The 138,865-nt window shown below is 54.0% G+C and overlaps 4 protein-coding genes across 12 annotated transcripts; 2 read left to right on the top strand and 2 right to left on the bottom strand.

Annotated features, from left to right (window-relative positions):
• Positions 1-15,733: 15,733 nt before the first annotated feature.
• Positions 15,734-42,267, top strand: RHBDF2 (rhomboid 5 homolog 2). 6 transcript variants are annotated; one of them, XM_081220131.1, is made up of 19 exons: positions 16,236-16,315; positions 28,185-28,360; positions 31,845-32,009; positions 32,799-32,926; positions 33,466-33,661; positions 33,746-33,949; positions 35,288-35,416; positions 35,789-35,907; positions 36,067-36,261; positions 37,312-37,423; positions 37,645-37,719; positions 37,902-38,063; positions 38,422-38,531; positions 38,681-38,744; positions 38,839-38,933; positions 39,162-39,237; positions 39,389-39,489; positions 39,668-39,821; positions 40,727-42,267. In XM_081220131.1, the coding sequence occupies exons 3-19, from the start codon at positions 31,866-31,868 to the stop codon at positions 41,144-41,146; spliced, it is 2,484 nt and encodes an 827-aa protein (XP_081076257.1). In that variant the 5' UTR covers positions 16,236-16,315; positions 28,185-28,360; positions 31,845-31,865; the 3' UTR covers positions 41,147-42,267. The 6 variants fall into 6 exon arrangements, with proteins under 6 accessions (XP_081076256.1, XP_081076257.1, XP_081076255.1 ...); XM_081220130.1 differs by lacking the exons at positions 16,236-16,315; positions 28,185-28,360 and adding an exon at positions 15,734-15,822; XM_081220129.1 differs by lacking the exon at positions 28,185-28,360 and having other exon boundaries at positions 16,247-16,315.
• Positions 42,268-42,977: 710 nt separating this feature from the next.
• Positions 42,978-44,633, bottom strand: AANAT (aralkylamine N-acetyltransferase; the record flags this gene model as incomplete). The annotated part of the gene is given in 5 exon segments (XM_081218646.1): positions 42,978-43,034; positions 43,040-43,276; positions 43,670-43,838; positions 44,146-44,326; positions 44,531-44,633. Coding segments are annotated over 5 exon segments (747 nt in total).
• A 9,881-nt stretch (positions 44,634-54,514) lies between these two features.
• UBE2O (ubiquitin conjugating enzyme E2 O) lies at positions 54,515-113,321 on the top strand. Its single transcript, XM_081218036.1, has 18 exons — positions 54,515-55,003; positions 100,011-100,070; positions 100,196-100,306; positions 102,288-102,385; positions 102,906-102,969; positions 103,641-103,784; positions 104,116-104,225; positions 104,362-104,512; positions 104,718-105,190; positions 105,566-105,720; positions 105,962-106,074; positions 106,168-106,296; positions 106,913-107,002; positions 107,793-108,489; positions 108,728-108,864; positions 110,552-110,755; positions 110,853-110,910; positions 111,060-113,321. Exons 1-18 carry the CDS (start codon positions 54,587-54,589, stop codon positions 111,728-111,730), a joined length of 3,882 nt encoding a protein of 1,293 aa, XP_081074162.1. The 5' UTR covers positions 54,515-54,586; the 3' UTR covers positions 111,731-113,321.
• Positions 113,322-114,235: 914 nt separating this feature from the next.
• SPHK1 (sphingosine kinase 1) lies at positions 114,236-118,388 on the bottom strand. 4 transcript variants are annotated; one of them, XM_081218039.1, is made up of 6 exons: positions 118,285-118,388; positions 116,477-116,680; positions 115,994-116,146; positions 115,805-115,899; positions 115,609-115,724; positions 114,236-115,309 (listed from the first exon to the last, which is right to left on the bottom strand). In XM_081218039.1, exons 2-6 carry the CDS (start codon positions 116,484-116,486, stop codon positions 114,508-114,510), a joined length of 1,176 nt encoding a protein of 391 aa, XP_081074165.1. In that variant the 5' UTR covers positions 116,487-116,680; positions 118,285-118,388; the 3' UTR covers positions 114,236-114,507. The 4 variants fall into 4 exon arrangements, with proteins under 4 accessions (XP_081074165.1, XP_081074164.1, XP_081074163.1 ...); XM_081218038.1 differs by having other exon boundaries at positions 118,240-118,372; XM_081218037.1 differs by lacking the exon at positions 118,285-118,388 and adding an exon at positions 117,351-118,101.
• Positions 118,389-138,865: the final 20,477 nt, after the last annotated feature.

Below are 138,865 nucleotides of genomic sequence, written 5' to 3'. Positions count from 1 at the left end.
TCCACACTTCCCAGGGAAGTAGGTTTCAGAGTGGCTCAGCTGATACCTTTGATTAAAGAACTGCCACACCAGGGTAAGAGTTTGGACTTCGGCAGTCCCTTAGGGTTGGAGACACTGGGTCAGAAGGTTTTTGTGGCAGGAAACAGAGGTCCACTCAGGCTCCCAATGTGAGAGGGGGCTGGGGAATTCCCTGGTGGTCTAGTGGTTAGGATTCCATGCTTTCACTGCCAAGGGCCTGGGTTCGATCCTTGGTTGGGGAACTAAGATCCCACAAGCTGTGCAGTGCCAGCCAAAAAAGAAAAAAAGGAAAATCAAAGTGAGGGGTGCTGTATGGTGAAGGACAGACATGCTGAAGGAAGGGAGTCAGGCCTCCGGGAGTCAGGAAAAAACACATGGCCCGGCCTCGCTAGAAGGAGGGACCCCAGCACAGCTGCCCAGGGTCCTGGGAACTGGGCGGTCGCCTGGGAGAGGACAGCTCCAGGCCCCATAATCTCCTGGCCCTCAGTGTGGGCCTGAGCATCCCCACCGCAGCGTGCACAGTCCCTGGGGCTCCAATCCTCTGGACCCAGCCTCTCAGACTTCCATGGCTTCCCACTGAGGAACCAGCTCTCAGACTCCCCAGCAGAGAGATGCTGTTTGATCCTACTTTTCTGGGTGAGTGTTTGTGGACAAAGCTCTCATTTGAGGCCACTGTAGAAGTCACTGGCTGCCCTGGATGAGGTGTCCACCTGTGGTCCAATCGGCTATGGCCATGTGGTAGCTAGTACTACTGCTACAGTACTAGCACCAAGGGCCAACTGCAGTATTTCCTGGCAAAAGACAGAGAGACTCCACCCCCAGATGACTCCCTGTCAGCTTCAGTTTCTCGGTCTTAGATTCTCTCTGTCGCACATGAAACCCCCAACCCAGAGCAATCAGCCGCCACCTCTGACTGTTGTGCTTTTCTTTTGTTGCCCTCTTGTTTCAGGCCTAACCCCCACTGTAGCCTCCCCGCCTTCTCCTGTCCATCCTCACACGGCCACTGCCTCAGTCTGCTGGGGACAAAAGGGGCCCTATTCCTGCTCAAGAGTGTCCAGTGGCTCCGACGACCTCACAAAGACGGTCCGAGCTCCTCAGCCATGACTTTCTCCTTTGCTCCCTTGGCCCCAGTCAGGAGCAGCCCTCTCCACCGCCAGCATCTCCCCCTGTTGAAATGGCACCCTTCCTCAAGGCTGCTCCGTGCCTCTCCTTGCCAGCACCTGCCTGGATGAGCCCCCTCTGTGTGCTGAGACCACCTCCCACGTGAGCCCTGGGATGCCCACACAGTATATAACCTCGCTCTCCCCCCCACTAGAGGGTTGAGAGGTGACAGAACTTGTTTTTTTTCTTTTTTTTTTAAATTTGGCTGTGCCGGGTCTTCACTGCGGCATGTGTGCAGGATCTAGCTCCCCGACTAGGGATCGAACCTGGACACCCTGCATTGGGAGCGCAGAGTCTTACCCACTGGACCACCAGGGAAGTCCCCAGAACATCTTTAAAGCCATGGCTTGGTGGCTGAGGGAAAAAGGGAGGGGGCGGAGGCTTAGACCAGGGGTTGCAGGGAAGGTGATGCCAGGAGGTACAGTCAGGGTTTATTTTTGTTTTGTTTTGTTTTAAATTTATTTATTTATTTTTGGCTGTGTTGGGTCCTCATTGCTGCACGCAGGCTTTCTCTAGTTGCAGCGAGCGGGGGCTACTCTTCGTTGCGGTGCGGTGGCTTCTCTTGTTGCGGAGCACGGGCTCTAGGCGTGCAGGCTTCAGTAGTTGTGGCTCGCGGGCTTCAGTAGTTGTGGCTCACCACTTCTAGAGCTCAGGCTCAGTAGTTGTGGTGCATGGGCTTAGTTGCTCCGTGGCATGTGGGATCTTCCCGGACCAGGGCTCGAACCTGTGTCGCCTGTATTGGCAGGCAGATTCTTAACCACTGCGCCACCAGGGAAACCCCAGGGTTTATTTTTGGAGTTGGTCCAACATGATTTATGGGTGGATTGGGTGTGAGGGGTGAAGAGAGGACAGTGAGGATGATTCCTAGGTTTCTGGTCTGCTTACCTTGGCAAGTGGAGTGGCCATTTTCTAAGGGGAAATGGCCAGGGAAGGACAGGATTTGGCCGGAGGAAAATCAACAGTTCTGTCTCCAGACTTCCCTGGTGGTCCAGTGGTTAAGACTCCATGCTTCCAATGCAGGGGCTGCGGGTTCGATCCCTGGTCGGGCAACCAAGATCCCACATGCTGCATGGCGCGGCCAAATTAAACAAACAAAAAACCAGTTCTGCCTCTTCCACATGTGGGGCGTCCAGGGGGCAGCTGGATGCTACAGCCTGAAGCACAGTGGTGTTGCCAGAGCTGGGACTTAAATTTGGGACTGGGTGAGCTCACTGGGGAGAGAGTGTGGGAAGAGAAGAGGGACCAGGCCAGAGCCTCCGGAGGCCAGGGGTAAAGGGAGGAGCCAGGAAGCAGAGGGCCGGGAGTCGGGGTGGTAGTCAGGGGGTGGGACAAAACCTAGAAGCTGCCCACAGAGTATTCCCAGGAGGCCTGGCCAGCTGGGTCAGTGCCCCTGCAGGGCCCAGAGCAGTGAGGACAGATGCAAGGTGGACACAGGGGAGCCTGATGGGGGGCGGGGTGGAGGAATGGAAGTGGGAGACAGGGGCCAGAGGTGGCAGGGGACCGGAGTCAGGAGAGAGAGGGGCAGGGCAGGGGCCAGGATGGCCGGAGGGAAGTGCTCCCGAGGGAGGGGATGGCTTTCAGAGGACCTGCCTCGGACGAGGGAGAGGCGGGCTGTGCTGCTGGCCAGAGAAAAGGTGAGGGAGACAAGACAAGGCATCCTGAGCTGACCGCTTCTCCATGAAGCATGTGTCAAGGTCGTTACCTAAGAAGCCGGTGTGTGTGAGGTGCTGAGGGGGGTTGAGGCGAGAAGGCAGGATGCGAAGAGCCTCAGAGTGGGGGGAAAAGCGAATCTACTCCGGGTAGAACTAGGGGCTGGCATGTGATTACCGAGATGCGTGCTGCGGACTTGAAGGCAGAGCAGCGAGCGCCCTCCTGGGGTGACTTTTGCCAAAGAAACACCGAAGTCGAACTGTAGTTAGAATAGTCAAAACAGATTTTATTCACGACTATTGCAATCGAGTGAAAGAGAGCTCAGTTTAGAATCAGCTCAGCTCTGAACACCAGGTGGGGGAGTGGAAGTTTACAGCCAAGGAGCCGGGCTGGAGGGCGGTGGATGGAAAATTACTATGAGGCAACATCAGGGGTGGGGGCGGAGGGGAACATCTGGCTTGAGTGACCTAACAGGATTCCTGCTGAAGGCAGGCCAGGGAGCTCAGGCATCACCTGGGGGGAGCGGGTTGTGGAGGATGAGGATGTGGGGAATTCTAGTTAAACCAAACTGAGCAGGATGCTCGCTGAAATTGGACAATGCAGATGAACACAGAAGTCCAAAGGTCAGGCCTAGTGGGAAGATCAGGGAAGTCTGAATAGAATTAGAGAGTCTTTGTCACTTTCTCCCTCGGGCCACAGGGGAATAGAAAGTTCCCTGAGAGCCAGGGGAGAGTCCTGAGTTCACACAGGGCAGAGGGCCAGGCCTAGCCCTGGGTCCTCCAAGTGGACGGGTCACATGGAAGGGGCAACACCCTCACTGCCCAGAGCATCCTCAGAGCCCACGCAGTCACATAGGGGCCTGAGGAGCCCATCCCTCAGTCCTGCCTCCTTCAGCCCTTTTCTGCAGCTGGGGCTGGGCCGTGTGCACGTGGGGAGAAGGCCGGGGTGGGGGGGGCCTCCAGGGGCAGGTGGGGAAGCGAGCCCTTGACCTTCTCTAAGTCCAAAGACAGAACATGCAATACTGTTCGCTGTTAAAAACAACAAATTGTTATGCAAAAACAAAAAAATTTAAGGGCGCTTCCAAAAATTTAGAGCTCACCCGGAATCCATCACCCTCACCCAATCTTCCAGTTGTCTTTTGTATGCATTAAAAATTTATATATGCTGGCATACATCACACCTGGCATATACGTACTGCATTTTTTATTAAGTTGGGATCATATGGCATGTGTTTGTTTCAGCAAGATCTCTTTGCTTACATGGAGCCTCCTGGAGCTTACCCAAGTAATGGTTTATGTCGGGGTCACACAGTGACAACAATGACAGCTGACTCCATGGTGGCATGCGTGCTAGACATGTTCCCAGGGCTTCTGGCTGGTCCCCTGTTGGAAATGACCCAGGGAAGGAGCCCACCATCTCCTCCCAGGCAAACGCAAGGCCTTCTCTTCAGCCTGCAGCTTCCACTCCTGCCCCCTGCATCCTCTTCTCCACTCAGCACCCAGAGGATGCTTTTACATGTGAATAAGATTGTGTCAGCCCTCTCCCCGCCCCATCAAAACCCTCCACAGTTTCCCACAGTCACACTCAAACAGAATGCAGAATCCTGGCCTGGCCCACTGGGTGGCACGATTTAGCCCAGGGCCCATCTCTCCAGCCTCAGTTTCCTCTCTGTGCTCCAGCCGCACTTGCCTCCCTGCTGTTCCTGAGAGGCAAGTGCACATTCCTGCCCCAGGGCCTTTGCATCTGCTGTTCCCTGTGCCAGAATGCTTTTCCCCTGCATCATCCCATGCCCCTGCATCATCCCATGGCTCTGTTCCTCCCTTCACTCAGGTCTCTGCTCAAACATCACCTCCTCAGAGGAGCCCTTCCCTGACCACCTCTCCAACACAACAGCCCTGTCTCATCCCTCTCTCTTTGTTCTGGTCTAGGTTTCCTATGGCTCTGACCATGACCTGATATTGCACTTTTGGATTGTCCACTTCCCTCATTAGCACAGCCTGCCATGAAGGCGTGGACCTCACCTGCCAGAGCTGGCCTAGGATGAGATGAGTGAGGCACTCACCTCAGGGGCAAAGCTTACAGGGGCTCCCCAAACCCCCAAGAATCAAGAGAAATCATATTTTAATGCAATTTTTTTTGTTTGTTTTTGGCCTCGCCCCCTCGGCTTGTGGGATCTTAGTTCCACGACTGGGGATTGAACCAGCGCCCTCAGCAGTGAAAGCACGAAGTTCACTGGACCGCCAGGGAAGTCCCCCCTTTTTTTCTTTTAATTTTTGGCTGCATTAGGTCTTCATTGTGGCTTGTGAGCTTAGTTGCTCCACGGCATGTGGGATCTTCCTGGACCAGGGATCGAACCCGTGTCCCCTGCATTGGCAGGCGGATTCTTAACCACTGCGCCACCAGGGAAGTCCCAATATTTTTTTAAAAATAGAAATTAATGCCCACAAAATCCATGATGAAACAATATCAACATTTTTAATGACGACAGGATCTGTTTTCCTTGCCCTTCTATCCTGTTTAGAATTGTCCAGCCACAGCTGATGCTGGGAAACAGTCCCTGGATGAATTAGGAACAGCAGGGGAGAAAACAGAGCTGGGTGAAAGCAAAAGACCAGAAGCAGGTGGGCAGAGGGAGGAGGGACAGAGAGGAGGGGTCTCCCCCGAGAGGGGCCAGGCTGGGAGTCCTGAGGAGCCCCCTGCCTGGGGAAGCAGTGGGGGGAAGAGGTCAGGTGGGTCCCTGAGAACAGGGCAGGGATCAGAGACAGTGACTTTGTTACCTGAAAACTGGGTTCACCTCTTGGTGGGTGTTGAGTCAAAAGATACAACCAAGCCAAACAGCAGGAGAAGGAAGGATTTATTACTTTCAGCAAGTAAGGAGAACACCGGAGATCTTTCCTAAAACAGCAAAATTGGGGAAGTTTTAGGCTAAGGGTACATGTATATTCATGAAGGGGGTTGGGTGGTGTATGCATATTCATGAAGGGGCTTGAGCGGAGAAGAATTAAAGCATCGAATGGGGGCAAAGGTCAACAGAGTCCAAGCTTTAGTTGATTGAAGTCACCAGGGTCAGAAAAAGACACCAGCATCATTCTTTAGGTTCTGGTTGATGGGGTGGTTGAGCCCTCCAGGAGGTTTAAATTCTGCAAAACAGCTCAAGAAAGTGCTGCAGGCTAAACTTTACCATTGAAACAGAACCGGGAGTCTTTACAACTGATTTATTTTCTTTGTTATTGTTACTTCTCTTGCCTGATAATGTTTTCCTGCATTCTTTCGTTCCCTTAAAATCATTACTTACTGAGACCTGTTGAAGCGCAAGCATCGTGGCCGGGCTTAGATCTCAAAATGGCTTAGGCCAAAAATGGCTTCTCTTCTGTCAAGAAAGCCAGGCCTGGTTCTCTTTCTCCGGGGACCCCCTACCCTCTCTGCTTATAAGTTGGGGTTCTTACAGGAGGGCATGGAGCTCTGGTGAGGAAGGTCAGAGCTAGAGTCGGGGGTGGTTGGGAAACTTGAATTACTCATCATGTTGGTTTCCTGTAGCAGCTGGAACAGATTACCACAAACTGGGTGGCTTAAAACAGCAGAAATGTCTTCTCTTGCAGTTCTGGAGGCCAGAAGTCCGAAAAAAAAGGTGTGGGCAGGGCCGCACTCCCTCTGATGGCTCTGGAGGAGAATCTGGATGTGGGGCTCCCCCCACCAAATCAGTATGTTGAAACCTAATCCCCAGGGTGGGGGGACTCGGAGGTGGGGCTTTTGGGAGGTGATTAGTCATGAGAGTGGAGCCCTCATGATGGGACTAGTGTCCTCATCAAAGGGACTCCAGGAGCTTGCTTGTGCCTTCTGCCCTGTCACCCGCTGCAGTCTGTCTCCGCCCAGCAGCCCAGCAACGATTTCTTAATCATGTGGCCGCAACTCAGAACTGTCAATGGCCTCCGACCGTCCTAGATGGGTCCTGGGACCCCACAAAAGAAGGACCCCACTTGGGACTTCCCTGGCGGTTCAGTGGTTAAGACTCCGCATTTTTACGGCAGGGGGCGTGGGTTCGATCCCTGGTGGGGGAACTAAGAGCCCGCAAGCCACGGGGCGGGGCCAAAAAGGAAAAAGAAGGACCCCACAAAAGAAGCAGCTGATGGGGGAGGTTAAGGAAGTCGATTAGGGACCTGGGATCTGAGAGCGAGGGGAGCTGGAGGGAGAGCGCGAGTGTTTCTAGACTTCATGTGCGCAGCTTCTTATTCCCGAACTGAGATCTGGGCCACGGTGGGGGGCCCAGGTGTTCACACATAGGAGAAGCAGTGGGTCCCACCTCGGCTTCACTTCTACAGGAGGAGAGGCCCAAGGCCACCCATTTCTGGGACCTGGAAAGGCTATTGGGAGCCTTGAGACAGTAAAGCTCTTGGGAACAGTCTGTTTCTCAGGGCCAGACGGTGGGTAGCACCATTTCAGACCAGCGTCAGGGGACGCAGGCTATTCCCATCTCCCCTGTGCAACCGCGAGCAGGTCTCACCCTCAGTTAAGCCTCAGTTACCACGGTCTAAAGTGAGGGGCCAGATGACCAATGGGGCCCTGCTGGCTCTTGAGTTGTTCCTTCTGCTGAACCCAGAGCCTGCTCTGGGAGTTACTTCAAGAGGCCCCAGCGGGGCGCAGTGGTTGAGAATCCGCCTGCCAATGCAGGGGACACGGGTTCAAGCCCTGGCCCAGGAAGATGCCACATGCCGCAGAGCAACTAAGCCCGTGCGCCACAACTACTGAGCCTGCGCTCTAGAGCCCGCAAGCCACAACTACTGAGCCCACGTGCTACAACTACTGAAGCCTGCACACCTAGAGCCTGTGCTCTGCAATGAGAGAAGCCACCACAATGAGAAGCCCGTGCACCACAACGAAGAGTAGCCCCCGCTCGCCGCAACTAGAGAAAGCCCGCACGCAGCAATGAAGATCCAACGCAGCCAAAAATAACTTTATTTAAAAAAAAAAAAAAGAGGCCCCAGGGAGCTGAATGCCAGGTGGTGACCAGCCACCACCACCAGTTCCCTGCCCCCTATGCCCAGGTGCATAGGGGTCAGGGCTCTAGGCCATGGTAGAGGGTGAGGGAGGGGGTAGGGAGGACCAGGCCCAGGAGGAAGACACAGACCAGGGATTTCTCTTTTTTGTTTTTCCTCTCTCTCTCTCTTTTTTTTTTTTTTTAATATATATACTTATTTATTTGGTTGCACCGGGTCTTAGTTGTGGCATGCGAACTTTTAGTTGCAGCATGCGTGTGGGATCTAGTTCCCTGACCAGGGATCAAACCTGGGCTCTCTGCATTGGGAGCATGGAGTCTTAACCTCTGCACCTCGAGGGAAGTCCCTTTTCTCTTTCTTTACTGTTTTTTTTTCCCCCCAATTACATATATTCTCATTGTAAAAGATCACAGAAAATCTGACATCTCTCTCCAGGGACTGCATAAGGCAGTGCCCAAGAGCACAGGCTCCACTTACCAGCTGCAAGGCCTTGAGCAGGTGACCTGAATTTTCTGTGCCTCAGTTACTCACTGTACAATGCGCTATTGGGAGAATTAAAAGAATACGTCCATACAAAGAAGGCATCAGGGCAGTGTCTGGCACCAGGCATGTCCTTAACAGGGTTAGCTGTTCCTGCTCCTCACCAGCTCCCACTTTCTCTCCTTTCCCCAGAGGCAACCCCACAAATACAGACATGCCTGCCTTCCTAATCCTTTTCCTACGCAGTTGTGTTTATGTGTGTATATACACACACATGCACACACAAACACATACCTTAGGTAAATGGAATCATACTTGAGGCATTATTCTGCAGCTTGCTTTTTCACTTCAAATATGTTAATATGTATTGGAGATTGTCTTAGTCCATTCCAGCTGCTATAACAAAATGCCATAGACTGGGTGGCTTAAAAAGAGCAGAATAGGGCTTCTCTGGTGGCGCAGTGGTTGAGAGTCCGCCTGCCGATGCAGGGGACACGAGTTCTTGCCCCTGTCCGGGAAGATCCCAATGCCGCAGAGCGGCTGGGCCCGTGAGCCATGGCTGCTGAGCCTGCACGTCCGGAACCTGTGCTCCTCAACGGGAGAGGCCACAACAGTGAGAGGCCCACGTACCGCAAAAAAAAAAAAAAAAAAAAAAAGAGCAGAATATATTGCTCACAGTTCTAGAGGCTAGAGGTCCAAGATCAGGTGTCAGCATGGTCACGTTCTGGAAAGAGCCCTCTTCTGGGTTGAGAAGTTGGCAAACTTCTCATTGTATCCTCATGTGACAGAAGGGGCAAGGGAGCTCCCGGGGGCCTCTTAATACAAGAGCCCTAATCCCACGCAGGAGGGCTGTGCCCTCATAACCTAATCACCTTTAAAAAACCTCACCTCCAAATATTGTCACCTTAGGAGTTAGGTTTCAACATACAAAGAGGGGGGCGGCGCAAACATTGCCTATAGCAGAGATCTTTCCACCTCAGTGGGTGGAGTTCTACCACATTCTTTATAACTGCTACTTGGTACTTTACTTCATTGTGTGGATGTGTTTTAGGAAAAACTCACTCACTGTTTCCTTCTAACTCACACTTGCCGCACTTCTGACACCAGATATGTGGGTTTTCACACCAAGCAATTCGGACACTAACTGCCTGGGTGAGCACAGACCCCACGGGTCAAGGGCTCAGTCCCACAAGACTGCCTCCACATCAGACACCAGTTTCAAGCCACGGGTCCTTAGGTCACCTACAACTTCTGTCTGACTTGGCTACAAATCGGAGGTTCCTAGGACCCCTTCTTTGGGTTTGAAAATTTGCTGGAGGCTCATAGAAAACAGGAAAACAGTTTACTTACTGTTGCCGATGTATTATAAAAGATTTTTTTTTTTTTGGTGGTACGCGGGCCTCTCACTGTTGTGGCCTCTCCCGTTGTGGAGCACAGGCTCCAGACGCACAGGCTCAGCGGCCATGGCTCACGGGCCCAGCCGCTCCGCGGCATGCGGGATCCTCCCGGACCGGGGCACGAACCCGTGCCCCCTGCATCGGCAGGCGGACTCTCAACCGCTGCGCCACCAGGGAAGCCCTGTACTGCCAGTTTTTAAATGTTACTGGAAGAGCACGAAACTCACATGCAGAATCATCAAACTTACACAATTGGTAGCTCATGGTTTGTACATGCATATGACTGTGTGTCATTCTTACTAGAATGAATGGTGAAACACTGCACAGAACTAATTTATTTCACGTTATTTTGTTTTTTGTTTTGTTTGACCACTCGGCATGTGGGATCTTAGTTTCCCCATCAGGGATCGAACCCGTGTCCCCTGCATTGGAAGAGCAGAGTCTTAACCCACTGGACTGCCAGGGAAGTCCCTATTTCGCATCTTGATTCTACCAAGACTCCGTATGGAAGCCGGCGGCTCCCTCAACACACCTTGTACTCATCAAGACATTGGTTTAGTAAATGCCTCAATGGGGTCCCAAGACTTTCTCTGGATTTCTACTGTTGGAGTTCCTTAGGAGCACATGGCTTTTCATCAGCCTGATGTATTTCGATTGCCAACAATCATTTTTCTTTTTGAGCCTCAAATTGTTACAATTTGGCCAGTGGGACTCCCTTCCAGCTGGTTCCCATGTCCTTCTGACATGACCCCATTAATCCTTGAAAGCTGCCTTGCTTTCTGCCCCAAACAAGATGTCCCAGGCTCCCCATGCACTTTCCCTGCCCCAGGCCTGGAGTAGCCATTTCTCCAGGGAGCCCTGGTTCCAACAGTGGTGCCTTCCTTCTAGACGCTGAGAGCTGGATGCTAGGGCTCATCGTAGTTTTAATTGGTGTTTCCCTAATTACCGGTAAGGTTGAGCCTCTTCTACATTCACTGACCATTTTTACTGATTCTTCTATGAATTATCTATTCCTAGGCTTTATGCACATTTCTCTTAGATTATTTTGAAATTTTAAGATTGACTTGTTGACCCATTTTTTTCGTTTCTAGATATTGGTCCCTTATCAGTTCCATTCAGTGGAAATATTTTCTCCCATATGCTTGGCTTTTAACTTTGTCTAGGGCGCCTTTTATGGCACAGAAGTTTGCAGTTTTTATGTCACCAGATCTGTCCATCTTTTCATTTATGGCTCCTGGGTGGAGCTTCTGGGCAGGGTGTCTTCCTAGGGAGGCCTCGTTGCCTCAAGTTTAGGTAAACTGCCTAATGGCACAAGTCAAACAGCTAGTTAGTGGTGAGTTGGGTATACCTGAGTATTTCCACCAAAGCCAGTGTCCTTTCATCAGCCCACAGGGCCCTCCCAGGGGGGAGGGGGAGGGAAGATGCAGTAGCGATCCAAGGTCTGCAGATTGAGCCCCGCTGGGATGTGGGATGTAACATGGGCTCTGGGGTAACATTCAAAGTCCATTCCCAAAGGTCAGTTGGAATGACCAAATCCTGGCTGAAACAAGGATGACCCAGAGGGTGACCCTGATAAGAGGTGAGAACAGCATGTGCGTGGAGCAGGCTGCTGGGAGGGAGGTGGGGATTTCAAGGCTGCCATGGGGGAGGAGACAGCTGAAAAGTATCCCTGGGGCCCCAAGGTCTGACCACATTAGACCCTGGGACACTGGATGCCCCGGCGCTTCTTTTGGGTGGCAGGCAGCTCTCAGGGTGCCTGGGGTCTTGCAGCACATGAGCGCCCCTATAGAGGGTCACATGATGACCTGAAAGGCAGGCAGGATGGCGGGGAGAAGAGTTACAGAGGCTGGAGCATCTTACTAAGATTCACAAGCCCTCTCAAGAGTGAGCCCGAGGACTTCTGCCTGTAACCTTTAGACGGGACTGCCAAGTTTTCTGCGGAGAAGGCAGGTAGAGGGATGAAGAGGAAAAGTGGCTCCTCTGAGCTCTGTGATCACAGGTGGCGTTCCTTGGTGCAGTACCCCTTATCGACACTAGGTGGCGACTCTGCACCATCAACGCCAGCTGCAGGTGAGCGGGAGATACCGGTTCCCTCCTCAGGAAAACCCCTCAGCTTCACCCCACCCAAGTCCATTCTTTCCTGACTTTGTCCCGTGGAGCCCGTGGGTGAGAGGAGGTAAACCTAGAGCATAAATGGAAAGGAAATCTGGGGTCTTGTGTCCACCAAATTCTGGAGAGAGGGGATGCCTTTCTCAACAGTCCCCACCACTTGGCTCTCCTGGCCCCCTCCTCCTGGCTGGGTCTCTGAACCCTTAGTAGCCTCTTCACTGGCCTCCCCATCTTCGTCCAAACCAGTCTGATATTGTGTATGGTCCATGATGGCTGGAAAGAGGGTTGGCCTCGGGTCCAGCACCCGCCTCTGGGCTCCACCAGCTGTGAGGCCTCAGGCATAGCCCTAAACCTCTCTGAACCTTGACAAGAAAGTCAGCACCCCTTCATTCAATAGAACTTCACTGTGTTCTAAAAATTTTTTAATCTCAGCTAACAAAGAGACCCCTAATATTTTACTCCCCGGGACAAAAACAGGGACATCCTTAAAAGGTATGTCATCAGAGCCTTTTTGAGTTTGTGAAGGTATGATTTCAGGGTCCTTTGCCCCTTTCTCTTGAGGGTCATGATATCTCATCTTCTTGATCTGAATGTCACGAGGGGTCCTCGAGATTGCTCAGATATGAAAGGAAGCCTGTCATTCTGCTGAGTTGGGGAACTGGCCGGTGGCTGCTCCTCTCTGCTGCCTTCCTGCAAAGCAGTGCATACAAAGGACAAAGCTTCTCATTTTAAAGCTGAGTGTGTGGCCTTTAGTCACAAAGCCTGTTTCCTCATTGTAAAACTCTCCCTACCTACCTAGCAGGATTGCTGTCAAGATTAAAAAATGCAATCATGTCTGACAAAGCACTTTTCACAGAGGGCTACGTGAGTGTAAAATACTAGGATGCAATGTCCCAGTTTTAAAAAACCCTCCATTGGGACTTCCCTGGCAGTCCAGTGGTTAGGACTCCACACTTCCAATACATGGGGTGTGGGTTTGATCCCTGGTTGGAGAACAAAGATCCCACATGCCACGCAGCCAAAAAACAAAAACAAAAAACAAACAAAAAACCTTCCATTACTTACAAGATAAAATAAAAACACCTTCCCCTGATCCATCAGAGCCTCCAGCACATGCCCACCTGCCTTCCCAGGCTTGTCGCCACCCGTCATCCTCCCAACACATCCTGTGATGCAGCCAAACCGAGGGACCAGAAGTTTCCCTGCCATAACCAGGGATTCCTCACTCCTGTGCCTTCCTTCTCGTTCTTTCCACCTGAAACTCCCTTTCCTCTTTCCTATCTGTCAAGATCCTCCCTACAACTTCAGGCCTATTAAAAGAAAATTTTAGACTGTGTTTTTCAGTCAGTTATAAAAGTAACATGTGCACACGGTATGAAATAAAAAGCAAGTCTCTGTTTTTGTCTTCATCCCCCTCCTCCAAATGCGAGGTCATTCCACATACATACTTCCAGAAAGTTTTTGTGGATCTACCAGCATATACACGTATATTCTCTTTAAATGTAGGTAAATGGAATTATACAGCACATGCACCTTGCTCTTTCCCACTTAACGTATCTTGGACGTATTCCAAATGAGCACAGAGAGAGTGGGCTCCCTGCTTTTAACAGCTGGGTGACATTAGTACAAATTATCCCCCTGCTCTATTTAACACCCTTCCCTCGGGCTGGACAGGTGCTGTTGCAGCCAAGGCTGTGATAAGCATCCCTGCACCCATGTGGCAGGGCCGTGTGCCATGTTCCTATGGGAAAAATCCATGACATCACCCCCCACAGGAACCCCTCCCCTCCTGGGGTTCCTACAGAGCTTTCCTTGGAGTTCCAGGGGTGAGCACAGAGCTCAGGTGTGTGGGACATTTGCCAGAGTCTACAATCAGATGGCGACTAGGTTTAAATCCCAGCTGCTCTACCTACATCTCTCTTTGTCTCAGTTTTCTCAGCCCTACAGTGGAGATGATCATATTGGTATCACTTCTGGAGTTGTCTCAAGGATAACATGCGATAACCTATCATAGCACCTGGATCACGGAAAGGACTCGGGATGGCTAGCTGCCTTAATCTTCCTGTCATAGCGCCTCCCATAGTCCATCTACCCTACAGAGGGCCAGCTCTTTGCATGTGGGCCCTGGCCTTGTCCTCTCTGCACCCCACAGCTTCCCGGGATGCGGATGCGGTGGGTGCACAATAAATGGTCCTTGCACGTGCTACGGAGGAGCAATCCTCCAGCTTTGCCCCCCACTCGGCAAGGCCTTGGGAAGGGGGAGGAGGAGAGATGCCTTTCTCTGGATGATCCACAGCACTCCGGAGGCCCTCCCCCTCTTTCCGTTTCCTTACCTCCCACCCCCATCCAGCTCAGTGATAAACACCCGGAGGGTGGGGGGGGTGTCTGGAGCCCGGTAAAGGGCCAGGGTCTTGACGCACCCTGAGACCAACACCACTTCCTGATTCTGGTCCCAACAGGTCCAGACCCTGTCCCCCTCCTGCCAGGTCTGAGTCTCACTTCAAACTGTGCTTCTCCGGGCCAGCCAGGCCTCCCCAAGGCTAGGGCGGCGGGGCAGGGTTGGGGGGGGGGAGATAAGAGCCTGCCCAGGGCTAAGAAAGGGGCATCTGGACCTTGGAGCTCATCCCAGGTCTCACCCTCCCTGGCCCCCGCAATGGTTTTGTTCATCTAATCTGAAGCAGGAGGCTAGGCCGGGTCTTCAGCATCTGGAGGAGGGAGAAGGGGCCACCTGGGCAACCAGACCCCAACCGAGTGGTGGGAAGGACAGAAGGACGGAGTGATTGGGCACCGGCAGGGGTCAGCCAGGGCCCCACCCACCCAGCAGGTCCCAGTTAGGTGGGTCCTGTGGATAATGCCTCTGGGAGCAGGAAGGTGCAGGAATTTTGGCCCTGGCTGCTGGGCAGATGCTTGAGGGACACTACAGTGGGGGGGGCGCCTGGGGCCGAGGGGACTATACCTCTTCCCACCCCATGGGAGCAGCAGGGCTAGGGGAGAGGCTGCAGCAGAGGAGGGAGATCAGGAATCAAAGCTGAGCTTCTCTGGGCTGAGAGCAAGTAGAGAGACTGGCTCAAAGTTGAGGAGACATTAGGGTCCTCCTGTGATAATAGTAATTACAGCAGTAGTTACAATAGCAGCTGCTAACAGTTATGAGCCCGTGCCACGTGCCCTTCAAGGGGCTTCTTACAAGAGACAGGGCCTATTTCCCCCCCACCCCATTTTATTTATTTATTTGGTTTTGGCCGCTCTGTGCGGCATGCGGGATCTTAGTTCCCCGACCAGGGATGGAACCCAGGCCCCCAGCAGTGGGAGCGCGGAGTCCTAACCACTGGACCGCCAGGGAATTCCCTTTACCCCCATTTTAAAGAGGAGGAAGGCTGAGGCCCAGGGAGGTTGAAGGATTTGTCCAAGGCCACACAGGTATTGATAGTAAGTGTCAGAGTCAGGACCTGAACTCGGCTCCTCTGGCTGTAGAGACCCCACCGCCCGTGATTTCACAGGTGAGAAGGCCGGATCTGGGTCAGTACGTTGTTGAGAACTGCCTCAGACGGGCTAGGGCCCGAGCCAGGCGACCCCGTCCTGGAGGCTGACCCCGCATCTCCAGATCTTGAGCTCTTTCCTCTGCGTCCGCTGCAGGCACCCGTGTGAACCAAGGTTCCGCCCCATCAGGAAGGTCTGTGTCGTGGGGACAGAGGCATCGCGGGTTTTTACCGGGTCTGCCCTAAAGGAGACTCCTGTAACTCCTCCAGAGTCCCCGCCGCCCACACAGGCACTCAGTGGGGCTTCTCCTAGTAGCAAAGCCTAGGCACCTTTTTGTCATCTGCGCCAGCTCTGGATTTAGTGCCGAGGGCGGGTGGGGGCGGGGGAAGTTGAGCAAGATCTGGTCTCAGCTTCGGAAGGAGCCTCCGCCTCGGGAGGATGCGGAGGAGGGCACGTTCGCTGTATAGGAGAAGCGAGGGCAGTGGCGGAGATCAGAGAAGGCGTCCCGGAGGCGGGAGCTGCAGCAGGACTTGTAGGTGAGACCCTCCAAACGTGTTTCAGGGAAAGGATGAGGGCTAAAAGTTTCCAGGGAACAGGCCCGATTGGCCTAAGGATGAAGACTCTGGAGGGAGGGGTATGGAAGGTGGCTGTTATTTATTGGAGTGGTTTTTCTTGGGGGTTGACCTGATGATAGCACTTCAGACCTAGATTATACGCTTTGTCGGGGGAGGAGAGGACGGCGCCCGGAAGAGACCAGCTCCGGCGGAAAATAGGGCTCTGCCCAGGCGGGGACACCACTAGGCCGACCGCGGAAGGGCAGCGCGAGCCGGGAGCAGCAGAGCAAGACCCTTGCGTCTGGGACCGAGCGTGGCCCCGCGGGCCCCGCCCCCCGGCGCCAGGCCCCGCCCCCCCGCCCGCGCGCAGGTAGGGAAGAGGCGGAGCGCTGGGGCCCCGCCTCCAGGAGCCACCGCCCAGGCTCTGGCCGGCGCCGCTAGGAGCTGAGTCCCGGGAACTTGGGGCCGCAGGGAGGTGAGCGCGGGGCGACGGGCGGGGCCGGGTTCGCGGCAGCCGGGCTCCGGGCCCCGGAGGGGCCGTGGGGTCGCGCCCGAGCATGCCCTGGGGCGGCGGTGCGCGGCCGGCGAAGGGGCCGGCGCTGCGGAGCACTCGGGCCCCACGTGGGCCGAGCCCGAGGCCAGAGGTCGGGGCTCGACTCGAACGGGGCCGCTGGACCGGGTCTGCCGGCCCCTCGGACTCAGCTCGGACAAGACGCCTAAGGGGTCCCTGGGCCACGGGTCACCAGAGGTGGGGGCATGCTGATTGGGCAGAAGTTTAAAGTCCCGGGAGGAAGAGAGGGGACAGCCCCAGGGCAGGACCGCCCAGTCCCGCCTTCCTCCCAGAAGCGCCTGGAATTCATACCTTCCCCTCCCTTCCCCTTTCTCCTGGGTGAGCTGCCGCGGTCGGGGCGGAGTTTGTCCATTCAGTCTAGCAGAGGTGGAAACAGGTGCGGGAGGGTGGGCTCACAGCCAGGCTGGACCAGAGCTCAGAAATTGGACCCAGGACTCCTGACTTCTGGACAGAGGGGCTTGGAAAGGCTGCCCCTTCTCCGTTCCCCCAGGGCACTGTGTTGGGTTAGAGAGGAGTATGTCCCTAGAGTATAAACCCACCACCCCAGGGCAGAGGGGAGCCCAGGTCTCAGCCTAACTGGGTGAAAGGCCAAGGGGGAAGGCCTAGAATTGGAGCCCCTGAGAGGGAGTGTCTAAGGAGGGGAGGGCTTGCGGGTTTGACCCCACACGTGGACTGGCTTCTTTTTCCCAATGGCTATAGATTTAGGACCCTGTGTGGGTGGCATAATGAGGCCAGAGTCTGTGTTATGTTACTGTCACTTGCTGTAGGTAAAGCAGAGCACAGAGTGGAAAGTGAAGCTTCTTTTAAAGCAGTGGTCCTCAGCAGTAGGTGATTTTTACCTGCCAGGGGACATTTGGCAGAGTGTCTGGAGACATTTTGGTTGTCACAACTCCGGGGCGGGGGTCTAGGGTGTAGAGGCCAGGGATGCTGCTAAACATCCTGCAGTGCACGGGGAAGCTCCCACCACAAAGAATTACTCAGCCCAGAGTGTCAGTAGTGCTGTGCCGAGGTTGAGCAACCCTGGCGCAGTACCCCGTCCACCAAGTTACTTCTCATTGACTGCCCCTCCCTGCCTTAGTTTCCCCAGGGGTTAGAGGAGGAACTTGGAATAAGCCTAAATGAGATAAGCAGTAAGGAGGTGTGAGGGCAGTTATGCCCTAGCAGCAGGCCTCCCTTGGTGCCACAAGCCTGCCTCTTCCCTGCTTAAACCATGAGCCCTGCAGGAAGCAGTTCTGGGTGCTCCGGGGGAGGCGCTGGGAACAGGGGCCCTCTCACAGCTCTGTCCTGGAGTGTTTCACCCCTAGGGCACCTCCCACGCAGGGTGAGCCAGGGCCACCCTGGAGGTCAAATACCCCTATGGGGGGGCGGGGCGCGAGCTCTGTTCTCATAGATTTTCCCAACGCTGGACTGCTAGGTGGGCCTGGACGCCTGACGCCACGTGACCAGCTGTAATTTTCCCTTCTGAACCCACACCTAACTCCTCAGTCACTTACACCAGGAAAATAACATCCGAGGATTAACAGGGCGCCTAATTCCTTGCGGCTCCCCAGTCTGCTTCCCTCCTGCAGTAGAAAGTTCCACCGTGGCTGTGGGAACCCTGGGTGAGACAAGAGGCCCAGGGTGGGCCCAGCTGCTGGTGGAGTGATGCGCCCCCTGCTCGTGGTGTTAGCTGAGCACCAGTGAGAGATGGAGGACAGCAGAGCCACAGGCCTGGGGTTCCCCCGGTAGGCATGACTTTGAATTATTTGGGTTGGACTCAAGGAGTATGCTCCCGCTTTTCAGGGCATTGGGGCAGGGGGCTGTCACAGAGGGGCAGGATGGGATGAAGCAACCATTCATGCCCAGGAGCCCAGGCCACCTCACTGCCCTCCCTTCCCACTTCCTGACAATATCCATCCCTCCCTCCCCCCACCATCCTGTTCACTTCTGGACCCTGGCCTCCTGACCTGGGAACCCTGGTGGGGTCAGAGGGCAGGTGGCAGTTTCTGGTTTGACTTTTGCTTTAGGGGGCTTCTTTTGGCCTTTTAAATTTATTTTATTTATTTATTTATTTTTTTAAATTTATTTATTTTTATTTTTGGCTGTGTTGGGTCTTCGTTTCTGTGCAAGGACTTTCTCTAGTTGTGGCAAGTGGGGGCCACTCTTCATCATGGTGCGCGGGCCTCTCACTGTCGCGGCCTCTCCTGTTGCGGAGCACAGGCTCCAGACGCGCAGGCTCAGTAGTTGTGGCTCACGGGCCCAGTTGCTCCGTGGCATGTGGGATCTTCCCAGACCAGGGCTCGAACCCGTGCCCCCTGCATTGGCAGGCAGATTCTCAACCACTGCGCCACCAGGGAAGCCCAGGCCTTTTAAATTTAAAAGGCTGGAGTGAGACTTTCATCTGTTCAGCTGAAAAACAAAGAAACAAACCCATAATAGTGACCCCCATCTGTTGTGTGCCTCTCAAGGCACAAAGCAGCATTCAGACTTGGACAAAGCTGTTCAGGAAGTAATTGTCAGGGCCTGACATTGAACCTGGGCTGTCTGTTCCCAGGCCCAGCCCTAGAACCTTCTGCCACCTGCCAGCAAAAGAGTACCAGGTGACTCCTACCTGATTTGCTCATTTCTGAGCTGCAGCCATACCTGGTGTAACACACACGCACATATGCACACAGGCACACGCTCATTGCCTAGGAGGGGACTCCTGGCCCTCGAAGAGGAGGAATACATCACACCAGAAATGCACTGTGGGAGCCACTGGGGTCCGAGCCCAGCTCTGGGTCAGTGGTGGTGTTTTCACTGTGGCCAGAGCTCTTCACAGGGTTCCTGTTGATTTGCTGTGTACACTTGTCCCCGGGCGAGACCCCAGATGAGAGCAGGGAGTCAGGGGTGTATGTTTGTGCATGTGACTTGGATGAGCCACCTGGCGCTTCCCTTTGGGTCGCGATGAGCGGTTGTGGGGTTGGGGTGGCTCCGGCCCCCTGCCTGCCACCTGGTGCAGCATCAGGGGAGATGTACTCTCCAGGTTGCAGTTCCCCTTGGGTCTCTGAGACACCCACTTTGGAGCAGGCCTCAGTTTTGCCCTGGCCACTGTGGGGATTTCCAGAGTGAGCTCATGCCTCTGCTCCCAGTTTCCCATCCGGCTGGGCCAGGCGGGGGGAGGAGTGGCAGGGACGTCAGTGCGGGCTGACCTAGCACGTGGTGACCCCGGCAGGGAGGCTGCCAGGCAAGGGCAGCTCTCAGGACTGGCATAAAGGAAACAGTTTCTTCTCAACTTCAGGGAAGTACAGACAGCCACTGTGTCCACATTCCCTCATGCAGTAAGTTTATCCAGATGCAAGACTTGAGGTTTCAAAGCTACAGGAAGGCACATTCCAAGCCCCTCTAGGAAAGGGGTTGGAGCTAAATGGGCAGGGCAGATGAGGTGGGCCATCAGGGACGCTGGTCTGGAGGGTGAGGGGTAGCAGTGGGAGGGGGTGATTCCCAGCTTGGGGAGCCAAGAAGCCAGGCCCAAAGGCTGGCAGGCACCTGGGCTATGAGAGTGTGGTCAGAGGGGGGGTCACTTAAGTAGTCCGTGCCTCAGTTTCCCCAGTGGGCTCACAGTAGTCTGCTTGGGAGGGTTGCTGTGAGGATTCCAGTGGTGATTCATGTAAAGCCTGGGCGGGTGCCCGGCTGCACTAGGAGTGCAGTGAGGGAGCTGTCACAGTAACAGGCACGTGTCTGTGTGCCCTTGGCACAGAGTCATGGTGATGCCAGAGGTCTTACCCCATCTTATGGGCTGCTGGGGGGATGAGGTGAGAACATGGTGCAGAATGGCAGCACTGCTGTTATCCTGCGGAAGTGGCTGTGTCTGGGGGGCAGGGGAACCTCAGCACCATGGAGGCCATGGGAACAGTGGGTGGCTTTCCATCTGGGAGTGGAGGATCAGGCTGTGAACTGCTGGCCCCCGCCCTCCAGCCTGTGCGTCATGATGGTGGAGGGGGTTGGTCATTGAGGCCGTGTCCTTCAGCCCTTGCTCCCTCTGGCCGAGCTCCTTGGAGCTGGGAGCGGGGTAAGCTTGGTTTCCTCTGCCTCCCACGTGTGGCCCCGGAGCTTGTGGCGAGAGGGTCCTCAGGTGGTCCTGCCCGGCTGCCAGCAAGAAGCACCTTTTCCCTCTCCTGGTGGCTCTCCCCAGGTCATGCCTCTAGTGTGGGCCCCAAAGGCCTGGAAGAGAAGGTGGGAGAGCTGCCGTGGGACCGGGCAGAGGCAGGACTTGGAACTGCAGTCTGGCCTGAGCCCTGGCTGTTAAGCTCATGGCTTTATCAGCCGATGATAATCGTGAGATAAGGACATGGGTGAGGGAATGTTTGTGAAAGCCCTTAGATAAGCTGGGAAGTGCCATCAAGCCTTAGGTGATGTCATTTCTGCTTGGCGGGCTGGGAGGGATTCATGAGTCAAAGGCCTGTGCACCTAAAACTCGCAGCACCTGAGTCACCACCTCCCTGCCCGTTCTTTTGCCACTTTGCTTGACCAGTTCCAAGGTGGCAGGAGGCCACAGCCCCACCACATAACTATGTAACCTTGGGCAGGTGACTTCACCTCTTTGAGCCTCAGTCTCCCCACCTGTCAAACAGAGATCTGTCGCCTCTGGAACTCTTGGCTCAGATGTAGAAACCAAGTGAGCGATGGTGGCAGAGGTCAGCTGGGAATAATAGAAGCTACCAGTTACCAGCCACCAGTTGTGTCCCAGGCACTGTGCACTCATGATCTCGTGTCATCCCTGGGGATGGGGGCTGCATCATGTCATTTTGCAGCAGAGGAAACTGAGGCTCAGAAGTGATACTTGCCCACTCTCCCAGCGGGTAGGTGGCCAAGCCAGGGTTTAAGCCCTGTCTCCAGCTCCCCAGCCCTCATTTCTCAACAAGAGAACCCATACAGCTCCAAAGCAAGATGGGGGGATGGGGTTGGTGATGTGTGTGGAGAGCTCCCCTGGTCTGAGTGGCCTGGATGGCCCATGTCCATGTGCCCCGAAGCCCTCGCAGCAGCCTTTGGGGCTGGAGCCAGCCTCTTCCAGGGAAGGAGCAAGCCCCAGGGCAGGATTCTGGGAAGTCTGGTTTATTAGCTCCTTAATGACTGTTTACAAGCTGAAAAGTGTTTGCTTGGCATGTTCCCTCCCTGCTGACAGCGGACCTGGGCCTCTAGAAGTGAGGGGCACCCAGCGCCGTGTCCTGAGTGTGTTGAGGTGAGGGACCCAGGGCAGCCCAGGGCCTGACTTCCGGCTGAGTGACGTTGGGTGAGGTGCTTACCTCTCTGTGAGATATGGTCAGACTTTGTCCCTCAGCTGCCTGTGCTCCCAGGGCGACCCCTAGCTAATGGTGACAAAGCCACCTAGATTTTAGACCCCCGGGAGGCTCCTTAGCATCTTATGCATAAACATACTAAGGCTCAGAGATGCTAAGTGGCTTGCCCAAGATCACACAGTGGTTAGGGCTGGGACTCTGACCCTGTGTCCCCCAGTTGGACAGTGTTTTCATTGTCTGGAGTCAGGCCACGAGGAGTGGGTGGAAGTTGGGTGGACTCCACCCTCGCAAGCACGAGGCAGAGGCCTGCTCTGTGTGCCGAGGTTAGTCGTGTCTGGAAACAGCCTGGTCACACCTCAGGGTGTGGGAGCCCCAGCAGGAGTGAAGTGGGCCTCTCCTGCTCCCCCACCCATGCTGCACCCCATTCTCCCCCACCACTGAGCATGTGCTAAGCCTCTGCCTGTTCCAAGGTCCAGTGGAAACCCAACTCCCACGACCTCAAGATCCCAAGAGAGGCAAATCCTCACGGGTGTTTGGAGCAAAGCCTGGTTCACATCAAACCTGGGACAGCGTGGTGCCCAGAGGTTCCTGGTCCCTCTCCAGGATCCCTGCTGTGCCCTGGTGTCTGGCCTGGAAGGACCAGAGCCTTCTGGACCCCCTAGGGGCCACTTCTGACTCCTCTCCTTCACAGCAATGCTCAGGGAACAGCAGGGTTGGGACAGAACAGGCCACCTTCCCAAAGGAGGCCAGGCTGCTGGGTGGAGCATCCTAGGACCCGGCCACTCTGCACCCTTCCCGCTGTTGTCCTTAAGCTGCCGTCGGCCCCCAGGCTCTGGAAGCGGCTACTGCCTGGGGTCTGGAAGGTCTCTGCTCAACTGCTCTCCCCTGATCTGCTTCCATCAGCAGCTTCTGGAGTCCAGAGATTCCCAGAGGGGCCTCTGGGAGGGCACCACGGTGGGCAGGGCCCAGCATTGTGGTCAGTTGGGGAGGTCTGGTGGCACTTCCACTTCCAGTAATGCCTGTCCCTGTGTGTTGCCAGCAGCTGCCACACCTTAGGACGTGGGGACATGGGGCTCGGGCACTCCCAGCTGGCTTTCTGGAATTGGGGTCCCCACAGAAGATGGGGGTATTCACATCTCTGCCAGCCCCGCTGGCATGTGGTCCTGAGAAAGCCTCCGGGCGGGACCGAGTGGGGTTGGGAACATGGCAACCCGTCCTCGCACCCACACGCCCTTGGCGGGCACTGGGTTCCAGGCTGCCACCAAGAGCATGTGCCCAGCGCCCACTTCCCGTGTCTGTGGTCAGCCGTGATGCCCAAGCCACTCTGACTGGGTCACGGAGAGCCCAGAGCCTGGGGTCTGATGGGGAAGGTCACCGGGTCCCTGAACCTGTCCTGTCCCCAGGTTCTTTATCTTCTAGAGTTTGAGCAAAGCCGTTAAAGGTGGAGGAGAAATCGGGGCCTCCCCAGGCTGGGGCCCTCTGTGAGTGGGGCCTCTCCCTGTGGCCGGAGCACAAACCCACAGGTGGTTTCATTTTTCCTCTCCATCGGGGGCAGCTGGGCTGAAGGGTGAGCGTGCGCTGGGGCCGCCTGTGAAGTGTGTCTGCCGACTGGCACCTCTAGGGAAGTGGCTGCTTGCCAGGAGGGAGGGGGGCCACAGGGACGGCTCCTGCTGGCTTCTGGAGATAGATCGGCGTCCCCTCCCCCCCCCCCCCCCCCCGCCTTCTCTAGCTCTGATGATTGGGTCTTCAGCCTCCAACCGGGACACTTTGCTTCCCTCCCTCTTGGTGTGTCCATCTTTTGTCTTCCTAATCCCGTGTGACTCCCAGCTGGCCGCCTTTGCTTCCTCCTGCCCAGAGCTCCTGTCCCCACTGGCTCTTGCCAGGGCAGGGAGGCGTCCGGGGTGAGTCACCGGCCGTGCGGGCCAGTGGGTAGGGAGCCCGGGCGAGGTTGCAGTCTTTACATAAACTGCTCCTGTCGGGCCTGTGGCAGCCGGAGTGGCTCCGAGATCGGCAGAACCAGGGGTTTCACTGGGGATTGCACCCTGGGCGAGGGCCAGCTTCCTCCTTGCTGCTTTCTAAAAATGACCCAGTTCCCAGAAGGGCTGTGGGGAGGGAAACATCGGGTTTCAGTTTCTGTGACAGGGAAGTCGGGGAGAGAGGCCACTTCCTTGCCCCCCGCCCTCACCCCGACATCCTGTGATTCAGCAGGGGACAGGCAGGTCCCAGCGGCCCTGGCTGCCTCCCTTCCCTGCAGACCTCCTGCCCACCGCCAGCTGGGATGAACTTCTGGCCAGGTGGTGGTTTCTTCCCTTCCTCTGTTCAGGGAGCCTGAGGCCCTCCCCGTGGGGGTCCCGTAAACTTCCTGACCATGTCTCGTGGTTCAGAAAGCGGGGCTGCTCGCCCCTCCTCCAAGGGCCCCTCCCTTCTCTCTGTCCCCATTTCTGACCACACGCAGGCTGAGTCCTCCAGGCTGAGTCCTCATGTCAGTCGCCTGCTTCCGGCTCATGAGGTCCTCCCAGCCGGGGGTATGGAGAATGCATCCACCGTTAGCAAGACCAAGGGAGCCTTCAGAAACCTGCTAGTGTGTCCGTGGCGGGCAGGTGGAGAGGGAAGGCGGGCGCCAGAGCCAGACTCCTCAGGACAGTGGAAGCACACGTGGGGGCAGGTGGGGAGGGGACGGTGGGCCCATGCAGCCTGGGGAGGGGACACCCTGCCTGCATGTGCCCTGGTAGTGCTCTGGCGGGGGACCCACCGGGCAGGCCCAGCTCACCCTGGCTGTGGCTGCCAGGACCGGGCTCAGCTGGCTGTGCCCAGCTCCACCCTTTGTGGGGAAACCGGCTTCCCCGGCGGCACCAGCTTGTAGTTTCTGAGTCTGTGTTTCTGCCATATGTGCCTGATCCTGGCTGCTGCTAAAGGGGTTATGCTACTGGGTGTGGGCCTAGTGGTGGTTCAGACCCTGGGTTGGTCAACCCATGGGTGCCTCTGGGCGATGTGAACTCTGTACTGCACTGCTTCTTTGGATATGCACCCCTGCTACCCCATGCTGGACCCCCTCTCTCTACCCAGGGCCCTTTGGGATCTCCTAGGTATCCTGGGGCTGAAGGCTCTTTTCTGGGGAAGGCCCCACCGAAGCCAAAATTGTTGCGGGCAAGTGACAGTGGCCCAGCCGGGTGGGCCAGGCCTTCAAACCTCCCCCCGCCCCCCGCTCACGGTCTGGGCACTGCCGCAAGCCTGGGGGTCTCAGAGAGCAGCGGATGTGACTGGGCCAGGAGGAAGCCTGGTCCCAGGATGTCACAGCTTCCTCTGCAGTGAGCAAGCACTTTCAGGGCGCGGGAGGTAAGGGTTGGGCGGGGCGGGTGCTCCCAGTGTTCCAGCACTTTTTCTGTCTGGTCTCTGCCATCTGGGCTGCTCCACGCCCTGGACTTGGGTTACGCAGGTGCCCAGAGTGGGTCCGACGACCCCTGCATCTGCCCCGAACACCTGCCGCCCCCTCCCCCTCCCTCCCTGAGCCCCGAGGCAGGGGCTGGGCTTCTGGTGCACCTGCCTACCATCTCTGCACAAGTTGGGGGCACAGGGTCTCAGGAGCAGGCCCTCCCATCTGCGGTGGAGAGCGGCTGGGGCAAAGTGGTGTGTTTTTGTGTTTTTGTTTTTCGGCCGCGCCCTGCAGCATGCGGGATCTTAGTTCTCCAACCAGGGATGGAACTCTTCCCCCCTGCAATGGAAGTGTGGAGGCTTAACCACTGGACCACCAGGGAAGTCCCCAAAGTGGTGTTTTTATGCCAAATGTGTGGGCCTCACGTGTGTCAAAGCTGGGCCATCACCTTGTCCAATCCCTTCGCTTAACAGAGAAGGAAACTGAGGCTGTGCCGGTCAAGCTGCTTACAGGCCAGGGCTCTCAGCACCACCCTATGAAGATGGTTAAATGGCTCCCCGGGAGAATGTGCCCCAGCCCTGCCTCTGCTCTCCAGAGCCGCGCCACTTCTCTTTGGGACCCCTGGGATTTCCCTGGGGTTGGTCCGGTCTCCCCAGTCCTTTGGCCTTGGATTGAGTCTGCTCTTCTTCCTGTCAGAAGATTGGGACAGTTGCCAGCAGCACAGCAAGTCCTGGGCTAGGGGTCCCAGCCAGGGGTGGTACGGCCTTGGGATGGGAGGGGTAGTTGGGGAATCTGGGCTGTGCTGGAGAAAGGGGGAAACAGGAGGTCCTCTGGGGACTCATCCTGGGACAGCATCCTCCATCCTTGGCCGGGCAGTGGTCACAGAGCAGGGGTGGGGCAAGCAGCACTCGGTAGAGCCTTCCAGAATGAGCCACTTCCTGGGCTGGCTGCAGGACTGTGGAAGACAGTTTCTGTTCAGGGTCAGTGCAGACTGACCATCTGCAGCCGTGCGTGCGCCCACCCTCTCCCCCGCCTTCCATCCAGTTAGCCATTAACGGGGCTAACTGGGTTGTGGACCCTGTGCTGCGCAGGGGTGGGTGGGAGATACCTACATGTAAGCAAATCTCTGTAGGATGCTATGAGAAAGTGGTTGATTTTGGCTGGTGGTAACGTGACAGGCTTCCTGGAGGAGATGACACTTTACCCTCCTTAAAGCAGCTGGTAGGTGTTGGCCAGCCAGATGGGGTGGAGCCTGGTGGGCCAGGTGCAGGGCCTCAGATGAGAGGAAGTAGGAGCTTGGGGAGCTGCGGGGGACGTGGTGTGTCCAGGGGGGTGTGGGGCAGGTTTTGAAGGGCGCTGGTGTTGACTATGGGGAGATGTAATCAGCTGTGAGTTCCAGAAGGATCCTACCTGCTTGTGACCTTACCCAAGCTCAAACCTGGCAGCCTCACGCTTACCACCAGCCTTCCTCCACTGCATCCCTCCCTCCTTGGTGCCAGTTTCCAAGGGCAGTGCCCGCCTGGTGCCCTCTCACTATACCCTGGTCCCAGAGGAGGCCAAGCTGGAGAACTTTCTGTGCAGGCGTCCCAGGTGAGGCTGTTGTCTTGGAGCTGTCCCCAGAGTGGTGCAGAGTGGCGTCCGAGGCGCCAGCCAGGCCAGCACCACGTCCCGTCTGTCTGTGATCTCCGAGTGGCCTCATCATCCTGGCCTGTCTGCCCTGGGATGCAGGGTCAGAACTCCCTGCACTTAGGGGTAGAAGGGTGATGTCCAAGTCTTGCTCAGGCCTTAAGCAGGGAGCGTCCTGGGCCTCCAGCTCAGCCTCAGATCCCTCTCTGGCACCCACTCCACACCTAGAGTTCCTCTCACCTGTAGTTGGACGATTTCAGCAACCAAGTGAAAGACCCCTCTCTAATATGTAAAGCCAGAGGGGTGCTGCCCCATGGAATCAGAGGGGAGCCCAGACCCTCCCCCGGCCTCCAGTTCACCCCATGGCAGCCCCTTGGGCACCTCTGGGTAACCCCAGCCCTCTGAGAAACACAGTTTGCAAAGTGCTGAGATGCTCGACCAAGTTTCCCTCCAGGCTGGACTCTCTACTCTGTCGCCCTGAGAGGAGGCTGTCCAGCCCGGAGTGTACCCCAGCTTTAAGGAGAGGGGGCGCCTGTTTCCCGAGGAGACTTCAGGCCCTATAGCCAGAGCAGTTTGAGTCCCAGCTGCTCCCCTTCCTGGCTGTGTGAGCTTGGGCAAGTTACTCAACCCCTCTGAGCCTCCATTCTTATCCACAAAATGGAAGCGATGATAATGTCTGCCTCGAAGGGTGTTCTGAGGACAGTGGGATAATGCACGCGAAGGGCCGAGCAAGGCCTGGCCCACCTGGGGCCCTGACCCTGTCCTGCCCCCGACGGCCCTCGGGGTTCTATCAAGCCGGGCCTGCCGCGTGCTCTGCTACATGGCAATGTCCCCTATGTGGGACTTCTCAAAAACAAAGGCTTGCCCTGGAGTTGTTCCCTTTTTTTGCACCAAGCTGCATATGTGGCATCTTAGTTCCCCGCCTAGGGATAGAACCCGTGCCCCCTGCCGTGGAAGCACAGTCTCTTAACCCCTGGACCATGAGGGAAGTCCACAAGTTGTTCACTTTTTAATCCTTACTTTTATGTTGTGTGGATTTTACCTTAAAAAAATATTAATTTAAAGAACCAAAACAACAGCAAAACACTTCCGAATCATTTGAACACTGCCTTGAATATCTGGCTTATTTTAACTGAAAACAGCTCTTAATCAGAAGATAGCCAATAATGCCTGCGTTTTTTAAAGTTAAATGCTTCTAGTAAAGTTCTGTAGAAACAGGAAAAGAAAGTAGGGACCATCTTGATTATGGTTCCCAGCCCAGAGCCCAGGTCTTCAGGTGGTTTTATTAGGTAAATGCCCAGAGGCTGCTGGCCTCCAGGCACTCTGAAGCATCCAGCTCATCACCACAAGGGCCTTTACTCCAGGGGGAGGAGGAGGAGAATATATCTCTTAATCCCTCACCTATGAAGCTGGTGGAATTATTCCCATTTTATAGATGAGGAGACTGAGATCAAGAAAATTAAAAGGTTCAGTAGTCCTGACATGCACCCTTGAGCCTGCCCTCCCTTCCTTATAGGCTGTGAGCACCAAGGGAGCTGCCCTGCTTGACCTGGAGCCATCTGTCCATCTTTCCTTCTGTCTCTGCATCCATCCACCTCTCCGCAGAGCTGAGGCTTCACCCCAGAGCATCTGTGCAGAGTGAGGAAAGGACTAGAACATGCTCTAAAGTCCTTTGCAACAAGACCCAGGAAGGTGTGAGCTCAACCCAAACCCTGAGGGTAGGAAGCTGGGTAGCGAGTGGGCTGGACCCCAGGTACCAGCTGCTTTGCTTGCTTGTTTATCTGATTTTCAACAAATACTTACTAATGCTACATGTGGACCAGCACACTTCTGGCAGTGGAGATGCAGCTGCGAATAAGAAAGAGGGCAGAGAGGGAGGTGAGCAGGGTGAAGTGATGGAGAGACACGTCGGGTAGAGGGGGAGCTGCCTCAGGCAGCCAGGGAGGGCTCCTTGGAGGAGGTGGCGCTCAAGCTGGGACCAGAATGATGAAAAGGAGCTACCTGCTCTGCTGTGTGATGATCTTATCTGGGGAGGAAGGGACCAGTAGGGGCAGAGGCCCAACATTTATGGAGCACCTGCTGGAGACTTTTTTTTGTTTTTTTAGGCACACGGGCCTCTCACTGCTGTGGCCTCTCCCGTTGCGGAGCACAGGCTCCGGACGCACAGGCCCAGCGGCCATGGCTCACGGGCCCAGCCGCTCCGTGGCACGTGGGATCCTCCCAGACTGGAGCACGAACCCGTGTCCCCTGCACCAGCAGGCGGACCCCCACCCACTGCGCTACCAGGGATGCCCTGGAGACTTTTTTTTAACCAGCTTTACTGAGATATAGTTCACATTTAATTTATGTAATTCACATAAAACACATCCATTTAAAGTGTACAGTTGAGTGGTTTTTAGTATATTCACAGGTGTATGTAACCATCACCACTGTCAACTGTAGAGCATTTTCATCATCTCAGAGTGAAACCCACGCCCCTTAGCTGTCATCCTCCAGCGCCCTCCCCAGCCCTAAGCCACGACTCATCCTTCTGTCTCTATAGATTTGCCTCTTCTGGACTTGTATTTGGACCCCTGGAGTAAGTGGTCTCTTTGTGTCTGGCTTCTTTCACCTAGCATAACGTCCCCCAGGTTCATCCATATTGTAGCCTGTCTCAGCGTAGCATTCCTGTTCGTGGCTGAGTAATAGTCCAGTGTGTGGTTTTAGAACATTTTCTTTATCCATTTGTATGTTTTTTTCCCACAGATTATAGTACACTTTTAAAAAAAAATCTTTATTTTATATTATAGTTGATTTACAGTGTGTTAGTGTCAGGTGTACAGGAAAATGATTCATTTATACGTGTACATTTATCTCTTCTTTTTAAGATTCTTTTCCTATATAGGTTATTACAGAATATTGAATAGAGTTCCCTGTGCTATACAGGAGGTCCTTGTTGATTATTTTATGTATAGTGGTGTGTGTATGTTAATCCCAACCTCCTAATTTATCCCTCCCCCCGTCCATTTGTATGTCGGTGAGCATTTGGGTTGTTTCCACCTTTGGGCCACAATGAACATGCCGCTGTGAACATTCCTGAACAAGTTTCTGTGGCCATGCTGCCTGAGTGTGTGTCATGCGTGCAATTGTTTGATGCCCAGGACACCTCTCTGGCGGAGTGGGTTATTCCTCCCTTGTAAGGTGAGAACTTGGGTGACCCATGGTCAAGTGCAGGTCAAGCCCAGGCCACCCGGCTCCAGTCTGTGCTTTTGACCACAACCCCTCAGCACCTCCTCACAGAGGCTTGGCAGGTGCGGGGCGGTGAGGGGCCCAGGGTGGCCTGATGGGGTGGGGAAGGAGCAAGGAGGAGACAAAGCCACAAGGGGTCCAGAGGCCCCAGTGAGAAGTTTGGACTTTGCTTTAAGTGAGAGCTGGAGATCCTGGCCTAGCGTTGAGCAGGGAGTGACATGGTATGATTTGCACATTTCAAAGGTGGATTCTGCCGCCGTGTGGAAAATGGTCCCGGGGTGGGAGCTCGGGGGGCAGCAGGTAGAGGAGTCTGGAGGCTGTGGTCCTTCAGATGAGAGGCAACGGTGGCTCTTCTAGGAGCTGGACAGGGAGTGGGGAGCAGACAGACTCGGAACAGAGGTGGCTGCTGCGTTGCCCTGCCGTCCCGCACCTCGGCCGCCCGTCCCATGGCTGGAGGGCTCCTGTGTGACTCTCCCCTGAGTCGGCAGATGGATGTGAGGTCCCTGACCTTGTGTGAGGGGAGAAGAAATCAAACCTGCCCTAGCAGCCTTGGGACGTGGGGAGAGGAAATAGCGAAGGATTTTAGCAAGAAAAAGGTCACAGGCAGAGTGAGAGATGAAACGGAGAGAATAGATGAGGTGGAGGTGTTAGTTCTGGTGGGTCAAAGCGGGTGTGGGTGTCAGTGGCACCATCGATCGCTATGGAAAAGCCCCAGGTGGAGGTAAACTACTACTTCCTCCTGGCTGGGCCATTTGGCAAGATCCGTTGAAATTCAAGATGCAATTACTCTTCAATCCAGCAACGCCACTTCTAGAAGTTCGTCTTGCGATAATACTGGGACAAGTACACACGGTATAGGCAAGGGTGTCCGTTAACACTGGACGTGAATGTAAACAACCATCAGTCTGGAATTAAGTAAATCTTGGTACATTCCACTCAGTGAAACCTTCCCAGTCATCAAGAAAGATCAGGTAAAGCTAACTGTCTGCATTGACAGGGAAGGATGTCCATGCTATAGAAAAAAAGGTAGGAGTGCATGTAAAATGTTAAGTACACGTGTCCTTTTCCAAGTGCAGAGAGGCACCTGGAGTGGTGTGCGCACCAAGCTCTGTCCTGGAACGTGGGGTGACAGATGGGCCGGGAGTTCACTTTTCTGCTTTACAGTCTTCTGAGTCTTTTTTTTTTTTTTGCAAGGTTCATATATCATCTTTATCATTAAGATATAATATTCTTCCTTTGTGAAAAGAAAAAAGTACCAGACAGGTGGCAGTTTCACTTAACCTTTGAAAGAGGAACCTGCCAACCCTGGGGGACAGGGACCAGTACGGTGGCTTTCTCATCTACCTGGGGATTAGGCTGAGCTGCTACTTCCTTGCTCAAAGCCCAGGGATCTCTCCTCTGAGAACCACCTGCTCCCTGCACAGCTGTGGGCCCCTTGTCTGTGGGTTGCCTGGAGCCTTTCCCCTTGTCCTCCCCCAAGCCCTGCCCCCAGGACGAAGGCAGGGTTCTTTGTCCAAGGAAGCTGACTCTGGCCCCCTGGCCTGCTCTGGCCCCCTGGCCTGCTCTGGCCAGGCTGATGAGGTGGCCAAGATCACGGCAGCTCTGCATCCCTGGCCCTCAACGTTCCTTTCTGGGTGAGGTCCTTGCCTGAAGCAGAGAGACTGGAAGTGGAACGAGGTGGTAAGCTGGGGACCTCCCAGACCCCTGCTGCCCTGGAATGCAAATGAAGAATGAAAATACACCTTCTCACCATACCCCACCCAGCCCAGAGTCGGTCTCTGCTTCATGGTTTAGTGCCTAGAGTTAGGTTTGAGCCAACTTTCTACAGGTTGTTCTCAGTCTGGGCTGCCTGCCCAGGTACCACCCTGACACCCTGGACTGTCCCCGTGTCCCCTCCTGTCCTGCTGCCTCTTGACACACCTGTGCTCCCTCCCTGCTTCCATTCCAGCTGCCCCATCCCTCACCCACCATGGCCTCCGCTGACAAGAATGGCGAGAGTGTCTCCTCGGTGTCCAGTAGCCGCCTGCAGAGCCGGAAGCCACCCAACCTATCCATCACCATCCCTCCGCCCGAGGCCCCGGCCCCCAGCGAGCAGGCCAGCATGCTGCCCCAGGTAAGGGAGCAGCTGGGCGCTCGGCGCCCTGCCACCAGCCACCGCTGTGCCCCCATGACACCTTTCGGGCAGTTTCACTTCCCGGAGGAGGGCCTTCTGGAGCCACAGCTGCCCTGTGGCCCTGCTGTAGGCTGCACCCCGTCCTTCCTGGCCCCAGACTTCACAGGGGGTGGGCCCTGAACTCAGTCTCCATCTCACGGTGGCCAGGGAACATAAGAAACGCTTGCCAGTTCCGCCTGGGAATTGGCTGTTTCCATTCCCTTGCCCGAGCCCTGGCCCTTCTGTGGGCGGTGGGCTGTCTGTGACTTGGGGGAAGGGGCACAACACGCCTGCAGCACCAGCAGCTTGATCCCAGCTCCCGGCTCCTGCGGGGGGATGGGGATGAATCAACGTTACCAGCAGTCCGGACCAGCGCTCCATAAAGAGCTCATTGAGAACTAGCTGCGAAGAGCGTGGGCTCCCCGCACAGCCTGGGCCACCGGGGAGGCTGTCTCATGCCGCCCACTCATGCCAAGGGCTCTTTCAAACATGTAAAGCCAGGCGAGGCCAAGGCTTAGCCACGGCTAAGGTCTAAGGCAGGAGCGCTGGATAGGGAGCTAGGGAAGCATGTGCTGGGATCGCCGAAGACACTAGAAAATGGCGACTTGACCTTCGGAATGAAAGCAGCTTGGGGTAGACCGGGGTCGAGGTTTGTTCTGTCTGGGTTTTCACATTGGGAGCCAGAGCAGAGCCAGCCTGGGATCTGGACTGCATGCAGTCACAGCCCATGCTTCTGCCTGCTGTCCACAGAGGCCCAGGAACCCAGCCTTTCTGAAGAGCATCAGCCTCCAGGAGCCAAGGGTACGATGGCAGGAGGGCGGCTCGGAGAAGCGCCCCGGCTTCCGCCGACAGGCCTCCCTGTCCCAGAGCATCCGCAAGTGAGCACGCCCGCTGCATCCCCACCTCCTCCCCACCCCACCCTCGGCCAGTCAACTCTTGGGACCTGGGTCTTGGGCCCTTCCTGGGAGGCACGGGCAGGCAGCCCATGTTCCAGGCGGGGAAACTGCGGCCCAGGCTGCTCTGTGCCTGGTAGGAAGCCACAGTGAGGAGGCTGAGGGGAGTCAAGGAGCTGGGGGTGGACCACTGCCCTTCAGAGCAGCTCCTGGGGCCTTCCCAGCTCAGCCCTCAGGCTCTTGACTTGATTCCCCCTCTGCCTATCTGGTTCCTGGGCACCGAACCAGGGGTCAAGGGGAAGCTGATCTGCCCCTCCCACTGCATACACACACACACGTGCCCTGTCACCTCCCCTGCACACACACACGTGCCCCGTCACCTCCCCTGCACACACACACGTGCCCCGTCACCTCCCCTGCACACACACACGTGCCCCGTCACCTCTTTGCACACATGGCCTTTCTCTCATTGCGGTTGCTCCCGTGTCACACCCACCTGCTCCCCATCCCATGTGCTCCCGCAGGGGCGCAGCCCAGTGGTTTGGGGTCAGCGGTGACTGGGAGCTGAAGCAGCAGCACTGGCAGCGCAGGAGCCGGCACCACTGCAGCGTCCGCTACGGCCGGCTCAAGGCCTCGTGCCAGAGGGACCTGGAGCTCACCAGCCAGGAGGTGCCCTCCTTCCAGGGCACCGAGTCTCCAAGACCCCGCAAGATGCCCAAGGTGGTCTCCAGCTGGGGGTGCGGGGCGGCAGTTGACTTGGCCCAGGGCCCAGTTGACTCTGCTCACCACCTCCTTCCCGTCCAGATTGTGGATCCCCTGGCCCGAGGACGGGCGTTCCGCCACCCGGACGAGGTGGACCGGCCCCACGCCCCGCACCCACCCCTGACTCCTGGGGTCCTGTCCCTCAGCTCCTTCACCAGCGTCCGCTCCGGCTATTCCCACCTGCCCTACCGCAAGAGGATCTCTGTGGCCCACATGAGCTTTCAAGCTGCCGCGGCCTTACTCAAGGTAAAGACACCTCTGACCAGCCTGCTCCCTCTCTCTCCCCAGAGCATCTCTCTCCCCAGAGCATCTCTCTCCCCAGAGCATCTCTCTCCCCAGAGCAACTCTCTCCCCAGAGCATCTCTCTCCCCAGGCATCTCTCTCCCCAGGCATCTCTCTCCCCAGAGCATCTCTCTCCCCAGGCATCTCTCTCCCCAGAGCATCTCTCTCCCCAGGCATCTCTCTCCCCAGAGCATCTCTCTCCCCAGAGCATCTCTCTCCCCAGAGCATCTCTCTCCCCAGGCATCTCTCTCCTCAGAGCATCTCTCTCCCCAGGCATCTCTCTCCTCAGAGCATCTCTCTCCCCAGGCATCTCTCTCCTCAGAGCATCTCTCTCCCTAGGCATCTCTCTCCTCAGAGCATCTCTCTCCCCAGGCATCTCTCTCCCCAGAGCCATCTCTCTCCCCAGGCATCTCTCTCCCCAGGCATCTCTCTCCTCAGAGCATCTCTCTCCCCAGAGCATCTCTCTCCCCAGGCATCTTCCTCTGTGCCAAGGGTAGTGGTTGCTCCGGGATCCCTGGGCGGGGTGGGGGGTGGGGCGGTGGCAGCTCAAGCAGCCAGACCCACATCCTTCTATTGGTCCCACTCCACTTCTAGTTGTCCCTAGTGTGGACAGCTGGTTTCTGCACTGACATATAAGGTGGAAAGTAGGAAGTGAAACGTGCAGGCACCACTCACTGACCTGTGTTTACTGAACCCCCTTATGTGCTGGGCACGGGCTACAGAGTGAGTTGAGCCAGTGTCACTGCCCTAGAGGAGCTCTCAGCTCGGGTGAGGGCAGGTGTCACCATTCAGTGTGATAAGTGCTGGGGCCCACCCAGAGGAGGGGCTGGTGTCAGGGAAGGCACTTGAGAAATACAAGGAAAGGTTTGCCAGGAAGGGAACAGCATTGTCAGCAGAGGGAACAGCCTATGCAAAGGCCTGGAGGTAGGAGGGAGTAGCAGGTGGTTTTAGTGAAGGGTGGTTACAAGAGGAATGGCAGGAGATGGGATCAAAAGGTCAGCAGGGGCCTGGTGTGCCATGCCAAGAAGCCCATGGGAATAAGGGCGCAGGATGAGTGGTAGGGTGTTAGGTGCCCAAGCCAGAGGGCCGGAGGTCACCAGGGAGAAGTTAAGAGCCAACCATGTAGAGATTGCTGCAATCAGGCTACGCAGGAGCCGGAGCCCAGTCCTGGCCTCTCTCGCAGATGCTCATGCTCTGGACAGGGTCGCACATCCCCAGACAGATGGGCTTGACAGACTCCTTTGGTGTCAGGGGCAGGGGTACCTGACCTGGGATTGATGCCCATGCTTCTGTCTGGCACAGGGGCGCTCGGTACTGGATGCCACAGGACAGCGGTGCCGGGTGGTCAAGCGCAGCTTTGCCTACCCCAGCTTCCTGGAGGAGGATGTGGTCGATGGAGCAGAGACGTTCTACTCCTCATTTTTTAGTAAGGCAAGCATGGGGTGTGTGGGCCCTCGGGGTCGGGGGGCCGGGGTGGGTGGGAGCCAGGAGACGTCACCCGGCCTCAGTCATGCTCTGCTGGGAGCCCCTGAGATGTCCAAAGGCCCGTCGGTGGGATGGGGGTGCGCCTCTCGGAGCTCCTGGGCCTCCGTCTTTCTGTCGGCAGGGCAAGGACCTGAGGTGAGGAAGGGTGCCAGCCGGGAAAGTCACCATCAGGGCCCACAGACACCTGCCTTCTACCTCCCTTCCAAAGAACCTGTCTGGCTTTGTCCTGCCCTTTAATTGAGCTACTGGGGGCAGTGCTGGAGACAGTGACTCCTCACACTGTCTCTTTTTGTGTCCCCGACTCCACACCCACTCCAGGAAGAAATGAGCTCCGTGCCTGATGATGTGTTTGAGTCGCCTCCACTCTCTGCCAGCTACTTCCGGGGCATCCCACGCTCGGCCTCCCCGGTCTACCCCGAAGAGGTGCAGATCCCTCCGTGAGTTCTGGGCAGTCCTCCAGGTGGAGGGAGGCGGCACCGTGGAGAAAGAGCCCAACGACCCTCCCAGGGGGCTTCCCTAGACCACAGGTCCCTCCTGACCCCCCTCATGGGATGTGGGAGGGGAGGACACGAGGCTGAGACCACCGTCCTCACCAGGAAGGAGTCTGACCGAGCCCCGGTGCCCACGGCCAAACGTGGCAAGCGTATCGCATCCAAGGTGAAGCACTTTGCCTTCGACCGGAAGAAGCGGCACTACGGCCTGGGCGTTGTGGGCAACTGGCTGAACCGCAGCTACCGCCGCAGCATCAGCAGCACTGTGCAGCGCCAGCTGGAGAGCTTCGACAGCCACCGGTGAGCCACGCCAGCCTGGGGCCCCACCCACTCCGTGACAGTGGTGGGTGGTCACCGCTCTGGAGAGCCACTCTCAGGCGTAGGCCCAGGGGAGAAGGGCTGAGAGCCATCCAGGAGGGCCTGGGAGCTTCCAGGTTCCCCTGGGGCCCCTCCCGAAGCTCCCCTTATTGTTCATCGAGCCTTTGGTGAGCACCTCCTGTGGGTCGGGAGCAGGGACAGTCCCTAGGGTCACCCTACAAGCATGCATGTCACCTGGGAAGGGTTGTCGGGTGTTGCTGCCTCTTCACCCTCCCCGCTTTCCAGGGCTGCTTCCTCTGCTGGGCTCCCAGACGGTAGCCCAGGAACAAGTGTTCACTGAGCACCGCCACACAGGCCCTGGAACAGCAGAGCAGGGCGGGCGGGGTAGGTCAGAGGGGCAGTTAGAAGCTGTGACCACAAGTGAAGGGACTGTGAAGAGGCCTGCACAGAGACCCTGGGGGAAGCCAGAGGATTGGGAAGAGGCCATTCTCAAAAAATGTACAATGAGCAGCAACCTGATAGACATTGGACCCTAAGTTAAAAAAAATTAAGTGATAGCAGGTGTGGTGAGTGTCCTGGAGAAGGAGGACAGAGAGTGGGAGTGAGCAGCTGGTGGGGAGGAGTGTAGTCAGGAGGAGCAGCAGTTAGCTGGGTGAAGAGAGATGGCAAGAGCATCCCAGGCAAAGGAAGCATCATGTGCAAAGGCCCTGGGGCTGCAGGGATTGGGGTTTGTTCCAGGAACTGCAGGAGAAGGAGAGGAAGGAGGCCAGGGAGGTGGGCAGACGTAGCAAGGCCTTGCAACCAGTGGGGAAGGAGCCATGTTAGACTTCATCCCCAGGGCAGCGAGAAGCCATAGAAAGGATTTAAGCTGGGAGAGACGCATGGAGGTGCATTTTAAGAGTTGCTGTGGAGAAGGATGAGTTGGAGTAGTGGAGGGTAGGGAGCAGGTGCGAGCTGTTGGCGGCTGGGTGCCGCAGGGCTGAGGGTCGGGATGTGAGTTTGGCTCCGCTGACCCGAGGCCTCTGCCCGCAGGCCCTACTTCACCTACTGGCTGACCTTCGTCCACATCATCATCACACTGCTGGTGATTTGCACGTACGGCATCGCGCCTGTGGGCTTCGCCCAGCACGTCACCACCCAGCTGGTGAGTGGGGCTAGGGAAGGGGGGCTCCGCCCTGGGGATCCTAGCCTCCCTCAAGAGGCGCCAGCATCTTGGGCCACCCAGTCCTTCCCACGGCAACAACCTGGCCCAAGCAGGAGGGTGCTCTGGGCTCACCACTGCTTTGCTTCTCAGCCCCTTCCCTGGAGGCCCTTCCCTGGGACAGAGAAACCCCTGACCCCCCGATCCTTCCACCTCTGCACCAGGTACTCAGGAACAGAGGTGTGTATGAGAGCATGAAGTACATCCAGCAGGAGAACTTCTGGATTGGCCCCAGCTCGGTAAGGGGCCCAGGCAGGGACAGCATCTCAGCAGGGAGCCTCTGGCCTCTGCCACCCCCAGCTGGGCAGGAAGGGGGTTGGCTTGCCTGGAAGCCCCCTCATCAGGGGCCCCTAGGGTGAGACTCTCAACAGAGCAGCCAGGTCTGGACCCGAGCTCACTCCCTCCCGCCCTCCGCCCCCAGATTGACTTGATCCACTTAGGAGCCAAGTTCTCGCCCTGCATCCGGAAGGACCAACAGATCGAGCAGCTAGTGCTGCGGGAGCGAGACCTGGAGCGGGACTCGGGCTGCTGTGTCCAGAATGACCACTCGGGCTGCATCCAGACGCTGCAGCAGGACTGCTCGGTGGGGGCAGAGGCCCTCCAACCCCTGCGAGCCCCACCCTGGTCCCCTGCACCATTTCCACTTGCCCCAGCCTGGGGGAGGGGCCCTTCAAGGGCAGTGTCTACGTTGCCTCTGTCCTTCCTCTGCCCTCCCTGGCATCACACACCCCTGCACGCAGCTCAGCACAGGGAGGGTGCCAACCTCCCCAGCCCCAGAGCAGTGAAAGCTGGGTCTTGGGAGTGTCAGTGGGGGTGGGGGTCTGGGAGATGAGCCTGAGCCCTGGACAGCAGGGCAAGAGCCCCTGCCCTGGAGGGGCCCTTGCCCACTCTGATGGTGGTGACCTTGTTCTAGCCATGACCAGCCTGCCTCCATCCTCCAGGAGACTTTGGCCACTTTTGTCAAGTGGCAGGATGATACGGGGCCCCCCATGGACAAGTCTGCGCTGGGCCAAAAGCGGACATCGGGGGCCGTGTGCAACCAGGACCCCAGGTACAGTCCTGGGAGACCCACAGCAGAGCTGAGGACATGGGGCTGAGTATCATGTGGTCTGTGCCACCCATGAGGATGTTGGCCAGTGGGGGTGGCAGGCTGGGGATGCCGTGGCCCCTCATTTTGCCCCCTCCGACCTCTGCTTCCAGAACCTGCGAGGAGCCGGCCTCCAGTGGTGCCCACATCTGGCCCGATGACATCACCAAGTGGCCGGTGAGTGTCCAAGGAGGACAGTGGTCTGGGAAGGGTGGGGAAGGCCTGTGTGCCGCTGCACAGCCCCAGCTGCTGTCTGTGCCCCTCCTGACAGATCTGCACGGACCAGGCCAGGAGTAACCGCTCGGGCTTCCCGCACATGGACTGCCAGATCCGGGGCCGCCCCTGCTGCATCGGCACCAAGGGCAGGTGAGCCGGCCTGGGCCCGCTGCCCGGAGCCCTGTGCTCCCCCTCTGTCACCCACCACCCAGCTGGCATCCTCCCTCCCCACTCGGGGGCCGTCTGTGGTGTGGGCAGGTTCCTGCGGAGGGGCACCATGTCCTGCCAGTGATGCCTGCTGCGGCCGGGCACTGGGCACGAGGCGGGGGCGGGCAGGACTCAGGCCCCTGATGTTCGCCTTGCCTCCCTGTCCCCCAGCTGTGAGATCACCACTCGGGAATACTGTGAGTTCATGCACGGCTATTTCCATGAAGAGGCCACACTCTGCTCCCAGGTGAGGTGGGGTCTGGAGGGGCCCTGGGCACGAGCAGCCAGGTGCAGCAGCCCGCATGCTCTCCTGCAGCGGGTATCTGGTCCTGCCCCCTCCATCAGGGCCTCGGACCCAGCCGGATCCTAGGCACTGACTGCCGTGCTCTCACCCCCAGGTGCACTGCTTGGACAAGGTGTGTGGGCTGCTGCCCTTCCTCAACCCTGAGGTCCCAGATCAGTTCTACAGGCTCTGGCTGTCTCTGTTCCTCCACGCTGGGTAAGAGGTGCCTCGCTGCCCGCCCCTCAGACCCCTGTGGTGCCCACCCACCTGGACTCCCGGAGGAGGGGCCCCTGGGCCAGGGCGCAGCCGGCACAACCTGCCAGACCCCGCTGCTCCCGAAGTAGCTGACTGGCAGACGGGGCAGGGGGCTGATGCCCGGTGTGTCCCTGCCCAGCGTGGTGCACTGCCTCGTGTCTGTGATCTTCCAAATGACCATCCTACGGGACCTGGAGAAGCTGGCCGGCTGGCACCGCATCGCCGTCATCTTCATTCTCAGTGGCATCACCGGCAACCTCGCCAGTGCCATCTTCCTCCCCTACCGTGCGGAGGTAGGGACTCAGGATGCGGCAGGGAGGGCTAGCTCTACTGCTTCCACGCCTCCCGCCTGGCTTGGCCTGAGGGACGCACAGCCCCTGCCATGTCAGGCTCAACAGCGGATGGACAGCTAAGCTGGGGGCTTCCCGGCCAATTCCTTAGTCCATTCCGAGGCGCGAGGGAGCAGTGATGCCCCTGGGTCACGTGTACAGGTCACCTCCAGAAAGACCTTCTGGACCCCCTCCCTCACTCTGCCTCTTCTCTGCTTCATTTCTCTCCTTTTTTTTTTTTTTTTTTGCGGTACATGGGCCTCTCACTGTTGTGGCCTCTCCCGTTGCGGAGCATAGGCTCCGGACGCGCAGGCTCAGTGGCCATGGCTCGGGCCCAGCTGCTCAACGGCATGTGGGATCTTTCCGGACCGGGGCATGAACCCGTGTCCCCTGCATCGGCAGGCGGACTCTCAACCACTGCGCCACCAGGGAAGCCCTCATTTCTCTCCTTGACCATGACCACCGCCTGCCAGTGTGTCCCACAGCTATGAGTTGGGCTATATGAAGTTGCCCTCATGCAACCGTTCTTGACCCAAAGAAATGGCAGTTTTTTGATCAGTTCAGCCTCACGCTGTGGGCTTGTTCAGTGTCCGTCCCTCCCCATGTGCGCTGCCTCGAGCAGTCTGTCCTGCTTATTGCACTGGGCGTGCGCGTAGTAGGTGCTCAGTGTTGCAGAAAGGGTGGATGGAACGACTCCAGCTTTGTTCCAGCAGCTCCAGCTGCACCTCTCCTGCCCCCTGGCTGTTAGGTTTGGGGTCCCCACCCTGGGAGGGGCTCACGGAGAGGATGACCCAGGTCCTGGGGCTCCCCACAGGCTCCCACCTGGCACCTGGAAGTGACCCTGTCCCCTCCGCATCCACCCACCCCAGGTGGGCCCAGCAGGGTCGCAGTTCGGCCTCCTGGCCTGCCTCTTCGTGGAGCTCTTCCAGAGCTGGCAGCTGCTGGAGCGGCCCTGGAAGGCCTTCCTGAACCTGTCGGCCATCGTGCTCTTCCTGTTCATCTGCGGCCTCCTGCCCTGGATCGACAACATTGCCCACATCTTTGGCTTCCTCAGCGGCCTGCTGCTGGCCTTCGCCTTCCTGCCTTACATCACTTTTGGCACGAGTGACAAGTACCGCAAGCGCGCCCTCATCCTCGTGTCGCTGCTGGTCTTCGCCGGCCTCTTCGCCTCGCTGGTCATCTGGCTCTATGTCTACCCCATCCACTGGCCCTGGATCGAGTACCTCACCTGCTTCCCCTTCACGAGCCACTTCTGCGAGAAGTACGAGCTGGACCAGGTGCTGCACTGACCACCTGCCTGGCGGGGCCGGCGCGGCTGCTCCCACGCAGCGCTGAGGACACGGGGACTGTGCCCGGGCCAGGCTGCCTGCCTGCACAGCGCCCACCCCCGCTCCAGAGACCCTGTGGGGCTGGCCCTGCTCCCAGGAGCTCTGCCCCCGGGAGAGGCTGAGTCTGTAGGAGATGGTCATCAAGGGCAGCTCCTTGGGGGACTGAGGCCCCCCTTCCCCAGGTCCGGGCTGGGCGACACTCCGAACATGTGTTTCTCTGCAGCTCAGGGCCCAGGCCCTGACGTCACCCTGCTCCCCTGCTGTCAGGACCACTTCCTGGGGGGTGGGCTCCTTTCTTCCCAAGGTCCTGGGCTGCTGCCCGTCTCCACCTCTGGCTCTGCTGGTACGTTCCCCCTCCCCGTTGCTGTGAGCCTGCCCTTCCTGGGGACCTGGCTGGGGCTCCCACCAGCTTCCCAGCCCTGCCTGGCCACGGCCCCTTCCTGTTTCACCTCCCATCTCTGCCTTGTGAATCCACGCCCTGCCTGGTGAGCCTGCCCATAACGCTCCGGGTCCAAACCTTCTGGGACAGGGCTTGGCAGTGGTCTGGGGCAGAGAAGGAGCAAAGAGACACAGCTAGACTGGGAATCCGAGAGCCTCCGCTGTTCTCAGCAAACAGGCCGAACCCGCCCCGCACCCAGGCCCCCCAGCCCCTCCCAGCCCAGTCCCTTCCTCCAAGTCAGTGTTCTGTCTCCTGGGGCTGGACTGACACCAGCCAGCCCGCCATCCTCTGCCTCACTCCTGCCCAGGCGAGGGCAGGGCCACCCCAAGGACCTGTGTCCAGGGGTTGCCCAAGGTCAATCAGGCCTTTTTTTTTTTTTTTTTACCAGTTTATATTACGGTCCTAATTTTTTTTAAGTAACGCTAACTTTGTATGGACGATGTCTGAAATGTATTAAATGATATTCTTTAAGAAAGTATTGTCTTTTGACCTCCAGCCTCGCATAGAATAAAAGCTGGAACTTTATTTTGGGAGTGGGGGGTGGCAGGGTCAGCCCTGAGGAGCTAGGGGGCAGGGGCCCAAAGGGACAGTGGATGCCTGTGGGACTTGTGGGAGATTTGGTTGGAGAAGAAGCCAGGTTGGGGTCACATGGAGGGGCTCAAGGGGGCCCTTGAGAAGGTGGTGTCAAATCTTCAGATCCCTGCTTTCTCCAAGCCCCAGTCAGGGGTCTGGCTGGGTGGAGGGGAGGGCCGTCCTGGCAGAAGCAGTGCGGGGGGAGGGGTGCAGCACTGGTCCATTCCCTGTGCCCCCCAGCCCTTCACCCCACACCCCATGGGACAGAAGACCCACAGTAACCGTGGGTGCCCAGGGTGATGGGGGGAGCTGGGAAGTGGCCCCTGCGAAGGGCACCCTGCCTCCATTCCAGGGATGAGGATGGGAAGGCGCAGCCCTGGGCCTGGGGGAATAAGGGCCCGCTGGGCACCCGGCTCCTTTGGTGAGGACGCTGAAGCAGGGCTGCAGGCTGCCTCCCACTGTCCCCAATTCACCCACCCAGCCACGTGTGGGCACAGTTTGGATGCAGGGGGTCCAGAGGGCCTCGTGTGGACAGACTGGAGGATACCGCACTCATGCCCCAGCAGGGCAGCCTGGGCTGGGAGCAGCCGCCCCGCCCTCTCTTTATTTCACCCCCCATCCCCTACCCCAGGACCCTCTGGGAATCACTGTCTCCCTTCAGGCTGAGCTGAGCTGAGCGACAGCAGGGCAGAGAAGGGGACAGCGGGACAGGGTAGGAGCCCCCAGCCTGCCTCCCCACACCCCTGGCACCTGGCCGTGGGCTCCCCGGGGGCGGCCAGTTCAGCAGTCAGTGCTCCTGCGCGGGGAGGCGTGGCCCCGCAAGAAGCACTGCATCTCCTGAAGGCGAGTGAGCCCACGGCACACGAGCCCACAGGGTGGAAGCCGAACCTCTGGTAGAAGGGCACCAGCCTGTCCTCGCGCATGAGCACGGCCAGGTGCATGCCTGGATGGCCGCCCAGGTGGTGCAGGTAGCGCCAGAGCAGGATGGAGCCCTTGCCCTGCTGCCGGAGGGGGCGGTGCATGGTCAGCACATGCAGGTGGGCCGCGCGGCCCCCGGGCCTGTGCAACGTCAGCGACTCCTGGGGGCGAGAGACAGACACGAATCCAGGTCACCTCTGTGGACACCTGCACCCGCAAACCACCCCCGCCTGGGCCAAGGGCAGGTGCCCCTGAGTGCCTCTAATCAAGACCCCCCTCCTATCCAAGGAGACCCCAAATTGGGACCTACATTCCCAGCCCTATGGCAGTCCCTTCTTGAGGGCCTTGAGACCGCAAAGGACTGGTCTTGCCCTGGAGAGGACCCACGTCTGTGCTCATCTCTTGGCTCGGAGGAAGAAATCCCAGCCTCCAGGCTCCTCCCCCCACCTGGCTGGCCTCTGTGAGCGCAGGAGGAGCTGGGGCCATCGGGCAGCGGCCTCTCCCCCGGACGCCTTCCTGGGTCTGGGCATCTCTGCCCCCAGCCCCTTCCTCACCTGAGTGAGGCTCTCCTCAGCCCACAGGGAGCCGACGATGAAGGCCACGAGGCGGCCCTCCACGAACCAGTCCAGGGACAGCTCAGGACACAGGGCCAGGAAGTGCTGGACCTGGTCCAGGTTCAGGGGGCAGATGCCCGATACAGAGATAAAGGCTGTGGAGCAGGCCCTGGTGGTGACTCCGTGGTCACCGTGACACATGCCCACTGTCCACTGAGAATCTGCTTGGATGCTGGGGGTGGGCTCCTTCAGCCCCCAGCCCTCCCCCACAGGAAAGCAGAGGATTCAGGGCTGCTCTTCCCCCCACTTTGCTGCACACGCATGTGCTCTTGCACACGCATGGAAACACTCAGAGTCAGATACTCTGTGGTCCCAACTGCCAAGGGCAGGAGACTCGAGGGTCTTCTCCCCAAGGGCAACAGCAGCAGAGTTCAGCAGCGTCCTGGACCCTGTCGGCAGGCTACCCACCCTCTCACTCAATCTCAGACACGCCAGGAGCATCCTCTGGGGTGAGGCAACGAAACTCGTTGGTGGGGAGTGTGTGGCGCCGCGGCTTCAGGTAGTGGATGCTCTGAGTGGACATCCTGGCCACCGCTGCTACCTTGGGGGGCCCCAGCTTCAGAAGTGGCCTCTGTGATGAGGAGGGCCCCTCTGCACCTGTTGCAGAGAAGCGATGGTCGGGGGTCTGTTCCTCCTCTCCCAGGGGGCCATCCAGGGTGATGGTGCATCTTGCCTCTTTTGTAGGGGACCTGGAGTGGGGAGTCTGGGGGCCGGGGTGGAGCGGGCAAGCAGGGCGTAGACACTTCCTGCCCTGTCCCTGCTCACTGGGTCCCTGGGTCACTGTTTGTCTCTTTCCCTGACCGTCTGCAGATGTGCACTTCTTAGAGGTGGCCGTCCCTCCCTTACAAAGCTCCACGTCCTGCACGTCGCCCTGCCCTCCCTCCTCCACCTTCTCTCCCCACATCTCTAAGCCCCAAGCAGGAAACTCCTGTTCTTGAATTCTGGGAGCCCGGGGGCAGGGGTCCCACTTATCAGGACTGTGGGGCAGGGGCTCCAATGTTCCCCCCACAGAGCCAATCACCCCAGGGGCCGTCCACAGGCTCAGGACCAGAAAAATCCAGACTCCTGGGTACACGGCTGTTGTAGCAAGTGTGGCCGGGCAGCATGTGATGTTGATCACAGAGATTTCTAATCCCCCACCCTCCCCACCTCCATTTTACAGGAAGGACAAAGTCAGCAGGGCTCTGGCCACCCTGTGCCCTGTCCCTGCGTGCTGAGGGTGAAACCTCAGATGGCACACAGATGCAGAGGATTACAGTGGCTGGCTGAGGCCCCAGAGTTTTGGGGGAAGAGCACGGGGCTAAGCCTCATGGGTCCACTCTAATCCCTGCGTTGGCGCCAACTGGCTGGCACAGGCATTCACCCTCTGTCCCCTGGAAGCCTGGGCAAGCCTACCTCTGAGGGTCCTTCCAGCTCTGGCAGCCTGAGTGTGCCATCATTTAGAGCACTTGTCTGGTGGCCAATTAGAACTGCAGAACCAGAGGTTAGGGGACGGACAGTCTGGGTACTGGATGTAAAGTCAACGTCATCAAATGTCCTGGTGTGGGGACACTGGCTCAGGGGCTTCTCTTCAGACCCCTGTTTTTTTTTGTTTGTTTGTTTGTTTGTTTTTGCGGTACACGGGCCTCTCACTGCTGTGGCCTCTCCCGTTGCGGAGCACAGGCTCCGGACGCTCAGGCCCTGCGGCCATGGCTCACGGGCCCAGCCGCTCCGCAGCACGTGGGATCCTCCCGGACTGGGGCACGAACCCGTGTCCCCTGCATTGGCAGGCGGACTCTCAACCACTGCACCACCAGGGAAGCCCAAGACCCCTGTTGATAGGGATTTGCTATTTGTACCACAGTCTCCCTCCAGCACCAGCTCCCTTGAGAGGGTCCTGCGACCATGGCTCCCCCAGCTCTGACTCTGCTCACCCTGCCCCTACTCTGCACTTCTTCTCCCATGATGGCTCCCCTTTAGGGGTCCCACCATCACCCCCTCCAGTCTGGTCTCCTGTGGGGCCTCCTAGCCCGCCAGACAGGGATACACACATCTGGGCATCAGCTGTGGCTGGCTGCCAGGTCTCTCCTACAGGCTCTGTGGTCCCAGGCAAATCCTGGGCTATGGCTGGGCTCCTGCTCCAGGGCTCCAGAACATTCTATGACAATTGGAGGCAGGTTGTCCAGGGCACATGGTGAACCCCAGAGGGTCATGGGACCTGACTGCCCACCTGCCCCAGCAGAGCCTGGCCTCTGATCTGGCTGAGACCCCATCCCACTAATGCTCCATAGCGGTGGGATGATGGGTACAGACTTGGCTGTCCTCACGACGGAGTGGACATCTGAGTCACAGTATAGGAAGAACATTCTGAGGGGCCGCATGTCCCCACAGGGAAGCTGGGGCCCAAGCTTGGGGATGTTTTCTCTGGGTTGGAGGGGGGAACCATTTACAGGAAGAAAGATGAGGAGATGAGCAGACCCAGGATCAGGACACATCCCAAAACCCAAGGAGGGGGTGGCCAGCAGTATGTCAGGCAGCCCAGAGTGGAGAAAAGATCTCAGATTCCCCTAACAAGGAGGCCCCTGATGGCTATTAAGAGTCCTTCCAGGAGAGAGGGGTGGGGTGGGTGGGGACCAGATGCAGTGTTTTGGGGGGCCCCGAAACACTCTGATGATGCCTCTGAGACCCCAGTTTTCCCAGCAGAGCAACTAAAAGGCCTGGACAGGCAGGGAAGGCAGCCTTCAGTTCAGGCACTTGGGCAACTAGGTGCGTTTTCTGGTGGTTTTGAGGGTGGCCTCCTTTTCTCATTCCTCCCCTGCACTTAAGATAGGCTCTGCACACCTGGCACGGAGCACATTTTGCCTAATCATATTTACCTTTCCAACCATAATCTGTTACTAGCAGGTTCCCCAGGGGACAGAGGCTGAGATGGAGAATTGTGTGCAGGAGTTTCACCGGGCGAGCTCCCGGGAGCTTATAAACTTCTGGAAAACAGAAATTGTATTGAACGTGTGACAATGTGCTAGATACAGAGACTAGGAGTCTATCAACTTGGTGGCGATTCTGTTGAGGAGGATGACACTTAGCTCATTGATTTGCTGTGGATTTATTTTGAAGCCTCCTTTGCATAGATAGGCTGACATCACTGCAGGGCTGAATGTAGCCCCGTCCTTATTTAGGGTTCAAAATCTGCCATATTACACAGGCAGTTTCCTCAGGAACTTTCCAGACCTTTCTGCAACGGAGGTGTCAAAAGCAGGAAGAGATCGCCACCTCCTGGAGAAAGAAGGGACCTATGGCTTCCTGAGCATCTGGAGCCTGGCTCTCCAACAGAAAGATCCCGTGAGCCGCATATGTGATTTTCAATTTTCTAGTAGCCACACGAGAAAAAGCCAAAAGAAACAGGTTAGCTTGCTTTTAATAAAATATTGTATTTAACCCAATATATATAAAGTTATTGTCATTTCAACAAGTAATCAATATAAAAATTATTAGACATATTTCATAGGTTTTTTTTTTTCTTTTATACACTGAGTCTTCAAAATCCAGTGTCAATTCAGACCAACCACATCTCAAGTGCTCAAGACCCACAGGTGGTTAAGGGCCACTGCAGTGGGCAGTCCAGATCTAGAAACTGAAGCTTAAGGAGAGAGCAATGGTGGGGGGAGGCACATGTGTATGTGTGTGCACGCGTGTGTATACATGTGTATATGTATGTATGTGCACGTGGGGTGAATGTGCCTGTGTGGGGTGTGTGTCTAGGACAAATGGAGAACTTGGGACTTGAGCAAAGACAGAGGTGTCCCAGGGACCTGTTGGCACCATCGGGACCTTTGAGAGAAGTTGGTTTGTTTTGTTCAATCATTTAACAAAATTTTTTTTTAATTGACATATAGTTGATTTACAATGTTGTGTTAACTTCTGCTGTATAGCAAAGTGATTCAGTTATACATATATATACAGTCTTTTTCATATTTTTTCTGTTATGGTTTATCACAGGATATTGAATATAGTTCCCTGGGCTATGCAGTAGGACCTTGTTGTTTATCCATTCTATATATAATAGTTTGCATCTGCTAACCCCAAACTCCTAATCCATCCCTCCCCCACCCCCTTCCCCTCTGACAACCACAAGTCTGTTCTCTATGTCTGTGAGTCTTTTTCTCAACAAAAATCTTTTGAGTACCTACTATGAATCAGAGCTATGCTGGATGCTGGAATACAAAGGTACCAAGAAGATACGGTCCCACAGGAGAGATAGGCATGCAAACAAATGGTTGTAATAGAGGGAAATAAATGCAATCAGACAGGTATGACCAGGTAAGTGGGGGAATAAGTGGGGAAAATGGGGTTCTTGGAAGACTTCATAGATAAGAAGCCCCAAGCTGGGGATTCCCTGGTGGCGCAGTGGTTAAGAATACGCCTGCCAATGCAGGGGACACGGGTTCAAGCCCTGGTCCGGGAAGATCCCACATGCTGCGGAGCAACAAAGCCCATGCGCCACAACTGCTGAGCCTGCGCTTTAGAGCCCGCAAGCCACAAGTACTGGAGCCCATGCTCTACATCAAGAGAAGCCACTGCAATGAGAAGGCTGCACACTGCAACGAAGAGTACCCCCTGCTCTCCGCAACTAGAGAAGGCCCGCGCGCAGCAACAAAGACCCAACTCAGCCATAAATAAATAGATAGATAGATAGATAGATAGATAGAATAAAAAGAAGCCCCAAGCTGAGTATTGTAAGATGAAAAGGAGTTCTTTAGGTAAAACCATGGGTTGAAGTAGAGGAATAAAAAATTACAAGCAGACGGTGAAGCAAGTGCAAAGGCATGGCGGCACCAAAAAGTCGGGATCCTGGCGTGAGCAACTGAGGCCAGAGCGTGGACTGTGTGCACTGGGTGCAGAGGTGGAAGGTGGGGTGGGAGGCAGGTGGAAGGAACCAATTCATGTAGGGGCCCTTGTGCCATTCTCTGGTGGACCATGGAAAGCCACGGAAAGACGCTAAGCTAAGAAGTCGGATGATCATGTTTATATTTTCAATCTCCCGGGAACCAGGTGGTGAGGCGACTACAGCAATGGTGTAGGCAAGAGATGGAGATGAACTAATAGCAGCAGGTAACGTTGATCAAGCTCCTACATTGTGCAGGCAGGTGCAAAGCACCTCCCATTCATCATGTCAGTTAAATTCTCAGTAGCCCTATCTAGTAGGTACTGTTATTATTCCCATTTTACAGAAAGGAAACCAAGGCTCAGAGAAGTAAAATAAGTTGCCCAAGGTCACATAGTGAGTCAGCGGCAGCACAAGCTTCAAACCCACGTTCATCTAACGGCAGAACCTCAGCCTTAGCCACTGTACCATCCCATCACCACTCCCGCACCAGCCCCCGTGGAGCTGCCCTCCTCGGAGTAGCTCTGGATTTGGGGTTGTGAAAAGCGGGTAGAGGGACCATGACCTGGGCTTTGATGACTTACGGAGCTCAATATCGAGGGCTGACCCTCAGGTGGCCAACTTGGTAGCCAGGTAAGTGACCCTGCCATCAACCTGGATGAGGACTCTGGGAAAAGGAAGGGGTTTGGGAAGATGCCACTTGGCACCCGTGGCTGGTCATCCAGGAAACACCCATGTGTTGGTGCTGGGGTGGTGAAGAGCATGGCATGATTAAGCCACTCCTGTTGTTCTGCAGGCTGGTCTGGTGGGTTTGCTGTCTTTGGCCCCTGTATCCTCAAGAAGGAGGGAAGCAGGATGAGCCTGCCAAGCCTGGGCTCTCACTAGGGCTCAGCCTTCCCGCTGTTGCCCTCAGCACAAAGTGTTTCACCCAGTGGATTGCAGCCCATCCTCAGAGTCAGGAGTGAGAATGGCCAAAGGCCAGCTGGCCTGGGTCCTGATTCTGACTGTACTGCAGGGTGACCTTGGGCAGACCCCACACTTGGTTCTCCCAGGGCATCAATGCAAGGAGAGGTGAGGCTCCAGGGACAAGAAGAGCCCTTTTAACTCCCAGAGCCCGTGATTCTAGAGCAACACACAGCTGGATCTCAGAGGCATTTCTCCAGCCAGCCACTGAGGTGTGGGAGGACTCTCCAGGGCAGCTCCCCTCCTGCCCCACTTTCTGAATTAAAGCTCCCAGTGCTGAAGCCAGCCTGGAGCCCCCAAACACTCACTGCAGGGTAGAAGGACCTCTCTGCGCCCATCTGAATTTGCGCCTACACGGAGGTTTGGAGAGGCCGGGCAGGGTAAGGCCCCCCCAGGGGGCGGTGTGGGGCCCATGCACACTTCATGCATGGGTCTGGAGAGGCAGCCAGTGGCCCGTTAAGATAGGGACAAGACACGGCCTGCTTCCCCGAGATCAGCTCATTTTGCTGACAGCTCTGCTGCCTCCTGCACCTGGCCAGCTCCTTAGCAAGGGGAGTGGCCAGGCTAGCTCAGTTTCTGGCAGGCACATTTGTAAATAAGCAAAATTCTCCCAAGAAGCATCTCTATTCGCCAAGAAGGGCTAGATGTTGGGGCCATGAGAGAAGGGGGTTTCTCCATTGGGGAATAAAGGGTTTTTTTCATTCATCAATTATGAAAATAAAAATCAGTCAGTCGCTTCCATCCAGGCTCACCCCACTCGCCAGCCTGGATGTGAAGAGACACTGTCTGGGGGTTTGGGGTTTGAGAAGGAGTCAAGCCTCAAACCTTGTCCAGGGCATCTCAGGTCTGAGTGAGGACACTGAAGGTCACCACGAGGTGGGGAGGAATGTACTGAGCCTCTCTCTGTAAAAGGGCTCAGATGAAGCTCAAACTGGGGGTGATAGAAAGGGCTTTGAGGGACTTCCCTGGTGGTCCAGTGGCTAAGACTCTGCCCTCCCAATGCAGGGGGCCCGGGTTTGATCCTTGGTTGGGGAACTAGATCCCACATGCTGCAACTAAGAGTTCGCATGCCACAACTAAAAGATCCTGCATGCCGCAACAAAGATCGCGCACGTGGCAACAAAGATCCTGCATGTCGCAACACAGACCCGGCGCAGCCAAATAAATAAATAAATAAATAAAATATGAAAAAACGAGAAGAAAGGGCTTTGAGATAGCATGGGCAGGAGAGGGCTAGAGAGCGCCACTCTCCCCCACCCCAGCTTCAACTCCTCAGGTATACAGAGGAGAGGATGGGAAACTGGTCAAATGGAAGTACAGAAACCTCAGACAGTACCCACCAAGATGGTACATTATTGCGTGCCAATGCTGTGCCAGGCACTTACTAGGCACCAGGGTTACACATATAAATACAAGAGGATCCACGTGCTCAAAACAGGTTTAGCAAGGGAGGGGTCAGCATTTGAAATCAAGGTCTCTTGCCTACAACCTAGAACGTTCTTGGTAGTGGTGCGGCAGTGGGGCACAGCACAGTCTGGCACAGTGCTTCACAAAGTAGGGGCTCATACTTCCTCCCTCACAGGCGGATAATCTATGTAAAGGTGGGTAAGCTATGTAAAGCACTTATCATAGTACCTGGCGTTAAGTTACAGCTCAATAAATGGTTGCTATTATTAGCTGTTATTATAAGAAGCCGCAGAATAAACACAGCACATCTTCCTGGAGTGCTAATTTTACTCAACGATTAGGGAAAAAAGGACATTCTTTTTATATTAAAACAAACACTGGCATAAGCTGGAGTAGAACGCAAAGCTCACTTGGATTTTTGACATCAAACAAAGATTTCGGGTCTGCATTGCCCTGCCCCTCCTAACGACTTGCTCACCCCCCATCCCTTGATGGACACAGGACTAGAAAAGCCCCTGCAGGGACTTCCCTGGCGGTCCAGTGGTTAGGACTCCGTGCTCTCACTGCCGAGGGCCCGGGGTTGGGTTCAATCCCTGGTTGGGGAACTAACATCCCACAAGCCACGCGGCATGGCCAAAAAAAAAAAAAAGACCCTGCACTTGAGTCAGGAAACTTGGGTTCCAACCTGGCTCTGCCAGTTACTACCTTGTGACCTTAGGCGCTGAATTCCTTGGGTTCTGTTTCCTCACTGGTACAAGAGGGTTAATTACAGCTATATTCCAGATTGTGATAACAAACAAGATAATGTATGTGAATGTGCCTGGCAAAGTGCCTGGTCAATAATAGGTGATCAATACATGTTAGGTGGATGATCAATAAATGTTAGGTGATTGGGGCCAAGGAGACAGAGCTAAAGGGACATGGTAGATGGAATAGAAGTTACTATGTCACTGCTACTAAGCCTCCCAGGTCTTTATGGGGAAGGGAGTGGGGAACTGTGTCCTTACAGCAATGATTCCAGATGGCCATTCTGCACTGTGGTCTGTGATGCGAAGCCGATGATTTGGGAACCCAGCAGTGGCCCTGAATCATATACTAATTCCTCTTAAGCTCTTTTTCTATACCTTAGTATGTGAGTTTTCTAAGATACAGGTCCATTGACGACCCCCCACCCCAAGCCCAATATTACATCAATACTCAATAAGTACTTGGCTCAGGGCATCTCATGTACTTAGGTTGCCATCTGTGCTTCATGCATGTTCTTTTTTTTTCTATTTTTTTAAAATGTTTTTTCTTTCATGAGTGTTCTTATAATTTTTCCATGAGTGTAGTCTGTATCCTCGGCAGCCTATAAACTACCCAATGACTTTTTTGAAGAACCTAAATACTGTAATATTGAATCATCTTACTAATCTGCCATTGATGGTCTTGCAGAAAATTGTGGAAAAAGAAAAAAAGATTTTAACTGAGAAAGGTGAGGGCTATATCTTGATTATTCCTAATTTCCTTTCAACAACCCATTATGAATCTGTCCACTGAGAATACATCTAAATCTTTTGGAACTTACTTAGGAGACACATTAGTATAATTACTTTATATATATATATATATATATATATATATATATATATAATGTTTTTTTTTTTGTTTGTTTGTTTGTTTTTGCGGTACGCGGGCCTCTCACTGCTGTGGCCTCTCCCGTTGCGGAGCACAGGCTCCGGACGCGCAGGCTCAGCGGCCATGGCTCACGGGCCCAGCCGCTCCGCGGCATGTGGGATCTTCCCCAGACCGGGGCACGAACCCGCGTCCCCTGCATCGGCAGGCGGACTCTCAACCACTGCGCCACCAGGGAAGCCCCTATATTTTAAAATGGCAATTTGGAACAGATCATAGGTCTAAGAGCTCTGCCAATCTAGAATTTTAGTCTAGGCAGGGGGCTTGAAATATTATAATAATGTAGTGTTATAAAAAAGTCCGTTTACTGAGGGAACTCTATGTCAGACACTGGTCTATTTCACTTAATCCTCTCAAATGCCAGATGAGACAGGTACTGCTATCGCCTCCCCAATTTTACAGATGAGAAAATTAAGGTGAAAACAAGTTTATCAGCTTGCCAACTTTATAAGACTAGTAAGTGGCAGTGTCGAAAATTGGAATCAAACTCTTATTGTTCGTTATGCGGGGTTTTCTCTAGTTGCGGTGAGCAGGGGCTAGTCTTCCTTGCGGCGCGCAGGCTTCTCATTGCGGTAGTTTCTCTTGTTGCGGAGCACGGGTTCTAGGTGCGCGGGCTCAGTACCTCCACAGCATGTGGGATCTTCCCGGGCCCGGGATTGAACCCATGTACCCTGCATTGGCAGGCGGATTCTCACACTGCGCCACCGGGGAATCCCCTATGGCTTCTACTCTTAACTACCTCACTATCCTACCTCTTGCCATGCATAAGCCTCAAGGAGCTTTGAACTCATTTAGATGTATTTAAAGCCAAACCACAGGGGCCACTAACACTTGCTTACCTTTCTTATTTATCTATCTATCTATTTATTTATTTATTTATATTTTTGGCTGCGTTGGGTCTTTGTTGTTGCGCGCGGGCCTTCTCTAGTTGCGGCGAGCGGGGGCTACTCTTCGTTGTGGTGCACGGGCTTCTCATTGCGGTGGCTTCTCTTATTGTGGAGCACGGGCTCTAGGCACTCAAGCTTCAGTAGATTCGGTGCGCGGGCTCAGTAGTTGTGGCTCTCGGGCTCTAGAGCGCAGGCTCAACAGTTGTGGTGCACGGGCTTAGTTGCTCTGCGGCATGTGGGATCTTCCCGGACCAGGGCTCGAACCCATGTCCCCTGCATTGGCAGGCGGATTCTAAACCGCTGTGCCACCAGGAAAGCCCAACTTGCTTACCTTCCTGATCTTTCTCTGGGACTCCTTCACCAACCCCTTGACCAATCCCTGAGGGGTCATAACCTTCCAGGCTGTACACGGAATTCCCTAACGCAATACACTCTAGATACACTCTCTATGTGGCCTTGCTTACAAGCTGCCTTGGAGCTGCTTTTAAGCTGTTTAATGTGTACAGTACATGTTTTGCCTCCCCAACTAGATTGTAAACACCTAGAGGACAGAAACTGTATCTTGTTCTTTCTGTATCCCTCTCAGTGCCTATGACTAGACTGGAGACGCCAGGGGAGCTCATTAAATGTTGTTGACACTCTTCGGACCATCCTCCGTCCCACCTCGGCCACTCCCCTTTTCCTCGCTGACCACTCTACTTCCTCCTCCTGGGTCCCCACTCCTGCCCGCTCCCTCTACTTTTATCCCCTCCGGCCCCGCCCGCCCTCGTGGAGTTCATCCTTTCCCACCTCGCCCCCCGCCCCAGGCAGAATCTCCAGCGTCCCCTAGCGACAAGGCGGTAGCCCCTAGCAACCGCATCTTGGTTTTCTGACGACGACGGCACGTAAGGTCACGTCAGCGCGCCGTGGTTCCGCCCCCGGCGCCGGCTGGCCCCGCCTGCCCGCGCCTCTTTCGCCGCCGCCGCCGCCGCCGCCGCTGCTGCCGCTTCTGCTGCCGCCGCCGCCGCCGCCGCCACCGCCGCCGCAGCCGCAGCCGCCGCCCGAGACTCGTACAGAGCAGTTATGGCGGATCGCGCAGCACCCGCGCCCGCAGTCCCGGCTCCCGCCCAGGTCCCGGACACGGCCCCGGACGAGACCTTGGCCCCGGACGCAGCCCCCGCCCCGGCGCCGGCGCCCGCCCCGGACTCGGCCTCCGGGCCGTCCTCGGACTCCGGTCCCGAAGCCGGCTCGCAGCGGCTGCTGTTCTCTCACGACCTGGTGTCGGGCCGTTACCGCGGCTCGGTGCACTTCGGGCTGGTGCGCCTCATCCACGGCGAGGACTCGGACTCGGAGGGCGAGGAGGAGGGCCGCGGGAGCTCGGGCTGCTCCGAGGCGGGGGGCGCGGGCCACGAGGAGGGCCGGGCCAGCCCGCTGCGCCGCGGCTACGTGCGCGTCCAGTGGTACCCGGAGGGCGTCAAGCAGCACGTGAAGGAGACCAAGGTGCGGCTGGGCGGCGGGCCGGCGGGCGGGGGCCGGGGCCGGGGCCGGGGGCCGGGGCCGGGGGCCGATGGAGGACCGAGTTGGCTGCTAGAGCCCTAGGGTAGGAGGGGAGACCTGCGGGTCGCTGCCCGGAATGGTGCAACTGCAGTGGGCCGAGGTGGGAGGACAAGCCTCAGCGGAGGGGACGCTCCGGTGCAAAGTCATTGCACCAGCCCCTGGGCCACCGGGCCCTGGGCTTCCGCACACGGAGGACTTCCAAGCCGTACTAGGCTGCGGTGTCGGCCTCAAGATTGTGTATGTGGACCCACTCTAGTGGGGGGAACTCCTGGGGCTCTCGGGCACGCTCGGCTTTACACCGGTGCGGCGTTTTGCTGACCCCCAAGGAGCTGCATGCTGCATTGTGCATCCAGAAAGGAAGGCCGTGCCGGTCTGGTCCGTGCAGGGAGGGGTTGTGGCATTCCAAAATAAAGATAGAGGTGAGAATCGCGGCCGACATAAAACCCCAAGAAGTTCACTAGATTACAGAATGCGTTATTATGGGTGAAGAAAACCAACTCCTTTGTGGTTTACCTTGTTGCCTCGTTTTAATTGCTGCAGGGAACTTTGAGGAAATCATTAACAATCAGAGCTGTGATATTAATAGTACTGGGGGAGCAGGGAGGGATGTGACAGCTGCTGACTGGGATTGATGACTCTTCAGTACAGTTGGACTTTGGAAAAAAAATACTATTTTGTAACCTGAGGCCATTAAGGAAACGTCGGACTCCATTATGATGTTGGTGAATATTGCAGTTTTACAAAACTGCAAACAGCATTCGTCATCATAAACGTGAACCAAGGTTGGTTTGGTGGTTTTCATGACTTGTTTTCTTGAGTGTGAATTCTTATCAGTGATTCCGACAGACACACACGCCCCCTGTATTTTTCACCCCTTCTTCATCTCCTCCTCCTTCTCTCCTTCAAGAAAACACTTCGAATGCTTCTTAAAAATTACCACCAGTATTGCCATGTTGGGAAGCAGGAATCAGGCCTGGGCTGGTTTTAGCTGCCTGGGATGTTGAGTGGTGTGATTGATTTCAGGGGAGGGCACTTGAGAAGTTAATCTGGGTTTCTCACACCCTGGGAGACAAAGGTGACCTGCACGAGGGGTCTGTGATGACAGCTCAGGCGGGGAAAAAGGCCCCACTCCCAGGAAGAGCCTATGATCCATTTCCTAGTGGCAGAAGTGACTGCTGATACCAGCAAGATCTTTTTCCTGGCCAGTGAGTGCATGGGCATCCACAGACATAGAAATCTGCGCACAGGACCCCTGGCTTCCCCTCAGAGAAATACAAATCAGGCGGTAGCTTCTCTGACTCAGAGAGAAAATGATAAGTTCATGCAAAAGTATGTGGAAAGGATTACTTTTTGCAGCAGAATGCTTCTTAAAAATTACCACCGGTATTGCCGTGTTGGGAAGAGAAGATTTTTGCTCTTTACACTGTGTTTGTGCATTGTCACACTAGCAAATGGTTGCTAGCGTTTTCCCATGGGTTCTTAAAAAATGTTTTTCCCTAACCATCTTCTCGAAAGGTTTGTGACTTTGGAACGGAACTCGTTTTACTCTATGTCATGGCCTCCTGCCCTGGGACTCAGGGAGGCAGGCCTAGCTCACTGCTGGGAGCTGCCATGTTTATCAGTTGTTGTTCCTGTTCATCTTGACACTGGTGGTTAACTTTGTTTACAGTTATGTTCAGTCTGTCTCCCCCCACCATGTGTAATTATACGAGGTTTGGCTTAAAATACCTATTTTGGAATTTAGTAGAAAATAGCTTTAAGGCACCAGCTCGGATAGATTTTGAAGCTGCCCTCTTGACTTGCTTTGAATTTGTTGAAATCCATCGTGGCGCCAGTGGTGATGTTTTCTTTGCCATTGTAGTTTCTGCAGCTTCTGAGCTTGGCAGAAGCTAAGGGATATAAGAATTCTAGGAAGTGGTGACATGTAGTGTCTATTCATGGATGGCAGGACCCACTGCTGCTTTTAGGATTTGAGAGTAGGCTTATTGGGGAGGGAGAGGCGAGTTTATACCTGATAGGTACCTCTCCGCTACCCTGAGCCGTAGGCACAGATGACCCTGGTCAGCTGAATGTCTCTCTTGCTTTGCTCCTGACCGCCCACTAGGGTGATGGGGTGGGTCCTGGGACCTTGCAGCATTGTGGTTTAGGAAGATTTTCCTTCTCACCTCCCACTCCTTATAAATCCATTGAGGTGACGGTGTGCTGTAAAGGAAAGACCATTAGACCGAGACTGAGCATTTAGGTTCTGATTCCTAGTCCACCACTAACCTGGTTATGAGATTTGAGAACCCAATTATTGATAGAATAAAATAGTGACAGTCTTGGGAAACATTTCTTTTTAAAGCTGCCAACTATTGGCATTCTTTAAATAGTGTCCTGTGTGTGTGGATTGTTTAGTAGGCTGTGGAGTGTTTTTGTAGTTTTCATGTTAGTGTGGTGGACAATGAGTAATCTTAGTCTCTTAATTTCTTTTAAGTTTTTAATGAACAAATTCAGGAAATTCAGAGAGAGAGGTGAAGAGGCTGGCCAACAAGTCCTACCCCCTCCTGGCCACTACCATGAACATTATCAACAGAAATAAAATAAGTAGTTCTTCCTAGAAACTGGAATTTATGGTCCAGCTCCTGAGGCTTCAAGCAGCCAAAGTTAAGCTTCTTTAGGACTTAAAAGAAGCACGCAGTTTGTGCTCCTTCCTTTCCTTGAGCTCCTGACCCCTTCAGTATGGTAGCTGATTTATCTACTTGAAACTTTTCCCATTTGGCCATGGATCTCCTATGCGGAGATTTGCCCCATCCCCATCAGTGGTCATCCTTTGAGTAAATTTTTGGAATAAAGCCAAATGCCGATAGCCTCCTCCCCTTCTTGAGCATGGGCTAGACATGGTGGGTCTTTCTGGTCTCCACATGACACGGTTGGACAGAGTGGCCCCTATAAGGAAGAGAGCTAACTGCTGTCTGTCTGTCCAGGTTTAGGGCCTTCCTGTTTACACTGCTTTAGCTTTCCTTTGCTTGCCCATCTCTTGTGCGTTGTCTTTTGCTCTCAGTTGCCACAACTTTCAGGGTCTTACCTGGTTTGAAATTTCATGTCTAAATTAAAGCTGTTCATGATCATCCTGCTTTTGTGAGATGTTTTGTGTGTGTGTGTGTGTGTAGCATCCCTGATGTCAGGAATTGGCTTTTCAGTCTATTTTTGGCTCCTACTCAGGCCATCATTTCCATGGGGAAAGCTATTTAAGTGTAGCATCACAGCATGAGAAGTTTGCTTCCTTTGCTTGTCCAGGTGCTGGGCCCATTAAAAACAGTTGTTCTTAGTGATGTAAGGTTAGCCAAGATGCAGGACTAAGTGCATCTAATTGCATTTTATTCAGGTAGGATCACAGCGCTTGTGGCATCTCACTGTTCTGTGATTTTAGTCTTCGCCCCTTGGCTTCTGGTTTCTAACTCCTAGGCCTCGGTGCCTTCGTGGTGCCTCTGTCTGGCTCGCCACCTGACTCAAGGGCACTTTCACCAGATGAAGGGCGTGTGTTTGTGTCCTGTGATTGGAAGTCAAAACCCTTGGGTGCTCTTCCTGTCTGTCACGTACTCTGAATGACCTTGGCCTTGTCACTGCCTCATTTTGTCTCTCTGCAATAAAATACGAGGTCTGTCTTTCTAGCCCCTGAAATGAGCCTGCACAGGTGGAATAACCAGAAGTGTAGCCAGGTGGTGCCCGTAGCAGCCACTTGGCTATTAGCAGACACCATCCTGATGTCCATCAGACAGAGCCAGCCCCGTCCCTTCAGGAGATCACATCCATGTGTCATAGGGTGATGCCACTCGAAAGAGAAGCAAAAGGTGCACCACAGGGGTTTGTTTCAGGGGTGTAGGAACTCCTATTTGATGATGTTGTTGCTTGTGACCTGGTGGATTATAGATTTGATTTCTTTACTAAGCCTCTTCTATAAACACTCATGATCTTCACTCCTCTATTACTTTATAAGAAATTCAGTAGTGCACGTTTAAAGTAACGTCTGCCAAAGTTCACCAACCTCCAGGAGGGGGAGGGAATGAATATGTATGTATGTATGTATGTATGTATGTATGTATGTATGTATGTATGTATGTTATGTATATCTTCCAGAATCCAGGAGGCATCTTTTGAAATTCCCAAAAGTCAGGTAATGAGATTACGAATTATAGGGATGACAGAGTATTGCTTTTGTACTTAAAGATTACATAATGTTTGTCCTTCTCGTTATTGGGGTACTGTGTGCTGGGCACTCCATAAGTGCTTTATGTGTATTGCTCACTTAATGCTTACAGTACCCCTTGTGAATTAGGTACTATCACTATCCCTGTATTTCAGAGGAGGAAACTGAGGAACAAGGAGTTGAGTAACTTGTCCAATGCCACACTGCTAATAAGTGGAGGAACCCAAATACAAATGGAAGTGACTACAGTTTGCTGTCACCTGAGGAGTCACAGATCGTTACTGTATCGAGCTCCCTCATCAAACATGGGTCACAAACCCTGTGATTGGCATTAATCATCCAGTCTTTGCACACTTAGAAGTCATAGTGGAGCAGGAGGGAAGCGCAGGTGAGGAGAAAGGGCAGGGCATTGGGATGGGTGGGAGGTGGACCAGTGGCCGCGAGGGAGGCGATCGTGGCTGGGAACAGGAGTGTGGGGGAAACACCACGTTGGCGCTGCAGGGCGCTTCTCTTCTAGAGTTGTCATTCCCTGGCCCCTCGGTCGTTATCAAAGTAATGATCAGAAAACACATTTTATTTCCGGAGAACTTGTGAACACCCCTAGATGTTGAGTGTAAGGAACCTTTGTAAGTCTGATTCCCCGCGTGCATCTCCTGCAGCAGAGCAAGTCTGAGTAACTGGTCTTTCTGTGTTGTCTTAGGAAAGGTTGGTGTTAGGAAATCCAGCTTCACCTCGTGCCCCCTCTCCTGCTGCTGTTGTCACCCTCTGGCTGGGAATGCTGAGTCACGAGTCAGGTCCAGGTTCGGAAGGACTCCTCAGAGAGAGGCTGAGTTCCGCTCAGTTCCAGTCCCTTCTCCTGTCAGTTTCCCGGCGGACCCTGCTCCCCACCTGCTTTTGCTTTAGGATGTTGAAGGTCTTTTAGTGCTTTCCCCATCCCCACATCACTGGTATTCCTACTTTTTTCTTTGTCATTTTCCTGTTCCATTGAAAGGAACTTTTTCTCTTTTTTACTCTTTTCCCCGGGGGCCTCATGGACTCCAGTGGAACATCTATGGGGCCAGTACTTTGCAAGAGGGGTGTAGGTATAGTGTGTGACGTGAATTGCCATCACAACAATGCTGGACCCATGATCAGTGTTAGCTGACCCTGTGGTCCCCTCAGAGTTGAATTTAGGGCGATTTCGGTGATGAGTGGGTTCTCTTTTAAAGAGCCTTAACCCTTGGAAGACATAATCTGTGCTTCTATTCTGATTGAAAGAACTTTCGGAGTTTGCTGCCCAGAGCTTAGGCTGCTTCTGGATCAGGGCGGGAGGGTGCTCAAAAGGGGGAAATGGCCATCAGGACCGTTTACAAAGTGCTTTTTCAGTTTACAAGGTGCTGTCACTTGTATTAACTAGCAGTTTGGTGTTTTTAACTGTAGCTCCTCCCTGAGGCTTCACTGGCCTGGCGGCTCAATGCTAAGCCCTGAGAAAGTCGAGGTTTTCATGCTGCTGCGTCCACAGTGGCAGCTCTTACTGAGCAAGGACACACGTTCAGAATTTCTTCTCTTGCTGACATTTCCGCCAGCCTCGGGGGGCTTTATTAGGAACCACCTGACGTGTGGTTACAGACAGGGAAGAGCAAAACGCTTACTGGAATTTTTTGTAGTTCAGGATGGAACTGAATCATGTTAATGGGGAACCCCTCTGCATTTATCTACTCCAAGCTTATTTGCCCTTGTTTTGCTCTTCAGCTGCAGTCTGCGGTTGAGGATTTCGTGTCCTTCAGTGCAGGCTGACTGTGTTGAATGGATCTTTTGGTCAGTTTTGTCCACAGGTATACTGTGTTCTTCTGAAGCAGGATTGTGAAAAAGTTTTTATGATTTAAACATTGAGGCAAATGATACACTGTTCAGAAGTATTCAGCTAGGCAGTAAGTGCTGGAATGCATGTCCTTTTTGGGTTAAATCCAGTTGACTGGTTGAGGGGTTTTTGGTTTGCATATTTTGAGAGACGGAAACATTTTATTTTCTGCAGCGAGGTCAAAGGAATAAGACACTTACCAGGTCACTTCTGGTTTAAATTGATAGCATAACTATATCTGGTAAAAATTCATTCTAGCTATGTCTAACTATGACAGTCTGAGCAGTTAAAAAAATTTAACTGAGTACTGCTTTAAAAAAAAAAAAAAGAAAAGAAAAAGCAGTCAATCCTATTCAACAATAAAATGAAACCCCCCAGCTCCCGGAGAGATTTCCTGCAGTCTTAAGAGTGTTCTTCATTTGCATCCTGCAAGCGAGAGCTGGTCTTTCACACTCCGCAGCTCTGATGAGGTTCTTCCTCCTTGTTTTAATTTTGATCCTTTTTGTGGGAGATGCTGCTGTGATGAGGGCTAGTGAAGCTGTCTTGACAGGCATATCTACAGGACTGTCCTTGCTGGCCCCCCGTAAGTACAGGTGGGAAGGAATACAGACACACACATATCTGTGTCTCTTGTGTGGCTTCTGGCAGCATCAGGACGTGACATACTCCGTGTTGAAAGCATCCTCATATTTGTCTGCTCTGTTTAATTACTTAAAAGAGTTCGAGGCCCCTGAAGGCTGATGATATCACCTTCAAGATGAGGAAGAAAGAGCATCTCGCCCACCCCAGTGTGCTTTGGGGGGCACCCCAGCACCCCGTGATGAGAAAGGGTGTGTGCCTCCATTTCCTTGTGACTGGCACACCCCAAGCCTTTCTCCTTCTGGCTTCACACCACTGGGTGTGAACAGCTCTTCTGAAGGTCACAAAGGACTAGTGAATTCCTGGTCACTGTACTCACTGATTTTTTCTCAGTTCCTGTCCTTTTGACCTGCCAGCCTTGTTAATATGGTCCGTCACCCTCCTACTGGAACCTTTCTTCCATTGGGTTCCACTGTACTGGCTGTAGTGAATTTCTCTCTCTTTCACCTTTTTCCTCTTACCTCTCTCAGAGGTTCTCCTCTCCTCCTATCCTTTCTTCAGTGCCGTCATCTGCTCAGACAGTGCAGCTGGTACCTGCACTTACACACGACGTCCACGTCCATAGCGCGTTCCCAACTGCTTACTTGCTAGCCCTGTCCTGTCATCTAGAGCCTCAGACTTACCACGTGTAACTGCCCTCCCCACCCCAAATCTATGGAATTTTAAAAATTCCTTTTCCCGACTTTTTATTATGAAAAAAGTTCAGACATACAGAAGAGTTGGATGACTAGTCCAGTGATTACTAATTACCAACCATCATGAGTCAGCAGTTAACCTTCTGCCAAGTTTGCTTTATCTGTGTGTGTGCGTATGCAACTATGTTTCCTGCTGAGCCATTGGTAAGTTAGTAGCAGACATGGTGACAGTCACCTCTGAATACTCAAGTGTACATCTTCTAAAAATCAGAACATTTGGGATCGTTTTAAATTTACCTTTCTGGGCTCCCATCCTAACTTTTTTTCCCTGTTATGAATAATGCTGCTATGAAAATGGGTGTACAAATATTTCTTTGAGATCCTGTTTTCAGTTCTTTTGGGATATACCCAGAAGTGGAATTGCTGGATCGTATAGTAATTCCATTTTTACTTTTTTGAGCAACTGCCATACTGTTTTTCCATAGCAGTGATACCATTTTACATTCCCACCAACAGGGCACAAGGGTCCCAATTTCTCCATATCCTAGTTTGTTATTTTTATTTATTTTTTGATAATAGCCATCCTGCTGGGTGTGAGGTGATATCTCATTGTAGTTTTGATTTGCATTTCCCAAATGATTAGTGATGTTGGGCATCTTTTCATGTGCTTATTGGTCACTTGTATATCTTCTTTGAAGAAACATTTATTCCAAGTCATTTGCCCACGTTTGAATTGGGTTGTTTGTTTTTTGTTGTTGTTGAGTTTTAGGAGTTCTCTCTGTATTCTGGATATTAATCCTTTATCAGACATGTGATTTGCAACTATTTTCTCCCATTCTCTGGGTTGCCTTTTTACTCTGTTGGTAATGTCTTGGTGCATACGGTTTTAAAATTTTCATGAAGCCCAAATTTGTCTGTTTTTTCTTTTGTTGTCTGTACCTTTGGTGTCAGGCCCCCATTCTAATTTGTCATTAAATCTTTGTTCGAAATGCCTCTTGGATCCTCTGCATGTCCCTTCTCCTGCACTGGTTCGCTCTCTGGTTGCCTCGTGACCAGACTCCTCTCGTGGTCTCCCTGCCTCTAGACCCAGGACCCCAGGCTGACAACCGCCCCCCCCCCCCGCCCGGTGATCCCACAGCCGGTTGTCACGCCTTAGCTTGTCTTCAAGCCTCCTCACCTATGTTTCACATAGCCTCCAGCCTCTTCAGGTGACTCCGGCTAATCTGTTTCCCCAAATCAGTTGCGCTGTTCCCTGCGTCTCAAGCCCCGTGGCACTTAGCCGACACACTCGGGTTCTCTCCCTGGGTTGGACGCTTCTTGAGAAAGAGAGCTTTCTGTGAAAGCTTATATTCTGAGTGACTCACGTGTAGGAGTGAGTAACTCCTTCAATTAAAAATGGATCAAACCATCCCTGTTTATCAGTGGTGGGCGAGTGGGGAAAGCGTGGGTAAATGATACCTGATCGGCACTTGTAAAGGCTGAGTGCGTGGAATCACCTGCAGATTCTTCTGAAACAGTCAGACTGGGGTGGGTGGACCTGAGGACCTGCACGTCTAATATGCTCCCTGTGGTGCAGATTCTGCTTGTTGGGACTAACTGCCCTGGGAATTGGACTGACACGTAGGTCCTTAAAAACCCTGTTGACGTCAGTGGGTTCAGTTTTTAATCTACCCCCCATCCCAAGTTTTAAGTATATACAGCTGGTTTGAGGTTTTTGTCTGCCTTCTGCGTAGTCTTCTAGCAGCCGTGTTAATGCCAGAAATTGTCAAAAGACGGGGCGACAGGAGGGTAGGGAAATGACGTGCCCTTGAAAACCAGGCAGTGCTTTCAGGTCATCGCGGGAGAAAGACCTGCTGTCCCCCCACTACCCTTTTGCCTCCTGACCAATGTTAATACACAGCTGTCCTTAAGACGTTTCATTGGACTTAATTTCTTTTTAGGGTGAAAATGTATGACCGTTGTTATGAGTATAATGCAACCCTCTAACCCCTTAGACTGCTTTATTTTCAGTCCAAGAGACAAATGATTGAAATTGCTATCCTTTATCCAGCCAGTACCAGTGGGTCGCCGGCTGTGTGCCAGGCAGTGTAATGCTTGCTTTGCGTGTGTCATCTTTCTGTTTCCCTAAAGTGGCCAGTGTCCCCAGTTTAGAGAGGAAGAGACTAAAACCGAGAGGATGCCTGTAACTCGCTCAGGGCCACACAATTAGTGAGGGGCCGGCCTGGGATGTTTGTGTTGCCAAAGCTCGGGCTCTATTCCCTTCCTTCCTTCCTTCCTTCCTTCCTTCCTTCCTTCCTTCCTTCCTTCCTTCCTCCCTCCCCCCCTTCCTCCCTCCCTCCCTCCCTCCCTCCCTTCCTCCCTCCCTTCCTCCCTCCTTTCCTCCCTCCCTCCCTTCCTGTATTTATTTATTTATTTATTTATTTTTGGCTGTGTCAGGTCTTGCTCGCGGCACGTGGGATCTTTCGTGGCTCTTTCCTCGTTGTGCGTGGGCTTAGTTGCCCCAAGGCATGTGGGATCTTTAGTTCCCCTTGAACTGAGTCCCCTGCATTGGAAGTGGATTCTTTTTTTTTTTTTTTTTTGGTGGTACGCGGGCCTCTCACTGCTGTGGCCTCTCCCGTTGCAGAGCACAGGCTCCGGACGCGCAGGCTCAGCGGCCATGGCTCACAGGCCCAGCCGCTCCGTGGCATGTGGGATCTTCCTGGACCGGGGCACGAACCTGCGTCCCCTGCATCGGCAGGCAGACTCTCAACCACTGCGCCACCAGGGAAGCCCGGAAGTGGATTCTTAACCATTGGCCACCAGGGAAATCCCTTGGGCTCTTTGCACTGGGTACACAGCTGCCCCTGCAACTGCTGGGTGCTGTGGAAGGTGGAGACTGCCCACCCCCCACCCCCCGCGCCAGACCCTGCCCTCTAGATCAGGGGCCAGCAGACTTCCATAAAGGGCCAGGTAGAAATACTTTAGGCTTAGCAGGCTGTACTGTCTCCTTCACATCTACTCCCCTTGGCTGTGTCAGTGTGAAAACATTCAGAGACAATAAGCAAACAAATGGGAGTGGGCTGTGTTCCAATAAGATTTTACTTTAAAAAAGAGGGAGCAGGCTGGATTTGGCCTGTAAGCCACAGTTGGCCAACCTGTGCTCTGGAAGGGTCCTGAGCAATGGACATAATGATGTAAGCCCCGTCTTGTAATTTTAACCTTTATAAGGAGCCACATTTGAAAAGAAAATAGAAAACAGGTGAAATTAACTGTAATGTATTTTAGTCCAATGTATCAAAAATATCATGCCAACGTGTAATCAGTATAAAAATTATTATTGAAATATTTTACATTCTCCTTTCTCTAACGGCTACTGTATTGGATAGCACTGCTCAAGAAGCTTAGTCTGATAGGCGAGAACAACATTCCTCTAACCCCTTAGAGTGCTTTATTTTCTTCACAGCACCTAGCAGTCTCTGAGATTTTATGACTTCATTTCCTTCTTTGCTGTCTCCCCCACCAGAAAGTAAGGGGTCAGAAACGTCTCTGTTCTCAGTGCCTGGAACAGGACTGGCCCAAAGCAGCACTGATGTTTGTTTCATGAGTGAATGAAGGAGTGCACATAAGGTTCCATCTGAAGGTGCAGTGAACACTCGGGTGTTTGGTGGGAGAGCATTAGGAAAAGCTTTCGTGGAGGCAGGTTTGGGGCTAGCTCTTGAAAGGTAAGAATTTGGAATCACAGTGCTGGGAGGGAAGGGTGTCCTAAGTGGGAAGACCAATGTGAACAAAGACAAGAGAGGCCGGAAGTTTGGGCAACATTCCGGAGCGATAGTTCACTTGGCCTTAGAGCTCCTTCAGACTTAAAAATTATTGAGGCCCCCAGTGAGCTTTCATTTATATGGGTTGTATCGATATTTACCGTATAAGAAATTTAAACAAAATTTAAAACTCAGGAATACCCAGGCACACATTCTGTTAGCCATCAGAACAGTGACGTCATTACATCATGTCGCCTCTGGAAAATTCCACCATAGACTTGTGAGAGGACGAGAGTGAACAGAGCAAGTAACACCTTAATAGTATTTTGAGGAAGTTTTGACTTTGGACCTCCTTAAAGGGCCTCCGGGACCCCTAGGCCACATTTTGAGAACTGCTGAGCTAGAGGTGGGGGTGAGGAGAAGGCAGGTGAGAGAGAGAGTGCCAGCAAATGTGCTTGGATCTGATTGCAAGTAATAACAGTCAACGTTTATCGTGCACCTGCTGAGTTCTAGGCACTGTTGTAAGCACTTTTCATGTGTTAGCTCATGTGGGAAAACCCTGTGAAACAGGTGTTATTATTTAACAGATGAGGGCAGGTCTGAGGCTGCCCAAGGTCACGTAGTAAGTGGAAGAGCTTGGGTTAAACCAGGCAGTTGCCCCTCAAAGGCTGCATCACACTTGCTCTGTGTTTATAAAGGCCTTTGAATGACAGACTCAGGAGTTTGGTTTTTTTGTTTCCGGTTTTGTTTTGTGTGTTTTGTTTGTTTTTTTTTTTTTTACATAATGAGGAGCCACTTCAAAGTTTGCGTGAATGAGTGAATGATCTGGCAGCGGCTCACAAGGGGAGCTGGGGATCCTGGAGACCAGGTAGGAGGCTTTTACATACAGGGCAAGTGAGTTGTGTCTTCTGGACGTTGAATTTGCGCATCGCGTATATATATGCACGGCTCACGCAGAGTGTTGAAAGTACTGATTTTTCAAACAAGATGGCCCCTAAGTGTAACCCACGGACTTCAGAGGGAAAGCTGGTGTGCTGAGCTTAGTGATGGCGTTAGGGAGTTTTCAAGGATCATTTTGATGATGCTCCGTTTGACCTGGGGACCTAACTCCCAAGTGACATTAGGACTCGGTTGAATCTGAGACCGCAGTCGTAAAGCTTTGAGTTAGGGTCACGGGGCTAGAGAGGTGGATGGGTGTCGGGGAAGGTTTGCTCAGCGGGGCACAAAGGCAGGAAAGCCTTCTGGGGAGTAAGAAGCAAAGCACGTGTAGCACTGACAGGGCTGCAGCAGTGGGCGTCGGCAGGCCAGGTGCCGGGATGATCTGGAGGGAGTCGAGGAGCCCTTACGTTCCTTGTTTTTTCTTGTGGCAAAATATGCATAACATACAATGTATCATTTTAAAAGTGTACGGTTCAGTGGCTTTAAGTATAGTCACGTGTTTGTGCGACCTTCTCCACCATCCGTCATCTCCAGGACTTTTTCATCTCCCCAAACTGAAGCTCTGTCCTCATTAAAGAGTAACCATTTGCAAGAGTAATAGCCATTCACTGCAGACATGTGGTCCCCCGGCGTTCAGGGAGTGAGGGGACATGTGGCAGAGACCCGGGCTTCCCAAGGGCACGACCAGGTGATGTCCCTCCAGTAATAGCAATGGGGACAGAGGATGAGGACTCTGTTTTGGATGTGCTGTGTCTTAGGTGCCCGGAAACATGAACGTGACGAGAGATACCTGCCTTGGAAATATGTATTTAGTCTGTCCCCCATCTTTCTTTTATTCTTATTGTTGTCCTATTTCATGCCCTCATAATTGCATTTTAAAAATAAACACTGGGCTTCCCTGGTGGCACAGTGGTTGAGAGTCCGCCTGCCGATGCAGGGGACGCGGGTTCGTGCCCCGGTCCGGGAAGATCCCACATGCCGCGGAGCGGCTGGGCCCGTGAGCCGTGGCCACTGAGCCTGCGCGTCTGGAGCCTGTGCTCCGCAACGGGAGAGGCCACAACAGTGAGAGGCCCGCGTACCGCAAAAAAAAAAAAAAAAAAAGACACTATTTAGATTTACAGAAAAGTTGCAAAGATCCTGGTATACCCTTCACCCAGCTTCCCCCCAATGTTAACGTCTTATGTAACACGGTATATTTGTCAAAAGCAAGAAGCTAACATTGCTTCCACACAATTAGCTAAACTACACACTTCTACTTGGATTAGTTTTACACTAATGTCTTTTTTCTGTTCCAGGGTCCAAATCTATGATACAACATTGCATTTAGCATAATTGCCTTTCGAATGTTGGAAAAACCATTCTAATTGATCTTTCTTTACCTAATCCACACTTCATCCTCTTCCCTAAGAGTTATCTTACTGAAGAACTTTGTTCAACAGCTTTTGATGCCAGAGAGAAGGGGTCAAGCAAGATGCTCTCTGAGAGAAGGCAGTCGTAACCGTAGAGAGCACTTGTGGAGAGTAGAGGGCAGCGGCTGGCAGAAAGAGCGGCAGCAGGTAGACAGGTGAATGCGGAGGGTGTGGGAGTGTAGGCACCCGGGGTCAGGGACGTAGGGAAAGTGCAGACTTAACGTCCTGTTGTTCGGTCTCTGTGATCCAACACTGAAGAAAAATTGGTGGGATTATTCTCTTATTTGTCTTAGATTGATAGCTTTTTTTTTTTCTGGTTGCAAGTTACTTATTAAGTTACAAAATTGCAAGAACATACAAAAAGTAGGTTAAAAAAAGTCTCTGGGCTTCCCTGGTGGCGCAGTGGTTGAGAGTCCGCCTGCTGATGCAGGAGACACGGGTTTGTGCCCCGGTCCGGGAAGATCCCACATGTCGTGGAGCAGCTGGGCCCCTGAGCCTGCGCGTCCGGAGTCTGTGCTCCGCAACGGGAGAGGCCACAGCAGTGAGAGGCCCGCGTACCACAAAAAAAAAGTCTCCTATGATTCCACCACTCAAGTATAACTGCTTTTTATCATTTCAGTGGATGGTTATTCTAGTCTTTTATGAACATATAAATATTTGTTTTCGCAAATACATGCTGTGCTTAATCCCTCCCCCTGTCCCACACCACTTAACAGACATAAACTGGACCGTTTGCAAGTGTCCAGGAGGAGTTCAAGTTTGCAGTACCCGTGTGTATTTCCACAGAATAATGGAAGCTTTAAACCCAGACAGTCTTCTTCCCTTTACTGGTCAGTGTTCTAAAATGCACCTTTCCCACAACAGTGTCATCTGCGTTGGAACTGTCAGATTTGTTGCTGTGCAGGCGACTCTTCATGCTTTGATGCACACTGATTCTCTTGGGCTCGAATCTAAAGACTTATTCCCAGATTGTCTTTCAGAAACAAAGAACACCAATAACAAAAACCTTTGCCACTTTTACCCTGCCTCGTCTTTAGGGTCTCAGGTCCGAGCCTTCTGCTGAACCCACAGCAGACATTGGCTGAGGAGATGCCCGGGTCTTGGGTCTTTGCACCCATCCGTCCCTCTTCCTCACAAAGGCCAGCACTGTGGGCACCTCACAGGGGTTTGCTCAGCCCTTCAGGATCATTTCCTCTGTTGATCAGCTCATCCCATAAACTACTCTTCAAGTACGATTCATCATGCTCTTTCTGCGTTCTCTTTACTGGAATTGTCATCTGTAACCTTGGGGGCCTGCATATTCAAGTTCTTTTAACAGCAGCTGTGGTGCCCACTGCCTTTGCTCTTTTCAGATGCGATGGGATTAACGCTTGTGGAACACACGCAGACTCACTGCAGGCACAGTTGGAAAGGCCGAGTAGGACTGCTTTCTTTCTGGAATGTGGCTTTGGGCCTGTCTACAGTGTTCCAAAGTTGGGTGTTCAGAGGTGGAGGTGTTTCTGTTTCGTAACATTTTCTCCCCATTTCAAAAAAAATGTCTCATAGGAACTTCCGTGGTGGTGCAGTGGTTAAGACTCCGAGCTCCCAATGCAGGGGCCCGGAATTGATCCCTAGTCAGGGATCTGGAGCCCACACGCATGCCACAACTAAGACCCGGTGCAACCAAATAAATAAATAAATAAATACTAAAACCAAAATTCTTTTGACAGTGTGATTTTTAATGAATGCCCGTAATTCCATCAGATGGATGAAACCATTTCTGTAACCTGTCTCTTTTGACAAGCTAGTTTGTTGCCTGTTTTTCACAGTTTTAAATGACGGGACTAATATCTTATACTACTTTTTTTTTCTATCTTTGTTAAGTTTCTTAGGATAAATTCCTAAATGAAATTACTGGTCAAGGGATAGGAGTACTTTTTAAAAATATTTATTTATCTATTTACTTATTTATGTATTTATTTATTTAGGCTGCGCCAGGTCTTCTTTGCAGCAACATGGGCTCTTCGTTTCAGCACGCAGTGTTGCGGCATGCGGACTCTTAGTCGCGGCATGCATGTGGGATCTAGTTCCCTGATCAGGGGTCGATTCTGGGCCCACTGCATTGGGAGCACAGAGTCTTAACCACTGGACCACCAGGGAAGTCCCAGAATTTTTTTTTTTTATATTTTTTGCGGTACGTGGGCCTCTCACTGTTGTGGCCTCTCCCGTTGCAGAGCACAGGCTCCGGACGCGCAGGCCCAGCGGCCACGGCTCACGGGCCCAGCCGCTCCACGGCATGCAGGATCTTCCCGGACCGGGGCACGAACCCGTGTCCCCTGCATCGGCAGGCAGACTCCCAACCACTGTGCCACCAGGGAAGCCCCAGAATGTATTTTTAAGACTTCGTTCATTTTGCTAAAGTGTCACCCCCCCAAGTGGTACCCACTTCCACTTCCATCTTAGAACGCCTATTTCCCAGCACAATGGTGAGGCTTTTTGTGACTTATGCAGGAGTACCCAGCTAGTTGGCAGCATCTCGAGGACTAGAGCTCAGGTTAACTGACTGGGCCTTTTTGTGGCCGCGCCCCTGTTGCCAAGAAATAAGCCCTTCTTGTGCCAGGGGGTTTCCCTGAGCCCTGCAGGATGGGCAGGCCAGTCTGTTGTGCCTTCAGCTCAGGGCGTGCATTCCCCAGGCAGAGGGCTGGACGAGGAGGCAGTGAGTAAGCTGGGGTGGGAAGGCGGAGGGACAGGAGGTGTTCAGACACAGGGCTTGGCGTCGGCATGTAGACCTGCAATTGCTGTGTCCACAGCCAGACCCATAGACAGAATCTTGTACAGTTGCTGGTAATTGGATGAGATCACCCTGAGCACCGCTCAGCATAGCGCTGGCCAGCAGTTACTGCTAACGGGGGAATCATTTAGCTCTGCTTCGGTTTCTTCGTCATGTTTGGGAGCCCGCACAGTACGTATGACTGCAGGTTTAGGGGGAATATTGCTAATTAGCTTGTCTGCCCTGTAAGACTGACTTTAAATTGAAATCTTAACGCTTGTGTGTGTGTGTGTGTGTGCACGCATGTGTGTGTGTGTGTTTAAATGCAGATGGAACAACATTCAAGAGGTTTTAAAGAGTATGTAATGAAATGTTTGTTTCCTTCCTACCGTTTCCACCACTCTGACCAGATACAGTCTATTCTGTGTGTGTGTGTGTATATATATATATGTATATATACATATAATTTTTTTTTACGAGACTAGGCATATTTTAACACGCTGTTTAGAATTTCTCTGTGATGGTTCTGCAGTGAGACTGAATTAATTAGATTTTTTTAAACTATTAACATAGAAAAATGATATTGAAAATTTGCCTCTGCTTTCCCCCCCAGTTTTATTGAGATATAATTGACATACAGCACTGTATAAATTAAAGGTGTGCAGCACAATGATTTGACTTAAATATATCATGAAATGATGACCACAGTAGGTTTAGTGAACATCCATAATCTCATAGATACAAAATAAAAGAAAAAAAATTTTTTCCTTGTGATGAGAACTCTTAGGATGCACTCTCAACTTTCATATATAACACACAGCAGTGTTAATTATATTCATCATGTTGTACGTTACATCCTTAGTGCTTGTTTACCTTATAACTGAAAGTTTATACCTTTGACCACCTTCCTCCAGTTCCCCCTCCCCCCCACCGGCTGCCTCTGGTAACCACAAATCTGACCTCTTTTTCTGTGAGGTTTTTTTTTTTTTTTTTTGTGGTACGCGGGCCTCTCACTGTTGTGGCCTCTCCCGTTGCAGAGCACAGGCTCCGGACGCGCAGGCTCAGCGGCCATGGCTCACGGGCCTAGCCGCTCTGCGGCACGTGGGATCTTCCCGGACCGGGGCACGAACCCATGTCCCCTGCATCGGCAGGCGGACTCTCAACCACTGTGCCACCAGGGAAGCCCTTTTTTTAAAAAAAATTAATTTATTTTATTTATTTATTTTTGGCTGCGTTGGGTCTTTGTTGCTGCGCGCGGGCTTTCTCTAGTTGCGGCAAGTGGGGGCTACTCTTCGTTGCGGTGTGCAGGCTTCTCATCACAGTGGCTTCTCTTGTTGTGGAGCACGGGCTCTAGGCTTCATTTGTGGCATGTGGGCTCAGTAGTTGTGGCTCACGGGTTTAGTTGCTCCGTGGCATGTGGGATCTTCCTGTGGGATCCCTGTGGGATCTTCCACAGGGCTCGAACCTGTATTCCCTGCATTTGCAGGCAGATGCTTAACCACTGCGCCACCAGGGAAGCCCTGTGAGTTTGTTTTTGAAGTATAATTGACCTACAATACTATGTCAGTTACTGGTGTACAACATAGTGCTTCAATATTTCTATACATTTCAAAATGATCACAGCTATTCTATGTGTATTCTGACCTGCATGTACATATTCTCCTCCCCTTCCTCCCCCTTCTCCTCCTTTTTTTTTTTTAAACACGGTAGCTTTCTGGACAACTGTCTGCACTTGCCAGGTCACAGCTTTGGATCCAGGCCACAGGGCGGGGTTCACCCTCCCCCTTTATTAACTTCGTGGTGTTGAGTGGTGGACCTAGTGTGTCCTGTCCCTGGCCTGTTCTTCCCTCCTTTCTCCTCTTGGAAGTGTTGCCCTCTGCCGTGTAGAGTTGGGTTCAGTGTGGTGCCACGTGGGGAGAGGCCCGCTCTGCTGCAGGGGGCAGCAGGGCCAGCATTTACTGTTCCTTGGTGTCTGCTCCCAATCCCTCTGTTCCAGGGTCTTCTCAGTAGCCAGAGGTGCCACTGTTAGGGGTGGGCGCTCACGGAGATATTTGAATCAAAAGACCCTTTGTGGTGGGGAGGGGGAATGACAGTTTTTTTTTTTTTTTTTTTTTAAGTTTAAGTGAAAAAGCCCTCCCAGAAACATCCTTGTGCCTTTCATCTCCACTCCTGGCATTTTGCTCATGGGATGTGATGGTTTGGGCCGGGGCCGCCCCTGGAATTCCTTCCAGAAGCCGAGGCTGAACTGTGAAAGGACCCTGCACAACCCCAAAGCAGACCGTGGCCACGTGAGGTGGGCTCTGTTTCCTTTCTCCAGGGGGAGGCGTTATCCTAATCAGCGTTCCGCATCCTTGTCTCTTTCACATGGCTCCAGTGAGACATTTCTCAGATGGCACAGCTCCTAGTGGGACTGGGACTGTGTCTTTGGCGGTGGTTCCCAAGGTCAGCGTGTGTTTCCTACCTAGTGGGGCTTCCAGCTTCTCCGCCTCCCGTGGACCCTCACACCTTAAGTTCCCCCCTTCTGTGCTGGTATTGCTGGAGTACGAGGGCATGTTCGGTGCAGGTGATGTATTACCCCGAGGCCCTGAGATGATTGATATTTGCTACATACCAGGTTTTAGTGTGTCTGGGCCCGTAGTGGCGGGGGTAGGGGGGGGACTGGAAAGGGTGATTTGGTTTCACCCCCTTATTTTGTAGCCGAGGAACTAAGGCCCTGAGGGGCTAACTGGTTGAGATTAAGGTTGATGGAAGCCACAAATGGACAAAGACGCTAAGACTTAGGAAAGGAAAGTCCACAGGACACCCATCTAATTTCTGAGTAGAAGTAGAGGTTGTTAGTGGTGCTGATTTTAGTTTTCTGGGATTTAGTTGTAGCAGAGACAGGTTTTGGTATTTGACTTGGAAGACAAAATCTAAAATGCAGAGGATTTAGAGGATTTACACCATGACTCAGGAGACATTTTCCAAGAAAACTTCCTACTCAAGACCATAAAACCAGGCAGCTTAACCTGGCTTGCTTAAAAAAAAACAAAAACCACTTTTATTGAGATATAACTTACATCCCATAAAATTCACTCTTCTAAAGAACACAATTCAAATGGTTTTTAGTATATTCAGAGCTTTGTGCTCCCATCATTACAGTCTAAATTTAGAACATTTTCATCATCCCAAAAAGGAACCCTATGCCCATCAGCAGTCACACCGCATTCCCGGCTCCTCTCAACCCCTGGTAATCACTTTGTGTCTCGGTGGGTTTGCTTATTCTGGATATTGCATATAAATGGTAACATATAACATGTGGCCTTTTGTGTCTGGCTTCTTTCATTTAGTGTGTTTTCAAGTTTCCTTCATGCTGTAGCACACGTCAGTACTTCATTCCTATTTATGGCCAGGTAATAGTCCATTGTATAGATAGGCCACATTTTGTTTATCCATCAATCAGTTAATGGACACTTGTTATTTCCACTTTTTGGCTATTTTGAATAGTGCGCCTATGAGCATTTGTGTGCTGTACAAGTTTTTCTGTGGACATATATATTTCAGTTCTCTTGGATACTATACCCAGGAGTAGGATTGCTGGGTTGTGTTTATTCTTTTGAGCACCTGACAAACTGTTTTCCAGAGTGGCTGCACCATTTTGCATTTCCACGAACAGTGTTTGAGGGTTCCAGGTTTTCCACATCCTCACCAACACTTGTTATTATCAGTCTTTTGACTATAGCCATCCTAGTGCAGTGGTATCACATTTTGATGCGATGTGCATTATGACTAATGATGTTGAGTGTCTTTTCATGTGCTTGTTAGCCATTTGTATATTTTCTTTGGAGAAATGTCTATTCACATAAATCCTATGTCTATTTTTTTAATTGGGTTATGTGTTGGCTTGCCTCTGAGACCCTGCATTTGGGTGTTCTTTAGACTCTAGCAGGTCTGTGGTAGGTGCCCTGTCCGTATCATAGGGGTCTGTGCCCGGTGTCTTGCATTACACTGGGATTTAACCTCCTTTCCTACTTAAATATGCTCTAGAGGATTTGAGACCCTTATAAACTGAAAGGTCTTTAAGTTCTAAATCTTTCTAAGAACTGAGTTCTGATTGTTTTACATCTGTTGCTCCACAATCACTCTAGAATAAGAAAGGGGCTGTTGAATAGGGCTTCTTGGACAGTGGGGCAGCATTTCACATACGTACCGGTCACATGAACTATGCATAGTACGCCATTTACAGTTGAAGTTTTTCAAAGGCAGAGACTATACCATCTTTTTTTTTTTTCTTGGCTCGCCCTCGTAGTATGGATTATAATATTTCTTATGCAGTAGGTGATGAAATGCTTGTTGCTTGACATGAATGTACTTTGGTAACTGAGTCGTTTCTGTGGCCCTTCGGCAAGGTGAAGGCATGGTTGTGCTGAAACGGTGAGAGGATGCCTGTGTGTGACAAACGGCGCTTGGTTCACAGAGGCCCTTGGCTTTCCCAGTGTGTCTTGGCCGCTGCTGCTTCACAGATCCTCCCTCCTTAAGCAGCATGACTGTCTGCCGAGGGGCACATGTACTGCTATTTATGTCCTGTGACTTTCTCAGTGATTGTTTTTAGGTTAGCATTTAAGAGTCTAATTTCATTTTGTAAGTGTGTAAAGTGTTGCTTACTCGTGCTTGTTGCTCTACACTGACACTGAGTCTCTCCCACCTGGAGCCCAGCTTTGTCCTGGATCTGTTCTAACTGTCAGGGTTGAATCACAGCGATCTATGGAATTTAAAGTTTCTCCAACATTTGAAACAGAAAGCTATTTGTAGGAGCAGACAGGTGGCCTCTTCAGATGATTGGGGCACTTTCTAATGGAGTTGTGCTTTCTTTTCCCTTCCCACCATTTGGAGCAGTAGTACTGAAAGAGCCCTTCAAAGATACACTGGTGTCTAGTAGGTAGTGTGCAAATACTTGTAAGTGATTGTCGAAACTGAGGATTTCTAATTTTTGAATTTGTGATTTCTTGTTTTTGTTGACATATTACCGTCTCTCCGTCTTCAAATGTGTCCCATGGTTGTGTGTAAGTACTTTGGAAAATTAAGGTTAAAGAGCTCTGGTTGGCATGGTATATTTAGGTAAACAGGGACGATTGAACACATTTATTTCCACTTCCTCCAGAAGCCCTTCTAAAATGACAGTAAAAGGATTTTTTAGGGCTTCCCTGGTGGTGCAGTGGTTAAGAATCCGCCTGCCAATGCAAGGGACATGGGTTCGAGCCCTGGCCCAGGAAGACCCCACGTGCTACGGAGCAACTAAGCCCGTGCGCCACAACTACTGAGCCTGCGCTCTAGAGCCTGCGAGCCACAACTACTGAGGCTGCGTGCCACAATTACTGAAGCCCGTGCGCCTAGAGCCCGTGCTCCGCAATAAGAGAAGCCACCGCAATGAGAAGCCGGCGCACCGCAACGAAGAGTAGTCCCCGCTCACCGCAACCAGAGAAAGCCCACGCGCAGCAACGAAGACCCAATGCAGCCAAAAATAAAAATAAATTAAATAAATAAATTTATTTTTTTTAAAAAAGAATTTTTAAAATGTCTAAACCCACGAGGAGAAAGAATGCGAGAGAAGACAATTGACAGTAGGTTTCAAGTTGTGGATGATGGACGGTGACTGCAGTAGCAGAGCAGGAGCTGAAATGTTTGGTGCCTCAGAGACATGGCCCAGGGAGGAGCAGTGTGGGAAGCCTGGTGTCCTCAAAGCGGGAGTGCGGTCTGGGCCTAAAGACAGAGGGATAAACTGAGAGTCTGTATTGGGAGAAATTCAATTCTCCAAGTTACCTGTCCGCTTGTACAAACCAGAGAGTACTTATCCCCTCTGCCCACGTGAGCGCAGAGGTTGATGCTCCGGAGAAATCAAACCGGAGACTCTAGATGAGGAACCTCAGGTGGAGCGAAGGGGGCAGTGTAACCCGGGCTGAAAGGGGGATTCATGGACGTCTGTATGCTCAAGGGGAAATCCCATAGCCTGAGATCAGGCCAGGCGCACGGTTGGAGGACTTCCCTCTGGGAGAAGGAACAGTGTTGGAGACAGGCCCGCAGTTGCTAGCGTTTGGCAGTCCCTCAAAGCAAAAGCTAGATGCTACCCCAGCTAATATGATCAGTACTAGTCCAGAGGCTTGCTTGTGTCCACAAAGCTTCCATCATCTTTTTATTGCCTCAACTTCTATATTTTTTATTTTGAAATAATTATAGATTCATAAGAAGTTGCAAAAATGATACAGAGAGGTCCCCTGCACCTTTCATCCAGTTTCCCCCAATGGTTACATCGTACATAACCACAGACAATAGCAAAACCAGGAAATTGACATGTACACGATGTGTGTACAGTTCTATGCCATTTTATCACATGCAGCTTCATGTAACCACCTCAGCAGTCGAGGTACATGACTGTTCCATCACCACAAAGATTTCCCTGATGACTCATTTTAAAATAGGAATGGACAGCCAAGGATCACAGCATATTCAGAAAGCTCCCAACATGAAGGGTAGAGGCTAGAACAAGCAAGAGAAAGATGTGTCAGAGGAAGCAGTTGATACTGCGAACAGAAGAAACCCTCAGAACACATAGTGAATAGCCTGAAATAAGAGTCAGTATTTTGTCAGTGAAATAAAACAGGATGCTATAAAAATCAGAACAAGAAATAATTTTTGGAAATTAAAAACATATTAGAAGAAAAGAGTTGACAAAGACTCCCAGGAAATACAATAAAATATCTGACATCTAGGAGATCTATAAAGAGAGAAAGGGAAGATGAAGGGCAGAAATGTATCAAGGAAATCGGAAATGTTTCCAGAATTGAAGATCACAAGGTTCCAGGATGGTGAATGGAAAAAGTCCTAACTGGCACATCGTGTAATTCCAGAACACTGGGGATAAAGCTTCCAAAGAGAGAAAACAGTGGCATAAAAAAGATTGGGAATGAAGATGCATCGGATTTTCAACCTCCTGGGAAGCCGGAGCAATGGAGTAGGTTTCCAATCTGACATGGTAGATTGAGCTAACATAGAACCACTCTTACTACAGTCACTTAGAAGTGCTATGTAAAATACAACAAACATTTTAAATGTAGCTAAGCATATAAGAAAGAAAAGGGATAACAGGACACCAGAATCAAAGAGGGACCCTAAAACCAGAGCAGAATAGGCTGCTGATGTCGTAGCAGCCCTGGGGGGTGTTTATTGGGCCCTGAAACAGGCCCTAACAATAATAGAAGTCTGGATTTTAATGAAAATGTATAGAATTGAAACAGAAATCCCCTCAAAGGGCTATTCCCTGGTAAAAGGGGGAAAAAAAAAGATGTGACAAAATCTCCCCCATGAAGCCAGAGAAATGGCGAGGAAGTTTATCACTGCCCCACACCATGAGGTGTTAGGGGAAGTCTCCCATGAGCGATTGAAACATCTGAGTTTGAGATCTGTAATTATAATACCCACTTTCAGGAATCCCCAAGCCAGCACCAGGCTGGTGATACTCCTGGAGGTCCTTGCAGAAAGAAAAGCAAAACTTTTGTAGAATGACCCTTCCACAACGCAGGCCACTTAGAATCCTATGATTTCCACAAATGATGAGCTCGTGCTGAGAAATTACTAAACATACAGAAAAATCATAAGGAAGAGTCAGCTGTCACAACAACAGGAGGATTTCCAACATTTTAAAACTTCAGATAATGAGATTAAATATAACGTTTAAAGTGATTGAAGGGCTTAAAGAAAGAATAGAAATCAAGGAAAGAATAAGATACAGTATGTTTTAGAGACTGTTTTTTAGAAGAGCCAAATCTCCACAATGAAAACTCTAATCATTGCATAAAAATCCCAGTGGAAATGTTAAATAGCAGAATAGACACACCACAAGAGAGAATTACATGAACTGGAAAATAGATCTGAAGAAGTTAAGTAGAATTAGCACAGAGATCCAGAGAGATGGTATAGATGGTATTGAGGGAAGGGAAGTACCAAGCTCAGAGGATGGGAGGAGGGGCCCAGGCAGAGTCGGATGGAGTTCCCAGAGGGATCAAGAGCATCTTAAAAACAGCTTGAGAGGAAAAGACAGATTACTTCCAAGGTTCAGCAGTGATACTCAGCAAATGTCTAAGTTGTAATAGTGAGGCCAGACCACGATGGGATAAAATCTTCAGTGTGCTGAGGAAAATAAGCTTAGTTTTCAGTGACCAGCTTATCATTCTATAGTGAGAACAAAATACAGGCATTTTTCACCGAAAGAAAAACTAAGTTCATTCACTCACAGACCTTCATTGTACTTCAGGAAGAAGGAAACTAAACCCAGGAGAGAGAGACAAAAAGAAATGGCGTACAGATACGGCAGAAATGTGTGGTAGAGCTAAATCATCATTAACTTATAAAACGGTGATCATTACTGACTTGAGGAGAGTTAAAAACTGAAATCCTGACAAACAGTCAGTGGAAATGAGAGAGCGGATTATCTGAATTAACACATTCTAAGATCTTTGAACTGTTTGGGAAGAGTGGGAGGGATATTGATTTGCTTTAGATTTTCTGAGTCAAGTAGACATATTAAAATGTTAAGGATAGGGCTTCCCTGGTGGCGCAGTGGTTGAGAGTCCACCTGCCGATGCAGGGGACGCAGGTTCGGGCCCCGGTCCGGGAAGATCCCACATGCCTGCAGAGCAGGCTGGGCCCGTGAGCCATGGCCGCTCAGCCTGCGCGTCTGGAGCCTGTGCTCTGCAACGGGAAAGGCCACAACAGTGAGAGGTCCGCGTACTGCAAAAAAAAAGAAAAAAGTTAAGGATAGAGATAGGATTGGAAGCCTTCAAACCAATAGAGGGGAAATATACAGAATTATAAAAACGAGGTCATTTCACTAGAAAAAAGAACAGAGAAAAAATGTGGTAGGCAGAAAGCCCTAAAGGTAACAGAACTAAATCCACACGGATCCCAATGAATATAAACAGAGCAAAAGTGCCAGTTAACGACAGGCCTCCGGTTGGAAGACAAGAGCGAAGCCCTCGATGTTCTGTGGGAGTTTCACATCCAGCCAATTACCTGACGAGTTCTTCTCAGGCCTGCAAGGACTGGAAAAACGTGCCTCCTGTGGACCTTTCTCCAGAAGCTGGTGGGAGGTGTGCTTCACCAAGACAAGGGAGTTTTCTGGGATCCAGGAAACGAGATTCCCCCCCAGGCAGGCTGTGGGAGAGGCAGGCTGGAATTCCGCAGGAGAGAGATCTCCAAGGAAGAAAGACAGAGCCCAGAGTCACTCGATGGATTGTTTGAGCGTGTTTGGAAAAGTTAGGGATAGCTATGTGATAGAATTCTCAATCTGTACACGGGTTGTGTGTATCCACAGAGCACACTCGGTCCAGCTGCGGGCCACAGTTACTCCATTCCAGCACATTCAGGTTGTTTCCGTCAAAGCTGCAGAACTGTCGGAAGGATGGACTCAAGGTAGGGGTTGTCAGGGGACGGGTAAGAAACAGGAGGTCAGTAGGTAATGTCCACAATTAATAACTTAGGAATTAGAGGCGCAAGCATATTGTTTATGTATATGGGTAAATACTCAAACTGCTAAGAAACTAGAAAGTGGTTTTCTCAAGGGAGTGCTGTTGTGACAGTAAGACAGGGCATTGCTGTTTTGTGTTGTTAAGCCCTTTGGAACGCTTCGATTTTTTTTTTTTTTTTAAAGAATTTACTGGTTTAAACCAACACTGTTCAGTAGAAAGTGGCCTCACTTTCTATTGAAAGTTTTTTTTTTCTCATGGCCTCAGTTTTTTTAAATGTAAAAAGGAGCAGGTGGGGCTTCCCTGGTGGCGCAGTGGTTGAGAGTCCGCCTGCCGATGCAGGGGACACGGGTTCGTGCCCCGGTCTGGGAAGATCCCACATGCCGCAGAGCGGCTAGGCCCGTGAGCCATGGCTGCTGAGCCTGCGCATCCGGAGCCTGTGCTCTGCAAGGGGAGAGGCCACAACAGTGAGAGGCCCGCCTACCGCAAAAAAAAAAAAAAAAAAAAAAAAAGGAGCAGGTGAAATTAATTTTAATATATTTTATTTAAGCCAGTATAGAGCCAAGACATTGTTTGAACATATAACAGATGTAAAAAACATTAATGAGGTAGCTTGCATTCTTCGTAGTAAGGCTTTGTAATCCTCTCTGTGTTCCAGCACATCCTGATTCAGACGTCACATTTCAAGTGCTCAGTTGCCAGATGTGGCTGGTGGCTGCCCTGCTGGGCAGGGCGGGTCTGACCCAGGAAGGATGGAGGGTGTCTGCTCCGTGAGGGTCTTTAACGATATGCAGATCGACATTCAAGAAGCCCGTTCTGGAGAGTAATTTCTGACCCTGGTTTCTTCCTTTAGCCCAGACACCCCTACTTTAAATTCTCCACTGACATTTAGAACTGTTCCATATTCCCAGGAAAGTCATAGACTTGACGGCAGAAATGACAGTCCTAAGCTTCTCTCCTGGAAGTTGTTTCCCTCTTTCTTCATAGATACTGTTTCTAGCACTGCTCTGAACCTTCTCAGATTTCTTCACATTCTCTTAGTGTAGTGATCAAAACTGAACTTAATATTGTCGAAAGGCTGACTGACTCAAAACAGAACAGCAGGACAGATGGCCTCACCTTTCCAGGTAGCACTTGCTTGTTCTTGCTTGTTCTCCGAAATAGTGTCGTTTTCGCTTGTCAGGTCACTGTCCTCTGTGTGGAGCAGCTCTTTTTCTGAAATGCTTCTTTCTCTTGGCTTTGTGAGCATCAGGAACTTGGGGTGTTAAGATTGAAGGCTGAAGTATTACTGTTTTAAAGTCTGTTTCTTAAGTGGTTATTCTACCTGGATTTCTGGAACTCAACCCTCAGATTTCAGTCAGTGGAAAGCTGTGAAGGGTTTTTTTGTCATTGTTGTTTTTTATTTTTGACTGCGTTGGGTCTTCGTCCTGTGGGCGGGTTTTCTCTGGTTGTGGCTAGCAGGGGCTACTCTTCGTTGCGGTGCGCAGGCTTCTCACTGCAGTGGCTTTTCTTTTTTTTTTTTTTTAAGAAGATGTTGGGGGTAGGAGTTTATTAATTAATTTGTTTATTGTTGCTGTGTTGGGTCTTCGTTTCTGTGCGAGGGCTTTCTCTAGTTGTGGCAAGCGGGGGCCACTCTTCATCGCGGTGCGTGGGCCTCTCACTATCGCGGCCTCTCCCGCTGCGGAGCACAGGCTCCAGACGTGCAGGCTCAGTAGCCGTGGCTCACGGGCCCAGTTGCTCCACGGCATGTGGGATCCTCCCAGACCAGGGCCCGAACCCGTGTCCCCTGCATTAGCAGGCAGACTCTCAACCACTGCGCCACCAGGGAAGCCCACCGTGGCTTTTCTTGTTGTGGAGCACGGGCTCTAGGCGCACGGGCTTCAGTAGTTGTAGCACGTGGGCTCAGTAGTTGTGGCTTGCGGGCTCTAGAGTGCAGGCTCAGTAGTTGTGGCGCACGGGCTTAATTGCTCTGTGGCATGTGGGATCTTCCCGGACCAGGGCTCGAACCCGTGTCCCTGCCAATCCCCTGCATTGGCAGGCGATTCTTAACCACTACGCCACCAGGGAAGCCCGAAGGTTTTTTTTTTAAGGGTGCTAGGATTGATTTGTGTTTTGAAGCTATTGGTAATCCCCTTCCTCCCATTTCTTTCATTATCCTATTTTTTTATATAACTCTCCTGAGAATCAGGAAAGGTCTGTAGAATCAATGGGTTTTTCCACTCCACACACACACACACGCACGCGCTTGCCCCCTTGCCCTTTTCCTTGCTTCTCTTCCCACTTCCCACCCCTTCCAAAGAAGACTCAGTTTTCATAAAAGCCACCGCTGTGTAAGCCTAGTCTTAAAGCTCTGTTAAAGCTTGAAGTGAAGGAAGCATATCAGGGTGATAACAAGTAGGGCAGGGCAGGCGTCTCCCCATCCTCCAGCCTGCTGCTGGGTCTCCATCCCACTCCTCCAGGACCCTGGAAAAGGCACCGGCCTGCGGGCCCTGAGCACCACCACTCGCGGTGTCTGCGCCTGTGGACATCGGTCACCCCCGGAACTGTCATTTTAGACGGGGGGGCCGCCGGGGGTGGGGAGGGGAGGGGAGCTGAGCCTCTGGGCCAGGCCGATGACTGCAGTCCGTGTGCGCAGACTTGTGTGTGATGGGACCCTGCCCTTGAGCCGCGGGTGGTCTGCTTGGGGGAGCAGCTCACATATGCGGAGGTGGCTGCCAGACGAGGGTCTCTTGCTGGGAACTGGCTGCTTATGACGTTTGGGGCTGAAGGGAAGCGGGCGTAGCGGGAGCGGAAGCCGGGCCCTGCGGCCTGCCTGAGCCCAGAGAGGGCGGCGGGGGTGGCCTGGCGGCCGGACTCCAGGGTGCCCGTGGGACACCAGCCTCGTGGAGCTGCCAGGCTCTGGCTCTCGCATGGCCGGGCTGGAGGCACCTCCCTGGGTACCTCGCAGCCTGGACTCTCCAGACTGCCCCTCAGCAGCTGCCGCCACACCTAACTTTAAAGTCTCAAGAAGAGGCCCTTGCCCATCCCGCGTCCCCTCCACCTGCCTCTTCCTTTCTCCTCCCACCAGCCTCTCTGGTCCCTGCTTCCTGGGTGGCCAGTTGTCCTCCAGCGTGGGCGTTGCTGACCACTGCTTTCGGCCACCTGTCCCTGTTCCCGCGGGTCCCCCTGCAGCCTCCGCCCTGGGAGACGCGTTTGAGTGCTGTCTGTTTCCCGGGCGCTGTGCTGGGGCCGCCCCATGCCAGGCAGGGCTGGTGAGCAGGGAGCAGCAGCACTGGACAGGCGGTCAGAGAAGGGCTTCCTGAGGGAGTGACGTCTGGACAGAGGCTTGAGTCAGCTGTCTGGGCAAACGTAAAGGCCGTGATTGTCGCCGTGGCAGCCCCTTGTGTGTAGCTGCTTGTTGCACTTCCGCCCCCCACCCCCTTCTCTTGGCTCCTCATGGCCTGGTGTTTTGCTAGCACCAGGCACAGCGTTTGGCGTCCTGGTAGGTATGCAGATTGTTGAATGAGTGGGTGGATGGATGGATGATCCACTGTCGATGGAGTGAGCAGCACATGACAGGTGTCAACGGAAGCAAACCCAGACTTCCTACAGGGCGGGCTCTGCCCCTGCCGAGCCCCTGAGAGAGGAGAGGCAGGTCTGAAGCCCAGGCCTGAGGAAAGCCAGGTTCACGTTAAACACCTTCTGTCATGCCCTCTCCCTGTGTGGTTCATTTCACAGCTTCGTATATTACCTGCCATTTCAGGGTAGTTCAAACTACTGATGGGTGAAGTGAACTCTGAAATTGCTGGGAGAGCATAAGCGGGGTGGGCATGGGAGGGCAAGAGAACTACCATTTCCATTACTTACCACATGCCACGTACGTCCTGGGGCCTAGATCTCAACCCATCTCCACAGGCCTGCTGTCCCCTTCGTGTGGCTTGGTTGGACCTTGAAGGATGGACCGTAGCAGAGTCCTTGAGGGCGTCTGGATACACCTGCGGGAGGTGGGAAGGATTCTTCAGATATGCCAGTCTGGGGTTGTCTTCTGGTTCTTTTTTAGATTTCTGGTCCAGCAGCCTGTTGGCCAGCTCTGAGGCCCCAGGGATTAGAGAAATAGGGACAGCCCAGGTAGGAGAGATAGGAAGGCTGAGATGTTTATAGTAAAAGGTGTACTGCGGGCTTCCCTGGTGAAGCAGTGGTTAAGAATCCGCCTGCCAATGCAGGGGACACGGATTCAAGACCTGGTCTGGGAAGATCCCACATGGCACGGAGCAGCTAAGCCTGTGGGCCACAACTACTGAGCCTGTGCTCTAGAGCCCGTGAGCACAACTACTGAGCCCACGCACCTATAGCCTGTGTCTTGCAACAAGAGAAGCCACCGCAGTGAGAAGCCTGTGCACCGCAACGAAGAGTAGCCCCCGCTCGCGGCAACAGGAGAAAGCCCATGCGCAGCAACGAAGACCCAACACAGCCAAAGATAAATTTTAAAAAGAAAAAAGAAAAGGTGTACTGCGTACCCCTGGCAAGTCTCCAGCCCTTCTCAAGCAGGTGTGCTGACACCCTAGTGCGTCCATTGTAATGCGTTAGTGTATCTCAGTGGTGCTGATCACTACCATCCTTAGGAGAGCAGAAAATGGTCACCTTCCATGCTCTGGTGGCTTAGATGACGATGACGCTGGCGTTTCAGTCTTTGGAGGGGTTGTGACCGTGCAGGCCCGAGCTGAGTCTACAGTGCCAGTAGGTGTTTCCTCCTCACCTCTCTCCAGTGGGTGGTGGTGAGTCCTTTCCACTTTCCCAGCCATGCCAGTTACCACGACTCAGCCCAGAAGCGGACTGCTAAGTATTTGTGCTTCATTTTGTTAGAAATCTTTGCTCAGAAAGCTGGCTACCTGATCCTTCCCTGACCTAATTCTAGTGACATGGGGTGACTGAGAAAAGGAAGGCGTGACTGTCAAGGTTGGCAATGGGGAGTGGCGGGGCCAGCCTGTCTGTGTGGCTCTCAGTGGCTGTGGCATCGACAGTGGGGACCAGGCAGATCCAGAAGGCTGTCAGCGATTTGGGACCAGCTGGCTGTTAAGACGGTCACTCAGTGATGTGAGACCCTGGCTCGCTTTCCATCCTAGGGGTCTCGTGTCTCTTCCTCCTTGGCTTCCTGTGCCTTCATCAAGCTCCTGCTTCTGGGGTGGGGGGCGGGCAGGGGATGTTTGCAGCACCCACCCCAGTTTGTCTTGGAAAGATGTAGTTTTGGAATTGAGGAAAGCAGAGGACCATTGTTCTGACACAGTCATTCTGGGGAGGGTCATGAAAGCTCCTGCCCCTCTGCTGTGGATCCCCCTTACCTGCCTGGGCGTGGCTCAGGGAATGGGTGGGGTGGGGGCTCTGAGCCCACAGGTATGATGAAAACAAAACTGCATAGGGAGATGAGCCACCCTGCTCCCACACCCCACCTCAGTGAGAGCCTGACCCCTGAGGAAGGACTCGGCCTTGGACCAGGGGTCTGGTGTGTTATTTTTACTGTCTTTTCCTCCCATATTTGCATTTTTAAAAATAGCAGTGCTGAGTGAATCCCTTTCAGTCTGAGTCTGCTTCGGAAGGTAGGGTGTATTTTGCAGAGAGCGTGGCTATTGGTTAGCAGCTGATTCTCAGTTTGGGAGCATGGACCGCGGGAGCCGCAGACGTTCTGGGTGGAGATGAGGCTCGGTGTCATGAGCCACTGCGGGGATGAGTCCCCAGCTCTGCTGACTAGAGGTGACATCGTTTTGAAGATGATGTCATTTTTCTGTGGGTTTGAAGAGGGGAAGGTGAAGAAAAGGGAGCGGGAGCGTCTGTGAGCCGAGGTCCTTGCAGTCATCTTGGAGGATTTGGATCAAGCAGTGACTCGCCTTCCTGCCAGGGCAGTTCTTTCTCAGACTCAGAGTTCTTACAGGAGAGAAGAGCCACATCTGATACACCAGCTCCGTCCCATCCAGTATCCCAGCTCTAAAAATCACGTTCTTGTGGCTGCAGCATGGGCCTAGGAGCTGCCTTCCTGCCTGGAAGTCTTTATGGTGGGAAAACCGTGTCCCCCAGGTGTCCAGGATGTGTACTGGCAGGTTCTGCTCTTTGCCACCTAGGCAGCAGCTGGCCTGGGTCAGGTCACAGGGCTCTTGGTCAGCAGGGTCTGGGGCTTTGTTCTTGGTGTCTGTCTGGAAGCTGATCTAGACCAGGGTCTGGACCACCTGAGCAGAGGTCAGAGTTGGGGCCACATCGTTTAGGGGACCTGGTGCCTGTGTGTGTGTTCAAGGGCTGAACCGCAGGAGGAGTGTGTCAGGGATACTGAGGGCCGGGTATGAGCTGAACCTCACTTTGTTCATTATTTTAATCCACCTTGCTTCTGCATCTTGATCCCCAGATTTTTATCTTTAAATTTTTAAAAAATTAAAAACAAATGTCCCGAGGCTTCCCTTGTGGCGCAGTGGTTAAGAATCTGCCTGCCAATGCAGGGGACACGGGTTTGAGCCCGGGTCTGGGAAGATCCCACATGCCACGGAGCAACTAAGCCCATGCGCCACAACTACTGAGCCTGCACTCTAGAGCCCACATGCCACAACTACTGAAGCCCGCGCACCTAGAGCCTGTGCTCCGCAACAAGCGAGGCCACCGCAATGAGAAGCCCGCGCACCGCAACGAAGAGCAGCCCCCGCTCACCGCAACTAGAGAAAGCCCGCGCGCAGCAGTGAAGACCCAATGCAGCCAAAAATGAATAAATAAAATTAAAAAAAAAACAAAAAACCACAAATGTCTCTAGTAGTCCTATTTTGTTTTAGAAGAAAGGGAAGCATACTGGTTGAAGTAGAGCTGTTTTTACCAGGCTGGTTATCTGACTTGCCCAGCGAACGTTAAGAAATAGATTCCTGGCTTCACCCAGAGATTCATTCAGTAGGTTTGGGGTTAAAAAAAAAAATCAGCAATGTGTGTTTTTAAAAGAGTTCTGAGGGTTCTGATAGTTGCCTTAAAACCTAGTCCTCCTCCCAAGGGGCCTGTCGAGGCTGCCTCCATTCTTCTTCATAATCCTTTGCTATTTCAACACTGATGAGTTACATATCTGGACTTCTCCACTCTGGTTTTATGGGGCCGTGGGGTGGTTTCCATCAGTTTCCCTTCCAGACCAAACATAGCGGTGTGTGTCGGCCAGAACGCTACCTTGCAGTCGCTGATTTTAGGGCTTGATGTCTAGAGGTGGGCGTCTAATAGTTCAAATACATTTTATCTTTCACCTTCAGGAAATGTGTCCTCCTTCAGATTTGTGATAATATGAATTCTGGCTGAGAAGTCCTTCTACGTCGGACCTAGAGGAGCTCGGAGGAAGGAAGGAAGGAAGGAAGGAAGTTTCGTGCTTAATCATACAGAAAAGAGAATCAGGCCAGGGTCTTGCGTGCTGGTGTCTGTTCACTGGTCACCCCCTCTCCCCAGACGGCTCAGGGGCGCCGTGGGGCAGTGAGGCTGGCCTGGTGCCAGGAGGCGGACTGGGGAGAGGCTCACTTGGTGCGTGCCAGCCCTGTGCCCACCCCTGGCACATTGTTTCCAGGACCCTCCTCCTGAGGGGGCTGTGAGGCCTGGACGAGGTCTATGAGGCACTTGGACGCTCCTTACCCTTCCCTCCCTCCCTCCCTCCCTCCCTCCACACTCACCCGGGCCTGAGAGCACCTCCTGCTGGCCCCCTGGCCCATGCGGTGCCACCTCCTCTGATCGCACCTCCTCCAGGCAGGCACCTTAGTGCCATCCAGCTGAGCGCACCCTCTCCCACTCACTCTGGTTCTCTCTTAGCTGTATCTGCTCATCGCTGAGGTGGGTGTGTCTGCAGTCATTAAGAGGGGAGGAGGGCTTCCCTGGTGGCGCAGTGGTTGAGAGTCCGCCTGCCAATGCAGGGGATACGGGTTCGTGCCCCGGTCTGGGAAGATCCCACATGCCACGGAGCGGCTGGGCCCGTGAGCCATGGCTGCTGAGCCTGCGCATCCAGAGCCTGTGCTCCGCAACGGGAGAGGCCACAACAGTGAGAGGCCCGCGTACCACAAAAAAAAAAAAAAAGGGGGGGGGGGGAGGAGAATTTTGACCCTATAAACAAGAAGGTGGTAATTTGCATACTCTAAGATTTCCTGTGGGTTTTCTTGAAATAGCTCCCCGATTCTAAAATCCTTTCAATTTGTAAAAGACTTTTTTAGTAATGATATCTAACTCAAGAGGCACCTGTACGTTAATTTTTTTTAAATAAATTTATTTATTTATTTGTTTTTATTTTTGGCTGCGTTGGGTCTTCGTTGCTGTGTGCAGGCTTTCTCTGGTTGCGGCGAGCAGGGCCTACTCTTCGTTGCGGTGTGCGGGCTTCTCATTGCAGTGGCTTCTCTTGTTGCAGAGCACGGGCTCTAGGCGCGCAGGCTTCAGTAGTTGTGGCACGTGGGCTCAGTAGTTGTGGCTCACGGGCTCTAGAGTGCAGGCTCAGTAGTTGTGGCACACGGGCTTAGTTGCTCCGCAGCATGTGGAATCTTCCTGGGCCAGGGCTCGAACCCATGTCCCTTGCATTGGCAGGCAGATTCTTAACCACTGCGCCACCAGGGAAGCCCTGTACATTAATTTTTGCATCTTGTTTCTGTCTTTGTAGATGTTATTTTGTGTACTTGTTTTCTCCAGCTGAGCTCTAAGTTCCTGGGGAGAGAAACTGTCAGGGGCCTGGTCCAGGCTTTGCCCTGGTGCTCCTGTCCCGGGGCCTTCTCAGGCCGTGTGCACCAGCGCCATCTTTTCCTTTCAGCCACCCCCCTTGGGGGTCTCTGGAGATTCACTTTGCAAATGGAATACCCATGTGGCCCCTCGGCAGGGACAGGTGCTGGGCAGATAGATTCCAGGGCTTCTGGAGACGTTGCAGGGGATGAGCTCTGGAGCTGGAAGGGCCCAGAGCTTGTCCAGCCCAGGGCTGCCCATGCCAGGTGATGCCCAGGGAGGTGACAGGACTTAGCGCATGCAGCTGGGGAGTGGCAACACCGTGGCCTCTGCAGGACCTGGGTCTTGGGCCGTATGGCCAGCCGCAGCCTCGTCTCACTGTGCCTGCAGGGCTGGAGGGATGCTTCCTCCCAGCCTCAGGGATTCCGCTTTTTCATGGTCAGTCAGGTTTTTAGGACTTAACGGTCAAACCAAGAGGTAATAGCGGCCCCCAGGAGCCATTTGGTCTGTGCCAGAGTTGCCAGGCCAGTTGGTGCTTGAGTGATACCCTGTACCCTAGGATGGGTATCCATTTCATGCCTTGAAATAGTAACCACAGGTGTTTGAGAAACAAGCAGAGGTTGGTGTGGGTTCAGGGAGGCTGTGTTTCTTCCTCATGGGGTCCCTTATAGTTGAGAGTGGGCTTGACCTGCCCCACTGGACTCAGATATAGTCCCTTTCAGCTATTTCTCCTCCCTTACTGCCTTGAAAATGCCAGTCAGGATAACCAGGATTTGGAGATAAGTATCAAAATCACTTTAGGAACTTTTTCAGAATGCCTGTTTTCAGAATACCATCCTGGGGACTGGGGGCAGTGAGCCTGGGATGGGGCCCTCCTTCCATCTTGATGCCCCTCTGTTAAGAGCCACTGTTACGTGAGGACAAGGTGATGTGCACGTGGGTCACCTGGAGACCTTGTTAACCTGTGGATTGTAAGGCAGCTGGGCTGGGGCCTGGGGGTCTGCATTTTCAACGAGATCCAGGACGATGCCCCGGGGTAGAAAGGGCTGTGCAGAGGGCCACGCACGCCAAATGAGGAAGGACACTAGCAGATCCAGGGCTCTGGAATCCTGGCGCCAGGTGGCCTAGGACAGGTCACTTACCTCTCTGAGCCTCCAGCCTCCTCTGTGGAATGAGAGCTACCACAGCAGTACCTCCACGTGGGGCTTTCCCCTGCACAGCATGGGCTCCATGAAGGTCTATTCGTGGGATTACCAGCCTGGGTCATCGTTCTGTGAACTCACCTGACATCAGACACGTGGGGGTTATGGTGGGGGTCTGGAAGGCAGTGTTGGGCTCTGTCTGCACCTGGACCATGGGCTTGCTCTCTGCTTACTCCTGGGGATGGATGCCCAGCAGCCCGGCCATGAGAACAGACAGGAAGTCATGCTGTTTACTCTTCTACCTTTTAGTCATACCTCTTGAGTAGGGAGGCCTTCTCAGTCTAACGCTGCCTGTCTGTACCCTCCTTTCTAATCCGGGAGTCCTGGGCTGTTTTGTCCTTTTTAGAGCCAGGTTGATAAGCCCGGGGCCAAGACACTGGGTGCAGTGCTGGGTTCTTTCTCCGTGCCAGCTCTTGCTACTGGAACGCATATGCTGCACCCCAAACACTGCAGCATCTGCAGAGACCCAGCTCTGCTGCCTGGGCTCCAGCTGGCCTGGTGCCAGGCACAGCTCCCCGGTCCTTCCCCCTCACTGAGCAGGCAGTTGGACTCAGTCCCCTTGGGCAGGCTGTGCCTCTGGACCATTTCAGCAAGCTGGCAAGCCGCAGCTGCAGTTTCCAAGCAGTGATGCAGTCATGCTGCATTGCCGGCCCTGATTACAGGCTTCAGGACTGTGGTGTGCCATCAGAGAGAGGGTCCCTGGGGACAGGGCTACCCCTGGGGGTTGAGGGTACAGAGGCCTGGCCAGTTTTCATCTGCAGGGGTCAGGGGGTGGCATCCCTTGCCTGCATCTCTGATGCACATTTCCTTTGCAGCCTGGCCCTTCCCGCCTTCCCCCACCTGCCATTTGGAAACAGGAATCTTTGTCTCTCTACCCAGCTCGGCAGTGTATTTACTTGTATAAATGTTTTGAGGTATTTTCATTTTGTCTCCCCCATCTAAATGTAAGTTCTGTAAAGCCAGGACACGTACCTATGTGTTTGTATTCTTGTCTCATTCTGAATCTATGGAAAACACTAAAAAACTATTGAATTGATTGACCCCAGTCTTTGGTTTTAGCAGAGCTTCTGTTGAATGGTTTCTGTAGCGCGTGATTGACAGAATTTTCCAGTTAGGGGCACCAGCGTTTGTCTTTTCTTCCACTGCCCAGGCATTTCCAGCTCTCCTCCTCCCCCTGGCATGTGAGGCCCTCTGGCCATTTGTGTTTGCTGGTAAAACCTTCGATCCTCAGGTGGGCAGCTTGCTGATGGCTGGATTTTTAGGGACTCGGTCACATGATGGTCAACTGCTCTGAGAAAGTCATTACACTGGCATTCGCTAGACTCACTGGCCAGTCATATCCCCAAATCCATTCAGAACTGGAAGTTGGAAGAGGAGCCCAGCTCCAACCCACAGTTAGTACCATTTCCTGCCACTCCCAGGTTCACTCTTCTGAAGGCCAACTTACTGACATTTTAAGTAATGTCAGAAAGAGTTAAAAGTTCCCCACTCCCACAGTATCTGTGTGTGAACGTTTAGATCCTAGGGTTTTTGATTGTTTTCTTGTTTGGGGCTCTAGACCAGCTTCTGACGAGAAGAGATGTCTCGCTTTGCTTGTAACTGGCTGAAGCCCTAGCCAGAGGGAGCCAGCAGAGCAGATAGGCAGGGGTGGGGCCCTCAAACTTCTTGAAAGTGACCCACCATAGAACATACTATACATCGTGACCCAGGACACATGTATGTTATATATGCGCCTGGAAAAGTGTTCTCAGAACAGTACCTCAGGGCTTCACTGCTGGCGCAGTGGTTGGGAACCCGCCTGCCAATGCAGAGGACACGGGTTCGAGCCCTGGTCTCGAAGATCCCACATGCCGCAGAGCAACTAAGCCCGTGCACCACGACTACTGAACCTGCACTCTAGATCCTGCGAGCCACAACTACTGAAGTCCACGTGCCACAACTACTGAAGCCTGTGCACCTAGAGCCCGAGCTCTGCAACAAGAGAAGCCACCGCAATAAGAAGCCCACGCGCCGCAACGAAGAGTAGCCTGCCGCAACGGGAGAAAGCCTGCGTGCAGCAACGAAGACCCAACAATGAAGACCCAATGCAGCCAAAAGTAAAATAAATCAAAACAAAACAAAACAAAACAAAACAGTACCTAGCCTTCCTGTATGTGATACACCCAGTGTTGGCCATGACCCACTAAATTGATCTCATAACCCACTAATGGGTCACAGCCCTCAGTTTGAAAAACACTGCTTGGGAATTCCGTGATGGTCCAGTGGTTAGGACTCTGCACTTTCACTGCCGAGGGCCTGGGTTCAATCCCTGGTCGGGGAACTGGGATCCCTCTGGCCAACTGGCACGGCAAAAAGAAAAAAGAAAGAAAGAAGGAAAAACACTGCTCTAGGGAGCATTCCATTCTAGGATTTCCAAGGCTTTTTCAGAATTCTGCACTGTGGGATAAACTTCCCAATCTGGCATCTTAGCTCCTCTGGCCTCCAAATTGTATTTGCGTTGGAGGGAGGGAGTTAATATCCCTGGGCCTGCCCCTCCCCTTTCCCCACCCATCTCTATGCCAGATCCTTCTAAATTCCTTAAAGACTGTGTGCATTCCTTATTTTACATTTGTATTCTTCTCTAGCCTTGAATCTATAGGAAGCACTGAAAAAAATTTCGATGACCTCAGTCCAAGGATTAGCAAAGTTCTATTGAATGGCTTCCTCTATTCTCACCCCCTAGACTGAGCTGGGCTTCTCAGCCAGTGACTAGCATGTCCCCCATTCCATCTTGGCTTGGAGTGCAGCTGGGTGGCCACCGCAGTGAGCTGGGGTGCTGGCAGCCAAGTAGACCCAGGGGCAGCGGGACTGGGGCCTTCTTCAGCATCTGCGACCTCGGCTGAGGGAGTGAGAGGGGGTGGTTAGGAGGCCCTGAAGTTTCCCCACCCCACCCCCCATTGACCACTGTCCCAGCTCTAGCTGTATGAGAGGTGGGAGGGATGGTGTTTCTCAGATTCTTTTTACCCCTTGGGAAGTAGCAAGCCTTTAGAAATTTCCAGCACTGGTCTCACCTCATTATATTCCTTTCAGGAATCTGTTCTTTGAGTCCTGGCCTAGGTAAACAGCCTCATCTCCCGTGTGTCTGCTGGCCCTGCCACTCCTCTCTCCTCTCCCTCCCCAGGAAGGGCCTGGCTCAGGCCACTGAACACAGCCCAAACCGGGGGCCACAGCAAGCCGTCCCCCATCTCCCACTCACTTGCCAGGGGCACGGTGTGGGACTGGCAGACAGCTCGTCCTTGCGACCCGAGACTGTGGGTGCTGGTACTCCCATTGTCAGTTGAGGATCTGGTACAGCTCATGTCACTCATCCCCAGGGAAGACTGCTTGGCTTTCTTGCTGTGGGTCCAAAGGACACCCGCCTCTCCTCCCCTGTGTTTTGGCCTTGCCGGAGTTTGACAGGAGATGGCAGTGGTGGGCGGGTGGCTTCCAGCCTTGATGCAGATGCTCAGGCCCCTTTAATGGCCCTCCTTTGCCCGTTGTTGGACTTCCTGCCTCTTCCCCTCTCACACTGGGAGCCCTGTTCGTGGACACTGATCTTAGTGACCAGGCATGAAGCCTGCTTTTTTTCCTAAGGTGGGTGCTCAGCCCCCACTGAGCAGGCCAGCCCTTAGGGCCACCCAGTCCTACAGGATGTAATGTTCAAATCCACTTTAAAGTAACTTCTTGTTTCAGCTTCCTTGTATTTTCAACCAATTGATCAGCCTCAGTTTGCCTTTTTCTGTCCTTGGAACATTTTTATATGGTGCATTAGGTTCAGTCGAGAGCCGTGTTAGGAATGAGGGTCGGGACCAGCTCGTCGTTCCTGCTGTGCCGTCAGTGCCAGGAGTCAGAGCTGCAGCTCAGGGAAGCAGTGTGCGCCTCGGGCAGCCCGGGGGGCAAGGGGCAGGGAGTGGGCCTCCTGGCCAGGGCAGAGCTCCTTGGAGCTCAAATGGGGGTGGGACGGAAGTGCTCAGGCCCCCTGCCATGTTGCCTTCCCCCGGCGGTGTCCCCCCTCCTCCCTTTGCCACTGAATTGCTTTCCGACTTGGAGCACCTCTTTAACTCAAACTTCAGAAAGGATCTGGAGGGTGATCCTTTCACCCTCCTCTGGTCTCAGCACCACCAGACTCTCCTGGGAACAGCCTCAGGGCTCCTCAGCCTCAGCACTGCTGATGCTTTGGGCCGAATCAGTCTCTGCTGTGGGGGGCCGTCCTGAGCATTGTTGGATGTTTAACAGCGCCCCTGGCCTCTCACCACCAGGAGCCCCTCCCCCAGCTGTGACAGCCAAGCGTGTCTCCAGACATTACAGATGTCCTCTGTGGGGCAGAGTTGCCCCCGGTTGAGAACCCCTGGGCTACCTGGTCACCCTACCCTGCCCACAGCCAGATGACGCTTTTTTCTTTTCTTTTTTTTGCGGTACGCGGGCCTCTCACTGTTGTGGCCTCTCCTGTTGCGGAGCACAGGCTCCGGACACGCAGGCTCAGCGGCCATGGCTCACGGGCCCAGCCGCTCCGCGGCATGTGGGATCTTCCCGGACCGGGGCACGAACCCGTATCCCCTGCATCGGCAGGCGGACTCTCAACCACTGCGCCACCAGGGAAGCCCCAGATGACGCTTTTAATGTGACCCCTGCTCAGAGACCTGCAAGCGCTCCGGTCACTCAGGACGGACTCTCAGGTCCTTCCCTGGTGCTTTTTCTCTGAGGCCCGAGATGCTTGGCCTCGCCTCCTGCTCCCTGCTGCTCTGTTGCAGCCCTGCTGGCCTCCGCTGGGCGTCATCCAGGCGCACTCTGCCAGGGTCGTCAGGGCGGCTCTTCTGTCTGCTTGGAAAGCGCACTCCCTTAATACACTCAGACCTCTGGTCACATGTCACCTTGGAGCAGCCTTTCCTGGTCACCCTCTGAAAATAAATAACTTGCTCTTGCTCCCCTCCCGTTTCCAGCCTCTCCCCCACACACCCTGGGTAGTGCCTTGGTTTTCTGTATGGCACATAGCACCACCTGACCTGTGTGTGTGTGTGCGTGCGCACGCGCGTGTGCCTGTCTGTTTCTCTGCTGCACTAGAATGGAGGCTGAGTCAGAGCGGGGCTTATCTCACCAGTGCTTGTCCTCCCTGAAGCCTGGCTCTCTTCCTCCAGAGCAGGTGCAGGAATCCTCGCCATGCGGGCAGGTGTGTTGTTTGCTACTCCTGTTTCCAGAGGAGGCAGTGGAAGCAAAGGATGTGGGTTCTCGGATTCCACCAGGCACGTCCCGCAGACATGTCACAAAAGTGTCCAAGCACAGGGAGTTATACCCAATCTCTTGTAATAACCTGTAACGGAATGTAATCTGCAAAGAACCCACAAAAACAAATCGCTGTGCTGTACACTTGAAACTAACACAGTATTGTAAGTCAACTATATGTCAATTTAAAAACATTTTAAAAGTCTCCAAAGTAATGCATGTTCGTTTTTAAAACCACCTGTAGCCCCTCTTCACTCAGACACTTTAACATTTTGGTGTGTTATCTTTCTTGTCTTGCTTTTTTTTGTTATTCAGAAACCTCTGATAGCTACAGCTCTCCCTCAAGAAATGTTAAACAGTAGTTCACCACCTCAGAGGTTGTTCAGAATTCTAGAGCCAATAATGACAGTTAAACTCTATCCACCTTCCACCTCAGATCCCACGCTGGTGACACTTTTTTAAAAACTGCGTCCAGGGTGCGCCTAACCAAAAACGTGGCTCTGTTTCATGGCTTAGTTTCACTTTTCAATCTGGCGTTTTCTTAGAGCAGGCACAGCGCCCTCTGGTGTTAGCCTCCAGTGTCTGGTGCCTGTGATCTGGGTGCCTGATCTCTCAAGGGGGGAGGAGCAGAGGAAGGCAAACTGCTGAGACCCGGTGGTGTCTCCCACCTGGCGGCCTCGGCGGGCGCTCAGGGCCCTGATGACGTCCGCAGGCAGAGGCCACCACAGCCGCCTGCCATGTGCCCCAAAAATGAATAGAGCAGTTGTTGCTTTTATAACCAGGGGAAGAATTACTGTCTTTCAGAGGGTGTGGACCTGCCTGAAATGTGTTTTACTCTATCCCTAAATCTCTCCTTCGCTGGGGAGGGAGGAGGTTTTTCTGTGGTTAAGCGCATGGACTTGAGCTAGACTGCCTGAGTTGAAGTCCCAGCGGCACCACTTAGGAGCCGTGTGACCATGAACACATGACTTCTTTTCTCTTTGTCTCAGTTTACTTATCTGTAAAGACAATGACAGTCTGCTTATTTCGTGGAGTTGTGGAGGATTTCTCAGGTTAAAACACGTGAAGTGCTAGAAAACTGCATGGAGTGTAATACACACCAGCTGTGCTGTCGCTGTGAGGAGAGGCTTCCAGAGCAGAGGTTCCTTCCAGAGCAGGGGTTCTGAAAGCCTTCGAGATGCAGGGAGCACGTGCCCGGAACAGGGAGAGGTGAGGAGGACGTGGGTAAGCGCTGTTCCAGGGGAGATGCCCGGCTGGAGCGGCTGGCGGATGTGGAAAGAGCAGTGCCCGGTGTGGTGGGACGTGGGCACCTGGGAGGGAAACTGGTGAAAGAGCATGGAGAGGCTTGCAAGTCATCCTCGCCCTCCCAGGCGTCCTGTTCTCATTTTCTGGAATTCCCAAGGAAAAGAAATGTAGCCAGAGGGACTTCCCTGGTGGCGCAGTGGTTAAGAATCTGCCTGCCAATGAAGGGGACACGGGTTCTATCCCTATCCGGGAAAATCCCACATGCTGCGGAGCAACTAAGCCCCTGCGCCACAACTACTGAGCCTGCGCTCTAGAGCCCATGAGCCACAACTACCGAGCCCACGTGCTACAACTACTGAAGCCCGCGCGCCTGGAGCCCGTGCTCCGCAACGAGAGAAGCCACTGCAATGAGAAACCCATGCACCGCAATGAAGAGTAGCCCCCGCTCGCTGTGAGTAGAGAAAGCCCGCGTGCAGCGACGAAGACCCAACGCAGCCAAAATAAATTAATTAATAAAAGAAAAAAAAAGAAATGCGGCCAGAATAGTGGCCCCTGCACCCCTCTGTCCTGCCTGCCACTCCGCTCTACACTGTCATTGTCGTTGTCGTGCAAGATCAGAAGAGCCTGGAGACCCAGCTTCACGTGGAAGGAGTCAGACTCGGGCAAGAGGCCAAGCGCGGGTCAGGAGAGCCACATCCGGGGACACGCTGGCTCACCAGGCCCCCTCCTTGGAACTCGGGGACCTGCCTGCCCCACAGCCTCGCAGAGGTTCTACAGAGGGAGGAAGGAGAAAACCCATCCCTGTCCTTGCTGTGATGCCAGCTTTCACTGGCTGTGTAGTTCCTGCTTCGGCCTCAGAGCAGGAGCCTCAGTTTCCCGTACCCCCTCGGAGGTAGCGAGGCTGGGCCGTGTCCCATCAAAGACTGTGCTGATTTAGGGTCTGCGCTTGGGCCACTCCCTTCCTTTCCTGGCAGCTGTCTCGGGGACTGACACAGACGCTGAGGTTGGGATGATGTGCAGACTCAACTTGGGTCTCTCCTCAAGGTCCCTGAGCCCGCGAGGCAGCCTGTGCCCGCAGCCACAGCTGCTCCAAGCATGGTGTCACCTGCCCCATGCAGCACTGTCCCTCTCCCAGTGGATTTCCCCTCACTGCAACTTCTGGTTTCTGTGGCAACTTGGAAAGATCTGCAGTTGTGGCTTTTTGAAGTCTAAAATGGGAGCAGAGGTTTGAGATAGGGTGGGACAGCACTGAAAATACCATGTCCCACCCAGGGATTTGGGCCCAGAGGGTTACAGGATAGGAGGTTCTTTGAATTAGAAAAATGGCACTGTCATCCCAGCACACCGTTAGCAGAGTTCCACGTGGCCCCTTGCAGCCTCCTGGGATCTTGGATCCTGAGCTCAGGGTCTTCAGCCTGTGCCTAGCGGGCAACGGAGGCCGGTGGAGTAGTCATAGCACTTAGCGTTGGCTGAGCCCTTACTGTGGGCCTGGCGCCTGGTGGCCGTCTGTGCTTTCACTGCCTCGTTAATCCTCTGAGCCACTCACCCCACCTTTTACACGAGCGCTTCGCGAGGCTGCTTTGCAAGGCTGCAGCGCCAGCGCAGGTAAGTGTCCGGTGTGCTTAACACCGGGGCTCCCTCTCATCTGGAACACGGGCTTGTGTCCCTGTAGGAGCATCTCTGTCACCTGTTGATGGCGGGCCCATTGCTTCCCCTTTACTTTTTTTTAAAGTCACATCCCACTAATAGCAGGGTTTGCTTTAGTCGTTGCCAGGATTTCGGTGCCCTTAAGCGCCTGTCTCCCTTCTCAGTTAGTTCTCCTCTCATGAGGTCACCGTTCCAGGCCCCACGTTCTGCGGTGGAGTGATCTTGAGTGTTCAGTTGGGTGTTTGAGGGAATAGCTCTTCCATCCCCCTAGTTTGGGGTCTTGGAGGTGCCTGAGCCAGGGAGATGGGCAGTCACAGAGATGCACCGGTTCCCAGGACTCAGTGAAGAACCACAGAGGAGCAGCCCCAGGTTTGGGGAGCCAGCAAGGAAGATGCACTGGCCCAGTGGAGAAACGTCTCCCGCCTGGGCTGCTGTGGGGCGTCTGGTGCCCGGCAGGGGGAGGGACTTTGTCGTGGAGGGATGGCTCAATGCTTGCCGCGCAGTTGGCCAGGCTCCAGAAGCCGGCATCCTGAGAGTCGGTTACTCAGCAGCTCGCAGTCCTCTGCGGGGCAGTTGATAAGGAGCAGGCTGTGACTGGCCGGGCAGGGTGGCCCAGATTAGAAGGTGGTGAGGCTGATAGCGGCTTCAGGGTGACCCTCGGCCCAGTGTCACGCTCCTCCTCCAGCCCACCCTGCTCAGCACTCGGCAGCAGGGGTGCAGGGCAGGCAGAAGCTGGAAAAAGGATTCCACTCACAGCAAAATGTTTTGCTCTCTGCAGAATGGGCTGTTAAATCTTTATTTTATTTTATTCTATTTTTTCGGCACGCGGGCCTCTCACTGCTGTGGCCTCTCCCGTTGCGGAGCACAGGCTCCGGAAGCGCAGGCTCAGCGGCCATGGCTCATGGGCCCAGCCGCTCCGCGGCATGTGGGACCTTCCCGGACCAGGGCACGAACCCGTGTCCCCTGCATCGGCAGGCGGACTCGCAACCACTGCGCCACCAGGGAAGCCCCTAAATCTTTAATTTAAATGAGGCCTTACGTGATCTGTCACGTAGCCACACTTTTCAGCGTGATCAGTTACCGCTGGTGAGCACGGTGTTTGCCTTTGGTGCGGGAGGTCGCACCTGGCGTGCTGTCTCCTGATCTGGGTGCTGTTGGAGGGGCGTGTGGGATTTGGCAAAGCCGAGCTCTGGGCTTATGGTTTGTGTGCTTAGCTATACGTATGCTACGCTTCACTAAGAGGTAGGGAGAAGACTGTATCCTGTAGTGATCTGGGGGGCCGTGCTCTGACACCTGTGCTCTCTGTTCCAGTTGAAACTAGAGGACCGCTCCGTGGTGCCCCGGGATGTGGTCCGGCACATGCGCTCCACTGTGAGTCCCGCGTCCCACTCGGTGGGGCAGGGTTGGTGGGGGGTGGCCTGGGGCAGGTCCTGGCCGGGTCTGCTGGGTGGCCCCACGGGGCGCCTGCCGGGACCTGGATGCCTTCTCCCCCGCAGGACAGCCAGTGTGGCACGGTGATCGACGTGAACATCGACTGCGCCGTGAAGCTCATTGGCACCAACTGCATCGTCTACCCCGTCAACAGCAAGGACCTGCAGCACATCTGGGTGAGCCCACCCCGCCTGCCACCCCCGCTGAACCCCCTCTCGGGGCTCTGGTTCTCTCCGCGGCTCCTTCCCAGGCCGGGTGGCCAAGCCCAGCAGTCAGCTCGCTCTCTGCAGCCTCACCATGCTTCTTGTGAGTCAGCCATGCAGACGCGAGGTCAGGACACGGCTTTACGTCTCCAGCAGAGACTGCTGGTTTCCCTTCTCCTCTAATGCTTTTTTTGGAACAAATTTCTTTTCAGTTTACTTTCTTAATGATTTCAAACTTACTGAAAAGTTGTAGGTACCTTTTTCCCCTGCAACATCCAGGTTCCTCAGCTGGTGACATTTCGCTGCATCAGCTCCAGCGCCTTTCCTCCCTCCTTCCCCACCTCTCTGTACTCCTCTGTCGCTCTCTCTTTCTCACTCCCCCCGCCGCCTTCTCTCCCTCTCTCTTTCTCCCCTCCCCTTTTCTGAAACATTTGAAAGCAAACTACAGGTATGATGCTATATGACCCCTAAATACTACAATGTGTATTTCCCCAAAACAGGAACACTCTGCTGTTTAACCACCATTCAAAGCCCAAAACGAGGACTTTGACCCATTACTGTCCAATCCACAGACCTCATTCAGTTGTCCCAGCGATCTCCTTTTTCCCCTCTGACCCAGGATTCCATCAGGAGCACACACAAGAATTGTCAGCTCTTTGATCTCCCCCAGTCTGGAGAGGTTCCCCAGTCTTGCTTTGTCTTCCTTATCCCGGGTGACCCTGAGCGTGGGGCCATCTGACGGTGCCCATGACCAGCCTGGGGCCCTGCGTTCTTGGCAGAACTGCCCCAGAAGTGCTGCTGAGCTCTTCACTGGCCCGGAACGTCCCATGGCCTCAGGGTGGGGGCATTCCGTTTGCTCCCCAGTCGTCTGGGGCTCTGCCATGTCTCCCCACCGTAAAGTCAGCATTCACCCTGTTGGAAGCGATTCTATCAGTTTTGTGGGGAGATATTCCGGGATTGTGTCAATAACCCGGTACTTCTCAAACCCCCATACATCAGCCTTAGCTTCCATTAACGATTCCCACCTGAACCAGCCAGCACTCTGGTGGCTGCTAAATGGGGATTTTATGACTCCATCGTTGCCTACTTGTTTTTATTAGTTTGGCATTCTACTGTATGGAAGAGCTGTACTTTCTGTCCCATTTATTTATTCACTTTTTATATCAGTATGGATGCAGAGATTCCTGTTTTATTCAGTTGGTTATAACCCATTACTGTCATTATTTGTTTTGTTGCTTGAATGATCCCACATTTGGCCAGTAGGATCCCCTTCAAGCTGACATCTGTGTCCTTTTGACATATCCCCACCATTTTTTTTTAAACACTTTCTTTCTATCTTATATTTTTTCTCATCCAGCCTAGAATCAGCTGTTTTTTCAAGGAGCCCTGGTTCCTTTCAGAAAATGGTATTTCAAAAGCCAAGATCTGGATGCACGCTGGGTGTGCTAATTGCTGCTAGGCCCTATTCAGGGCAACACTGGGGAATACATGTATGTCTACATACGTAGACACACACACACGTCTAGATATGTCCGTGCCTGTTCTGTGTGTATAAGATGTATGGGTTCGTCTTGATCCTTCCAGCCCCAGTCCAGCTCCACAGGCTCCTCCTCTCTTCCCCTTCCTGTTCCTGTATTAGTGAGTGCCGTCCCCAATAGTGAGAGACATGGCTCTTGATATCCTCAGTTTAGTTATTTATTTGCTTAAATCACTTTACTTATTCATCTGTATAACCACCCTCCCCAGCCCGCTCCCACTTATGTGTCCTGTGTCCTTGGGACGCCGTGGGAGGGGAGCTGGGGTGCAGCTGGACTCTTGGGGGAAAGCCTGCTGCAGCAGCTATTAGGTCGGACCTATCTAGAGCCTTCCTCCCGTCTGTACGGCCAAGAGGAATTGGTGCCCTGGACACCAGTGTCATCGGCCACCTCTCACACCCCTCTCGCCTGATCTGCAGCCCTTCATGTATGGAGACTACATTGCCTATGACTGCTGGCTGGGGAAGGTCTACGACTTGAAGAACCAGATCATCCTCAAGCTGTCTAACGGTGCCAGGTGCGGATTTCACCATGGAGGAGCCATCGTTCGGCAGGGGCAGCCCGTGAAGCGGGGCAGGGGGTGTTTTCTCGGTTCCTCGAGGGCTGTACTAGGGGCTGCAGGCTTTCGGGGCTTCAAGTCTCAGGACCTGACCCTGGGCTGGTCTCCTTGTCAGCCTGGCCTGATCCTCTGGCTCAGTTTCTGGTCTAGGCTCTACCCTGGTTTCGGGAGAGCTGCATTATCATTTAGGACACGTGAGAGGGGCTGATGCTTTATTTTAGGCACTTTAATGGTGGTGAACACTCAGATCCGGGTGTAGGGTCTTGTTTGTTTTAGGAGAGTTCCTTGTACCAGTGCAGGGGCTGAGGTGTGGGAGGAGGATGAACTGCCTATTTTGGGCGGGGGGGCGGACGTATTGACACCTCTGCACAAGTCCTTTAGATCCTGACCAGCACCACAAGGGGTCCTGGCTGCCTCGCCTCCCCTAAGACCCAGGCAGTGTGTCAGGTGCCAACCAAGCCCCTGTGCCCTGTTGCAGGTGCTCCATGAACACAGAGGATGGTGCCAAGCTCTACGATGTCTGCCCGCATGTCAGCGACTCTGTACGTTGGCTCCACCCAAGGAGACTGGGGGCGGGGCGGGGGGCCTCTCATCTCATGTTCCTCAGCCCTTGGGCTGTGCAGGAGGGACTTCTCAGCAGAGAGCTTGGAGCTGACCCAGGCTAACCACTGCTTCTACGCCATTGCTTTCCTAGAAAAGGGGCGGTGTGTATCCAAAGGTATAAAAGTTTGGGTGTGGGCAGAAAGCAGTAGAACCTTTCTTTGCATTTTGTTGACTTTGTATCTCATTCTTTTTAAATCTCCTGTTTTCTTAGAGCGTATGCAGTATTTTACTACAATTGACATTTTAGAACAGTAGTACATGACACAGTTTGTAAATAAGAATACTAGGGGAGTGTGTGTGATTAAGCAGGTTTGGGGACCCCTGTCCTCTGGAGCTTTAGTCCTTCAAGTGCCTCCCCTGGACCAGCAGCATTGTTGTGGCCTGAGAGCTTGGAAGCAGAATGGGCCAGACGTGCATTTCAGTAAGATCCCTGGTGATTTGTATGCACCTGAGGTCTGGGAGGTGCTACTCTGGAGCCTTAGGGGCTGTGGAGCGTGGAGGTTGGGGCCAGCAGGAGCCAGGCACAGAGCAGGGGGTGCGGGTGTGGAGAGCGCCCTCCCCTGAGGAGGCAGTGCTCACGGGGACTTTTCTCTGGCCCCAAATCCTGCAGGGTCTCTTCTTTGATGATTCCTACGGCTTCTACCCAGGCCAGGTGCTCATTGGCCCTGCCAAGATCTTCTCCAGTGTCCAGTGGCTGTCAGGGGTCAAGCCCGTGCTCAGCACCAAGAGCAAGTTCCGCGTGTTGGTCGAAGAGGTAGGGGTGGGGGCAGGACAGGGGGGTGAGGCCCTGGATCTCCCGCCCACCCTGCCTCACCTGGGGTGGGGCTGCTCTGAGAACCAAGGGAACCCGGGCCGAGCAAGGTGGGAGGGTGGTGAGTGGCAGGTCCTCTGGGCCCTGACTGGAGGTGAGGAGGCCGCAGTGAGTGGCCCCTGGGGTGGGCCTGTTCTGTGGGTGTCCAAACTTGGTGCTACACTGTGATGAGGACCTGCTTCCTGCTCTGGGGACAGGTGGGCTCCGGACAGCTGCTTAAAGAGAGGGCGTTAGAGCCTGCTGACTGTGGCCCTGTCCTGCCCGCCACCCCCAGGTGCAGGTTGTGGAGCTGAAGGTCACATGGATTACCAAGAGCTTCTGTCCAGGGGGCACGGACAGCGTCAGCCCCCCGCCCTCTGTCATCACCCAGGAAAACCTAGGCAGGTGAGCGGCTCCAGCGCGCCACCCGCTCCAGCGCCCCCAGGGGCGGTCCCCAAGCAGGTCTCTGGGCCGCGGGCACAGGTGCGTGGGGCTGAGAACCCCCTGGCCCAGCCCCTGCCTCTCCTCCCTCCCCTCCCAGGGTGAAGCGTCTCGGATGCTTTGACCATGCTCAGCGGCAGCTCGGGGAGCGCTGTCTGTATGTCTTCCCAGCCAAGGTAGAGCCGGCCAAGATTGCCTGTGAATGTCCAGAAAAACACTGCGCCCAGGGGGAGGGCTCTATGGCCAAGAAGGTATGTCCTCGGGGCTGGGGCTTGGCGGGCGTTTGAGGAACTGGCCTTGAGCCATTTCCACAGCAGGAAGGTCTGTGCTTTAGGCCTTGGGGGGCAGCCCTGATGACCCTTGCAGGCCAGCTAGGTGTGTACAGCTGTCACCCCTCAGACCGAGCTGCCTGGGGCCCGGCCGCGTCAGCCGGCTCTCCCTATTCTGTCCCTGCAGGTGAAGCGCCTCCTCAGGAACCAGGTTGTGAGGATCATGTCCTGGTCCCCGGACTCCCAGTGCTCCAGGGACCACTCCGTGGAGGACACAGGCAAGAAGGGGGCGGCCAAAGCCAAGGGCGCAGCAGGGTCCGCCAGCCCCGAGGAGACGCCTGATGGGTCTGCCAGCCCCGTGGAGATGCAGGACGAGGGCCCCGAGGAGGCCCACGAGGGGGGCGAGCAGCTGCCCCCCTTCCTGCTGAAGGAGGGCGGGGATGACCGGCTGCACTCGGCCGAGCAGGACGCCGATGACGAGGCCGCCGACGACACGGACGACAGCAGCTCGGTGACCTCCTCCGCCAGCTCCACCACCTCCTCCCAGAGCGGCAGCGGCGCAGGTCGCAAGAAGAGCATCCCCTTGTCCATCAAGAACTTAAAGCGGAAACACAAGAGGAAGAAGAATAAGATCACTCGTGACTTCAAGCCGGGGGACAGGTAAACTCAGGGGCACCCTCCCTTTCCCGGCCGGGTGCCCAGCCTGAGACCCTCCCCTCCTGCCCCCGCCCCGCTCCCACACGCATGCACACCCAGGCTCACGTGCACATGGGCGCGCTCGCAGTCTGCAGGCCCCGTGAAGGCTCAGAGGTGCCCAGCCAAGATGACGTAGGTGCCTGGGGTTGGCCGGGTGGGAAGGAGGGATCTGGGAGTGGGAGAGGGCGGGACAGGGGCCCCTTCCCGGAGGAGATGCCTGGCGGAGAGACTGTTTCTTCCCTGCTGCCTGATGCTCAGAGTTTCAGTTTACGAAGCCCGTGGGGTGGGGCGGTGGGTAGAGAGCGTAGCTGCCCTTTCCTCACTGGTCCTGCCCTGCAGGGTGGCGGTGGAGGTGGTGACCACGATGACCTCAGCAGACGTGATGTGGCAGGACGGCTCCGTGGAGTGCAACGTCCGCTCCAACGACCTCTTCCCTGTGCACCACCTGGACAACAACGAGTTCTGCCCTGGAGACTTCGTGGTGGACAAGCGAGGTAGCGCCGGGTGGGGCTTGGGAAGAAGGGGCGAGGGGTCTGGGCATCAAGGACACTCCCCTTGGTGGTCACTCTTCTGAAGACTCGGGGAGCCTTTCTGGCCTGCACTGACCGAGCCAGGGAAGCAGTGGGTTCTGGGCCCCATTGTGGTTGACGTGCAGTGGGTGGGTGGGTGGCAGGTGGCACCACCAGGGCGCCTTAGCTAGTCATGCCCCCCTCCCCCCGACCGCTGGGTCCCTAGTCCAGAGCTGTCCGGACCCCGCTGTCTACGGCGTGGTGCAGTCTGGGGACCACGTGGGCCGCACCTGCATGGTGAAGTGGTTCAAGCTGCGGCCGAGTGGGGACGACGTGGAGGTGAGCGGGTGCTGCCCCCACGTCTCCTTCAGGGTGGGCTCTGGTGGGCTGGATGTAGGGCCCCTGGGCTCACGACCACCCATCCCTCCCCAGCTGATTGGAGAGGAGGAAGATGTGAGCGTCTACGACATTGCCGATCACCCTGACTTTCGGTTCCGCACGACCGATATCGTTATCCGAATCGGCAACACTGAGGATGGAGGGCCTCACAGGGAGGATGAGGTACGTGCACCCTGGCCTGTGTGGCAGCTGCAGTACCTCATGGTGCCACCAGGTGGCACCAGGAGCCGAGACCTGCAAGTCCTTTGGGCTGCGTGTCCGCCCCAAGCGCCTTCCCCAGGAGAGCAGCTGCCGGCAGCGGGGCCGCTCAGTCCGAGCACCTGCACGAGGACTCACCTACCTGCCAGGCTCAGGCCTCGTTCACACAGCTGCTCCCTGGGCCTATTAGAGAAGCCCATTCGTGTCCTCCGCGCCACGAGCGTGGTGTCAGGTGCTACAGGAGCACAGGAGAGGCCTGGGGAGGTGGCGTCTGAGCTGGGCCCTGGAGCACAAGTGGGGACACAGGGTGGGGTTGGGCAGATTCCAGGCAGAGGAAGAGTGGGGATGAGAGTCCCGAGGCTGGAAGCCCGGAGAGACCAGGATGCTGCAAGCAGGAAGGGAGTGAGTGGGGGGCTCAGTGGATGGCGAGCATTGGGGGTGTTTCAACCAAAGGGTCCCGTGCTCGAGTTACTCACGGTGGTCTCTGGCTGGTGCCCACATCCCTTCTGTTCTCATGGCCTTGCCCCTGCCCTCACCCTTGGGGAGCTGCACCTTTGACCCTGTCCCATTTGCCCTGCAGCCGTCGGTCGGCCAGGTGGCCCGCGTGGACATCAGCAGCAAGGTGGAGGTGGTGTGGGCTGATAACTCCAAGACCATCATCCTGCCCCAGGTGAGCCCCTGCAGAGTCCACCTCGCAGCTCCAGACCATGGCAGCCAGGCCGGGAGCTCAGATCTTCCTGGCCAGGGAGTCTGCTTTGGGGGAGTAAGGTCTCAGGGAAAGGAAAGGCAGTATTACACCCAGAGCCCCGGGGCGAGAGAGTCGGGAAAGCAGAGAGGCAGCCTACAGCTGGATTGCCAGTCTACAGCTGGATTGCCAGTCGTGTGTAGATTTTCACAGACCTCCCAGATCTGCCTGGATCCCCATTCACTGTGCTAAGAAAACACAGGTTGCTTCCTTTAAGAAATTAGAGCCTTCTCACCAACACTTCTAGGACAACTTTCACAGATCAGGGAGAGAAAGCAGATGGGTTCTGAGTGGCAGGGCTGTTTTTGATGCTGTTTCTTTGCTCCCTTGTTTGAGCTGATGCTCACACCCCAGCTCCCCTCTCCTGGCACCAACATGGGGTGGGGGAGGGGCTCACCTCTTGTCCAGGAGGCCATTCCGGGGGTGGGGAACAGGGTGTGACACGGCCCTGCTGACCAAGTGCACTCAGCGGCAAGGAGGCTGGAACAGGCCTTGGCTGGGCCTTGGGCCCATGGGTGGGGCTGGGGCAGCGGAGGTGCCTCTCGGGCCTAGGGACCAAGAAGCACAGAGGCCCAACTGCGGAGGCCAGAGCAGGAAAGGGGGGAAGGGTGGCGTGGCTGCCGAGGCCTCAGGGCACCCAGTCACTATCAGCTCTGAGGGTTGGGGTCCTGGCAGAGCGCCCCTGAATGGCCCGCGCCCCGTCTCCCCCCACCAGCACCTGTACAACATCGAGTCTGAGATCGAGGAGTCAGACTATGACTCGGTAGAAGGCAGCACCAGTGGGGCGTCCTCGGATGAGTGGGAGGACGACAGTGACAGCTGGGAGACGGACAATGGGCTGGTGGAGGACGAGCACCCCAAGATAGAGGAGCCCCCCATCCCAGCCACCGAGCAGCCGGTGGCCCCCGAGGAGGACAAGGGAGTGGTGATCAGCGAGGAGGCCGCCACGGCCGCCATCCAGGGAGCCGTGGCCATGGCCACCCCTGTGGCTGGGCTGATGGAGAAGGCTGGCAAGGATGGGCCCCCGAAGAGCTTCCGGGAGTTGAAAGAGGCCATCAAGATCCTGGAGAGCCTCAAGAACATGACCGTGGAGCAGCTTCTGACGGGCTCGCCCACCTCCCCCACGGCGGAGCCGGAGAAGCCGACGCGGGAGAAGAAGTTTCTGGACGACATCAAGAAGCTGCAGGAAAACCTCAAGAAGACCCTGGACAACGTGGCCATCGCAGAGGAGGAGAAGATGGAGGCTGTGCCAGACACGGAGCGCAAGGAGGACAAGCCCGAGGGGCAGTCACCTGTGAAGGCCGAGTGGCCCAGCGAGACCCCGGTGCTCTGCCAGCAGTGCGGCGGCAAGCCCGGGGTCACCTTCACCAGCGCCAAGGGCGAGGTCTTCTCGGTGCTGGAGTTCGCGCCCTGTGAGTTGGCCCCGTGTGTGTTCCAGATCTGGAGGCCAGGTGGCTGGCCCCTGGCTGCCGCCCAGGGCTGGGGAGCCGTTTCCCTGGCCTGGGCACCAGTCCCCATGCCAGGAGAGGAGGGCAGGGAGCATGTGGGTTCATCCACCTGTCGGGGGAGCGCTCCCAGCGGCCGCCGCATCTCCAGGTGGAGTTCCCAGGCCTCGCCCTGAGGAACTGACCACTCTCTTTCCCCCTCTAGCAAATCACTCTTTTAAGAAAATTGAGTTCCAGCCTCCAGAAGCCAAGAAGTTCTTCAGCACGGTGCGGAAGGAGATGGCCCTGCTGGCTACCTCGCTGCCCGACGGCATCATGGTCAAGACCTTCGAGGACAGAATGGCAAGTAGCCTGGTGCGGGCTGGGCCTGGGGACTACCGGGTGCGGCTGTGCTGTGTGGGCGCCTGGTGCCCGAGAGGCTGCAGCCTCGGCCCCTGGGCCTGCAGGCCTGAGGGACTCCTTACCAGGCAGGACAGGCTCCACCAGGGGAGCCACACGGCTGGCAGGAGTCCCACGCATGTGTCTAGACCAGATGGTCATCCTTTTAAAAGTTAGTTTAAGATTGTAATGATCACCTGACTCTTCTCTCGTTTTTTGAAAAATTAGAACATTTTAGAAAAAGTCATAGTTGTCTTTGACCAGTCCTCACCCTGCCCCCAGGGGCCATGACTTCAGCAGTTTCATGGGTCTCCTTCCAGGTGATCTTCTTCTGTGTTTACATGTTCGTGCATCGCCATAAACCAGACTATCTTGTAGGATTTGTTCTACACGATTAGCACATCATCATACACATCATCTATAACTTGTTTTTTTTTCAGCCAACGGTAATTTTTCAGACGTACCCACGTTGATTCACACTGATGTAGGTCATTGCTTTTTAGCTACAGGACAGTATAGCCTCCCGTGGCCACGTCACACTCCATTTGCCACTTCTCTGTTTGTGACCTGGGCCCCGTGTTTTGAGTCATGCTGGTGGAGGCGTGTGAGCGCCTCCTTGTTTGTTCCAGGAATGAGCGAGCGTGGTCCATATGCCACCTTATTTGTTCAGCAGACCTTCACTGGGCCTTGCTGTGTGCCAGGCACCATGCAAGACACTGAATTTGGGTCCAAGTGAGGCCTCAGCTCCAGCCCAGGCCTGGAGGAAAGGGGCCAGAGGAAAGGGACCACAAAGAGAGGCACTGTTGAAATGGGCCTGCAGGCGGCCAGAAACCCCAGGGCAGGGCCAGGAGCGCGTGCGTGGTCAGGGCCGCTCGAGGTTCTTGATGATGCTTTTAGTTTTCCTTGGGTTTTAGTGAAATTTCTTTTGAAAATTCCAGCCCATCTCAGCTCTGCTGACGGAAGAACTCTTTTGTTTGCTTTCTACCCAAATCTCACTCAGAGGGAAAGGGAAATCGTGTGTTATCTTGAGGCCCACAGAGTGGCTCTAGTCCCAAGTACACGAGAGGATTCCGTCACTCCAGCTAGTCCTTGGCCCTAGCCGGCTCTCAGCTCATTGCTCACCCGGCACGTTGCCCTGGCGATGGTCCCCCCCAACCCCGACAGTCAGTGTGGATCTCTGGTGTCTGTGGAGAGTCTCCTTGGTGACTTATAGCCTGAGTTTCTAGTGGTCTCCCAGCGTTTTCCCCGACTTCAGTTCCTCTCATCCTTCTAGTTCCCTAAAAGCAAGTGCAGCCTTGCCATCCTGGAATGTTCTTTCATCCTCTGATGGGTTGTAATTGTTGCTTGCTTCACTGGGGGTAGGGGGCTGTTTTGAGGAATGCAACTTACAAGTGATGATTTATAAGGAAAAAACCTGGTAGGATACAAACCGGCTTCGAAGATTCTTTTTGTGTCAGGAGTTAGAAGATGCCAGGCAGGTCTGCACAGAGGTGTTTGCGTTTAGCTTCTCTGTTGCTGGCAGTGTCTGGAGTCCCAGGGGGCTGCTCCTGCTGGAGCCGCACAGAGCCCTGGAAGAGATCACATCCAGGTGCCCCGTGTGGAAGCCCGCCGCCAACCTCAGCCTTCCCTCCCTCCCCCCCTCCTCCTCTAGGACCTCTTCTCGGCCCTAATCAAGGGCCCCACTCGCACCCCCTACGAGGACGGCCTCTACCTGTTTGACATCCAGCTCCCCAACATCTACCCAGCCGTGCCCCCCCACTTCTGCTACCTCTCCCAGTGCAGTGGCCGTCTGAACCCCAACCTGTATGACAATGGGAAGGTGTGCGTCAGCCTACTGGGCACCTGGATTGGAAAGGTGGGTACGGTGCCGGCACCTGGTCAGGACTGGGGGAGGCCGGTCTGGACAGGTGTCTGGGACAGAGTTAATCGATCGCACTGTGTGTGTGTTTTAGGGGACAGAGAGGTGGACGAGCAAATCCAGCCTTCTCCAGGTGCTCATCTCCATCCAAGGTACGGTGGGTGGGGCCGGGGGGGTGACAGGGCTGCCGGAGGGCACAGTGACTCGGGCTTTTGCGCCCCCCACCTCCTGTCTGTAGCTCTGGCCTCCTCTCGGGGGTTGAGATCGGGCGGGCGGGCCTGATGGGCTTCTCCTCGGGCAGGTCTAATCCTGGTGAATGAACCGTACTACAACGAAGCCGGCTTTGACAGCGACCGCGGCCTACAGGAGGGCTATGAGAACAGTCGCTGCTACAACGAGATGGCGCTCATCCGCGTGGTGCAGTCCATGACCCAGCTGGTGCGGCGGCCGCCCGAGGTCTTCGAGCAGGAGATCCGGCAGCACTTCAGTACCGGCGGCTGGCGGCTGGTGAACCGCGTTGAGTCCTGGCTGGAAACGCACGCCCTGCTGGAGGGGGCCCAAGCGCTGCCCAACGGGCTTCCCAAGGACAGTAGCTCGCCAGAGCCGCCAGCTGTGGCCGAGCTCTCAGACTACAGCCGAGAAGAACCTGAGGACGGAGGGCTGGCCCCTGGAGAGGCCTCCCAGGGCTCAGACTCGGAGGGCGGCGCGCAGGGCCCGGCCTCAGCCAGCAGGGACCGCACAGACCAGACTTCGGAGGCAGCGCCTGACGCCTCAGTGCCACCCAGTGTCAAACCAAAGAAGCGGAGAAAGAGCTACCGGAGCTTCTTGCCTGAGAAGAGTGGCTACCCTGACATCGGCTTCCCCCTCTTCCCGCTTTCTAAGGGTTTCATCAAGAGCATCCGGGGGGTCCTGACTCAGTTCCGGGCCGCTCTGATGGAGGCGGGCATGCCCGAGAGCGTGGAGGCCAAGTAGTCAGCCAGCCCTGGAGGAAGGAGTGTCGCTGCGGGGAGAGGCCAGCTGCTGCCTGCTCACTCCCTCCCCTGGAACCTCCCCTCTTCCCTTTCCTCCTCTGTTCCCAGTGCAAGCCCCGCCCATTGCCCTCTTCTCCCCAGTATGAGTGATGCTGAAGTGCAGGAAGTTTCTTGAGATGCTGCCATTTCTATTCCCAAGCAATCTTCCAGCAAGCGGGGTCCCTGTGGCAAAGAAAATCTGAACCCTGTTGCTGATTTTCCACTTGTCACCCCAGGCAGGGTGTCCCAGCACTTCCTCCCTCGCCATCTCCGCCTCAGGTCGGAGGTGGGCCTTTCGTGGGGGCTGACGCGGGAGAACTCGGGGCCCAGGTGTGTGCGGACCCGCGGGACCGGACCCGTGGGACCGGACCCGTGGGATGAGTGGACGTGCCTTGCATGAAGTGTGGGTTGCTCCAGCGGTTCCCCGGTCCCCTTTGTCCTCTTCATCCCACTGTAGCTTCCTAGTGTCCCAGGCCCTCCTGCTGCCACCACCAACCGCCTCCTCCCTCGTCTCCCAGCACCAACACTCTCCCTTGGGAGTTGTAGCTGCCGTCACAGACTTCTGGCTCTGCTCTGGCCCATTTACACAGGAGAGCCTTCGGGCCTGTTGAAGTCGCTCTCTAAGAGAGGTTGGGACCAGGCTGGGTTCAGGGTGACCCCCAGGAGAGGTGGTGGCCTCACACGCTGCCATGGAGTGAGGACCAGGGGGCTGCTGGGAAAGAAACAGCTGTAGGTGCCTTGCTCTTCCTGTGCCACGGGGCCGGGGGGATGGCAGCTCTGGCCTCAAGGCCTTGCGCTCAGCCCCGTCCCGGGGCCCCGGGAGGCCGCAGCACGGACAAGCCTGGGGCAAGTGCGAGGGCCTCTGCTGTGGGCTGTGCCCCTCCCACTGTCAAACGCTAACGCTGGGGGGCGGCATGTAGCTCCCTGAACACAGCGAGCCAGCCCTCTCTCCCGGAGGATGAGAGCGAGGCCTGTCAGCCCTTCACTTACGAGCTGCAGGCTCAATGCGGGAGAGAGGCAGCCGGCAGGCTTCTCCCTCGCAGAGACGGGCCCAGAGGTTTACAGATTTTTCTAAGCGTTTGATAATGTGAAGCTCCAGTTGAATAGGATGCTGTTGAGCACATTGCAGCTATGTAATTTTGGTGTATGTATGTACTATTTAAGATTGAAAGAAAATAAATCTCAAAAGCAAAGATATTAACTCTTACTAGAAAAAAAAAAAGACAAAATAAGAAGCCAAAGCATGATGCGTCTTGTCCGCCTTACGCTGGCTCCACACCTGAGCTGCCGCAACCGTGTGGGCGGCTGCAGCAGCGCGGGGAAGGGCGGGGCCGGAGCCGGTGTCTTGTTTGAGGATCACCCAGAGTGACTGCCCGGGCTGTGCTTCCCGGGGCGTCGTTCATGTGGAGATGTGAATGCCTACTGCTTAAGATACCTGTATAAAGTGCTGTGTGATTAAACTTTTTTTTTACTTGCATTTTTTTTGTTTGTTTGGCTCATTACAATGTACAAAAAAGACAAGGTGGCACCATTAAACCTGCCTCTGCCATCCATCTGGCTCTGTCGCCTTTCTTCCCCTCGGGGGCACCTCACACACCCTCCCCAGGGGAAGGAAAGATCCCTATTGCTGGGGAGGCTCGAGGCAGCGGCACTTTCCCCTCCCAGCCTGCTGCTGCGCCTCCGTGTTTCCTGTCAGGGGACTCACGGGGGCCGGGAGATGAGGGTCTAGAAGTTCAGTGGGTCGGTGCTCTCGCCTCCGAGCAGGGCCCGTGTCCTTTTCCTCAAGAGCCGCCTTTCAGCAGTGCGTCAGCAGTAGCCGTGGTCCCCAGGGGCCCGTGACTGACCAGTTGCACCGGTTCAGCTCCTTCCAGATGCTGGGGGAGCTGACTTGGCAGCACCTGGCCTGGGCTTGAAGCCAAAAGGGTTCCCCACTTTGAGCGGGTAGCATCTGCCCCTCCCTGCTGCTTCCTTTTAACCCCTGCCCACCACTCCCCAAAAAGGATGGGCTGGAGGAGGGCAGGGGAGGCTGAGGGAGCCCTGGATTCCTCCCTGGAGGGGTGACGGACTCCTTGTAAAAAGGGGACAGCTGCCTGCCATTTTGACTTGTGTTGCTCCTTGCCAGTTTTCCCCAGTGCGCCTAACTCGGAGACATTTTCTCGTTTCGCTGAGACTCGCTGGCCGTGTGGCCCTAGGTAAGACATACTCGCTCTGAGCCTCAGTCTTCCGCTTGTGAGAAGAGGCAGTTGGCTCCAGGCCAGATGTGGCATAATCATCACTGGGGCAGGGCCCCACCCCTACAAAAGCAGCTGGGACCAGCTCTGATCCAGTGCCCACCACCAAAATGACTTCCAGGGGCCAGTACCGTGCATTGCCCCATCCAGGAGGGACCATTGGGCATCATGTTAAATTCTAGAGCCCTGGAAGAAGCAAGACCCCACTCTCCCCAACCCCTAGGATAAGACCAGTAGGCTGGGAATGTCGCTTTATTTGGATTTGATTCAGGGGGTGGGGCTCCCTAAACAAAACACGGTGGCCTCCACGCTCCTAGCCCAGCACCTCATCCTGGCCTTTGGTGGGCAGAGCCACCCTTCCCAGCCTTCTCCAGGAGTCTTCCTCCTCCTCCCGACCCGCCAAGTGAGCTGTGGACAGTCCCTCCAGTCCCTGGGGAGGGAAGGAGGGAGGGGCCTAAGCTCAGAGTAAACCAAGTAGACAGACTAAGGCACGGCAAGGCCTGCGGAGTCATAGGTGCTCCTCTGGAGGTGGCCTCCGGCTGGGTGAGGCCTGTGGCTCCAGAGAGGGTGGGGACTCCCTGCAGCCACTGACCATCCAGAAGTAGTTTGGGTGCACCTGGCCCTGCACAGCCTCGCTGATCATCAGTTCCCCGTCCACAGCAAACACACCCTTCCTGTCCTTGGGTTCCAGGCGGAAAGCAACCACGGGCACATACACCAAGTGGGGACAGTCACACTCCATGTGCCTGCCTTTCTCCATGGCCAGGAAGAGGCGCAGCAGTGTGGCTCGAGACACACCTGCCCGCACATAGAACAAATGCATAGCGCCGGCCGCACAGCGGCCCATGGGTGCGGCAAACATCTCACTGCCCAGGTGTGAGTGCAGCAGTGCCAGCACCAGCACGAAGTCCTGCTCCGGCACCACTGTCCAGTGAGAGGGCACTGCCTCCTCCAGGGGCACCAGGTGGGCGTCCACAGGGCCCTGCTGGGCCTGCTGGTCCCGAGCGGGGCAGGGGGGCATCTTGGAGACCACCGTTTCTACAGGGAGGTAGGCCAGGGAGCCCTGGTAGGTGCGCAGGGCCGCCAGGCGCAGGAAGGTGCCCAGAGTGAAGCGCATCTCACCCAGGCGCCGAAACTTCTCACTCTCCAGATCCACGTCAGCAATGAAACCCCAAGCCAGGCTGAGCACGGAGAAGAGGCGCTGCCCGGAGGCTGTCTGCAGGGACAGCAGATCCATGGGCGCCAGCAGCCGGCGGCACAGCAGCCGTGTGCAGTTGGTCAGGAGGTCTTCATTAGTCACCTGCTCGTAGCTGCAGAGGGAGAAGTCAGATGGGGAGGGCAGGAGCCCTCACATGTCCTCCCCTTCCTCCTCCTGGGGAGTTGGGGCGGGCGAAGTGACACTGAGTCCCTAGGGAGTTGGCAGGAGTGACAGATGGAGCAGGTGGAGGCAGCAGCTGGAGTCACGGAGAGGGCCCCAGAACGGAGGGGCCGAGGCTCCAGAGAAGAGGGCATGGAAGTTACCCCTGCGCATGGTAACTTACAAAAGAAAGCCTGGCAGTAGGGCGGCACTGAGGGGAAACTGAGTCCCACTCTGGCCCTGGGCTCTCACCCGGCATAATGGTTCACAGAAGCGGCCAGTGCATTGCCAGAGCCGGCTGGGAGGCTACACAGGGGCTTCTGGATGGCGGTCTCCCAGTCAGGCCGCTCCATGAGCCCGTTCACCACCTGTTGGAGCACAGGTGGCCTCAGCCTGGGAAGCACCCCACCCCCACGACCCAGGCCCAGCCTCCCGGTGCGGGCCTCACCTCATGCATCAACCCGTCTCCAGACATGACCACCAGCGCGTCCCAACGTCTCAGGTCCTCCGCCCGCACCAGCTCCCGGGCGTGGTTCCGCCGCTCTGCGGAGAGACCAGCGCGGTTATCACGGCGGGGGCTGGGGTGGGGGATCCCTGGCTGGGGATGCTCCCTGCACCCCCGCGGGGAGACACTCACCAGTGAGCGTCAGCGTGAAGGAGACATCGGCCTGGGCCAGCAGGGGCTGCACGTGGCTCCGGAAGAGCTGCAGGGCTTTGCCCTTGCCCCCGCGCGGATTTAACAGCACCAGCACTCGGCAGGGCCTTGGGAGCGGGTTCCGGGAGCCGCCCGCTGTAAAGACAAACCCGAACCGGCCACTAGGGGGCTGACGATCACAGCAGGGGCACTGGGGTGGAAACGCTGTGCCTGAAACCCACGGGTAACTGATCCAACAGTCTGACCAGAGGCAGCGGCCTCCAGTGGGGAGCTCCAGCGGCAGCCCCGCGCTCCTCACCCGGCCAGCTTGGCTTGGCTCAGGCTCGGCCCGCTTCTGGTCTCGTCGGGAAAAGTGCTTCTCTCGGGCGTCCCCAGCCTCTTTTGTTCAGCTGACTCGGGCCAACCTTCCTCTCGAGGGAGAGAATGGATCCCCCTACAGGCCTTCCCCGCCAGGCCCCCACAAACCTGCATCCATAACCTCGACCCGTGGCCCCCGCTGCCAGGGGGTCCCCGGCGCTGTCGGGGCGCTGTCCGCGGCGGCGGCTCCTGCCTTCAGCTCCTTATCGGTGCTGCCCAGGCGGGCGTCTTGGTGCCGGCTGTGGGGCTCGCCCTCCCCGCCCGGAGCCGGGGCTGTAGGGGCACCCGCGTCATTCCCTGCGGTTGCCGGATCTGAGGGAGAGGAGACAGCGCTGGTGGAGTCCGCAGCGACCCCCTGAGGTGGGGGGCGCCCTGCTAGGTCCTGGGACCACGCGCGGGGAGCCGCGCCTCCGGCATCGCCTAGTTTTCCGAGAGATCCAGCTAGCCGAGGTCCAGTGCTACCAAGGGCGCTCCCGTCCTAGAACTGAGCTCCCACCCCCAGAGGCAAAGGGTCTCTTCCTGAGGGGCTTTCTTTCCTGCGGCCTCGGGTTCCGGCCCGACGATGAGTCAGAGCCCCGTGGCTCTCTCCGGGGGATCAGGTCCTCACCCCCTGGGCGCTGCCAGGGGGAGGGGAGTCCAGTTGCGTGAAAATCCCAGAACGTGAGTGGACATCTCAGGGCGCGAAGTTCGGGGCGAGCGATCCCCGCCCCGAAACAGCCGGGTCGCCTTGTCCTCTACCCTGAGCTCCGGAGCGGCCGGAGTCGCCGCGCGCGCCTCTAAGGACCAGGCTCTGCGGCGCCGCGCGCAGCGCTCGTGGGAGCAGCGCCGGAGTCGCACGAGAGCTGAGCCGGAGCCCGGCCGCCAGCCGCCGCCTCCCTCGGCCGGAGCCGAGTGGGCGCGGAGGCCATGCGGTGCACGGCAGTTCCCCCGACCGCCCAGGAGCCACGCACGGCGAGAGGACAGGGCGGGCGGCCAGCCCTACCCAGTCGGTCCGCTTTGCTGGGGAAGCGCCACCTCCGTTCCCCACAGTGGCCTAGGGCTGAACGCAGCTCGTCCCGGGCTCAGCCTCGCATCTGAGGGACAACAGGAGCGCCGGGCAAATGCTGACTGCACGGCCTCGCTGTCTCCAGCCTCAAACTTTTGTCTCAACTTCGGGGAGGGACCTGTGCCTCGCCCCCGGGCCTGGCCACGCCCCGCGCTCCCGGCGTTTGCGGGGGAGGACCCCGCGCCCCGCACAGCTGGAGCCCACCTGTCCCTGGCCTCACCGCGCCGACCCCCGCACGGTCAGCGCCCACGGCTCGGCCACGCGCAGCCCTTTGGCTGGGTCCCGGGACGCTGGTAGTAGGCGACCGGCGGAAGGCGGCGCCGCGGCCCGGCAGGAGAGGTGGAGGCCGTTGGCGAGGCGCGGAGCCCCAGGCCCAGCCACGAGCGGCGCGCCGCGAGCGCAGCGTCCCGGGCGCGCGAGGGTGAACGCGCAGAGCAGGCCGCGGCGCGGGCCCCACGCGATCTCGCCTCGGCGCCCAAAGTCGGAGCGGCCCCCGGGTGGGACTCTGGGCACGCGTGGCTCAGGGCTCCGGGCAGACCTCGGCTGCCCCTGGACGCTGCGACTTTCCGTCCCGGAGTCTCCTGGCAGAACTGGCCCCGCTGCCGGCTCCGGGCAAGCAGCGCCCGCTTCGCGCGCCCCGCCCCATCCCACCCGGATTTCGAGGCCCAGGCCCCGCCGGGTGCCCCCCGCTCCGTGCCGGGGCGTCTCTCCAGCCGCTCCAGTTCTCCCCCAGAGAGTTATTTTTAGCCTCCTGACCAAGCAGCTCTGCAGCGCAGCCACCGAGCCTGAGGCAGCCAGGCGAGCGGTCCCGGGGAGGGCGGGCGACCTGCGCGGGGAGATGCGGTCCAGAGGAGGGATCCTTGTCAAGAACCTCAAAAGTTGGATCCTTTTCGCAGAGGACAACATCGAGGCTCGCCTGGGCCAGAGAAGCTGCTCCGCAGCGGGCGATCCAGGCCCACGCACCCGAGAGGAGCTTGGCGGTGTAAACAGGCCTAGGGGTCCCCATCCGCATTGGGCAGCCAAGCATCGGGGGCGTGTCCTCCGCCGCCCCCACTGGCTCAGTGGGAAGATGCAAACGGGCCCGGGACTCGTGTATCGGTGCTTGTGTGATAAACATATCACCGGCAAGTAAGTGTCTGAGCTGAACTTGTCCGCAACCAACTCGAGTAAACTCCCTGGGGGGTTGTTGACGGCGACCCAGAGGAGGAAGTTACCAAGGCGGACTTGGCGACCTGACCAGGTAGGGCCAAAGTTAGGAAAAACCAAACCGCTGTAGGAGGCTGAGGTGGTACAGGCCCAGGCTGCAAAGTGCTCACGCGCCCACACCTGCCCCCACCGACACTCGCTCACAACTCTCTCTTCCCATCGCCTCAAGTCGAGAAGAGGCAGGTCTCTGCGGCCCCGGTAACTCGGGCACGCCTCCGCAGCATCTCCTCTTACAGAGGACCCAGGCGGCCCGGCCCCGTTTCCCAACACCTGGGGGTGGGGGGAGGAGGGCGGGGCCCAAGCGTCCCCACGTAGAGGGGAGGCACAGGCTGGTGGGACGCGTTGGCCTGGCACGCGTCCGGGTGGTGGCCACCTCCGTCCTGCGTGGCCCCCGGGCAGCCCTGGCTGGGTCCTGAGCGTCCCGAGCGTGTTCCGGGAAGGTGACTCAGCGACGCTTTCACGGGTCGAGACTCTATGCGAAACTAGGAACCGGGAGAGGAAGCGGGGGCGGGGTGGCATCGCCCTCTCGCAGGGCCGCGGCGGGTGTCCGCCGAGGTCTGATGTTGAACCTACAGGCCCCCACCCGCAGCCCCCAGGAATCCGACGCCAGGAGGGGAGCGCGGCGCTGCAGCCGCAGTGCCGCGGTCACGCGACGCGGGGACTCAAGCGCCTGCGGGAGGAGGGGGCTCCTTGCGGGAGCCGGGGCTCGATCCCTCTCCTCCCCCTTCGCCTGCCTTCTCTTCCTGCCAGGACTCCGGTCAAAGTCGGGGCTTTGGCGCCTGGAAGACGCGGGACGCGGGACGCGGGCGGGGTGCTCCCCGAGATCTCAGTCTTGGAGGGAGGGTGCTGCGGAGACCGCCAGGGCAGCCTCCCCTTTCTCCCCCGCTCGGGAGGGCGCTTCCATCAGTCCTGAAAAGCCGCTGCCTTAAACCTTGGAGTCTGGTGGGAAACTGAGGCCCTCGGGAAAGGAAGACCTGGCTGTGCACGAGTCCGCAGGGAGAAAGCCCACCTGCCACTGGGTCCCTCCGCCTCCCAGCGCCCCGGGCTGGAGCCCCTGGGGTCGTGGGGCCGGACGGGGGCGGGGTTGACTGGAAACCGAGCGACGAGGGAGGCGGAGCAGCCTGCTGGGTTCATTATCCGGCCTCCGGGGGCCCAGTGGGAGGGAGGTGAAGGGCCGAGCCCTCTGGCCCCGGTTCCAGTCTGCACAATGGCTCCTCTGTCCTCCCAGCGGCCTCGCCCCCGCCCCCACCCTCACGGTCCCTGCTCTGCCCTCCTCATTCTTGTCCGTCACCTCCCCCCTCCAGGCTGCCTCCCTCCAGGCCCACACCGCCCTCCAGCCCCTCTCTAAAGAGCTTTATTTCATCTCCAGAAACACTCATCAGCATCCCTGGCCCAAGAGACAAGATTGAGCAAGAGTAAGATGCTGTGCCCCTTTTGATAACGGGGAACTGAAACCCTGAGAGGTGAAGGGTCTAGCCTAAGCCACTGAACCAGTTCCCGGCAGAGCTGAGAAGCAAACACAGGTCCCAACCCCCAGGCTGAGAGGCCCAGCTGACCCCAGGCTTCTAGCTGATATCTGAGTACCTGTTGGCCGGGTGGGTTGCTTGCCACAGCTGCCCCAGTAACCCAGCTGCTCGGTCTCCCTGGGAAAGAGGAAGCAACCCGAAGCCCTCTCCAGGCTTCATCATCCAGGTTCTGATTAAGCAACTAGCTGCTGTGGCCAAGGGCCTCTGGAGTCAGGCTTGATCTGTGCTGATCGCCAACCTGCAGGTAACACCTGTCTCCCAGGTGAAAGAGACTGCCTTTCCATCTCCCCCAGCCACCCTCCTTCCTCCTTGAGGGCAGCCTTCCCAGGTGGACACACCTGAGAACCCCCCCTTTTTTTTTCTTCTTCAAAGAAAGAAAGCAGGCATTCACTGGGCCTGCCCCGGCTCTCTGGAAACTTGGAGCCAAGGCCTCCAGATGGCAAATGACTTGCTTTTATTAGGAGAGGCTTCCTGCCATCTCACCCATTCCTGAGGTTTTCAGCTCCCAAGTTGAACTGGAGGACCTCGAGGCCTCCCTTGACCTCAAGTCCTTTCTGCCTGGGAGGCTGCAAGGGCAGGGGAAGGGAGGTATCCAGCCCTGCAAACTGTGTTGTTGTTGGTTTTTTGATGTATTTTTTTTGTTTGGTTGGTTTTGGTCGTTGTTTTAGCTGCGCCGCGCGGCATGTGGGATCTTAGTCCCCCCACCAGGGACCGAACCCCTGTCCCCTGCATTGGAAGCGTGGAGTCTTAACCACCGGACCGCAGTTTGCAGGGATGTCCTGCAAACTGTTTTTAAGACTTGTGTTCTGGGACAGCCCCAGATGTGGTTTTCCATTCTGAGATCCTGGTGACCGTGCCAGGCATTGAGGGTGGCTGGCTGGGCGTGGAGGAGTGTGCCACACATGGACATCCAGGAGAGCAGACTGGTCACACAAGATTCTTGGCTGCTTGCAGGGAATGTTCCGAGTTTCTGTCTCTGCAGCGGTTCAGCCACTCTGGGTGTGGTGGAGCGAGCTTAACTCTACCTCTTGCGTGGCCTACTTCTCCTCACGGGTGTCCTCGCCAGCGCTGGGAACCAAAGTCTCTTCTGGGCCTCTGGGCTCTGCCTGCCACCCACCTTCACCTGCAGGCCTGCTGAGAGGGACACATCCCTTTCAGGGAAATTCGCGGGCACAGCCCTCCCCGTGGAAGCCTGCGAGCCTCACCCACTTCACTCATTTCAGCTGCTTGCCCGGCATCTGAAGGCATTTGTATTAGTTTCCTGGGATCATTGCAACAAAGGTACCGCAAACTGGCTGGCTTAACAGAAGTTTACTGCGTCACTGTTCTCAAGAAATCCAAGATTAAGATGTTGGTAGGGCCGGTTCCTTTTGAGGGCTGTGAGGGGGAGCCTGTTCCAGACTGCTCTCCTAGCTTCTGGTGGTTGGCTGGCAAACTTTGGTGTTCCTTGACCTGTACATGCATCACCCAGACTCTGCCTCCATCGTCACATGGCCCTCCTCCCTTGTGAAAGATCTGGCTGAGATTTGTTCTCTTAGGGTCTGCATTCTCTTCTGTTGGGCATGTTCTTTTTCGAAAGCAAATTACTCTGGGAGGGAAAACCAGTAAGTTATTAGGACTCTCGTGTGAATGGAGGTATCCATTTTAAACTAAAAAATCTAACAATACTAGGTGTCCCCAAAGAGGACAACAGTGCACGCTTGTGTGGATGTCTCAGGAAAGGTGTCTGGGAGCTGGACCTGCCCGTCTCCGCTGTTGGGAGGAATTGTTTATATCTGCGCTGGCTGCCGGGTGGCTTTGCCCAGGCTTGCACACTGCCCCGGCTACCTTGACTTTCAGATCTTACCTCACACCTTGGCTTATGGCATCTCTGGCATCCTGAGCAGATGCGTTTATTCCCCAGTCCTCGGAAGAACAAAGCTAAGTTTTGTGTTAGTGTACTGGATTCCTATTGCTGCACCAATTTATTATCCTGCAGTATGAAGGTCAGAAGTTTAAAGCGGATTGACAGGGCTGTGCTGTCTTCCTGTTCTAGCTTCTAGAGACCTGCATTCCTTGGTTCAGGACCCCTTCCTTCACCTCCAAAGGTGGCCGTATAGCATCTTCAGGTCTCTGTCTGACTTTTGCTTCTGATGTCACATCTCTGACTTTGACCTGTCTCCCTCCCTCTTACAGGGTCTCCTGTCCGTGATGACATTGGCCCCACCTGACTAACCCAGGATACTCTCCCCATTCAAGAGCCGTAACTTAATAGCATCTGCAAAATCCCTTTGGCCATATAAGGTAACATACTCATGGCTCCCAAGGATTATGACGCAGCCGTCTTTGGGGGGCTGTTATTTTGCTAACCACAGTTGGGTAGGAAAAGACTGGGAACCGTGTCCTTACTTGGCTACAGAACCTTCGTTCTAGCATTCCTCACCTCCCCAGTGCTACCAACTGAACACATACCAGGAACTTAGTTCCCCCCAAATAAGCATTTGTCGTGGTGGGACCGAAAACACTCTTGCTGAGGTCATCGACACCTGATTCTGTAGACTTTTTGGTCTTTGACTCATCCGGCAGAGGCCCCTGCAAAGAAAGCGGGTTTCCATTTTTTTAAATTACCCAGGAGGGAAAAAACAAATTACCCAAAAGAGAGAAGTTGACATCTTCACTAAATATAGTCATTATAGGTTTGCAAACGACTTTTCACCTGAGGAAGGGGTGGGGAGGAGAGCAGCCCATCCATTTCCAGCCTGGCAGGAAGGGCTGACCCCAGGGTGTGCGGTCCGCTCAGCTCCTGTCACGTGACCCGGCAGTCCAGCTACTTCTGTCCTCTGTGGTAAGGCTGGACCAGGCCAGCCACACGGAGAACCGTGGCTTAGGAACCTTCCACAGGCTCCCGCTGACATCAGCTCTGGTTTGGGCCCAGCATGGGCTCTGACCTGGTCTCTAGCGCCCAATCCCCCATCCTGGATACTTGTGAGGGGAGAGATGATCCCCTTCTGAGGCTGCCGCCAGTCCCCACCCCACCCAACTGTGCTTTGTAATCACTTACTCATTTATACTGGCTTCTACTGGTTCGGAGACACTGTGTAACTGGTGAACGTTCTCATGCAAGGGAAGAGAAGCCATCAGCCATGTGTCAGACTGCTTTGGGTGCTTTGGGTGATTCCCAAAAGGAGAACTTCTGGGAAGCGGGAAGAGGGGCCTGGCCCCTCTACTGGGTCGGTCGAGCAGCCTGGCGTCCAGGCCGAGGGGATGGGTGTGTCACAGTTTTCCGGGGGCTTTTTGTTGTGCAATGTTTTCCACTTTCACATCTCTCTGAAGCTAAGCGATGTCCTTGGGTTGTTCCCAAAGCAAACAGACAGCGGGCTGGACACAGTGCATTTGCGCTCATGGTCTAGGGTGGTTTCCTGGTACCTGCGATGGATCCCTTCCTCCGAGCAAAGGTGAAGTCCTAGCTCACCCCCTCCGGAGATGCTCACTCTGCCTTGGGAACGCCCTTTCAAGGCGCCCCGCTGGCCCCTGGTGGCCACCTGGGGATGCGTCCCTCTCTCGTCTTTTATCCAAACGGTGCAGCCACTCAGGCCTCCTCCGCAGAAGCCAATTTGCTGGAGGCAGAAGAAGGGCCCGTGCGCTTCTTTGCCAAACTGCAAAGAGAGGGAGCCTGGAGTGGGCTTGCCTGCCCAATGCTCATTAACCACATCCTGAGAATAGAAATTCCCCTTTCCTGGAGGCTGACCTCCTGAAGGTCAAAGGCTTCGCTTCTTTTCAGACACAGCCTTGGTAGTTTAAGTAATGAGTATACAGGATGGGTTGGACAGGGGTCGAGGAGAGGGGCCCGGGGCAAGGGACACCGTAACCTCATTCCACACGTGTGCCCTCAAGGCTTTGTGCAGCCAAGGGAGTGATGCTGTGCTGATCCGACAGGAGAACCATTTCCAAAAGCGGCTCGTTGTTCTTTTTGCTCATTGCCCGAAAGCACTGACCACAGCAACGTGACCGGCATCTTGAAAATGAGTTGAGATGTCATTTCTCCTTCAAGGCACCATCAGATGATCCTAGCAGCCTCCTCTGAAACTCCCCGTTTCAAAACTGAATGGGGGGCCTCCCTGGTGGCGCAGTGGTTGAGAGTCCGCCTGCCGATGCAGGGGATACGGGTTCGTGCCCCGGTCTGGGAGGATCCCATATGCCGCGGAGCGGCTGGGCCCGTGAGCCGTGGCCGCTGGGCCTGCGCGTCCGGAGCCTGTGCTCCGCAACGGGAGAGGCCACAACAGTGAGAGGCCCGCGTACCGCCAAAAAAAAAAAAAAAAAAAACTGAATGGGGAACCTAGTGATTACCTGTCAAAGCTTACAGACTAAGGAGTGAAATTATTTTTAAAAAACAAACAAAAGATGCAGTGGACTTGGAGAACGCTCCTGAGCGGTGAGGAGCTTATAGGCGGGGACTGAAGAGCATATCCTTTCTTTGCTCTTGCTCTCTCCTTCCTAGAGCTGCAGTCGGTGCGGTTCTGTACACAGAAGTCCTCGAGAGAAATGCTTGTGGGCTGCTCTTCCAACCGCATCCCTCTGGCGGATCCAGGGGAGGGAGCCCCATCGGGGTGCCAGGTGGCTGCTGCAGTGATGCAGAGCCCAGGAAGGGCACAGTCCAACACCCCACCTCCTCCTGGCTCTGCGCAGCAGGCTGATGGGTCCTGGGAGGGAGGGACAGACAGGCGGCTCTGATGCAGAGTTAGAAGGACACATCCATCTTCCTGACTCGGCATGACCTAGAAAAAGCCATAGCATCAGAACTTGGTATTTGCAAACAAGCACAAACAAACAGCTTATCATTTTAAGCTGAGGTTCCAGTTGCCATGTGACAAGTATCTGTGACCCCTTGGTCCTCAGACGGAGAACTTTGAGCACTTAAGGAGGGAAGACAGTCTAACTGCAAAATATGATTAGCATGGAATCGAATCTGCCGCCTTCATCTCTTGGCAGGGGTAAGTGTTATCCTAAGGGGAGAGGTGTGTTGAGTCCTCAGGGGGTGGATCTGTTACCCCGATTTGCAGCCATTAGTGGTGCAGGAGCCACACAGGCTGGGGAGAGGCTGAGTGGCAGCCCGGAGACAAGCAAACCCCAGGACACTGAAGGCCAGGTCTCTGAGGTCTCAGGCATTTCTGAAATGCTGAGCACCCTGAGTTTCGGAATAGCAGAAGCCTAATTCTAATTCTAAACCAGGACTTGGATATTGTGTGTACTTAACAAAGACTGGCAGGTCGCCCATGAAGAAATGGTCCTAAGAGGTGTGGAAAACAAATCTGGAGTACTCACCAGCCCTTGAGAAAAATATCTTAAAACATTTTTTTTATTGAAGTATAGTTGATTTACAATGTTGTATTAGTCTCAGGTGTAGAGCAAAGTGATTCCGTTATACACATACCTATATTCCTTTTCAGATTCTTTTCCATTATAGGTTATTACAAGATATTGAATATAGTTCCCTGTGCTATACAGTAGGTCTTTGTTTTTCTATTTTATATATAGTGGTGTGTATCTGTTAATTCCAAATTCCTAACTGAACCTCCTCCCTACCCCCAAGAAAAATATCTTGTTTTTTTCTTCTTGGCTGAGCCACACGGCTTGTGGGATCCCGAGCCCTCGGCAGTGAAAGCATGGAGTCCTAAGCACTGAGTCGTCAGGGAATTCCTGAAAAATATCTTTTAGAATGGAGAGCCTTGCGACTTCCCTGGCAATCCAGTGGTTAAGACTCGGAGCTTCCACTGCAGGGGGTGCGGGGTCTATCCCTGGTTGGGGAACTAAGATCCCGCATGCCACGTGGCAGGGCCCCCCCCAAAAAAAGGAGAGACACAAGGTTCCTCAAAAAGTTAAACATAGAGTTACCGCATGACCCAGCAATTTCACTCCTGGGTACTTACCCAAGAGAACCGAGAACACGTGTCCACACAAAAACTTGTACACGGATGTTCATAGCAGCTCTATCCACAATAACCGAAAGGTAGAAACAACCCAAGTGTCCATCAACAGAGGAATGGGTAAAAGAAATGTGGCCTATCCATACTCAGGAATAGTATCTGGCCGTAAAAAGGAATGAAGTCCTGACCTGTGCTACTGTGTGGATGAACCACACGAACATTATGTGAAAAAAGTGACAGAGCCATATACAAAAGGCCACATATTGTGTGATGCCGTTTAAATGAAACATCCAGAATAGGTAAATCCATAAAGACAGAAGGCAGACTGGCGGTTGCCCGGGGTATGGGGAGACACTGCTTAACGGATATGGGTTGTACTTTGGGTGATTTTATTTTACGGTGATAGTTTTATTATGGGTTTTGTTTTGGAACTAGTTAGAAGTCATGGTTGCACAACATTGTGAATGTGCTAAATGCTACTGACTTGTTTATTTTATGTTATGTGCATTCATCTGAATTTTTTTTAATGTTCGTTTACTTTATTTATTTATTCCTTTTTTTTTTTTTTTTTTTTTTGGCCACGCCTTGGCTTGTGGGATCTTAATTCCCTGACCAGGAATTGAACCTGCGCCCTTGGCAATAAAAGAGCAGAGTCCTAACCATTGGACCTCCAGGGAATTCCCAAATTTTATTTTATTTTTTTTTAAATGAGGGACTTGAACCAGCCATGACCCTTTCAGGATCATTCTTTTGTGATGCACAAAACGTCCATTTCTAAGGATGCAGTTGAAATTCTGATTTGGGTGGTGTTAAGATATTTATTCCACTCATTTGTTAAAGAAGGGTAAGGATAGGCTTTCTTCAGGACCATCTTGATGGGGGCAGGGACCACTACCTGGGGGTCTTGCAGTGGTGGGGGAGGGAGTAGAGATTGGGCTCAACTGTGAATATAAGGAAAGGTGGGAATGTATAGCCAGGGAGCAGATTGGGGTCAGTGGATGGAAGATTCCTAAGAGGAAACATCAGGGGAAGGGGGAGATTTTTGCTAAACCGACCTACCTGAACTTACTGAAGGCAGGCCAGGGGGCTCAGACATCACCCCAGGGTGGTGGAGGATGGGGAACCTCAACAGGTATTGAAGGTGACCAGATATGGAGGATGGGGGATTCTGGCTAAACTGACTTAGCAGGATTCTTGCTAGAACTGGACTCTGCAAAGCAGGACACAGAAGCCCAGGGTTTGAGACCTAGTCAGAAGAGGGCTCAGATGAGCCCGATTAGATCAAAGAGAGAATCTTTCTCCTTGTCACTAAATTATTCGGAGTCCAGTAAGGTCAGCCTCATGGAACCATTCAGAGGCTCCTTCCCTCTTCTTTCAGGGGTGAGGGGTGGTCTCCAGTGCTTTGGTGGCATTATTTGGAGGACTTATCTTGTCTCAAAAGTAGTGTCACCTTGTGAGGGCCCTAAATGCCGATCTTTGGTCACTGTTATTTTCTTTTCATTTCTCTGTATTTCCCCCCATAGTTATGCAATATGTGTGAGGTTTGTTTATTTTTAAGAATGTATATGTGTGTGTGTGTGTGTGTGTGTGTGTGTGTGTGTGTGTGTGTGTATAACTGAAGCACTTTGCTGAGTGGAGTTTTTATTGAAGTATAAATATATACAGGAAAGCACACAGATCATAAACTATGAATTTATGCACCAACACACCTGCATTAATAAAAGAGCACATCCTAGAAACCCCTGGTGCTCCCTCCCAGCCACTCGCTGCCCCGCACAAGATAACCACTCATGCAGTATATTTTTATATTTGGGAAAAAATACTTAAAATTTAAACAAAGTGAAAATACATTAGAGATGGAAAAATTTTAAATCCAGCCTTTTTTATTTGTGAAGGCTCTTCCAAATGGCTCAGACGTGATAAGGGCTGAGGGCTGTAAGTGGGTTTGGCCTCGGGATATTCCTAAAGGAAAGCAGGAGGCAGCTGGCCATAGCCATGGGATCAGCTGATGGACCCATCTCCCTTCTGGGTCATTTGGCACCTCGGCTCCCAAACTAGCCAGCACATTGGAACCCCCTGGTGGAACTTCAGTACTACAGATACCTGGGTCCCACCCCCAGAGATTGTGATTTAACTGGTCTGGAGTGTGGCCCGAGCGTCAGAGTTTTTCAAAGCTCTGAAGTGATTCTAATATGCAGACAGGGCTTCCCTGGCAGTCCAGCAGTTAAGACTCTGTGCTTCCAATGCAGGGAACGCAGGTTTGATCCCTGTTCGGGGAACTAGGATCCCACATGCTGTGCAGGGAGGCCAAAAAATTTAAAACTTAAAAATAGATAAATAAATAAATATGCAGACAAATGTGGGAACTACTGACTTAGCATAACAGGAAGATCTGAAGCCTGTTTTCCAAGCAGGCAGGCAAACTCAGAGGCCTCCCAGAGATTCTGTAACTGCCAGAAAAATCTTTCCTATTCAGGAGCATCATGAATTGTCATGGTCCCACTGACTATTTCACATCTGGAAGTGAGTCAGGCATAGTACAGAAATGACACATACTATTACAGCCTCTCCCCACATCCTCCCAGACACTGGCTTGGGAATGTGGGAATAGTGACAAAGCTGGCTACCACCCAGGCTCCAGGAAAATGGGGGGAGGGGAGGCTCTGCAGTTATTACAGTCACTCCCACTAGGTGTGTCAAAGCAGATGCTCTTATGAATTAAAAAAAACTCAATTAAATCTTATTTCCCTGTTGAACAGTAATACAATTTTGAAAATGCTCTTTCTTAATATCGAATTGGTATTTAATTACCAGGGGGATTCTACTTTCCCTGCAAGGAAGATGAAGATACCTTCCCACCATGAGGACTCTCGCTCTGGGGGTCAGCCTTGGAAGTTCCTGCCCCCTCCACCTTATCACACTGTACCTTCATGATATAGGTCAGATTTCTAAGAACCTGACTGTGTTTCTATGGTGGTTGTTTGGAATAGTGGTTTAAAATTTATGGAAGAATGGGAAAGGAGTGACAGGAGGAAGAAATGGGCAGGTGGGGGAGGACGGGGGTGGGTGCGGGGGCGGAGCTGGAATGCTTTCATGTCAAGGGTTACCCAGCTTGTGAGTTGGTACTGTGCCTAGGCTAGAACTTGGGCTTGGAATGGCGTTTGACCTGTATCTTTCCACCAGCCCAGATAACCCACTTGTGCAAACCGTTCTTGGACAATCACTAGAAAGACAATTAAATTTTTCATCCAAGAAAGCACCATATGTTTCTTCAGAAACCTTTCAAGTACTTGACTCCCTAGGGAAGTGTTCCAATTATCTGTTTCCGAGTGAGAAATCACCCTAAGATGTAGTGGCTTGAAGCAATAATTTATTGGGTCCATTGTGGGTTGATTGGGCTCAGCCGGGTGGTTCTCACTTGGGGACTCATGTGATTACAGTGTCAATGGGCTGAACATCTGAGATGGGTGCCTCCCGTGGGACCACTGAGGCAGGCTGTCAGCTGGTTCAGCTGGGGCTGTCAGCCAGAGCGCCTGTGTGGACTCTCCGTGTGACATGGCAGCTAGGTTCCCAGAGGGAATGTCTCAAGAGCATCATTCCAAGACACCCAGCGGAAGCTGTGTGACTTCTCATGCCCTGGTTTTAGAAGTCCCAGGCCATCACTTGTGCCACATTCTACAGCTCAAGCAAGTCACTGAGGCCAGCCCAGATTCCAGGGAATGGAACCAGGGTCCTTCCCCCTTGGTCGGGAAGGAGAGATTGATGGAGGCCATATTTAGGGGCTCTCAGTTACTTACCTTAGGAATTGAGAATTGCGATAAATTTAGGGAACTGCTTCACCCTTAAGGAAACTAGTTTGTAGCTTAAGAACAAGATTCCCGGGCTTCCCTGGTGGCGCAGTGGTTGGGAGTCCGCCTGCCGACGCAGGGGACACGGGTTCGTGCCCCGGTCCGGGAGGATCCCGCGTGCCGCGGAGCGGCTGGGCCCGTGAGCCATGGCCGCTGGGCCTGCGCGTCCGGAGCCTGTGCTCCGCGGCGGGAGAGGCCACAGCAGTGAGAGGCCCGCGTACCGCAAAAAAAAAAAAAAAAAAAAAAAAAAAAACCAAGATTCCTTCAAATATATTTTCAGGAACCCCAGCGCCGTGTTGATCAACGCCCCAGCTTCCTTGGGTGTCCTTGCTTTAACTGAAACCAGCTACCCTGCCTGACAGGCGTTCATCCTTAAGCCTTCTCTCTACCCCCGGAAGCTGCTGATTTTCCACTTCCTTCTTAATACAAGTGCTAACATTCATCACGCTCTTATTTTGTGCCAGACACTGTGCTGAGCAATGCATGTACTTAGCCCGTTTCATTAGGAAGACTTGTCTTGTTGAAGTGCCCATTAAGAAAAGGTTGATTGTTCATTTGTTTCCAGTAACTACCGCCAGCTGTGCTCTGTCCAAACCCCCTTTGTTACTGGGTGAAAGACTCCCCATTAAGGCACCTCAATCTGATTCCACTGTTCAGTCACTTTTTTTTTGTTATTAAGGCAGCCCCACTTAAGACTTATCCATTTAGGAACTCAAACTTGGGAATTCCCTGGTGGTCCAGGGGTTAGCACCCAGCACTTTCACTACAGGGGCCCCGGGTTTGATTACCTGGTCCCGCAAGCCGTGGGCATGGCCAAAAAAAAAAAGAAAAGAAAGAAAGAAAGTCAAACTTATCTCAAGCACAGACTCCAGCACTGAAGCAGGGACGAGGCCTATCTCTCACAAGCTGCCCACTCCTCTGTGCTTACTTTGTGAGGTTGAGGCAGAGGGGAGAGAAATAGAAAACAGATGTGTTTCCTGTGGTGACTAGTTGGGGGCTGCGATGTGGCTGTCCTGTGCCCTGGGTCTTTACTGCTGACCCGACTCATTCTCTAGAGCAGGGTTTCTCATCCTCAGCACTATTGACATTGGGGACTGGATTATCCTCTGTTGTGGTGACCTGTCCTGGGCATTGTGTAGCAATAGCCCTGGCCTCCCCCCACTAGATGCCAGTAGTACTTCCCAAGTTGTGCAACCAAAAATGTCTCCAGTCATTGCCAGTGTCCCCTGGGAGCAACCTTGCCCTGGTCGAGAACCAGTGCTCCCTAGACTTGGTGTGGACAAGTGGGCGCCCCCCAGGCCTGCCAGCAGAGACTCTCCCCCAAGGGGCTCCCCTGGTTACACATTCTTGCTGACCTTTGGAGGTGGCCTCATGCCATATTTATTGCTCTGAGGAGGTTCCCCAATCCCCAATCCCGGAATCTGCAATTCCATCCACACTCTGGATCCGACTCTGGGGCCGTGGGGTTGCATCCATCTTCTGAGGGGATGGGTGGATCCAGTCCTTTGCCTCCTGGCTGACTGCCCACCATGCCAGCTCCTCTGGGCACTGTCCAAACTTCAGGAGCCCCAGGGCAGATCCACCAGCCCATGGCCAAGTGGACAGCCAAGTGGGAGACAAGATGTTCCTCTCTACTGTCCCACACGCTTTACAGTGACTCCACTGTGTCCCCAACCCCCCTCACCCCCACCTGGTTTCAAGAAAAGCCAGTCAAGGCTTCATGAAGAAGCAGCCTCTCACCCTTCCTCTCTCCCTTTTTCTTGAGGCAGGATGCCATGACACCAACTACCCATAGTTGGGCCAAACTTCACAGGTTAAGACCACCATCCTCCACAAGACTGTCCTCCCTCAGACACCAGCAGCAAGTTTGGGGGTCCCCTGGCCACACTCACTTTTGACCAGCTGGCTACAAATTCGGTAGGGTTCCCACTACCCCCTCAGGTTCAGTAATTTACTAGAATGACTCACAGAACTCAGGAAAGCGCTGTACTTGCTATTACAGTTTAATGATAGCAAAAGGATGCAAATCTGAACCAGCCACAGGGAGAGACACCTAGGGTGAGGTGTGTGTGTGTGGGGGGGGCGGTACCAAACTTGAAGCTTCTGGCGTCCTCAGGGACACGTTACCCTGTTGGCAGAGCACTGCCAACCAAGGAAGCTCACCGAGCTGGGTGTCTAGAGTTTTTATTGGGGTTTCATTATGTAGGCACAATTGATTAAGTCATTGACCATTGATTGAGCTCAACCTCTAGCTCTCCTTCCTTCCCCAGAGGTTGAGCTAATATCACGTGGTTTATCCTAAACTATCAGATAGAATTGGAGGGGCCCACCATGAATAACTGACACTCCTGTCACTCAGGAAATTCCAAGGATTTAGAGGTGACCTCCCAGGAACCAGACAAAGGCCAGCCAAATGCTGGATTACACACAGGATTTAAAGAGTCAGTGCTGCATGGCATCTCCCAGCCAGTTCCCGGCTGGTCGTTCTCTGAACATAGAATGTGGGGTGCATTTTAATTCTTGGCAGTAGGCTCTGGCAATTCTTGGAAAGCAGGAAAGATCCTGCCAGGCACCTCCCTCCACCTTGTCACACATGCATCATCTCATTTAGTCCTCACCATCACCCCCAGGCGGGTATTATTGTGATCACCGTTCTGCAGATGAAGAAACGCAGGTACAGGTTGACGGACTCCCCCAGGTGAACCAGCAGAACAGGACTGAGTCCAGGGCTGTCTGACTCCAGAGCTGCCCCCTCATAGGCGACGGAGCCCTGCCTCCTGCCCCCCCACCTGGTGTAGTCCTACCAGCTCTTCAGGCGGCCTCCAGAACACCTCTCTTCCTCCTGCAAAGCCCTCCCTGCTCTGACCCTCTGCTACCGGGCTCACCACCCGGAACACCCCCTCTGCTGTTGCCCACTCCTGATGTCTCTGTTCCCCGCTCACCATCTTCTTGGCTCCAAATTCTAAGAACGCGTAAACATTAGGTTCTGGGAGTTGGACGCCTGCCATAATCTCTCTCCGACCTCGAATGATTTTCATCCGCGTCTGACCTCAGCCCTGGCTCTCGTGGTCGCGGCCGGACCACCACCCCTTCTCCAATGCTAAAACCCACATGCCAGCCTGCCCTGCTTTCTCCCTCTTGCGGCCACACTGTCATTCAAGCTTGCCTCTAAACCTCTTGCCTTGAGCACCCCACCCTCTTCCTCCTCCAATCCGCTGTTCTGAGGCTGTGGGGAAGGAGAGGAGGGGCAGTGCTTCGAGTGGGGACCACACGCACCTCCGTGATGCTGCTGGGACTCTGCGAACCCCGTTTCTCCTCTGCGGCCGCTCCCTTCCAGCCTCTGCCGCCAGGGGCGCTAGTGGGGCCCGCACGGCTGGAAGGGGAGAAAGGGCCGCTGCCTCCTGTCTGCTCTCCTTGGTCACCCGAGCATCACCCTGGCAATGGTGACATCTGGTTCCAGGCTCCAGTGTCCCTGCGCTCCCAGAACCAGCCTCTGTGCCTCTCAGAGGTACCGCACCAGCTGGGCAGTGCCTCCTCGCCCGAGATCCGAGTCCCATCTCCGTGGGACTCTCCTCCAGGCTTCTAGAATCCCATAATCCCAACCTGTCCTCTTGGTCCCCCATTCATGGGGGTGGGGTAGCTGCTTCCTGTGGTCTCCCAGTGTCGGCTTTCTGCCGCTTCTATCTTGCAATACCCATTTAACCAATTCTCTATATTAAATTCTTTGTTAAAATAATGAATGTGTTAGGAATTCCCTGGCAGTCCATTGGTTAGGCCTCTGCACTTTCGCTGCCGAGGGCGAGGGTTCAATACCTGGTCAGGGAACTAAGATCCCACAAGCTGCTAGGCGCGGCCAAAAAAAAAAAGAAAGAAAGAAAGAAAGAAAGAACGTGGTTTGTTTTCCTGGTTGCCTCTGACCTAATAAACATGTATACACATTTCCCATCTCCCTTCACCTAATAGCTCATACGTGCCAGACCTTGTTCTGTTTGACATGTATTAACTCACTAATTATTATTATCCCCACTTTACAGGGGAGAAAACTGAGGCAAAGGGAGACATAATTGTTTGCTCAGGATCACACAGCTGTTAAGAGTGGGCTCCAAGATCCTGGCTCCCAAGATAACACTCGTCTACACACGCTGCAGCGTCTCACTGCTGACAGTGAGCTGGTGTAGCTGGGGCATTAAGTGACCACATAATGTTCCCGTTTATGGATGGATGAGAGCTATTTTTGGATATTTGTATCATGTGGGGGTTTTAGCTATTAGAGAGCCTGGAGCCCCTTGAACCTGACACACTTAGGTCACTTGAGCCAGGAACCTTACAACTTTCTGAATTATTTTGGTCCATGATTTGTTGTAACCTGTCTCCTTAATGTTTAACCTTCTATCTTCTCAGCCCCGACTCCCCATGGCCTTTTTCCTCCTTCCATGTCTTTCCCTATGAGCCCACCTTGCCAGTGCTGCTGTAAATCTGGAGATACGGGCGAGGAGACGTCTCCTGTTTGGCAGACTCTAGAAGGTACCAGGAGGCACTGTGGTCTCACCTTGAATCAGAGTCTTCAACGAGGTATGGGTATTGGTGATACCCTGAAATGCCTCCAAAGGCCTCCACCAAGAGTTCCTGAAAACCCCATGACAGAAGAGGTTCTGTCCTACTGAGACTCTATGCTGGATTCCATTTCAGACTTTCCAGCGCCCGGCAGGGCAGCTGCTCTCTACCACTGCCCTTGCTGAAGCTGGGAAGGGTCACTCCCAGCGCGCTCAGCTCTGTCTGCCCAGTATTTTGCCCTCGCCCCCAGCATGGTTTCTGGTGTCCTATGGAGAGAATCAGCTTAGAGATCCAAGTCGGTATTATTTTTAGAACTAAAGATCATTCAGTCTCAGCTTGCTTGGGCCTGTTCAGGCAACGAGAACAAGGAAAAGTCTCATATTTTTCCAAAGTTCCTGTCGGAGTAGTGCAACATGGAAGCAACACTTCTGAATCATGGCCTCAAACGTTCTCCTTTGTTGCAAAGACTGACCTTGTCTTCCAAGTAATTCACTCCCTGGGGACAAGGCTGAGCCATTCTAAACACACGCCTCTTTGTCTTCTCTGCTCATTCTCCGACAATTCTTCGTGCCAAATCTGAACCTGGGCTTTCTCTTCTGGTTTTTAGAAGACAGGAGATTATATTTCCGTAATTCATGCTGAACCTGCAGCCCAGTTAGCAACAGGATTTTTTTTTTTTATAACTTGAAAACTGAAATTGGGTTGAATATGGAAATGTCAACTTGCACTGAGCAGAGCTGTCTTTGTTTTTGCAGGAAATGTCCAGCAGGTTTGGAGCCTCAAGGATCAGCCTGTTTTATAGAGAAACATTAAAACAAAACAAAAAAAACTGGAACTGAGCAAGAGAAGTTTCACTTCAAACTGTTCAAACTGCAAAAAACACATTCTTTGCAAAATGAGCAGAAGTGTTTTTCTGCTCAGTCCAGACCCTGTACTGGTCAGAGTTCTCCAGAGAAGAAACAGAACCAACATGATATCTATCTATTTAGAAAGCAAATGTTGAAGAGCTAAAAGGAAAAATAAAAAACTCCACAATCAGAGAACAAGCAGATGAAAAATAATTAAGGTAATAGAGAATCTGACTACAACTAACAAACGATCTAACCAACAGATGTAAAACACGCACCCCCAAACTGTAGGACACATATTCTTTTCAGGTGCATATAGGGCATTTACCTACATAGATCACATGCCGGGCCACCAAGTGTGTCTCAACACATAGCAGAGGACTGAATTCACTTAGGGTGTGTTCTCTCACAAAGTGGAATTAAATTAGAAATCAATAATAGATCTCTAGAAATTTCCCAAAGTTTAGAAACCATGCAGCACACTTCTAACAATTCACAGGACGAAGAAGAAATCACAGTGAAAATTACAAAGATTCTCAGACATAAAAAACCACGTCGGGACTTCCCTGGTGGTTGGGTGGTTAAGACTCTGCACTTCCACTACAGGGGCATGGTTTTAATCCCTGGTGGAGGAACTAAGATGCCGCATGGCGCGGCCAAAAAAACAAAACAAAACAAAGCCATGTCATTTTCAGCAAATGGCAAACAGCTCAGAAAGCCACAGACCTAGGGCGTGGCCTGGAGAAAGCAGGCAGATGGAGAGGGAGACTCAGGCCATATCAGGCTAAGGAGTTTGGGCTTATAAACCGTGGAAAGCCCTGGAGGCATTTAACCAGGGGATCTGCTGTGTGGATGTAGAGGGTGGACTAGAGATACTGGAGGGAAGGAAGGACGGAATGTGAAAGAATGAGGTCAGTTGGGAGGCCTCTGCTTGAGATACGAGGTCAATAGCTGTTCTCTGGGTCTTCCCTGGTGGCGCAGTGGTTAAGAATCTGCCTGCCAATGCAGGGGACACGGGTTCGAGCCCTTGTTGGGAAGATCCCACATGCCGCGGAGCCACTAAGCCCGTGCACCGCAACGACTGAGCCTGCGCTCTAGAGCCCGTGAGCCACAGCTACTGAACCCACAAGCCGCAACTACTGAAGCCTGTGTGCCTAGAGCCCGTGCTCCGCAACAAGAGAAGCCACTGCAATGAGAAGCCCACGCACCACAACGAAGAGTAGCCCCCGCTCTCTGCAACTAGAGAAAGCCCGCACTCAGCAACAAAGACCCAACGCAGGCAAAAATAAATAAATAAATAAAATAATAAATTATTTAAAAAAATAGCTGTTCTCTGTATCACTCATTGGGTCCACAGATACAAGTAGAGCCCCTACCACGTGCCAGGCAGCAGGAGGTCACTGGGGGTTCCTTTTCCCAGATACATTTTGTGAGCCATCCCAGTGCCACACAGATTGTTATACATAGGTCCTAAAGTGGGAAAACTTCCAACAGTGTAATCTAAATGTTCATTTTTTATGAAGCTTCATGTTAAAACAGAGCCTGGTTCTGTAGTTCTTGATGCCAGGCTGAGACTAAATGCCTAGCCTGAGGGTGCTTCCCATGATGTTCTGTGCCTAAATCCCAGCCTCTTCCCTCCAGGCCTGAGCCAATCTGTGAGGGCAGCTGTTTCTCATAAGTAGCTCCCAAATGGTTAGCCCAAATTCATCTTTTATGACCCTTCTTCCTTATCTTATCAGTGGAGAAATAAGGTAAGTTTGTAGGAACTTAGACATTGAGGCTTGGTGAAGGTGAGTACTTCCGATCTTAAATTTTGTGATTTTTCATCAGAGTAATTGATTATTAATCCTAGTGAGAGACCCACAGCAGGGTGAAGAAGGTGGGAGGACTTATTATTAAAAACCACAAAAGTTTTTTTTAAAATAAATTTATTTATTTAATTTTGGCTGTGTTGGGTCTTCGTTTCTGTGCGAGGGCTTTCCCTAGTTGCGGCGAACGGGGGCCACTCTTCATGGCGGTGCGCGGGCCTCTCACCGTCGTGGCCTCTTGTTGCGGAGCACAGGCTCCAGATGCGCAGGCTCAGTAGCTGTGGCTCATGGGCCCAGTTGCTCCACGGCATGTGGGATACTCCCAGACCAGGGCTCGAACCCGTGTCCCCTGCATTGGCAGGCAGATTCTCAACCACTGTGCCACCAGGGAAGCCCCCACAAAAGTTTTGAATAGGAGGGAGGCAAGGGTGTCAGAGTGGGTAAAGATATGTGAATGGAAGCAAAGATCAGAGAGAGAGAGATTTGAGGATGCTAGGCTGCTGGTTTTGAAGATGGAGGATGGGGACCACTAGCCAAGGAGAGCAGTGGCCTCTAGAGAGTGGAAAAGGCAAGGAAATGGATTCTCTTCCAGAACATTCAGAGGGAAATCAGCCTGCCAACACCTTGATTTTAGGACTTTTGACCTCCAGAACTAAGATTGTGTAAGTTTGTGTTGTTTTAAGCCACTTGGTGGTAATTTGTTACCACAGCAATAGGAAACAAATACAACTTCTAACACATTACATAATTTACTCAATTATTATGTTTATTTAAAAATTACTCTCCCCCTGCTAGGTGTACCTCTCGAGGGTAGGAATTTTTGTCTTTTTTTTTTTTTTCCTCTAAAGTATCCCAAACAACTAAAACAGGCCTGGCAAACCGTAGGTGCTCAGTAAATGTTAATAGATGGATAAATGGATAGATGTAGAAAGCGAGAGAAAGGAAAGAGTCAAGGATTCTCCTGAGACTTACTGACTGGGAACCTCACGTTATGTTTACTCACAGAGGGAATAGAGGAGCCGGTGCAGTTTGGAGAGACCTGAGAAAATGAAGATGGATTTAGTTTGGGGTATATTAAGGTTTGATGGGTTCTGTGGGATATACCTATGGAAAAAATATACCTCTATGGAAAATGTGAAGGGAAGTGGTTTCCTTTAGTTTTAGAAGGTAAGATGGCTTATGGCTGGGTCCATCGGCTGAACTTGTGTACAGGTAAACAATTTGGTCTAAGCTATTTACCCCATAGCCCATTTGCTTTTTTCCTTTCCTTCTTTCTTTTCTTTCTTTCTTTTTCTTTTTCACCTGCTCTAGGAGAGAGGGGGTGGGTGCATCAGTAATTCTGGAGAGCCAGCTGGAATGTGGGTCAGGCTGCTACAGGCCCTGGGGCAGTTCAATTTCCAAATCCTGAAGCTTCAGGCTTGTGAGGCTTCACGACACAAGAATCACAATCAGTTGCTCCCTCAGGCCCAATGTCACAACAGGCAGAGTCCTCAGAAGATGGAGAAGCAGGAGATCAGCTTCCCTCCCCAATCCTGAGGCAACTGATAACTAGTGACTCAAATGCTTCCCTGCCCTTTACTTTCTTCTTGGACCTCATTCAACAGGTATTGATTGCGTGCCTCTGGAACCCATAACACTGCCCTGGACACTGGGAAATACAAAGAACTAAGTGACATACGATCTTGCCCTAGGAGGACATACATCCTAGTCGGGAAGACAGATGTTCACAAAGCTAAGAAAAATAGAAGCAACTATACAT

Source organism: Mesoplodon bidens (assembly GCF_964165515.1).
Source record: "Mesoplodon bidens genome assembly, chromosome: 19".
Lineage (NCBI taxonomy): Eukaryota > Metazoa > Chordata > Mammalia > Artiodactyla > Ziphiidae > Mesoplodon > Mesoplodon bidens.
This window is presented reverse-complemented; position numbering and strand designations above follow the sequence as displayed.

Bases quoted from the DNA above. Each gene is read 5' to 3' on its own strand.
- UBE2O (XM_081218036.1), top strand. From the start codon at position 54,587: ATGGCGGATCGCGCAGCACCCGCGCCCGCAGTCCCGGCTCCCGCCCAG. The intron at 104,513-104,717 runs GTATGTCCTCGG...CTGTCCCTGCAG, and splicing joins AGGGCTCTATGGCCAAGAAG to GTGAAGCGCCTCCTCAGGAA. The intron at 105,721-105,961 runs GTAGCGCCGGGT...CTGGGTCCCTAG, and splicing joins CTTCGTGGTGGACAAGCGAG to TCCAGAGCTGTCCGGACCCC.
- SPHK1 (XM_081218040.1), bottom strand. From the start codon at position 117,040: ATGTCCACTCACGTTCTGGGATTTTCACGCAACTGGACTCCCCTCCCC. The intron at 116,147-116,476 runs GTTTGTGGGGGC...TTGTCTTTACAG, and splicing joins GGTCGAGGTTATGGATGCAG to CGGGCGGCTCCCGGAACCCG. The intron at 115,310-115,608 runs GTGAGAGCCCAG...CTCCCTCTGCAG, and splicing joins TCTGTGAACCATTATGCCGG to CTACGAGCAGGTGACTAATG.
- RHBDF2 (XM_081220130.1), top strand. From the start codon at position 31,866: ATGGCCTCCGCTGACAAGAATGGCGAGAGTGTCTCCTCGGTGTCCAGT. The intron at 33,662-33,745 runs GTGGTCTCCAGC...CTTCCCGTCCAG, and splicing joins GACCCCGCAAGATGCCCAAG to ATTGTGGATCCCCTGGCCCG. The intron at 37,424-37,644 runs GTGAGTGGGGCT...CCTCTGCACCAG, and splicing joins AGCACGTCACCACCCAGCTG to GTACTCAGGAACAGAGGTGT.